Raw genomic sequence first — 113,794 nt, forward strand, 5'->3', positions numbered from 1 at the left:
ATGCTCAGACACTCTGAGAGCAGAGGGTGGTAGACCATTTCTGGGCATGCAGAAGGTCCTGGTTTCAGTCTCTGGCTTTTCCAGGTAGGACTGAAAGGCTTCTGGTGCAGCCCTAGAGAGCTCCTGCCCATCCACGCCACCGATCCTCAGCTGGATGGTCCAAGGAACTGACCCAGTCGAAGGGAACTCCCCAAGTTGCTATGAGACAAAGTGCAAAACTTTGTCAAAGTGCAAAACCGGCCAACAGAGAGGTCGGCCTTTTTGTTTTGTATATGGTGCTCCTCTGGACTAGATGCTCTGCGATTCTTATGCCAAGATCCCATGAAGGCACCTTGGAGGTTCACATATGAAATTGATGCAGCTGCAGGGCCTCCAACCCAGGTGGTCCATGGGGGCCCTTGGCCAGCCTTCTCCCCAACCCGCTTTGAAGCAAGCAGACTCCTCTCGGCCATTACACACTGAGCAACGCTGACTCCCCATTCCTGAGTATTTCAGGGTTCACAGATGAGGATCCAGGTGAGGGAAGATTGCCCCACAAGAAGGATTGGCAGGGGACCCCAGGTTTCATTCAGACACATCTGGCTTTTGTGTGATGGTGAGTATCTTGGCTTTGAAGACATGCTTAGAAGAACTGTGTTCAATAAAGACTTCATACCAGGCTTTAAGGAATGGCCAATGCTGTATTTGAATATAATGTATTTAAACACATGAAGATGCCTTTGGGAGTATGTAATATGCAGTTGCAGGGCTTTTGTACACGAGGCTGTTAATCTGTTGTTTTACTTTTGGTTTTACCACAACATTAAGATCTGAGTTCAATGGGAAGAACTTTTCGCTTCTTGCTTTACTGCAACAGAACCTCCAGGGAGAGCTGTGCTATAGCAGAATAGCACATTTACCCAGTTCTAACAGAATGCCCATTTCTCCTGTTTTAAAATAAACAACCTAAACAAACCAGTACCCCAAACTATCTAATCAGAATCACTGGGAAAGTCCTCTGAAAAAAAGAAGTGAAACTGGAGGGTCACAGCTTGTCTAAAGAGCATGCAACAACCATGAGTAAAGAATTACAAGCACATAATAAAATGCCTTGTGTAGGAAAATTTGTGGAAAGCAGAAATGACTTTCTCATAGAGTTGGGATGTGTGGAATCAATTTGTTTGCTACTAGAATAATGCCTTCAGCATGTGGTGAGGATGTTTAAGGATCAGCTGGCCATGCACATGGTAGGCATGTCATGAATGGAGCTGGCTGGAGTCAGGGGTCAGACTAGATGGCCTAGGATACCCCTTCTATGTTTCTATGATGGTTAGAAATATCCTTTTACTCACTCAGTGGTACCAAAGTCACAATGTGAAACAAGTTCAGTTTCAATGTTACAATAAGATGGTTCTCGTCCGCATTAGACCACAAGACGCTTTGTACTGCAATTCCCATAATCCCAATTCTTCTGGCAGCCCAGCACAGCTGAAGGCTGGGGAAAGCTGCATTAACACACGATCACACAGCAATGTGTTCCTGTGTTGGCACAGATCTTTCCGCCCCATTGTCCTCCCCCCATTTTCTCTGCACTTCATATCCCTGTGTCTTTCTCCTCAATGTACCTGTCACTATCCTTCATGGACCAGCAGTTTTATGACTGCTGGAATCAGCTAAAAGCAGAGAAAGCCCCAGGGCTTTCTTGAGCAGAGACTGGTGGGGCCAGGGGAAAGGAGATGAAAACCGCCCAGAACAATGGCACATGCCTAATTGCAGGGGATGAGAGAGAGCGCGGAGGAGCGAGGGAGGTGGAATGAGGTAAGGCAGCCGGGGGTCCAGCTGCTGCATGAGTGACGAGAGACACCTGACAGGGTCGTCCGGTTATGTCTGCGCCATTGGATAAAAAGCCCCTTTTGGACGTGGGGCACAGGCAGATTTGAGCAACTGCTGTGGACACCACTGCAAACAGCTCCCACGGAGAATGTGGTGTCACCTCACGGCTATTCCAGAGCTGCTGGAGGTGTGGGAAAGAAATGGTGAGGCTGGGACCTGGGGGAGCGGAGCTGGGCTGGGCGGCTTCCTGGCCCATCCACATGTCTTTCGTCCACGCAGACCTTTCTTCTGTGAGCTCTCCCTTCTCTTTCTCCCCTGCTCCACTCTCAGCTTCTAGCCTCACTGTCTTGTCTGCCTGCAGCTCCTTTCCTCATAGATTCTCTTCCTTCTGTCCCAAGCCTTCTTCATTCTCTCCCTGCTCCATCTCTGCCACCCTCTTTATTTCACTGCTCCTCTCCGCTCTCACCCTCTCGCAGTCCTATTCTCCCAGTCAGTTCACCTCACTGCTTTCCCTCCCTCTCTTCCTTTGCCTCACTTTTTATTACATTTATATCCTGCCCATTTTTCCTGTTCAGAAGAAGCCAAGGCCACATGCATGGTCTTTGTCCTCTCCATTTTGTCCTCACAACAGCCCTGTGAGGTTGGTTCAGCTGAGAGCCTGTGACTGGCCCAAGCCACCCAGTGAGCATTGAGGCCTAGTGGGACTGGAGCCAGCATCCCCTGAGCACCAGTTGAACACTCTAACCATTAAGTCGCACTGCCTTTTTGTCTTCTGGCCCAGTGAATATAGGATTCATAGCAGGTTTAGGAACTGGAACAGGAAGGACAACCTGGGCCCTATTTTTCCCCAGATTTTTTTAGAATGCAAGCATCTTTTTGATGTGGTAGGGAATGAGGAGCTCTGAGGGCACCTGTGGGGCCCATGTTGTGGTGGGGGGAAGCTGAGTAAGAGAGACACACATGCCCTCAGATCCAAATTTGCGTTTGCAGCCATTTGGTGCCTTGGGACATGCCAAGGTACTGGTCTGGCTGTCCTTTCTGAGTTGGTTAGGCAGAGGGAACTTGGATGGATTCATGCTGGAGAGTTATTTCTGTCTTTTGTGGCAGAATGGCTGACTCCCATATACATGGACTTATGTTCGTTCATTGAGCCTCTCCGTTTGGATGTTGTTGTTAAGCTTCTGGGAGGATTTCCATCTCTGCATTATATCTGGGCAGAAATGTATGTTGGCAACTCACACGTGGATCTTCACAGCAGACATTTTGTACTTGAAAATGGCTTCCTGGATGCAAAATGTCCAAATATCATCATGCCAGCTAGGAAGGGAGGCAGCTTTTAGTCTTTAAAGATAAAATGTGAGCAGTGACCAAGAAATGAAGAGGGCACCTTGCTCGTATGTATTTGGAAAGAACAAATCGCTGTTTATATATGTGCAGCAGGTTCCTCATTCTGTTTGTGGGGACAAAATGTCTGATATAAAATGCTCTGTCATTTATCCCAGTGCTGCGTGCATTTGCCAACTATGAGACGGCAGCTTGAGCCTCGCGGGACCAAAAAGCCACTGTAATGCAAGCAAGTGTGCAGTCCAGCAGTATGGTGGATTTGGGGCTCACAGGGACAAAGCACTCCGCGTTTTGATAAGCAGGGTTGATGACATCATCTGACCTCCTCCTGTCCCCAGACTTTCCTGTTCCCGTTGAGCTTAGCTGTGATCCTCAGAGCAGCTGGGCAAAAGGGGATTTTGCCAGCCACACACACACGGATCCACTGAACTGCCTGCTTTTTGGGTTCTCTGAGGGCGCATGACTGTTATATGACTAGCTGCACCTCAAAATTTAGCACAGCTGCACTGGTGTAGATTTTAAAGAGTGATTAGGATGTAAAGGTAAAGGTAAAGGTTTCCCCTTGACGTGAAGTCCAGTCATGCCTGACTCTAGGGGGCGGTGCTCATCTCCGTTTCCTAGCCGAGGGAGCCAGCGTTTGTCTGCAGACAGTCTCCGTGGTCATTGGCCGGCATGACTAAACACCGAGGTGCACGGAAAGCTGTTACCTGCCCACCGAAATGGTGCCTTTTTATCTATTTGCATTTGCATGCTTTTGAACTGCAAGGTTGGCAGGAGCTGGGATGGAGCAACGGGAACTCACCCCGTTGTGCAGATTCGAACAGGTGACCTTTCCATCTACCAACCCAGCAGCACAGCGGTTTGAACCACTGAGCCACCTGCAGTCCCTGATTAGGATGAGGGATATGCAAATAATATTTGCAGCTGGAAAAGGGATATAAAAAGAGGAAATTCCTTAGGGTGGAAGGAGGAAAACTGTTTTGATCCCGTTGGCTGCTGGGCGCAATGTCCTGGAGGGGAGCTGCAGCCGTGGCAACTGGAGTGCCCTTTCATGGCTTCCCCCCACCGCTCAGCTTCCAGGGGGGGAGCTGCATTTTTCATGCAAGGAGATCGCCTGTCCAGCACTGAGTCCAGTCTCTTTGCGTCCCTGCCTCATTTACAACCCTGTCATAGGCCAACCTGCATCATGGTGGGCCTGTCCAAACTGGGTCCAGATCCAGACAGATTTGTTGCTGGAGCGAGTCCGACTGCTTTCGGCCTCATGGTGGAATCTACACAAGGGCTCTGCGCTTCAGAGTGAACATGCCCAAACGACCTCTGGCATGGCCTCAAGGATGCCAGTGGGGTGCTGTGGGGCCTAAAGGTGTCCTGGAAGGCTCCTCTCAACCTTTAAAAGCCTGCCCCTGCCATATACCCCATTTCATCATGTTACTTTGACCAAAACTACAATTCCCATGATTCTTGGGAATAACGTATGACAGTCAGAGAGCTGTAAAATGTCATCCATTAGTAGTGTAACAATATCATACTTGTTTGCCTGTGAGTTTTTTTAGATGAGGCTGTAAATCCACTATATTTACTTTTAGCTTCGTTGCAGAAATGAGTTCTAAGTGCTACACAAGGCACATTTCCTTTCCTGCTTTTCCCCACCTAACCTGTAGGTGGCATTGCAGAACAGCATAATTGCACAAATGGAAAAAGCATTTTCTTTCACTTTTACAGATTATTTCACTTTTCCCTGCTCTAAAAAACCTCGCTGAAGAAGCTGTTTCAAAACAGAAAAGAAGCTGAAGGGTCATGACAGGGTCATCTAAAGAACCTGTAAACATCCATTAGTAGAGAATGACAAGCTCAAAATAAATGCTTCACTTAGAAAAGCTCTCTGTTGGCAATGTGGCTCGCAAGTGGGTCTGGCTGTCTGAGTTCATTACAGCTGTCTATTCCTTTGCTTGTCTTGCATCTGGCTTTGTACTGAGGTGGGTGACTTGTCAGAGTATATCTTCACAATCTGATGTGATACCTTTACTGCAGAACTTCAGAGACAGGAAGTACAGAGATCTGAACTAACTGGCCAACAAAACAGTCCCCTCCTATCCTAAACTATTTCTAGACTGGCTTTAAGGAGCGAATGCCCGGGCGAAACATTCCCCGTGTCTTTGGAAGGAAGGACTGTGTGGAGAGTTAGCAGAAGGCATGTGTGAGTCTATTCAGACGCACATGAAAGAAATGACTGGGCTGCGATTGAGGCCCAGCGCAGTGTGGGGCATCCAGTGTGAACTGAATGTGTTTCTGAGGTACTGCACTCAAGGCAAGACTTGCTGACTGTCAGCCTTGGAAGAGCCAGATGTAGATTTCTCACCTCTTCCTTCTTTCAAGGGACAGTTCCTCATTTATGAAACTTAGGTCTTAATGAGAGCCCAGCATGGTGTGGTGGTAGAGTGTTGGCCTGAGGACTCAGGAGATCCAGGTTCTGCTTCCCACTCATCCATGAAGCTCCCTGCGTGACTTTCAACTGCTCACAGATTCTCAGCCTAACCTACCTCACAGGGTTGTTGTGGTCAGAATAACATGGAGAGGAGGAGACCTATGAGTATATAAGCCATCTTGGGTTGCTTGCAAGAGGAAGAAGGCAGTGCATAAATTCAGTGTAGTAGTAGTAGTAGTAGTGATGATGATGAAGATGAAGGTGATGATAATTTGTCTGTGCAAAAACCCCCTTACATTTAATACAAGGAAGAATATTTCAAGAAAGCACCATTCATGTTCTGACATATTATGCCAAGCTTGGAGCCCAGAACCCCAGCCAGCATGGTGCGGGTTGAGGAGGCACCCAGCTAGGAAAGGTTTATGGAAGACCTCTGGCAGCTTAGAGAGCAATCCTATACATCATGGGTCCTCAAACTAAGGCCTGTGGGCCGGATCCAGCCCGCCATGCCCATTTAACCAGCCTGCCCCACAGGTTCTGCACTCACTGGGCACGTATGCGGGTGCACATGGGCGCACGGCTTGCTCACGAGGAGGTCATTTTGGACTCAATTGGAGAAAATGATCTCCTCGCAAGCAAGCTGGCACCTCGCCCTGTGCCCCCCCCGTCCCCGCCTCGCCTTACATGTGTGTGCATGTGTGTGTGCCCTGTCCCCACACCGGCCTGTGCCCCCCTGCCGGCACTGCCTTGGTGGCCCGCGCCCACCGCTGGCACCTGTCAACTGGCCCCCTTAAGAAAAAGTTTGAGGACCCCTGCTATACATGGTTAGACTGAAGGACGTCTGCCCCTGCCAGGGGCATGCTGGGAGCTGCAGGGCTTTCTTCTGTCTAGGCATGCACAGGACTGGACCCTCAGTTTCCAGCTGCCTGCCTGTGTTTACCCCGTTAGTCCACATCTTGGTGGCACCTGGTGAAAGACAGCTGTAAGAGCGGGTGGGTAGCCTGGATGTCAGGGCTCATGATAAGTATCTGCTGGAGGCAGGTGGGCAGTAGGGACAAGATCAGCAGTGTTGCTCTTTTGGTGAAAAGGGCAGTGTTTTGAAGAGGCTCATTAAAAACATTTGGAGTGCATCTGGGCTAAGTGCTTGTCTATTTTAATTCCGGATTCATCAGGAAACGCACACACGCACACAGCCTTGTCAGTGTCCAGGCCTAGAGTCGTTCGCATCAGTTGTCCTCTGATAGATGAGTTGACAGGCGAGAGGAGTCATGCCGGCCCACCAGTACCGCCAGCGCCAAGGCAGCCATCACGGGCGCTGCCTGCTGCAAGAGCTGCGGTGCGCTACTGCCACCTGCTGGACTTTGCTGTGAACAGGCGGCGGGTACAGAAGTGGCTGTATTTAGGGAAAAGAGCTGCTGGCGTAGTCCAGGTCAGGATAATGTATTATCCCTTTTCCATCAAGAACCGGTAATTTGTATCAATTGGCCAAAACCCAGCTGAGATCTCTGACATACACTTTTAAATCTTGTTAGTTTCTGAAGTAATTGCTGCTGGTGAAACTGATAAGCTACGGAAAACTGTATGGCAAGAATAGTTAGAATTCTATTCCAGTGTAGTTTTGAAATTAGCCAAAGGGATGAATTTCTTCCATAACACTTGCTACAAATATATTCTTAAATTGCTGGGACACCCAGTTTGACCTCTTTGTACTGAAACAACCAATTGGTTAGAGAGGTACTAATGATATTTTGCATTGACAAACAAACTTGAAGTTCCTCAAAACATTTAAGTCTCTGATTATTGCTAGTTTCTTGAGGAGTGGAAGTAGGGGGAAAAATCAAATCAAAGTATGGATGTTTATGAAACATCTGATTTAATGTGGGTGGATGGAGGAGCATCATATGCTAAGGATTTTTTAGAAGAAGAAGAAGAAGCAATAATTACTCACCAGAACCATATAGCTGACTTCTGCAGAGGAACTGCAAAAATATTTCGACCTGTTCGGTTCATGCTAGCTTCAGGACTAGTGGACCTTCCCTGATTTCCTTTTTCCCTCTGGGGAGCAGAAGGACTTTCGATCTAGCACAGCCCAAACCTCCCTGGATCTGTCTCCAAAACAACTTTTGCAGACACTGTTGTAGGAGACAAACATGTTTTGATGAAGTCTGAGCCCTTTCTCTGACGTGTTTAAGGTTTTGTTTGCCAGTTGGTGCTGTTTTGCCAATTGTTCTAGAAGAGCTATTGGAAGACTCATAGCAAATGGGATTTAGCACAAGTGTGCATCTGGAGGTATCGTGCAAACCTTCATGCAAGAGCCTGCATAATGGCTTGCGCTAAAAGAAGCACGGTGCTGGATTTCAGGCATTTGCTCACTTCAGTCAGGAAAAGCAGCTTCTTCTCATGGAAAAGGCCTTATACTCACAGAAGGAAGGCCTCTCAGGATCCAACCCACTGTACTTACCCTTTGATTAAATGCATTGTTCTTGCCTAGCAAATTTATAATTAGTCATTCCCCGTCATTCCCCGTAAGGGTGGGCAACTTTTAATCCTCTGAATATTTTGCCCTATAACTCCTAACAGGCTTAGCCAGCATAGCCAATGGTGAGAAATCTTGTGAGTTGTAGGACAAAGCATCTTGAGGAACCACAAGCGGCCGAGTCCCATCCTATATAATAGAACCCCAGAGTCTTGGTTCTAGCTGGGAATTTAATCCTGCTTCCTTCTAACATGCCAAAAGCAAGCCTTTCACCCCACTCTCAGTTTCTGCAGCTTGGTCACTCTGCCATCACTGACACCCATCATTGCTTGTACAGACGGTCACCGCAAACTGCCATGCCCTACCTAGGTTGTTTCTTGGAGGGCTGACTCTTTGTGGGCACTTGGACAAGCCTCTCCCTAAGGAAACTTTCCCTCAGTGGCTGGGACCACAATGAACAACCCTGCCATTTGTTCTCCCTCAGTGTGCCTGACAATCAGGTTCATGGTGGCAACTCTCTTCCCTCCCGCCATCGCCTTCCCTCTCTGCCCTTCAGGTGGCACCGCAGGAGATGCTGCAGGGAGGGACGAAGCTCCTCTCTCTCACAGCTGTGATGAGGACAGCCGTCAGGCCAGGCAGTCTCCGTTCTCCATTGCCTAAACAGCACTCAAGCCCTGAGGCACAGCAGAGGGGCTGAGGGAGCTGATCAAGCACCCTTCCCTCCTACTCAAGAGAGGAGCACAGGGGCTGCGGGGATGCCTGATCCACGGTTGGACAAGAGCGGGCAAATCTGCTGAATGGCCCTGTGGAAAGAAGCAATGCCACTCAGCCGAGTCCTGTGCTGCCCCCCGTAGAGAGTGGGCCGGTCCCTTGGGGGCTGCACTGCTCCGCTGACTCCCCCACTCAACCTCCAGCTTTGCCTCACTCCAAGACCTCGCTCCCACCTGTCCACCCACCTGCCTGTCCACCTGACTCCTTTCCAGCTCCAGCCTGATGCTGCCTCCACCCTTGTCTGCAGCCTGAGCCTGCCCTGCTAGGCCCCTTGCTCCTGAATGCAACTGTCTTTCCAGTACCTGACCTTTCGCTTGCCCCTGGAATGAGTTCTGCTTGAACCTTGGTGTCTTGCTGGCTCTTGACCTTGCGCTGTTCAAAGATGAGTCTCTTGCTTCTGACCTGGTCCAGCCTCCTGACCACCATCACCTACCACCCACACCCCAGACCTAACATAGCCCTGTTGATGTAATTTCACGAGCTTCACTGGACTCTTAAACCTTCTGCCACTGACACCATTCCCACAAGATCTCCTTTGCCAGTCACCACAGTGACATATAGATAGTTCTCCTAGTAGTCATCTTATTTTCCTGGCCCCTTAACATGGTCCCTGATCTTCTCCCACATTTGTCACATTCCTAGTTCTCTTATCCCCAATTCCTCTGGCAATGTTTCTTCCTGGCTTGACTGTCTCTTGGGCTCCTTGCTTGTCCATGAGGAGCCATCAGCCCCTTCTTCTATGGAAGCAAGGTTCCTTCCCTCCTGGGTCCCTGCCACTCTCCGTGCCTCCTGATACATGCCTTGATTCTTCTCTGCAGAACAATGGCTATTGTAAGCACCACAAGTCCCTTCTCCAATCCAGCTGCCTCACAGTGAGAAACACGTGATCTGGTTGCATGTGTATCTGGTCTGGTGCCATGATGAAGCATCCGACTAGCACTCGGTAGGCCATTCCTGAACTTGGCATCACTTGAACATGTGCTTCCTCCTCACACCTCTAAAAGTTGTACCCTCAGGAAATGTCCTTTTCTTGCCGCATTCCTCTCCTGATAAACAGCTCTATTACTGAACGTTGCATGTCACGCTCTATGATTCAGCATTCAGTTCATTGGAACCATTTTAACAGCATCCATCGCTGTGATAACTTTCTAAAGCAGTTGGGGAAGTAGACATGGGAAGAGGCAGCTTTTGAGGGCTTCAGCCAATTTCCAGGGGCTTGGAAATGGCTCCCACTAGAACTGCCAAGGGCTCCCCCACACTGGCCCTTCCGAATTTGCCACTACAGTGATTTGATGCTGCAACCAAACCAAACTCTAACACAGAGATCTTTCAAGGCATGTGGGGAGTGTTCATTTTGCAAGCAGATATAATTGAATTCCCGGTATCTGGCCCAGCACCAACCTTGTCCGGAGGGGAGGGGAGGGGGTCTGGCCCTAATTCATAGAGATACTCTCTCCCTCAGGGGACTTCTTGTCCCCTTGAGGACAGGTCTTGAGTATTTACACCTGGTGTTAGGGATTCTGCTGGTGCACCATGTACCCTTCTGCCCATCAGACCCCCTGCCTGAGCTGACAGAGATTGTCTTAGAATTGGAGACCCCCTGATGTTGATTCTGGGGGACTTCAACTTCCATGCTGAGACTATTCTCTCCGGAGCAGCTCAGGACTTCATGGCTGCCATGACAACCATGGGGCTGTCTCAACATGCCACTGGCCCAACACACGAAAGAAGGCACACTCGACCTGGTCTTTTCATCTGGGCAGGAAGATAGTGATCTGGAAGTGAGGAATCTGATGCTAACCCCTTTGTCATGGCCAGATCAATTCCCCATGCGGTTTAAACTTGGGGCCAGTTTCTCCCTCCGTAAGGGTGCAGGCCTGATTAAATTGGTCTGCCCCGGAGGCTTATGGATCCGGATCTGTGGGCTCTGGGGCAGTCTCTGGTCGATATGACTGGCACTTCTTTGATGTCCTAGTTGATCTGTGGAATACGGAAGTGACTTGGGCGGCTGACACAATTGCCCCGAGCGTCCTCTCCCACTGTGCAGAGCCCATACAGCACCTTGGCATGTTCTTGCACTACGGGCGATGGAGCAGGCTGGGAGATGACTAAAGCGCAGGTGAAGGAAAACTTGTGCCGAATCTGACTGGCACTCTTGAGAGCCATTATTGAGCCTATGCCGTGGTGGTGAAGGGCATCCTTACAGTGCCGTCCACCGAGCATTTCTGGATGGTGTGGGGCCTATTACATTCTGGCCCTATCGCACCATTGGCAGCCCACGTCTTTGCCCACCACTTTAGGGATAAGATTGCTCAGATTTGCCACAAATTGGACTCCACAGTTGACATGGTGTCCAGAGCACCAACTGGGCCTCCTTTTCTGGACAGAGTTCAATTTTTGTGGCCTGAGGATGTGGACAAGGTGCTTGGACAAGTCCAACCCACCACCTGTTTACTTGACCTTTGCCCTTCATGGCTGCGTACCGAAGCCAAGGGCAGGATGTGTACTTGGGTCCAGGAAGTAGTTAATGCCTCTCTAGGGGAGGGGTCAGGTCACCACCTTGGGCTCCCTCACTTGGCAGAGGCTTCAACTTGGGTCTTTTCCACTATGGAGGTGCCTGGGATAGAGCCCAGGACCTGTTGCATACCAAGCAAGGGCTCTGGTAGTGAGTGACAGCCCTTCCCCATGGCATAATGCTGTGCACCATCTCTGCAGAAAAATTACGGCTGCAGAAATGGTTTAAGTGTCACTGAAGTAACGCACTTGGGACCGTGCTCCAGAAATGGAATGCCAGTTGAGGCAGGTATGTGTGGCCAGCTGTGCAGACTTGAAAAGCTCCCTCGGGTACATTTAGGTATAAATCATGTGAGAAAGATTGTGCAGCCATATCCTTACAAGCTGGTCACAGTCTGAAGACCGTGTTCCTGGAGTTATGGCAGAAACCGAGCAAGAGCCATCGGCAAGGGATGCTGATCTCTCTTGCACACGCCACTTTTGTTCTATTTCATGTCAAAGGAGGTGATTTCAAAATTGAATGGCAGATCTTTTTGTACACATAAGTGCTAAAAGTGTTGCTCCTTCCTTGCTTGTCTTCCTTACCTTCACTTGTTTATTTGGCAGCCATACCAAGGAACTGAGTGAAAATAAATAGTTTAGCCAGCAGCTGTTCAGCCCTTTAAAACCTGAAAACATGCAAGCACACAGCTCTTGCCTAGTCCACTAAAGCGGCAAAGTTCCATGTGTAAGCACGGGATTGAGGATGCTTCCTGTATGAAACCTGCACAGCACTGTCTGACTAACCATCAGACCTTGTAGAAGGCAGATCCCTATGGAGTAACAGAAAAAAAGGATGCGCTCCTTCACCCGGTTTGTGGCTACTCTGCTTCTTTCACCTGGGGTCCAGAAGAGAGGAATGCTCCCCACCTTGACCTCTGCTTGTCTCTCAGCAAGAGGATCCCAGCTGGACAGGGGTGCAGTGGTGCACTTGGAAATATGGGCACACGTTGCCACTGCCCCTTTAGCTGCACTGCCAGCCATGGGGGGTGGGGGGCGGAGGCAGCTGTGTCGATCCATCTCAACAAGCCACTTCTAGCAGCTTTCATCTCCACCCAGGGCAGGTTTCTGGTAAGGCGAATGGGTCACAGTTGCCCCTTCCAGAGGAGCCACTCCAAGAGTTTTTGCATTGGAATCGTGACAGCTCACAGCAATACAGCTCTGCTGGGAAAATCCATTTCTCCATCAACTGTTGAAGGTTTTCCAAGGGAAGATTGAGGGGGTGGCCAAAGATGGTATCATCCCTGCGGATAAACAAAGTCGTGGTGCTTCAACCCTGCCAGCCCCGAGTCCATGGCACCCCTCCTCCCGAGTGCCAGCTCTTGCGCACGCACCCTGAGGATGTCCAGGGACTCCCTCGAGTCCCCCAGCAAGGACTGGGCAGAAAGGCCTGCCTCCCTTTGGTGGGAGGAAGAAAAACGCATTGGGACAGCTGTGCAGGAGGGTTTGCTGCCACCGTGAGCCTTGGGTTAGGATTTTGTCTGTACTGAATGTGGGTGAGGGACCAAGGCTCACCTGGGGAGGAAGGGCTTCTCTCCCCGAGGCACTGAACCCATAGTTTTACTATTATTACTACTACAGTACAGTTCTATACCACCCATAGTCAAAGCTCTCTGTACGGCTCACAACATTTTAAGTCACCCATCCAGATTTTAACCAGGCCCGACACTTCTCAGCTTCCAAAATTAGGGAGGATCAGGCACTTTAGGCTATGTAGAAGCCAAGGCCACTTCTCCATGTTGCTTGCAGCAGGTAGAGTGCGCCCTTTACTTAGGGTTTCTCTTTCTCTGTCTTCTTCTGCTTCTCTGTATAGTCCAGTATCCAACCCTCAAGGCATAGCAGTGGAATGGAGGCAATACATGAGGCTTTCATTTCTTTCTGTTCCACACTTGAAATTTAATAGCCGACTTGCGCTTGTAGCTAAACAGCTCAGTTTGAATATATGTAGAATCAGCGCTACGTCTAGCACAGCCTGCCTGCCTGCCTGCCCCGTAGAAAAACCACTTAGGTAACAGCTTGCTATTATGAACGACTCTTACGGATTGCCAGCAGCATAAACAACATCGTTTGTGAGTTGCAAACATGCTGTCCTTCCCACAGAAGGTGCGCTGAAATACATGCTGTGGACCAAAGACTGCATAATATGTAGGATGTACAAACAAGTCATTTTAGTTGGAAGAACAGGAGAACACCCCCACTGGCAACTCCAGATGAGAACATGCTTGCATTCTTTTAGATGGAAATGGCACTTTCTCAAGCTTGAGACTGTGTTTGCAAAATCTTTTTGTTTGGTTGGTTGGTTGTTGTTTAAAGAAACGTTTTTGGGGAAATTGTGCTTTACTGGATGGGGGAAAGTGTGCATTTGGGTGTGTATTTTTAGAAAACACTTCTTTCTACACTTTTTGAAAATGCACACTTCGCTCCATCCAGGGGGATAAACAGAAGGATGCCCAAGCCTGGGAATGGAAGCACAGGGAAAGGATGGCTGAAGAAGAAATAGGCAGCCTCCTTTGCTCTCCCACTGTGGCATGTTAGTTGCACTTGCATGCATTTCATCTCTGAAAGTTCATCTTTTTCTGAATCACATGAAATCTCAGAAGGGGTAAATTTTCAAAGAGTAACTGTGTATGTGGTATAAGCTGGAAGAAAGTCTTTCCCTTCCATCCATTTCTCTACCTGTTTTCCTCCAGCCATATCTTTTTACCCTGCAAGTGCTTCTCTCTCTCTCTCTCTCTCTCTCTCTCTCTCTCTCTCTCTCTGTGAGTGTGTGAAGCTGTATTTTCCTCCCTCAGGGCAAAAAGCAGCCTGGCTGAGAGCATGATTTTGATCAGAGAGAGGATAGCAAAGGAGTCTTAAGCAGCTCCTTCCCTCTTCCCATTTGCCCACAGAAACTCACAACCTCAGGGCTAAAGATGCATTATCTTAAATGAGTGTACAGGGACCTCACTTCCTAAAAAAATGTTTGCTGTAGAATAGATGTAGAGGCAGAGAATCCAGATTGGATCCCTCATATGAGGGTAGGGGAGCTTTTAAGATCTGGCCTGGGCCCCCTTTACCTTTTTTAGTGTAAAAATGAAAAAAAGACAGCGGTGCTAGACACCCCTTTCACGCAACGTCTGTTTTGCTCAGCAGAGGCTGCTTGATGGCTGCATGCAACGTGCCATTTGCCCTAAAATGTCTCTGTTCATATCATAAAGCCTTCCTTCAGCACTAAAAATGTGCGGAAGGAACTCTTTAATTCCCCATCCCATTAACAAACCATGTGGAGACCTGTTTCTTCTTCCACGTTCAAATGTTTATTGCACCTGTGAGTAGCTTAATTTCTTTCTTCTAAAGCACTGGAGCCAAGTATGACCACTAGGGCTTTGTGTTTAGACCTGTATTCCTTTTTGAGGTTTAGCTAATTTAATGTTTTATTTCATATGTAACCATATCATATAGATTTCTCCACATACTCCACATTTTCAGTTATAGTTGGCTATATAATATGGAAAAGTTCTCCCACATTTCATTTTATATAATGTGGGGAAGTTTTCTTTTCTCCATCTGTATATCTTTAAATTTATGCAAGAAATCATATTTTAGTGTTGCTCCCAGAAATGCATCTAATTCTTAATATAATATAAAATGATGGCTGCAGCATGTATAAAAACATTTCTCAACAGAAAAGCCATCCAGGAAAAAATCAAAGTAAACTATGAAGACTCACACAACCACCCCTTTAAAAGGGTCTTATAAAATACGGCTTTCCCTGTGATCCCCTTTATAGATCCCCCCAGCCACCACCACTGTTTTGCAACATACCTTAAAACACAAATGGTTCAAAGCCCTCTTTATTCAGTCTTCTTCCATTTTCTGTACAGTAGGAAAACTGTGCCCTTACCACTGTTTCTGTTTCCCCAGGGCTTGGTCTTTTCTGCCTTTCTTTCGATTCCATTATCCAAGCATAAGATGGCACTATGCAGTATAGCAGAATTGCAACTATAGATGGGACTTTCATTCCATTTTGTTTCATATTTGAAATTTAATAACTGTCCTTACTTGCTTTAAAAAGGGGGGACTATCAAAATGGCTGGAAAATGGGAGAGACCCTGGAGGGATGAAAACATTGTGAAAAGAATCTGTAAACTTCTGTGAGTAAGGGGGCATGAGAGCAGAATATATCTCTCATTTAGAGAAGCCCTTGATTTTCTTTTGGTCCCCCCCCCCACCTATCAAAATGGAATTTGCCACTTAAAGAGATAGGCTCCCTTTTTAAGAGAAAAGTTCCTTCGATCACTCTTCTCAAAGTATCTTTGGCTTTCTTGTTCCTTACACTGTAGCTCAAGGGGTTCAACATGGGGGTCATGAGAGTGTAGAACATGGAAACCATCTTATCCTGATCAACTGAGAAGTATTGCTGGGCCTCACATATATAAAGAAAAGGGTCCCAAGGAAGATGGTAACCGCTGTGAGGTGGGAGGAGCAGGTGGAGAAGGGCTTATGCTGACCCTCCGCTGAGCTGATCTTCAGGACTGCCATGAGAATGTAGATGTAGAACACAAGAACCATGGAGCTGCTGAGAGTGCCAAGCATGCAAGACATGGCAAAAAGCACCATTTGGGTGCTTACTGATTTGGGTGTCCGAGCAAGAGAGTGGTATCATGGCAGGGGTATCACAGAAGAAGTGGTTGATCAAAACTGGACTTGCGAAAGGTTAACTGGAAAGTCAAACCTGTGTGGATAGGGGCATTGATCCTACAAAATAGGGTCCAGCCAACAGCTGGGCACAAAGCCTTCAAGATGTAATGACAGTAAACAACAGTGGGTTAGAAATAGCCACATATCGATCATATGGCATTGAAGCCAAGAAGAAACACTCAGTGGCTAAAAAGAGGCCAAAAAACCACATCTGTGCTGCATATCCAGCCAAGGAAATATTTTTGCTGTCCCCTACAAAATTCATCAGCATCTTAGGGGTGACAGTGGAAGAAGAGCAAGGTCAACGAAGGACAAGTTGCTTAGAAAGAAACTTTGTACACAGGAGTGTGAAGTTGGGTGTCAGTCCTGATTATTAGGCTCATCCCAAGGTTTCCCACAAAGGTGATGAGGTATACCACTAGGAAGAATATGAAGAGCAAGGACTGGTGCTCTGCAGAGCTGGTAAATCCCAGAAGGATGAATTCATCCACCATGGCATGGCTAACATTTGCCATTTGCCCTCTTCCTGTGCAGAAAGGTAGAAAAGAAGTGTAGTTACAAGCCAGAAAATATGGACAGTGCTATTTACAAAATATTGATCCCATGAGTGCGAGAGGAAGCAGGCAGAAGGGCTGTACCGCAGCACCTTCCCAGAACACCTACTTTGACTGCCGAAGGCCCCAGGTTCAATCCTTAGTATCCACAATTTAGAAAGTTGGTGGGGAAGGTGGTTCATCACTAGACAGCATGGAGAGCTGCTTGCCAGTCATGAGGAATTGGAGTGGGATTTGACTGATAGTGTGATTCAGGGTGTGATTTCAGGGGGCGATCTGAACTAGGCATTTTTATCAGTGTTGTAATGCCCACCTCACTGGCATTTATTTATACATGTATTTATATGTTAAGGGACTGCAGGTGGCACAGTGGTTCAAACCGCTGAGCTGCTGGGCTGGTTGATCGAAAGGTCGCCGGTTTGAATCTGCACAACGGGGTGAGTTCCCGTTGCTCCGTCCCAGCTCCTGCCAAGCTTGCAGTTCGAAAGCATGCAAATGCAAGTAGATAAAAAGATACCACTTCGGTGGGCAGGTAACAGCGTTCCGTGCACTTCGGTGTTTAGTCATGCCGGCCACACGACCACAGAGACTGTCTGCGGACAAACGCTGGCTCCCTCGGCTAGGAAATGGAGATGAGCACCGCCCCCTAGAGTCAGGCATGACTGGACTTCACGTCAAGGGGAAACCTTTACCTTTATATATATGTTATTTATAGGCCTCCTATAAGTGTCAAGGCCTTCCTAGGTGGCATGTCACATAATGCTCTCCCACTGTCATCCTTGCATTGTCTCCGCTATTCTATCCTGAATTTCTCCTGTTATAGCATGACTTCTGCATAGTGCTTTTCAATTGAGTATATTTCCGTGTGTTCTAATTTTGTGGAACTGTTCTGCACTGGAGAAGAGTGATTTCATTATGCTGAGGCCCTGGGAGTGAGGCTGCAAGGGGAAGTGTCGTTAGCCTTGGCAAAGCAGCAGCAACTCTGAGGAGGAGAAAAGCCCCATCAGGCTTCAGTTGTTTTCCTGCCTCCCTTGTGTACCACCCCCCCCCCCCAGCTCCCCCCGCCCCTGCCCTGACTTGCCCCGTGAACTGGAGAATAAATATGATACTGCTTCCCTCTCCTCTCTCTCTTCTCTCTCCTCTCCTCTGTCCTTTGAAAAATAAAGTTTGGAATGTCTTCAAATGTCTCATTTGTCATTTTGCATCAAGAAAAAAATAGCCAAAAATGCTCTGGATACTCATCACATTTTCAACCGTGCCATTCCCACATTGACTCCAATGGCACCGATTCCTGGGAAAGTCAATGTGGGAACGAGGCTGCACTTGCTTTTTGGAGCTGTTTTTGGGGAGATGAGAACAGGGGTGCTGGTCCTGCTGGCTCCAACCCATGGGAGGTGGAAGGATGACAACAAGCAGCACCACAGCCTCTCCCTCTTTCCTCCCCACACTCCTGTTTTGTGAGGGCCTTTCTTCTTCTTAAAAAAAAAAAAAATCTGCACATGTTCATTCATTCATTTCTGTGCAGTGCTAATGATGGAGGGGAAAGTAGTTAATTTAAAGTTGTTTAATTTTAATGCTATATTTATTTAATTCATTTTAAGTATTTTTTACTGTTGTAGTATAGCGAATTTATTTATTTGTTTAGGATTGGTAGGTTTAATGTTTGTAAACCACCTAGAGAGCCCTCTGGGCTACTAGGGTGGTATATAAATGCAAATAATAATAATAATAATAATAATAATAAATAGTATTTATTAAAGGGCCATTTCTTCTTTAGAGGCACCTTTTCCAACTGCTCCTACTTCTTCCACAGATGCATTTCTGTGACATGCAATCACATTTTTGGTTATGGGGTGGCATACACATGCAATCAACCAATCAATCCATTTTCAACACCATGGAAACTACTGCAGTCACCAGCGTGTGCCCCAGCGGTGGGGATGCAGTTTGCATGGATGCTGAGAGACGGCAGGGGCTCTAGTGCAGAGTCCCCCCTTGAGGTGAGGCAGTCTTCCATCAATGGCATTCAGGGCTGGCCGTCACCCAGCTCGCCTCAGGACGTGCTAGTGGGACCAACTGCTACAGCAACAGGAAGCATCCCTGGACACGGGCTGCAGCTGGAATGGGGAGGCCAGCAGAGCTGCCTTCTGTGGGTTCTTCTGACTCGCTCCATTTCAGAAATGCCACTTCGGGCAAGTTTCAGCTGCTGGAGCAAGTGCTGGCTTCCCAGGGCACCAGCAACACAGTGGCACCACTGGCCCATATTTCCAGCTTTTGACTCCAGCTGTGGAATTTTTCCTTAGGCCTTCTGATTCAAGGAGTTTCTTAAAGCCGCAGACATAAAACAGCAGGCATTTTCTTGCCTTTTTTTTTTTAAGTACCCCTTTCACCCCAAATTCTTTGCTGTTGAATTCATTCATTTTGCCCAAGTTAAGAAGTTAAAGACTGACATGACACTGGAACAGGTCAGGAGCACTGGAAAGCAGGAGCACTGCCAGGCTAAGAGGAGTTGACAGCCCTCCTGAATGAAGGGGGAAGAAAATCTACTTTATGAGACTATCTACATAGTGCCATTTGAACCAAATGTGAAACTGCTCTCTAACCTTCCCATAGCCCTATGTCTTAGTAACTCTCTTGCCTCTTTAACTTTTTTTTTCTGGAAATCTTTCCCCATAAATACTCCAACCACTTTAATACCATGGGATGGAATATTCTGTTTATTTCTCCTTCCCCCAATGCGATCTTTCTTCAGTCTCGCTGATGCATTTTTCAAATGCTTCAGGCTACAATATTATGCACACTAACCTGGAAGTAAGTCCCATTGAATCTAACAGGGATTACTTCTGAGTAGACATTTACAGGATTGTACAGCGTATCCTCCAGGTGAGAATTTCTCGGCTTCTCCCCTATCACTGCACTGACAATCACCTTAATATTCTTCTGAGCTTTTTTAGCCTGGAGCTTTGAGACGACACTTGCACTGTCAGGAGATGAGTTGCAATTATCTTTCTTCCACTGTGCAAGGACCCTAATTGTATTGAAAAATAATGTTTTCATATGAAGGTGCTTTGGCTGCAATAAATAATAACTTTTTCATTTCCTGCCCTTTCCAAGGAAGAAAGCACCTTTCAGGGTCACTAATACCCTGGACGCAGAACAAGTCTGTTGCTGGACCTGATCTACATCATCACCTATCATTTCTCACATTGGTTGATGTAAGTCGCAGCACGGCATTCTCCAAAGAATATCAAACCATTTGAGGATAAATGGAGGATAATTTTGGGGAAAACCCCACAGAGTTATGGCTGCCACCAACACTGCACCACATTGAACCCTTTTGGTTCGCCCAGGCATTCAAGTGCTGACTGCTAACTGTTTTGACATCTGTTTTACTGGATTAGGGTTTAAAATAATATTACTGTATTTAATTTTGGTATGCTTGTTTTGGACATGTCCTTTGTATACTGCCCTGGTACGAGTACCTATTAGGATGAAGAATGATTTGAAGCTATTTTGGATAAATGAATAAATAATTTCAGCTTGCCTGCAAGACTTCATCCAAATGGGCCAAAGCATGTGGCTGTGAGCTTCTCCACTCTTGGTTTCAGGGTCAAAGTGTATGCTACTTAGGTCAGAGATGGACAACTTGTGGCCTTGCAAAACATCTGTCAATTCCCTGCTTGTGTAACCAAGAGTTGTTGATGAACAGCAGCAACCTGAAATCAACAACCTCTAAAAGTACTTTGGTGCACCTGATCATATAAATAAATCTCACGGAGCAGAGTGTAGGATTCCAGGAAAGTAGCTGCAAATCTTGCCAAGTATCTATAATGTTTGCACATAAAGCCCTAGGGGAGAACGTACAAGCTGTTCTTTGGGGTGTAATTATACAGCAGTGACTGATTCTGCTATAGTGCAAATGGTAGGATGGTTTGGAAGTCGATGACAAGGTGTTTGGCGTGATAATGTTCATCTGTGATTAATGCGAACACTGTTGTTGCTTTTCTTCCTCTTCAGCATTTGATCACTCACCTCAAACAGCCTTTACTGAGTCCAGAATGTTAAGGTGACTTTGTGAATGTTTGTTCTTATTTTGAGGAAAAAGAGACAGGAAGCAGCAACAGTGCAGGACAAAGCACAGTGGGCCCAGTGACCTTGTCCCAAAGCAGCATTTATCATTTTTCTGATAGCGATTTTAGAACTACTTCGCAGGCCGATGTTGGGAGCTAATGCCTAAACCTCTCTCACCCACCACCTGCTCATGCCAGCCTCCTCAGGTATTTTATGCTAGAGAAATTTCAGTTCCCATAAGTCTGAAGAGCAACGCTGAAGCGGAATGCTCTCTGTGAAGTCGGATGCTCCTTTAACTAGCTTGAATTTTTCATTAACCAATTATTTTTCTATCTGTTTAAATACGCCCTGCAATTTTTTCTTTTTCTGCTTAACTATTTAAATATAATTTTATAGACAAGAATTAAAAAGCTATAGCCTATCACCCAAGCCCCCTTTCCCACAGGATCCTGCATGTTTGCCTTATTATTACATTGCATTTCTATAGCAGCCTTTTTTCCCTCTGGTGAGGAACCTAGTGTGGCTTGCAAATTCTCTTCCATTCCATTTTTATCCTCACAAAAATAACCCCATGAAGTAGGTTAGGTTGCCAGCATGTGACTGGTCCAAAGTAAGAGTATATGCTTCGTGGCTGAGTGGGGACTAGAACCCAGATCTCCCAAGTCTCAGCCCAACATCACTATATCAGACTGGCTCTCAAAATTTTAGTGGCAGAAAAGAGGTTTAGGGCCAATTTGGATGTGGTATTTCCATCATGCTTTGCCTATCCTTTGCACAAGAGTTGGAAGGGGCCAGAAGGCCACTGGGTCCAACCACCTGCTCAGTGCAGGACTCCAAGTCAAGCCATCCCTCTCAGGTGGCTGTCCAGTTGCATCTTGAATGCCTCTAGTATGGGAGAGCCCACAACCTCTCAGGGTGATTAGTTTCATTGTCACGCTGCTCTAACAGTCAGGAAACTTCCTGATATCTAGCCTGAATCTGGCTTCTTGTAACTGGAACACATTATTCCATGTCCTGCACTCTGGGATGACCAAGAAGAGATTCTGCCCTTACTTTTTGTGGCAGCCTTTCAAGTACTTGTTGAGTGTACCATATCTCCCCTCAGTCTTCTCGCCTCAAAGATAAACATTCCCATTTCTTTCTGTCTGTCCTGACAGGGCTTTGTTTCCAGTCCCCGGATCATCCTTGTGGCCCTCCTCTGAACCCTTTCCAGCTTTTGTGCACCTTTCTTGAAGCATGGTGCCCAGAACTGGACATAGCACCTCAGATGAGGCCTAACCAGTGCTGAGTAAAGGAGAACCAGTATTTCCCAGGATTTGGAAGTGACACTTCCATCAATGCAGCCTCAAATAGCATTTGTCCTTTTTGCAGCTCCATCACATTGTGGACTCAAATCAGCTTGTGATCTACAGCAATTCCAGGATCCTTCTCACTTGCAGTATAGCGAGCCAAGTATTCCCCATCTTGTAACAATGCATTTGGTTTCTTTTTCCTCAGTGCAGAATTTGCCATTTGCTCTGACTGGATTTCATCTTGTTGTTTTCAGCCCATGTTCCAACTTATCAAGATAACCTTGAATCTTATTTCTGTCTTCCAGGATATTCGCTATTCCATCTAGTTTTGTGCAAATTGAAAATTTAATAATCATTCCCTGCACTTCCTCACCCAAGACATTAATGAAAATGAAGAGCACTGGGCCCAGGACCGCTCCGGCTGCACTTGTTATCTTTCCCCAGCTTGAGAAGGTGCCATTGATGAGCATTGAGTCTGATTCTGTAGGCAACTCTGAATCCACCTGATAGTTGCTCCATGTAGCCTACTTTTTGCTAGTTTGCTAAGCAGGATATCATGGGGCACTTTGTCAAAAGTGTTGCTAAAAGTCAAGATGGATTATGTCTACAGCATTTCCACACCCAGCCAAAGGTTGAGGTTCTGTGTATGAGGTTACCCAATCAAACATGAACTCAGCTTAATTTGGCAGGATTTCCTCTTTAGAGATCCATGTTGGCTTCTAGTAATCACTGCATCGCTTTCAAGGTGTTTGCAGACTGACTGCTTTCCAATCTGCTCCAGAATTTCCTCAGGAATTGATGTCAGACTGACTGCTCTGTAGTTCCCAGGTTCTTCTTTTTTCCTTTCTTGAAGGCCCTGCTCCAGTTGTCTGGCACTTCCCCTGCCTTCAGTGCTTTCTCAAAGAAAATACAGAGTGGTTCTCAGAGGACATCTGCCAGTTCCTTTATCACTCTAGGATGGAGTTCATCAGACCCTGGAAACCTGAATTCATCCAACAAACCATTGACTGTACTTTAACATGATTGTATGCTGGGTAAGCCGGGGCGGAGGAATCTTTAGGCTTTCCCTCCCAACATGTCCCTGACTGGGACTGACCTCATGCTTTCCTTCTGCAAATTCCTATCCTCGCAAACCAGCAGTTTGCCTCTCTCTGCAAAGAGCAAGGCATGGGGTTAAAGATCGCCTCCAACGTGTTCTGGCCTGAATCTCTTTGGCTTCCACTGGGATGGGTACCTGTGAATGAGAAACCATCCAAGCGATCTCTGAGACTGGGCAGGAGTCTACATGCTCATCTGGCAGTCCCTCTCCCATTCGTGGCCCCACCCACCAGTGCCACCACCCAGTCCCAGCTAGGAAACAACAGGTGAATCTGGGAAGTGCCTCCATGTATGAGGTCACCCACGGCCCCACCAAGAGTATCCATGCGAGGGCAAACCAAGGAACACCGGTATCATCTCAGTTGGGCCTCAGAGGTGGGTTTGGGAGAGAAGTGGCAGGCAAGGAGTGGCTTTTCAGAGAACCCCCTCCTTGACCAATAGTCCCACGACCCATGAATCTATGTGAGTGCCACACATGGTTCTTATACTGCAAAAGTTACTTATTTGTCGTGATGCTTGACTATTTAGCCACGAACCATGTAAACACGTTATCCCCTTTTTTATGTCTGATGTCCCAGCTTGCTCCATTTCAGCATTATTTGCCTGAAGCCCTTTTCCAGGGAGGCAGTGCAAGACGAGGCCTCCATTGCGCGTTGCCTTTCTTCGTTCACAGAAAGTCCAGACACTCCAGTCACAGGAAGTCTCCCACTCACAACTCGCCTGTATTTCCTCCGTGCTTTTTCCATCCTTTCTCTTACTGCAGAAAATCTGTCAAGGAAAAGAAGACTGAACTGCAGCATGAGGCCTTCTGATGGTTAGTGCTTGGAGTTCTCTATTTGGAATGTCCCTCTAATTAGGGTCTCCTCTCCACTAGTATTGCCCGAGTTAGGGTCACCCATGGTTGGCTGGTGGAGGCTGTTGGCTGGTCATGCTTGTGACGTTGTGCTTTGCTTTTCAGGACACAACTTCTTTTATGCTCAGGAGGATCTCATAGCACTTCTCCCCACATCTCCTGCCTTTCCTCCTTTAATGTTAAACATGGAGGAAATAAACAGCTTTCCAAATGTTTGCAAAATTATTTTTAGAACTTGATCTATACATAGCCATAATCTATGCATACAGAGAGTGTGCAAGGAATACCTCAAATATAAATAGTTGGAAAAGGTATTTCCCCTTTTCCTGCCAGAAACAATGACCTTATATCCCTGATCACTCTCTTCATGGCATTGTTCACCTCCCTATTTTTCAGGCTGTAAATCAAGGGACTCAACATGGAAATCACCACAGTGTAGAGTATCTATGATCTTCATCTATGAAAGATTCAAAGCTGCGTTGACTGTATATAAAAAAGAGAGTCCCAAAGCAAACAGTAACAGCCGTGAAGTGGGAGGAGCATATGGAGAAAACCTTCCCCTTGCCTCATGGGAGTGTATACTCGGGATAGCAGCAAAGATGAAGATAGTGGAAATCGTAAAAATATTCCTGATGAAAATGCCAGGTGCAGAGGGGACCAAAAAGCACAATCCTGTTGAATTCCATGTCAGAACAGGAGAGTGATGTCACAGAAGAAATGGTTGATTGTGAACTTGCAGAAGGTTGACTGGGAACTTAAACTTGTGTGTAGCACTGGTGAGTTCAACAACAAGGTATGTTCCAGCTTTTAGCTGGTCACAAACTTTTCTGTACTTAATATATTGAGAAGAGCCTTGGAAATAGCTACATGATGATCATACGCCATCAAAGGGAAACATGACATTGTGGCAACAAAGACACCAGAAAGCCACTCTGCTGCATCCCAAGTCAAGGAAATAGTTTTGCTGTTCCCACAAAATCCATCCGCATCTTAGTGGTGACAACCAAAGCATAGCAAAAGTCAGCAAAGGAAAAGCTGCTGGGAAAGAAGCACATGAGGGTGTGAAATTGGGCACCAATATTAATTAACAGGATCATCGCAAGATTCCCCACAAGGGTGATGAGGCACACCGTTGGGAAGACTATGACACATTGGATGTAAAGCTCTGGGGAGCTAGTGAGCCGCAGAAGGATGAACTCAGGCACGATGGTGCGATTTCCTTTGAGATGCTTTTTGGGTCTGTAAAGAAAGTAGGAAAGAATATGTAAAATAAGCATCAAGCCACTCTGAGCCATGTCTCTCTTACTGAGGCTGTCAGGGCAGGTGGCTGTCCCCAAGCATGCAGTGGATGCATGCTGAAAAGTTGCTACCCATCAGGCCTATCTGGTATGAGCACTTGAGGTTTAGAAGCACGCTTTTTACATCTTTATGGCACAGATCCCTATTGTAACCCCAGAATAATCATGCGAGCGTGATTATGACATAAAGGGTTCTCTTTATCATAATGCAAGCTTTTGAATCTTTCACAAACCTAAGAGACATATGGCTTTCTGTCACAATGTGATCCTTGCCTCCCTTTTCCCCAACCCATGGTAAGAAAAGCAAGCTTGGTCAAGCACCCAAGGCCCTGGGGTGTTAGGACTCTCAAGATGTTCACATTTCCATATCATCACTCCTTCTAATAGTGAACACAGGTGGAAAATGCTGATAAGCGCGGATCCTAAACAGGGGCACCGAGAAGGGGGAGGAAGGTATCAGCACGAGATCCCAGCATCAGCCCCATGTGGACTGCGAGAGCCCAGCGGCCACAGAATGTTGAGTGCAAAAGGGAAAGGAAAGGGGAAGGGGAAGGAATTGTACAGGGCACAGGGACATTCTTTATTCTGAAAAGCTTTCCCACACGTGTCCTTGTAGATGGAGAACAGAGTCTTTGATGTGGCAACTTTGCAACTTGTAACTGCTCTGGAGAGTCTCTGGAGAGGTTGTAAGCAAGGAAGGAAGAGCTCCTTCTGGGAATGTGCAATGTCATCTCTGAAAAATCCGAAAGCTCAGGTGCTAAATGTAATTCTCTGTATGCCTTGTCTTGAGAAGCAAAATTGTGCAGCAACAACCAAACAAGTGAACAGTTGTGAAATGTTTCTGTTCTTCTTGGAAGCAAGGCCCTGGGGTGTTAGGAGCAAGACAGATGGTTAAATATAGCAATTCCTTAATACGGCTTTGTGTGCCTCTGATTTTTTTACCCCTTGAAACAGAATGGCTGAGAGGCAGCACAGGCAGGAGCAGCAAATAGGATCAGACTCCTACCTCAAGACAACACTGAGCTTCATTAAGGTGTATTTCTCTACTTACGTATTTGCAAGGCCAGAGTAGGGCATCCCTGGCCTTTGCTTGCACCTTTACTTCTAAGGTGCTGCACTCCAGAAAGTTTGCACAATTTCTGCCATGGTCGGCCCCTTTCTGTCATGGTGCAGCATCAAAACCCCTCTGAGATGGAGGATTCTAATACCAATGAACCTGAGGACAAGCTAGAATCAGGGCTGCCACCTTGGATCCTGCACTGTGCTCTCTCAATCCTCAGAAGGCCCCACTGTCCTCTACCCTTGGTCAAGGAGGTCCGGGGGTGGGGCATCCTTCAACTGCTTTCTCACTCCCCTCACCACCCCAGGGAAGATGGTCCTTGCAGGGAAGGGCACTGGTCATTTGAAGGGCAAGATGCTGCACGTGAGGAAGTAGAACCCCCACAAAGCCTGCTTATACAGCCTTGTCGATTGTTCTAGCCCATGGGTCCTCAAACTATGGCCCGTGGGACGGATCCAGCCCGCCATGGCCTTCCTTCTGATGGTCTCTGAGCGAGCAAGCTGCCACCTGCCTCCCATACGCATGTGCGCACCGCTGCCTCGCAGCACGGGCAGGGAGGTGGTGGCTCACTTGCTCGCTCGCTCGGAGGTGGTTTTGGACTTGCTGGGAGATCTCCGAGCAAGCGAGCCACCCCACGCATGCCCGATGCTGCTTGGCACGCACCTGACGGCACCTCACCAGCCTGCACCCTCAGGCACCCCCGCCTCACTGGCCCGTGACGGTCTCCGCAGCCTTTCAACTGGCCCCCTATTCAAAAAGTTTGAGGACCCCTGCTCTAGCCTGTGCTGGTGTGCCTTGCCTTGGCCAGCCGGAGGCAAGATTGCTCTCCATGGTCCTGAACCTGAGCCCGCAGTCTGTACCTGAGCACCTGCAGTTGTGCTCTGATCTACTTCCGCTGCTGCTGCATCCCATATCCTATTGCTTCAATTCTTACCTAGTATGACTTGGGGAACAAGACAGTTTACGGGGGAACTTGTGTGCATTGCACAAAGCCACTCCGATAACACTGGAAGGGACATTTGAGCGGTCCTTCCCAGTGCTGGCACAGCGGTTTATCCCATGGGAATAACATGTGGCATGTGAAATCAGGATTTCTGCTGAGGAGCATTTGCTCTCCCCTGTGCTGTCTAGGTGACTTCACATGGCACATGCTGCGCCCTGTGGGGAATGCACATATCGTGTGAAGCCAGGCAGCGAGTGTTGGCTCAAGTGTTGTGTGTGTGTGTTCCTTTAAATGTTGCTAAATTTCAGAAGAGGGGGGGGGGGGGAGTGAGCTGATTGGTTGGTGACTGTGAGTGTGGGCAGAGCTTGGAAGTGTGTGAGGAGACAGAAAGTTATCAGTCAGCAGTTGACAGTCCGCTCTGGTCAGTCAGTGCCTGAAGAGGCAGCCCTCTCATTAGAATCTCATAGAGTGCTGTGAAAGGCATTTAAGTTTCAAAGGAAGTAGAATACTTGGGGGACATGTTAGTGACTAGGGGGAGTCAAAACCCAATATTGTCTAGTATTATAAGGGTGCGAGAGATAGAAGCTGCCAGAAACCTGAGTGCAGGAGAAAAAGGAGGATCTGTGTGTGCGGAGTATTTGTAAAACGGAAGAGTGATATACCTCAGTTAGAAGTTGTTATACATTGTTCTACTTTCTAAGGAAATAAGTTACTGAGCATATTGAGACCAAAACTCTTCTTGTATAAATAAAGTTCTATTTTGCTACTCAGCATCACCGGCAGTTGGAAAATCAGTGTATCATCCTCAGGACCACATAGTTCAATAAAGGTGCCTTGTAGATTGGGTACAGTATTGAGGGAGAAGTTAATTGGGATTAAATTCCTGGTGGCAGCATTACATACTGAGAGAAAGAGAGGGAAATACCAAGAAGTTAAAGACACACCATATCCACCCAAATTAAAGGAGAGTGCTCAAGACAAAGGGACTCAGCCAGCTTTGGGGAGAACGGCTGTTCTGCCCCAGGGATGGCAGTGCCCCATTCTCTGTGCTAAAAGGCATGGAAATCCACCCACCCCTCTGCTCGGCGCAGGGCAAAATGGGGCAGTGTCAGTAAGTGCTGGCATCATCTGACCCACTGAGGGAAATCTGACCCTTGCCCCCAGTTGCGTTGTCACCTTATTCATGTGCGTTTGCCCTTTTCTGAGAATAAAGAATGAGTTGTTTTAAATGTCAGTTCCTGTGCTTTGTTCTCTGGAAGTAATTCATTCCTTGCTCCAATTACTGCCTTGGAGGATGGCCTCTCTTCCTGTAGGGACATTTTTCCAGGCCTGTCCTGCACTGATATTAGACCTGATAATCCTGAACCATTTTAGTCTTCAGAGTTTCGTGCACTTCCTGTCATCAGGGGCAATATGAGATGTGACTGAAGCTAGCTGTTGGCTGCATATTACCAGTGTGCACTGTGTGCCACTAAAGTGTGCATAGCTTACACTCCAGGAGGAGTGAACTGCCATGTTAGTGGGCTTCCTTGCACACAGGGAGCAGTGTGGTCTCGGTCCCGCTGTGGCAGGTTGGTGTATTGATGAGCTGTAAGGAAGGGAGAGAATGGAAGGAGGATGCTTTGGAGTCTGGGTGCGCCACGCTTTCCCATCCCTGCCCTGATCCATGCTGCCCTCAAGCTTGGTTTTGATTTCAGAGCATCTCTAAATCATCTGGCAACAATAAAGTGTTTGCTCCCCCTGGAATTTTCTTCTTCTGGGCGACCATGGCAGATAACATTGTGTCATTTCAGGGTTTCCTGGTGGAGATGGAATTGCTCTTGATCTAAGGAGAACTCCTCCGGACCTTGGGATTTGTATATGAAATTTCTAGCTAGGTACTCCATGGGAGTTATGTGCTGGAAGTGTTGAACAAAGGATCCCTGACTGACAGCAAAGTCAACAGTTATATTTCTTCTTTAAAAAACCTGAAAATAATGTGCTTGCATTGACAAATACCTTTTCATTTGAGATAGGTCACTTGGATGAATGATTTCTGCCCCTGTGAGGTCTACTAATGACTTTACTGAGCAATTGTCCCTTGAGAGGTATTGTCTCAGAAGTGATCCTTGTAAGAAAACCAGTATGGCATTGGTGTGCACAGTCATTGATTGTCAAAAGGTCACCTGAGTTCTGAAGATGAGAGCCAAACCTTGGTTAAGCCCCTGTAATGTACCCCCGGAGGTTTAATTGGTGTGGTCTTAGGGCTTCTCTGCACAAAGCATTCAATGTGCTCTCATCATCCCTCACTCAGGGAGCTTGAGGACCCTTTCCTGATATTGTCATCCTTCAGGTCTTCTGTGCATTCCAACCTTTTTCAGAATGAGGAAAATCTGCTAAGCACTAGAAAATTGCTAGGGTTTTTGTTCTTTTTGGAAATTGCACTGTCCTGCAGCTCCACCTTGTGGTTGTTTAATAAAACACATAGGAAGGCACAACAATTAACCTCCAGGCAGAAAAATCATGTTAAAGGGGTGGCATTTCCTCCCACGATGTAGACAGAATGTGAAACCTCAGCAAACTGCAGGATAAATGTTTCCTGCAGGCAATCCCTTGCACTCCTTCATTTCAGGATTGTTAGACTGCTCAGTGTTAAGTAGATTAACTTTTATCACTGTAATCTTGAAGCCCTAACCTGGAAAACAATAAAATGAACAATAAAAAAGATGTGGCCAATTTAGCATCTTTTATTTTTAAAGCTTGCACAGTGTTGTGCTGTCTGGAATTGATATATTCTTGATATATATATATATATATATATATATATATATATATATATAAATAAAATAAAAGGCTCTGTTCTTTGTATTGCCTGAGATTTATGGCTTCTCTTCCAGCCAGGAATAATTGAATCCCATATTTGCTTTCTATTCTACAGGAAGCTTCCCTGCCCTTCCAGTCAATTTCTTCAGTGCATCCTTCACCTCTTTGTTCCTCAGGCTATAGATTAACGGGTTCAGCATGGGGATAATAACGGTGTAGAACATAGAGACCAACTTGTCTTCACCTACCAGTGAGCTGGAGCTGGGACGCACGTATATAACGCTGAGAGCCCTGTAAAAGATGGATACAACTGTGAGGTGGGTTGAGTGGGTAGAGAAGGCCTTGCGCCTGCCTTCCTTGGAGCGGATTCTCAGAATGGCTGCGAGAACATACGTATAAGAGATGATGATAATAGAAGTGCTCAGCACACCAAAGGTACAAGATAGCCCCAGAAGCACCATATTGTTGAGCTGAGTGTCTGAGCAGGAGAGAGAGATGACTGCAGGGATGTCATCAGACAGAAGAAATGGTTGATGATGTTGCTGTGACAGAAAATTAGTTGAAAAGATAAGGTGGTGTGTGTTGCGGCATTCACCACTCCAAAAAGGTATGGAATGATTACCAGTCCAGCACAAAAGTTTTGTGACATAATCATTGTATAGAGTAGTGGATTAGCAATGGCCACATACCGGTCGTATGCCATTGATGCCAAGAGGAAACACTCAGTGGCTAAAAAGAGTCCAAAAAACCACATCTGTAAAGCACATCCGATCAATGATATAGTTTTTCTCCTCACAACCAGGTCCATTAGCATCTTGGGTGTGACAACAGTGGAGTAGCAGAGGTCTACGAAGGACAGGTTGCTTCACATTGGGGTGTGAAGTTGTGAGGTAACTCTGATTAAAAAGACCATCCCAAGATTTCCATTCAGGGTTATAAGATATACCACTAGGAAAAATATGAAGAGAGGGATCTGCAGTTTTGAAGAGTCAGTGAATCCCACAAAAATGAATTTATAGACTGTGGTATGGTTTTCCACGGCCATATCTCCCTATATTGAGCAGGAAAAAGAAATTAGCATACTTTCTATATACTCCCCCTTCTCCTTTAAAGCTGGTGTGGGAAGTATGTTCTAGTTCCCCTCAGTTAAGGGGAAAATAACAGCAATATCTAGAGTGGGGCTTTTGCACTTGAATCAGCTCCTCAAGAAGATGAGGTGAAGCTTTTTCCTTTATGTTTTTGTAAATGGTTCAAGGCTCATGGATAATTAGAAATGCATTTGGAAGGCCATTTTTAGCATGAATATAAGAGTAGGTTGTGTGTGTGTGTGTGTGTGCGTGAGAGAGAGAGAGAGGGAGGGAGGGAGGGAGGGAGGGAGAGAGAATGGCAGACAGTGTGGAAAAAATGAAAGAGCTTTTCTAGAGGCTTTCATTGTACCCACATTTCTTACTCACAGTCATTTAGAATTGCTTTAGATGATGTCAGCATTCAGCTTTACTTCCAGTTTTTAAAATCCATTTTGCAGTGGGATTTGGAGCAGGGGAAATCTAGTATCTTTGTGAAAGCAAAGCAAAACCCAACCATAACACCTGTCCCATAAAAGATAGTCCCATAAAAACACTTGTCCTGTAGTTTTGCTGTTCTGCTACATCACCAGAACTGTTGAGTGTGGGTTGTTGTTGTATTGTGGGCTGCTCCTGAACATGGACTACTGTGTTACCTAAACCCAGCCAGCCACATTAACAAATCATGGTTTGTTAGCCACAGTTCACAACCCAACAACAGATCCTGGGCTCTCTTCATGGTTTGGTGGGTCTACACAAGACAATAACCCAACATTTCAGTGACAGCCCATGTTTCATGAGCAACCCATAGTTCAACAACCCACACTCATCCCTTGAGTATGGACAAATGAATTCAGTCAAAGGATTCTGTTGTTCTAATACCTTAATCATACAGAATAAATGGAAATAAACTTGAATAGGTAAAGCTGCTGTAGCATCCAAAACTGACTTTTTTCTTTTGTTGCAACAGCATCTTCCTTTCTCACATTCTAATTATATTTTAAGTAAATTTGAATTGGTGGTATAGCAAAATTTTTCAAAATTAACAATCTTTAGCTATATGAGTACAGAAATGACATGTTTTGGATAAACTTATTCTAAGTACCATCACTCTAAAAAATAATTATACAGTAGTTTAGAACTTGGTCAGTTTCTTTGAACTTTACCACTGTGGGAAAATATTCTTGTTTCATTTTCACATTAAAAACATTTGGTCCATCCTGGACATGTTTAGAATAGAGAGGCTATGATGCAAATGTTTCCTGTTGAGAACTATGCATATTTCCAAGGCTGTAAAGCACCAAAACAATAATAAATATATCTCAAGGGACTACCATAAAATGTTTGCTAAAATTCCTTCAGAGCTCCTCTCTTACAAGTTCATTTATGAAAGTTTTTGAAACCTAAACCATCTGCCCATTGAGCTCAAAACAGGCTCTGATTTCCTTCCTCTTTGTGTAATTATGCACAGATTTCTGCCTTGTGAATCCTGCATTTTATAGTTATGTCCTCACAATAATAATAATAATAATAATAATAATAATAATAATGAAAAAAATTAATTATCATGGCTTGCCTCAGGCATCCCCAGGTATTGCAGATTGGGATGTCTCTCAAAAATGAAATTTCCATGTTCCAGAGGGAAACTATGACAACGAACCCTATTTACATTTCTATTCCCATCTGCTCAGTTATAGCTTTCATACGGCATCTCTTTTACTTCAATACTTAGGTGTACATACAATATGGGCCCCCGTGAAGTAGTCCTTCTTTTATAACCTGGTTGACTTGGGCCAGCAGAGTTGAGGAGCAGGGCAAAGATGAAAGGGAGGGTTGAAGGGATCAGAAGGGATTTGACTTCTGCTTCTCATCTGATGTGGCCAGTGGGGAAATGAAAGGGACTGTGAGTAGAGGGCACATCATGCGGGTGTGGGTTAGGAAGTTTGTTCTGTTCAATTGGATAAAGTGTCATTTTAAAGCCATTTAAAAACAAACTAGAAATGGGCTTTAACCTACCCATTCTTTGATGACCTGGTAGCACTTTTTCAGTTATTTTGAAATTCTTGTCTTGGATTTACTCTGGCGTTTGGTTGAGGACGAGCATGAAATTGAATAGTTTCTCCACTCACTGTCAAAGTTGCAATATCTTGCAGAAAGATGGAAAAGACAGCTGAAACAGAGTGTCATTATGACATTTACCCAGTCTTCAATATCACTGAACTGCCTGTGGTGAGCAAATGAGTATCTCTGAAGCAACAGTATTCTGGAGAGACTTTTTACCGAGAACCTGAACCGGGGACTGCATCCTCCCAGCGGATCTGCTCTCAGGTGGCAATTGCAATTACTTTAATGCTTTCAGTAATGGGAGTGGATTCTGCTGGAATGTTCTTTGAAGATCCCCTTTCAGAACAAAAACATTACTTGGAATATTCGATGACACACATGCAAAGAGCACATTGGAGCCACAGGCTCACAGAGAGCTTTGTATGCTTAGAATGCAGCCCTATGGATGCCGGATGCTGCCTAGAGGGCCATGGGAAAAGTTGGAGTCCTAGCTCTGATCTCAGAAATGTGTCCTTCCCACCTCCTTGCAGCCAGAGTGGTTCTTCCTGTGCCAGCTGTGCTCTGAGGCTGGACTTTGGAGCCAGTGCTGGGGGCTGGGGCATTCCAGGGGGCAGAGAAAGAGGACTGAGGCTCCAGCAGGATATAAGGAAGCTCAGTGCTCCCTCAGCCCCTCCTCCTCCAGGGTAGGCAAAGGACATAAATGCCCAATAAGGGATCTCTGCCTTTTGCAGGGTGCAGGGACACAGAGGCCTTCCTTGCTTCAGCTCCCTCCTGCACTCAATTGGATGCTTGCAATGCTTGGAATCTGGAGGGTGATTGGTTGTTGTTTTTAGCTGCGAAGTCGTGTCCGACCCATCGCGACCCCATGGACAACACTCCTCCAGGCCTTCCTGTCCTCCACCATCCCCCGCACTTCAGCTCACGCCGACTGCTTCAGTGACTCCATCTAGCCACCTCATCCTCTGCCATCCCCTTCTTCTTTTGCCGTCAACTGTTCACATTATATGGCTCCCTCCAGTGCGCCACTCAACAGGTCCAAACACTACTGGATTTAGGCCCAAGCTAAGTAAACCATAGCTTAGGGCCTCACATTATGAGGGGCTTCTGAATATCGCAGCACCAGCCACAACAAAGACTAACACTCCACTTTTACGTAATTGGTTGAGCAATGGAGGAGAAAAGGGGGAACACTCTGATACACATATATTCATCTGACTCCACAATTTTTAAATACTGAATTTCTAAACCAGTACAGAAATAAATGTAATAGAGCAATCCTGTCACCCCTCACTAGTGCTTAGGGGTATTTCTGGATTCCCAGATCCTGGGTCAGAAAAAAAGTAGAATGCCCAGCCTTCCTTAATAATCCCTCCCCAGTGTAATGAAAAGTGCCAATTTTGCAATATTAAGGTCTTCCAAACCTTGCTTAGCCTCCATCTAGTCCACTGTATGGAGAGGAGAAAAGGGGTGACTGCTCTCTTTTCCCACCTGGTGCATCAGCTACATCTCCAACAAATGCTGCTGCGGAAATGCTTGAATGCACCCTACATGCCTAATACCCAGCGCATCCAGAGAAAACCGAACAGCAGATTTATATATCTTATCTATGGTATCTAGATTATATATCTCATCTAGGAGAGAATTATCATCCAGTGACACCCCCGTAACTTCTAAATGTTCCTTTTTTTCAGTGTTTTAAACTATCACTTTAACTGCTTTAATTACTGTACAAAACCTGCCTTTTCATTAAGTGTAAGATCCTCTGTTGTACTTAATAAAAGGAATTGGGGAGGTTAGGGGAGGTGTAACTGTTCCACCTAGTTTGCCTGTTGCTCTACATTCACTTCCAGAGTCTATTTATACCTTTATAAAAGAAGATTTTCCTCAGCTATGTGAATTTGTCTGATAAATATTCTTAATTTTGCCTTTGAGACATATCTGAGGAACATGGCTTTCAGGTAGTTTTAACGTTTTACCAACATATGTACAACCTATATGGAGGCTACGTTTGCCCAATTTGCCAGAGTTTCTGCCAAGTCTTAGCTGGAATTATTTTTCCTAAAAACTCTTATCATTAGATTCAGTGTTTTATCTCTCAACTCTTTATATGATCATCAAATAGCCTTTTATTATTTGATAGCACAAATACATTTTCACACTCTTCAGTTCTCTGATTGTTGGTTGACAACCACTACATAGGAATAGATCTGAAAAGTACTGGAAATGAAGTAGGCACTGAAGAATACTGGGAATAGGAGCTTGAGCTGGAAATAAAGCCAATATTTTCCATTACTGTTGATGACAATCTTGACTAATTAATTTATACCATATTGATAAATCAATTTGTTACATAGGGCATAAAAGCTTGGTAATGCAACACAATGATGATTGTCCTATGCCCACTGAAAACCTCCTCTGTTGGAGGCCTTGTTCCTTCTTATGTCCCATCAGGGAAACCCAGAAAGATGACAGATCTCCCTTTTTTAATATGCCCATGGATGGCAGGGCAGGGGGGGCATTTTCTGCCAATCCTGGCAACAGAAGAAAAATATTTAGATCAGCTCAAATATTTAGATCAAGAGAAAAAACAATTAGATCACAAATGTTTCCCAGGTATGAAATGTGGTGGGGAACCCCCAATTCAGTCTCCCCTCTACATCTTTCATCTTTTTATTTTTCAGGCTGAGCAAAGGGGATCACCATTGTGCAGAAGAGAGAGCTCATTTTGTCTCCATCTAGTGCTGGAGTAGAGCTGGGCGCACATATTTAAAGAAGAGAGTCCCATAAAAGATAGACACGGCCATGAGATGGGTTGAGCAGGTTGAGAAAACGCTGTGCCTTCGCTCACTGGAATGGATTCTGAGGATGGCCATGGCAATGTATGCACAGAAGATGCGGGTAACGGACACAGACGCAATGCCAAAGCTGCACGATAGGCCAGAAGGCACCCTCTCGTTGAGTCTGGGGTCCGAACAGGAGAGTCCTATTACTGCAGGAGTGACAGAAAATGAGTCAAAAGATCAGGTTGTGGCACTGAGCATGCCAAAAGGTATGGGATGATTATTAGCTGGGCACAAATTCTGTGACATAATCACTGTGTAGAGCAACATACTGAAAACGGCCACACACCAGTCATGCAGCATAGCAGATGAGAGGAAATTCTCTGTGGGCACAATGAGAACAAAAAAACCTACATCTGCACAGCACATCCAATCAGTGAAATTGATTTCATGTTCATAACCAGGTCCAATCACATCTTCGGTGTTAGAATGGTGAAGCAGCAGAGGTCCACAAAGGACATGTCTGCCTGACATGTGGCAGAACACTCTGTGCCCCTATCGGCCTCATCAGCCACCTGTGGACACACCGTGGACAACTCACAACCCGTTAGATGTCAAGGTCCTCATCGAAAACGATGGACTAACATCAACATGGTGGTATGAAATTGTGATCTAATCTTGATTAAAAAGACCATCCCCAGATTTCCAGTCAGGGTGATAATGTATCCCACTAAGATGACCATGAAGAGAGGGATTTGCATTTTGGAGCATTGGCAAGTAGTGCAAAAATGAATTCATATACTGTTGAATAATTGCCCATCTTGTACTGTGCAGAACAAACACAAAGAATTCATATAACTTCAGTTATTTGGGCAACAGAGAGCTATAATAAAGCAAACACACAGGCAAACAAACAAAACATTCCCCCGCACCCATTGAAATTTGATGGACAAGCATAGCTCCAATTCTATAAATTAAGGAAAAAAGGTCAGCCACTCTAGGAACGGTCCTTGCCCTGGGACTCTGGAACGATGGGTGTGGGGGTTAGGGAGGTTATGATCTTCAGGTCAATTTCATACACATTCCTTTGTCAAGGACAGCCATCAGTATCTCTTGCTCTGCAACACTTGAGATTCCTCTGCTTCAAGGTTTTAGCTGGCCACTTTTCCAAGGTACCTCCTTCCAGATTATTTGTGGAATTAAGATGGGCCCCTTTACACACACTTTCTTCTGTCTGTGTGTAGGCCTTTCACTGCCTTTCTGTATGTTCCCTTACACAACCACAAGGTGGTGCTGTGGTATCGCAGAAATGTGAAAATAGCCGAGCCTCTCATTCCAGTTTGTTCCACATTGGAAAGGGAAAACCTCCTTTTCCTCATGCCAAAAGCAGCAGGATAAATACTTGGAAGAGTGGGGGAATGCTAGAGGAGGAGGATGTTGCATTAAGTCCCACAAACCACCCTGAATGCACAATAAATGCCTTGTGTAGAGAAGCTCATAGAAACTTCCACATGAAATGGTTCCACACAACCTTCCCATTGGGACAACAACCCTGCATCCCAGCATTCATAATCATTCATGCATTCCTTTATTGTTTATTTAATTTGCAAACCTGGAGAGGAAAGGAAGACAGTGTGCCTGCACCTGTTCTTACCACAAGCACACAGCTGCAGAGGAATTCTCCGGCCATCTGCAGGACAGGTGCTTTCCCCATGAATGGTGTTTTTGTGCTGCTCAGGTATTACTGGGGGAGGTTGGGGACCCCTGTGCCAGCAGGGGGTTCTTACCCATTTTATCCTGAGCTTTATGGGAGCTTGGCAAAACCATCTTGAGGATAGAGTTCAGAAGCATGGATAGCTCCTGTGAAGTTTAGGATAAATGCTGCACTGGATATGGAGCCCCAATGTCACAGGTGTCACCAGCCCATTCCAGGTACTGCTTTTCCACCATCAGCTGGAAGTGGGTGCCAGGTGCAGTTCCAAACAGCGGCATATTCCAGTGAGTGTTTCACACTTCCAAACACTGAACTATGGAGAGGCTTGAAAACAGAGAGATGCAGATTTTGTGATCTCTATTCTGCCAATGTTTTGCAGACTGCCAAGTGTCTTTTGTTCCATCATCTGTTTATGGGTGGAATCGGATTTTTTTAACCAAAATCTCATTCAAAATCTCATTCTCTGTGTTAGTTAATGTGACTTGCCATGAATTTGAATTAATGCAAATATTCTGCAAAAATTAAAAAAACAACCAGTCTGCTCCCCAAGTTCAATCCAAAAGCAAGGAGTTGCTTATCTGCCAATTTTAGTGAATGGCAGCAGAAGTGGCTCTCTTTTTGCCCAGAGCGTTGCATGTGGATAGGCCTGAAAGAGGAACTTCTGGGCCATGCTGCTAGGAATCTTCCTTTGCCAAGGTGTGGTAAATTTACTTAGGCCAAAAGCTGGGGTGAGAGCAAGCAAACTAAGAAAACAAGAACATGGGCATTTTTATAACAGTCACCCGATCCATCTTGATTAATTTATTTACTTATTGCGTTTTGTTTTTGGCTTTCCGCTTGTAGTGGGTAGCATACAATATTAGAGTAGTGTGGGGGAAGAAAGGCAAGTGAGTGAGAGAACTGAAGAGTTAATCAAAAGAAAACTTAATAGATTTTGGAGAAGTGCAAATGAGGGCTTTAGATGTCTCCCCCAATCAGGTTCACTTCACTAGGAAGTCTAAGAAGGATATATGAGAAGTTTTTGTGAGACTATGATATGTAGCGATACCTTTGCATGCATTAAGATCACATGTATATGTTTGTGATTGGTTAAAATGCACTCATGCTATATGATATTAGTAGAAGTATAAATTCTTTGTTCAAATTTTTGTTCAGGGAATCTGCTTCTTTCTTAGCAGACTATTCACTTTGCAGAATGATAATAAATCTTGCTGTATACCACAAACTGTTAATTGCTTTATTGATCTCCAAGTCAACAAACCAGAAAATAAACCCATCCCTCTCGGATGGCTCTAGTGAGGGAGAGCCCACCACTTCCCTAAGTCAGGGTTCCCTTGCTGTACTGCAGTACAGATGCTGAAGTTCTTCCCGATGTTCGGTGGAAATCTGGCTTCCTGTAACTTAAGCCTGCTGTTCTGTGTCCTACACTCTGGGATGACTGAGAAGAGATCCTGTCCTTCCTCTTTGGGACAGCCTTTCAAGTTCTGTACGACTGCTATCATATCCCCCCTCAGTCTTCTCTTCTCAAGGCAAACATGCCCAGTTCTGTCAATCCCTCCTCATAGGCTGTCGCTTCCAGTCCCTGCATCATCCTTGTTGCCCTCTTCCGAACCGTTTCCGGCTTGTCTGCATCTTTCTTGAGTTGTGGTGCCCAGATCAGATGGGGCCTAACAAATGCCAAACAGAGGAGAACCGGTACCTTACATGATTTGGAAGCTATACTTCTATCACTGCAGCCGAATGTAGATGAATTGAAGAATTGAAATATTCAGGTTCATCCTCTTCCATGGCATGCAATGCCAAACTTTCCTGGGACTGTGACTCATGCTACGTTTTACTGAGACAGGGTAATTCCCACAGGCTTCTTGTATGCTGGCATATAAGGGGCACAGGGCCACGGTCTGCAAGAGTACACCACCACTGGCTCCCTGAGAGATCAGTGACTAGCAGCCAGTCTTGCATGCATGCTTGAAATTTGCAGCAAGTTCTTAGTCATGCATGTTCACTTGGAAGCAGTTCATGCTGCTTACTGCCTTGTGCAAGCTTTAATTCTCAATAAGAGAAAATGTTCTTGCAGAAGAAAGTTGATCATTCATGCGTCAATGGAAACCCCTTTCTTCTTTGTTACCCTTCTCAAGGCCTTCTGCACTTCCTTATTCCTCAAGCTGTAGATCAGAGGGTTCACCATGGGGATCACCATGGTATAGAAGACAGCAGCAACTTGGTCTTGCCCTTCAGAGTAGCTTGAGGTGGGCTTCAGGTAGATGAAAAGGATGGTGACATAGAACAAGCTGACGGCCAGCAAGTGGGAAGCACAGGTAGACAAGGTTTTTTTCCTTCCCTCGGTTGAGGTGATCCTTCGGATGGTGATGAGGATATAGACGTAAGATATAAGAATGGTGAGGAAGGAGCAAAGACCTATCAGGGAAGAGATCACAAAAAGCAGGATGCGGTTGAGCGTAGTGTCGGAGCAGGAAAGCTCCAGAATTAAGGGTACATCACAAAAAAAGTGTTTGATGACATTGGAGCTGCAGAAGGGAAGCCGGAAGGTGGTATTTGTGTGTATCATGCCATTGGCACATCCCACCAGGTATGATGCCAGGACTAGCCAAAGACAAACCTTCTTGGACATGACGACAGAATACAGTAGAGGGTTACAGATTGCTACGTAGCGGTCATAGGCCATGGCAGCCAGTAGCTGGCACTCTACAGTAGCAAACACAGCATAGAAGTAAAACTGGGTGGCGCAACCAATGAATGAAATAGCTTTCTTCTCAGCCAGGAAATTCACCAGTGCTTGGGGGACAATAGTGGAAGAGTAACAGAGATCTGAGAAAGACAGGTTGCTGAGGAAAAAGTACATGGGTGTTTGCAGATGGGTGTTAAGACGAATCAGTGCAATCATTCCAAAATTTCCCAGAAGAGTGATCACATAGATGGTTAGAAACAGCACAAAAAGAGATATGCGGAGCAGTGGATCGCCCGTGAATCCTGCAAGAATGAATTCTGACACTGTGCTCTGATTCCACTGGGCCATGGTAGCTGAACAAGCAGCCTGTAAAATGAAGGAGAAAGACCAATGTACATCCCATGAGTCCTTAATTCAGTGATCTCTGACCATCAGAGGAAAGCATGCTCTAACGTAACTGTTGTCTACAGACCAACTTGTCACCTATGGTACGCGTATGTGATCAGTTGTTTTCATTGCAAATCTGGAAGATGGATATGATGATCTATGGCGCTGTGGTCCTTTTCTGCTAATTTGGATTCATGGTCCCTATCTTATTTAGGGTTGTATTATTTCATGCGTAGTCTTTGGACGTGTGAATGGAGTGAGCAATTAGAGCTGAAGCCAATGAGGCAGGGCCAGAGCCCGCTGTGTGCTATCCCTTTTCTCTTTCTGCAGTCCCCTTTTTCTCTCATCCTCTTCTCTCACATGCCACAGGTTTCTAGGGAAATGACAGATCACCCGTGCTGGAGGTCTGAGCTGACTGCATGCAGTGGGCTTTGAGGGGCACTTTAAATTAGATTGAAAGTGACAGGGTATCCCCCCTTGATTTGTATGACCTTTGGATAAGCAGTGCATGAATATGGACAGATATTCATTACCTCCTGAAGGCTTGAAACAAATCTTTGAGAAAGCACGTGCATCTTAGGAAGTATCAGGATCCAGATGATACACTTCCTGATACTGCAACTGGAGTATTGTGCTTAGTTTTGGGCCCCTCATTACAGGAAGGATATAGCCAAATTAAAGTCAGTGCAGCGTAGGGCCACAAGGTTGGTGGCCGGCTTGCAGGGGATACCGTATGAGGCGAGACTGAGGGAAATGGGTCTCTTCAGCCTGGAGAAGAGGAGACTCAGAGGGGATCTGTTGGCGACATACAGGTATGTGAGGGGATGTCACACGGAGATGGGTAGAGACCTGTTCTCCCCTGCAGAGGAAGGCAGGATGTGCTCCAACAGAGCAAAGCTCAGGGAGCCAAGGTTCCATTTGGATGCCAGGAAGCACTTCCTGACAGTCAGGACCCCGAGGGTGTGGAATGGGCTTCCACGGGAGGTGGTTGAGGCCCCATCAGTGAGGGTGTTCAAGGACAGGCTGGACGGCCACATGGTGGGCATGTCGTGAGCAGAGCCAGCTGGAGCCGGGAGCCAGACTAGATGGCCCAGGAGGCCCCTTTTGACTTGCTCTGTTTCTATGTTTCTGATTCTTGTATGTGTTAAAAGATCTAAGGACTGAGTTCAGTTTCAGTTCTGGCTGGATCAGGTACTTAAATCTGAAGTTTGTTTGGTTATTATTAAGGCAATAGACTTCAGTATTAGGATTAGTTCAAGAATCAGTTACTAGGTACATTGGAAACTAAGTCCTCACCAGGATACGAATTCAGAATAAAGAATTTGTATTAAAGAATTTACAGAAGTGTTTTAACAAACACTTTTATGTGGGCAGAACTTGCTGATATCTGCTCCCCAGTTCTTTGTTGCTGTAATGGGAGGTTACTGCCCATCCTGACAGGAAGCCATCAAGGGACCAAGGGAGGATGTGGCAGCAGATGCTGCAGTGGGAATGCAGTGCTTTGCCACTACAGCAAAAAGTTTGCAAAAGCTGCCTGAAATACCCCTTGTTGAGTCCTTTATGCTAACTGTGAGGATGGATGACATTTATTCTAGTTCCTGTAGATCTGCTAAGTAAAAGTGGATTTGCCCTACCAATTTCAGCTTGGAGAGAGGGAAAGATCAGATTGTATATGGGGAGAGACCCAGATGACCCATGATTGATAGGTTGCTCTTAAAGGTACAAAAGTATTTGAATTGTTAGTAAGAGTGCTGATCTCTCTTGCTCTCTGTTGTTTGTGTGCAAGCTTCAGGAAAGAGTTTTTCTATTGGACCTTGCTGCAAGCTGTCTATCTTTTATGGTCAGACAACAAACCAGGCTGTTGCAGTTAAACTCCCTGAAAAACTGATCAAAGATGGCACAGAACATGCTGGGTGGATCCACTGCCAGTTCCATTGAATGAAGAAGTTGCATGAGATGATTATCAAGAACATTTTTATCAATCTAGTCTCTTCTGTATGCAAAATTAGAGTGACTAATGAAAACTGAAATCCTGAAGCAAACCTTTTGGCTTTCCCCTTCTGGAGCTGTTCTGATATGGATCAAAGTGTCCTTATATATATTTTAAAGGGCCGCCACTGATGTCCTTTAGTAGTATCTCCCTCACAGCTTTGGGAAAAGGAAAGGAAGTCATAATTTCTTTCTTTCCCAACTCCAAATTAAATTGGCCAACCCCAATAGGGTGATCAAAGGCAGAGGAAGCCAGCACTCCTCTCCCTTTATTGCACAGCAAATGGACTTTCCAGAAGTGAAGTTTTCTCACCATCACATGAGAAGATGCATGTGCTAGAATTCCCTCTCTGCCTAAAAAAGCCATAGCAGCCCTGATCTCCTGTGCAGCAGCAAGTCTTAACTCCAGCCTTACTGCAAGATAGTCTGGTCAAATGAAATAGTCCATGCAGGGCTTCAGTGGGGCAAGCTGATTCTGAATGGGTTTTAACAGCTGGCTGAAGTGCTAACAAATCTGCCAAGGAAATATGCAAAGATAGGTTGACTTTTAGAAATGAATCTTCCCGTAATTCATACTGTATCTTTCCTCAGCATTCTGTTTCAATCACCCAGCCCTGTGTGGAAGGCCAAATAGCTTTTTTCTTTGGCCTTGCTATTTTTTTAAAACATTACATTCGGATTTTAGATTGCTATTTTGCAGCTGGAGAGGTTTTGCACTTACCTTGTCCACTTGTATCTTCACTTAATGTGCCTCACTCATCAGTATTCTGAGTCTGGCATTTGAACATAAAATAATGTCCTTTCTATGGAAAGAAATTCCCATTTCCTTCCATCTCTTTTTATATTGTTTAACTCTGCACACAGTTCTGAAATCTCTTTATGCTTGGCACCGACTTAGTGCTCTGGGCTTATGGGGTTGCATCATGTTGAAAGCTGCCTTTATATTGAGAAGTTGTGACTGTGCATCTGGTCCCTGAGGATTTTCTGACCTCAGCTTCAGAGATGTGCAAAGCTGATTATATGATGATCAAAGACTAGCTTGTTTATTTGAGATGGAAGAAATACACCATACATGCTCCTCCACTCAGAAAGTCAGAGGAGAATAGACTTCTAATTTAAAACACGTGTTTACCAGGGTTGCTAAGGAGATCTCAAGAAGGAGATCTTGTCTACTTACCATAGCAAAGCAAAGCAAAGCAAAATCCTCTAAGCTGATCACATTTGAGCTGGTGGTGACTGACCAAGAAAGGGCTCTTGGGGTTATGGTGGACAGATTGATGAACGTGTTGAGCCAGTGCATGGTTTCTGTGAAAAGGTCAAACTCTGTGATAGGCCTAATTAGGAAAGGGACTGAAAACAAAACTTTGCATGTCATGCTACCCTTATACAAAGCTATGGTGCAACTACTGGAATATTGTGTACAGTCCTGATCACCACACCTAAAAAAAGAATATAGTAAAGTTGGAAAAAGTGCAAACAAGAGCAACTAAGATGATGAAGGGACTGAAGCAACTCCTCTCTGAGGAAGTAGCTTCCAAAAAGGTGCATAACGGGAGGCATGATAGAGATGGACAGAACTGTGCATGATGTGCAGAAATTGGCAGGGAGACATTTTTCTCTCTCTCCCATAACACTAGAACCCAGAGTCATCCTGTTATTATTCTTTATTTTGTGTGCATACCACCCAACAGTTTAGAAAAACAATATCCCATGAATTTGATTGGTGGGAGATTCAGGACAGATCGGAGGAAATGTTCGCACAGTGTGCCGTTAAACTATGGGATTCACTTCCATGAGGTGTGGTGGTTATTGCCAGCTGGGACCGCTTTAAAAGGGGATTGCACAAATACCTGGAGGAGAAGGCTCTCCATGGCTATATGCCCTCTCGGCACCTAATTGCTGGGGAGCTTGGAGGAAGGCTGCCATCACCTGCTTGTGAGGTGGTGTGGGCAGCTGGTTGCAATATGTGAACCAAATGCTGGAATAGATGGAACCTCTTATGTTCTTAGACAAGCTCCAACTCTGATGATTTTCTCAAGCAGGCGATAAAAATGTTTTTATCCTATCTGCCCTTGTGAGGCACTTAAGTACAATACTGACATCTTAACTCTCCATCTTCTCTGGCTTCTGAATGTCTTAAATTCTGATTAAGATTAGTTTTAGTGATTACATTGACTTTGACTCTATTGTATTAGTGTCTGGTGCCCACTCAGGGTTGTTGGTGCAAGAGGTTATGGGCACCAGAAGCTGGGCAATGGGGCCCCAGAGGCAAGGCAGTATTTTGACTCCCCACCAGCCAGAAGACAGGGGAAACTGGGGCACAAGGACTCTAAGACCATGAATACAAAGCAAGAAGGGGCTTCACACAGTCCCACAAAAACATCCCTTCAGACCCATGTTCTTCTGTTCTAGCAATAATAGTCATTGCAGAGAGAGTCAGGACCCCGAGGGCATGGAATGGGCTTCCACGGGAGGTGGCTGAGGCCCCATCAGAGCGGGTGTTCACGGACAGGTTGGACGTGCACATGGTGGGCATGTCATGAGCGGAGCCGGCTGGAGCTGGGGGTTAGACTAGATGGCCCGGGAGGCCCCTTCTGACTCACTCTGTTCCTATGTTTCTATGAATCAAGTGACTGTAAGATCATTCATGCAAAACTGGGGTGGTGTGGGGTTCACATTATCAGCATCACCACAAGAGTGACAATGGCAACAGCAGCAACACGGCCACAGGGATAAGCATTGTTTGGTACCAAATAGCAATTCAAAATCTATCCCGTGAAGGGTAGGAGGAGGTCACCCCTGAACTCCTGCTGCCCTCTAAAAAACTAAGGCAGCTGACTTTGGCTGCCTAAGGGTTGGTTTGCATGATGCAAGAAGACAGCTCTTACTTTGTGGGTCTGTTTTGTCATCTGGACCTGGGGCTGGCATTTTACCATTGTTGGTATGGAGACACCATAGAATCCCCTGGCAAAAATGGCCACAGAAGTGGTTGCTTCTAGTCAATGGTGTCTGTTGCCCTCAGCCCCCTAGCAATAGACACAGCATCGCCTGCCTTATTTCCATGGGCCTAGTGATGTGTCCCTCTCGCTGTTTGCTTTTGGAGACAGATAAATAGCATGAAAATACATAGAGGGAGAGGGGGAATTACAGTGCAAATGATTTCGGGCAAATCATCGTGGGATCCGGAGTGGCTGGGAAGCAACACAGATATTCAGGTACGCTCAGGAGGAGGAACAGGGAACCCATCCCTGGACTGCAGCAGATGGATCGGGAGGACGGCTGTCCATCAGCAAGAATGGGGAAAGAATGGGGATTTCACTTTTAGGGGCTGCTGAGAGGCATGGCAGGGCTGGAGGATGGAGTGGGAATGTGGAAACCTGGCTGCCTGGGTAACCAGGTAATCACCTGGCAGGTAAGTTTGGGCAAAAATCTGCACACTGTGGAAAGGCACAGGTTTGTTTCCCATGCAGAGTGAACCCAGCCTATGCACCTTGGAATGGGAGGGAAGGAGGCTGAAGCACTACTGGGCATCTTACCTCTTGGTGGCGCCAGCTTCCTCCTTTCCCTGCCCCCAAAGCCTGTCCCAAGGTCCCTCTTGCCGCCCTGGAGATGCAGTCTGTGTGGCTTTTGCTGCATTGCCTGCACGACTGGGGAGGGATGCCAGAATTCTCACCCCCAGCTATGAGGCTGGAGCCTGTTTCCAACCTTGCAGTGAGAGATCTGAGCAACAGGTGGTTGTCTGGATGCTGCCTGAGCAGCAGCCATAGGACTGCCCTACTGCTCATTTAACCAGGTGTTTCTTTACCTGGTCTATGTGTACTGGTGTGCTATTTTCTTGTTGCAGGTTTTTTAATTATTTGGGCTTTTTAACGTCCCTGTTAGTCACTCCAGTTGTTCCTAACATGTTAAAAGTTGATAGTGTGGAAAATATGGAACATCAACAATATAGAATATAGAAAGGACAATAAATAATAGTTTGTTTTCTGTTTTGCTTTTCACCCATCATTGACCTGTCTTTCAGATATTGTCATTTGGTTCACATCCGTTTCAGTGTTTAATTAATAGAAATCAATGCACACCGGAGCCTGAGACACTTCAGGGAAAAGGTCTCAAGGCCAACATTTTCCACACTATAATTGGCTTCTCCTTCAGAATTTGAAAGAGAGCAAACAAAGCATCACTGTTTGCTGAGAATGTAGAAAGCTCTTGAGTTATCTCACGGTAAGGACAGTTCTACTATCTTCACAAGAATGGGATGCTTCAGAAATGCTGAAAATGTGCTTGAGCAAAAGGAAAGCAAGTAAGTTCAAACGCATGGAGCACATTGACATTACCAACAGAACAGCTTTGCAGGAGGTCTGTACTATTGTGTTCCAGAATATGCATTAGTCACAAATACTACTTTAGAGTCAATTGTATATTTGTTCCTTTTTTCATTTTAAGATCACACCTTAAGTCTTAAAACAAACAACAGAAAGAACTGAATATTCAGATGCTTTGAGCCAAGATTTCATAGAATCATAGAATAGCAGAGTTGGAAGGGGCAATGAAGGCCATTGAGTCCAACCCCCTACTGTTGCAGGATACAAGTTTACACCATCCCACTCAGATGGCTGTCCAGTTTCACCTTGAATGTCTCCAGTGTGGGAGAGCCCAGCACCTCTCTAGGCAGCTGGTTCCACTGTTGTATTGCTCTGACAGTGAGGAAGCTTTTCCAGCCTGTCCAGCCTGAATCTGGTTTGTCGTAACTTGAATTGATTATTCCGTGTCCTACGCTCTGGCATCAGCAAGAAGAGATCTTGGCCTTCCTCTTTGTGACAGCCTTTGAGGTACTTATAGAGAGATAACATCTCCTCACTCAGTCTTCTCTTCTCAAGGCTGAACATGCCCAGTTCTCTCAGTGTCTCTTCATGGGGCAGTGTTTCCAAACCCTCAGTTTTGGTGCCTTCTTCTGGACCCTTTCTAATATACATGCATCAGTTTTGGTGCCCAGAACTGGACACAGTATTCCAGGTGAGGTCTGACTAAAGCGGAGTATAGAGGAATTAGTACTTCTCGTGATTTGGAAGTAATATTTCTGTTAATGCACCCCAAAATAGCATTTGCCCTTTTAGAGGCTGCATTGCATTGTTGGTTCATGTTTAGCCTATTGCCCAAAATTTGCAAATTAGCATATGTTGTACCTTTGCTTATGAATTTCGTAACTATGTTTATGAATTGTGAACTGTCCAGATAGCTGCAGCTATTGGGTGGTATAGGAAAGAAACTAATAATAATCTATCAGTCAGTCTAGCTAATCAATATGCAATGCCACCAAGAATTAATTGTTGAGGAGGCTTGTTCTAGGCAGTTGCTTTGACACTTTCCAAACTGCTTGCCTGATGCAGAAGCAGTGTCTGCTATGCTTCATTGATTGCATGCATCTTAATGTAGTCCAAATAGCACCATCTCTGCAGGAGGAGACGGTATCAGCAAGTTTGGGATATTACACCTGTCCTGAAAGACCCGCATTGGTTGTCGATTGCTTTCTGGGCTCACTTCAATGTGGCGCTTTTTTACTCTTTTTTACCCTAAAGAGCTCAGCACCTGGCTATCTAAGGGACTGTCTGTCATGCTATACCTGAGAATTAAGCACTGCAAGAGAGGATTTTGTGAGAGCACCATGACCTGCAGAGGCAGGTATGAAAGGGCTATCTTCTTCTATGCCCCCAAAGGATGGAATTTGTTCCCTCAGGAACTCTGGTTGTCCTCCTCCTCACTTGGCATTTAAAAAGTGCCTGAAGACCATTGGTTTTAGTTGGACCTTGCAAAATGAGTAGTTACTGTTTCAAATTTCATTTTATAGTTACTGTACTTAGGTTTAATTTTTATTTATTAAAACATTTATTAAAACATTTATATGCTGTCCTTAATGTTTTAATGCCATTTTAGCAAACAAGGCAGTACATAATTATTACTCAATAATTACATAAATGAATAGGTGGACCTGAATGTTTGCAGGACAACAAATCTTTAGAAATCCTTAGGCATAAGCGCTGAAGGGGCAACCAAACTAGCATGTTCCGAATGGCACTGAGTATGCTCAGCGAGCATCAGTCCTTGTTGACCCTTGGGGAGATGGGAAACAAGATGGGACCATGGGATGGGGCCTTGGGAGCTGGTCTCTCCCTCTCACTTTTCTTCTCCAGCAGACCCAGATGAAACTTTAGAAGCACAGTCTTTTTAATTAATGCTTAACAGTTTACAGAACAGTATTAATCAACCCATCTTTCTCTTTGAGATGTGGGAGAACCATTGGTCCAAGTGAAGAGATGAATTGAAAATGAAACTTCTTGTCCTTTCCTCCCTTGCAGAAAAATTTTGGACTCCACTCTCTTGCTGCTTGAGGGCTACACAGCAGGAACATCAGACACTTCATAACTGATCTGCTGCAGCCTGACTGGGTCAAAGATCTGGGAGCCCGTGTTGTGTCATGGTTAAAAGCACAGGACTGGGACTCAGGAGATCTGGGTTCTAGTCCCCACTCATCCATGGAACCAAGTGGGTGACTTGGGATCAGTCATAGATATTCAGTCCAACCTACCTCACAGGGTTGTTGTTGTAAGGCTGAGATTGAGAGAAGGAGAATGTTGGAAGCCACTTTGAGTTCCTAAAAAAAACCCCAACAGGTGGGCTATAAATCAAATAAAGAAATAAAGAACTCTATTGCTTCCACCCCAGCTCTGAAAGGTCTCTGTCCTTTTTCAAGATGGGCTGGTTCCCACATTCTGCCAGAGATTCTTCACTACATAACCATGAAACTGCCAAGCCACCTGCCCAACTCTGTCTATCCACCTCCTCCCCTGAAGCAGCCAAATCCACTTAAGACTGTAGCATGTGAGAGCTGGGCCCTCCCTCTGCACTAGTATTTCACTGTTTTGAGTAATTTGGCTACCTGCTTTTGCTCTTATGGAAAATTAAGAAAGGGACATAAATAATTCTCAGGATCTAAGTAGAGCCTGAAACTGGAGGGCAGGACCCCTATTTTTCTCTGAGCCCCAATAGTGTCTCAGTGATGCCAATGGGAAACAGGACATTGGTGACCGAATTCGTGCTCACAGGACTGACCGACCTCCCAGAGCTGCAGCTCATACTCTTCATGATGTTCTTTGCTGTTTACATCTTCACCCTGGTGGGGAATCTGGGCGTGATTGCCTTAATCAACGCCAGCCCTCAGCTCCACACCCCGATGTACTTCTTCCTTAGCAACTTGTCTTTCTTGGACATCTGTTATTCCTCATCCGTCACCCCAAAGTTCCTCACTGATCTCTTCCACAAGAAGAAGGTAATTTCTTTTGCTCATTGTTTCACTCAGTTTTATTTTTACGCCATGTTTGCCACCACGGAGTGCTACCTTCTGGCCGTGATGGCCTATGACCGCTACGCAGCTATCTGCAACCCTCTGGTGTACTTCGCCAACATGTCGGAAAGAAAGCGTGTGCAGCTGATAGCAGTTTCCTATGGTGCTGGGATTGTCAATGCCTTGGTGCACACAGTTGCAGCCTCTAGGCTACACTTCTGTGGTCCAAATGTCATTAGGAATTTTTACTGTGAAGTTCCTCCTATATTGGAACTGGCCTGCTCAGACATCCATCTCAATGATACGTTGATCTTCATATTTGTTGGGTTCAATGTGATATCAACCAGCCTGACCATTCTCACCTCCTACAGCTACATCCTGGTCACGGTTTTAAAGTTCCGCTGTGCCAAGAGCCGCCAGAAAGCCCTCTCCACTTGCGTGTCCCACCTCGTGGTCGTCTCCATTTTTTATGGGTGTGGTAGCTTCATATACGCACGGCCCAGCAATAGACAGAATCAGGCCCAAGACAAAGTGGCCTCGGTGTTCTATGTAATGGTGACTCCCATGCTGAATCCCTTGATCTACAGCCTACGGAACCAGGAAGTCAGGAAGGCCTTAAGAAAAATTATGGATAGGAAAGCTGCTTTCTTTTTTAAAAACTGAATTGAAGATTTAACATTCATTTGATACATCACCATTTTGGAAAGAAATAACTGTAAGAACCAATATGAACTTAAATCCTGTTATATTCAGTTTCTCCAGGGTGTTATGCTATATAAAACCTCTAAATGGGGGCCAGTCTTGCTTACAGGGAACTGGGTATTACAGGGCTATAGTCATGGCCAGACATATTGTACTGCAGATCTGGAAAGCCACTAAATCTGCTGATCTAGATCAGGGAGTGAAATTGCTTTTGGGGCTTCCTGGCCATGGATGAATGGTTTACATCAAGAGTCTGTGTATGAATGCATTTTGGGGGCTATGGAGATATGAATTTTAAAATATCAGGCAGAACTTTTTACAACTCTATGGGTACTCAGGAATAAACAATGCATCCTTCCCCTTGCCTTGCCACCCCTTGGCCCTATCAACACTGCACTCTGTTTAAGTTTAACCCTTCCCTTCCCTTCCCAAATCATCTCCCCGCTCTTCCTTCCTCCATTTTTGAGTTTCTTTAAAAAGTACATTATAAAAAATAGGTACATTAAGAGCTGTGAAGGTGACAACTGCAAAAGGTTTAATATGTAAGGCCTGTCAGTTAATAGAAGTCAGTGACCTGAAGGCCAGTGTATGGGAGGGAACTCTTGGAAAAGGGAGGGGCATTTCTTTTACACTTAAAAATGTCTGAGAAAAACTGTCAATAAAAGATACATAACAATACAAGATGGAGCATTTTCAAAACCTGTATAACATTCCATGACCTGAGTGGAGTCCCGCAAGGGAAGAGCCTTTACTGCTGTGGCCCCATTTCTGTGGAACACACAGCCTCTGGAGGTCAAGCAGGCACCAGCACTGCACTGTCCCAGGAAGCCTTTCTTGCTGCTAGAAATGCTTCTTATGTTGTCTTGTTTCTAATGTATTTTTAAATGTGTTTGCTTGTTTCAGCTTCAGGTTGTTTATCTTCCATATCTAGGAATATATGGAATGGTATGCAAATATACCAAATACATAAACATAAATAAGAGACAAACATCAGTGCATCCACACATGAGCTTCATATAGATGGGTATGTTGGATGGAGGGCCTGGATGTAGGGCAGCATAGGGCTACCGATATCGCTAAGCGGAAAGTAACTCATACTGGGAGAAAGTTTTTATATTTATCAACATCCTAGTCCTCCCAGTGTTTGCAGTGTGTGCCCTCTTTTTTGGCAATCAGATGTGGCCACACTACTCAGCTCCTGATTTCTGGGCCTTGTTCCATTTCAGTTGTTTCCCCAGTGATGGGGCTTTAAAGTTTTCATCTTCTTAACCAAGTCCTAATTAGCCCTTAAGGAACTTGTTTATAAGAAAGGGAAATAAAAACTTATTAACTTATTAAGTCTCTTGTCAACTTCTGCATTTAAGTAGGCACAAGGCAGATTGTTAAACTGGAAATCCTCAGCCTTAAGGCATCCAGAATGCTTTCTTTCCATTTTTCCTTTTTGCCATGGAAAAAGAATGCCATGTTAGTGACTGTATTACGAACTCCTCTTGTACTAGTGAATCAAATAACTTCATTGCAAGATTGTATAGCAGAAAAAGACAGGGGTAATGCATGTACCAAGGGGCAGCATTTCATATAGTTCCGTCTGGGTTCTTGAAGTCACAATGTTCTTGCACAGATGCTAGAAATACTGTACAATGTTTTCTTTCTCAGAAGTCATAAAAGAGAGTCATTTCTGGCACTTCCTGGACTCTCATAAACAGGTTTTTCAGGATTTCAGAACCTGCAACAGCTGTTTGCTCACAGGTGGCACTGGACAAAAGTTAAGTGTGTAGACCACACTGCTTTTGTCATTTCATCCTCAAGCATTGTCTGTTTCCCACTTGGCTGGTATGTTTGCCTCCATCCTCATGGCACACTCTGTAGCATAGGCATATAATTACCTTCAATATTTGTGCCACAAGGACAGGCTCCCAGGCCATTGGACAGGCTGGGTAAACTGGAGTTCAGGGGTGCCCTAACGACCCGGGCTAGCCAGTGTGGATAAGAAAAGAACAGAGGATGAATAAAGAATTCCGGGATCATTTAAAGAGCTTAGGGGAAATGGCAAGGTGGCCCCAGAGACGGGGGCCCAATTGAGGAGGGGCAGTTAGCGGAGAGGAGACCTGCGCACCTCTGGAGAGCCCCTGCCAAAGGGACTGGGGCCAGGACATGTTCGTAAGGAGAGTTCTGGGAGGTAAACACCTGAGTGAGTATTCCGCGCATGCTCCAAGATCCGTTCTGGGTGATCTGTACTTTCAAACACTAAAGAACATTTTGAAAGGAAAAATGGCCTGTGGCTGGTGACTGTTCGAAAGAAGACCCTCAGCTCCTGACACAGACACTTCCTTGTCTTTACACAGCAATGTATCACGAGCTCCACCATGTATGCAGCTCAAGGGTCAGCATGCCTCTTACTGTGCATTGATCCACATGGATAGCAAACAGTTGCTCCCCCAAGAGGTTAAGAATGTAGTTATTCCACAAATGTCCTGAAAAAGAACAAAACCAAGCGATACGGAGCAAGATCGGGTATTCAACGTGCACAAGCAAAGATCAAGAGCTGAGGTTAGACCTTACAGTTGTGCTGGCAGGGAGATGAGAAAGATTTTCCTGGGCATTTCTCTGGGCATTTCCATCAGCCAAGGTCTGGTCCCATGTACACAAGAATAGCAACACTGGGAACACCCCAGGAACAGGGGGTAGGAGATGGCCAGTGCCAGGGGATGCCAACATCACCCATAGTTGGGCTTTGTGTGTGAAGACCAGGACTAGTAGACCCCACACAACCGCTTCCCCTGTGGGATGAGAAAAGCGGCCCACTGCTCCTCTCTGGTCAAGAAAGAGTCCTGATCAGCAGATCACTGGGCAAAGGCACATCTGCCTGTGAACCAGCTGTGCCTATGCAGTCGTCAATGACCAGGTTATGCAGCCTAGAGTCAGATATGTAAATAGAAATTTCTGTAATATACTTAATTCGATAGGATGCGATACAGGATGTACTAAGGAAACATTAGCACTTTCAGTACCATTGACCATGGCAGCTTTCTGGGGCGACTGAGCTGGGAATGAGGGGCGCCGCGTTGCAGTGGTTCCACTCTTCCTCGGATGCAAGGCTCCAGAAGGTGGTACTTGGGGGACTTCACTCTGCCCCTTGGATTCTCCAGAATGGGATGCTCCAGGGGTCGGGCTTCCCCCCCATGCTGTTTAACACCTACATGAAACCACTGAGTGAGGTCACCTGGAGTTTTGGAGTGCGTTGCCATCAATATGCTGAGAACAAGCAGCTCTCCCTCCCCTTTCTTCTTCAGCAGGTGAGGCTGTGGGTGTGCTGGATCAGTGCCTGGCTGCAGCAACAGACCGGATGAGTGCTAACAAGCTGAAGCTCGATGCAGACAAGGCTGAGATGCTGTTAATGGGTGGCGCTTCTGGCCACCTGTTCCACCTGTTCCAGATGCAGTTGTGCTTCCTTTGAAAGAGCCACTTTGTAGTCCAGGGTGCTCCTCGAGCCATCCTTGTCACTTGGGACTCAGGTGGCTCCAGTGACTTGGGGCCCCTTCCGCCAGCTGCAGTGTTGTTGTAAATACTATGATTATTATTTTCTATATCACCACTTAGCCATAAAAGGCTCTGAGGGTGGTTTTCCAAATACGTTAACACAATATACAAAATACAGTAAAATATAATGTAAAACAAAGGACAAGAGTTCAAAATAAAACAAAAACAGATCTGTTGCATGAGGCAATAACCACACCAGTTTACAGAATTTATAAAATTTCTAAAGCAAGAACTGCAATACAAAGAATTTAAGTAAGACCATTCATGATCATCACGTAGCCTACAACTCCAAGCTAGCCAACCAACTGGCCAATGGCCAGAGCTTCAGGCCCAACCAGGCCCCAGCCAGGCTTCAAGAGGGCACCAATGGGCGGTGGCACCTTCGGCTGCTGCCCCGGGCCTCTGCCCAGGACGGAAGGTCTCTGGGGAAATCAGCCAGTGTGGTGGGAGGGGCTGCCTTGGAGTAGCCAGCTGCAAGTGGCCACAGCTGGCACGCCACTGCTAGGACGCCTTGCCCTCGTGCTTTGCTGCTCTCCTCTCTCTCTCCCAGCCCTCCGCCAGGTCAGGCCCTTCCAGGGACTGACCGGGAGGTGCATCTTGATGGTCCACAGGGTGAGGGTCCCTCTGGCCAGCTGAACAGGCCACAGCTACAACCCTATCTGGGCAGAGGTAGCCTGCCATCAGTTGCCTATGCTCCGAGAAGCTCTTGGATAGACTACTGCCATGCGCTCTATATGGGGCTGTCCTTGCAGTCTGTTCAGAAGCCGCAGCTTGTCAGAAACAGGGCAGCCAGACTAATAAGAGGGATCAGAGGTTCTGGGCATGTAACGCCAGTTCTGGCCTGCTTGCACTGGCTGCATGTATCCTTCTGCGCCAATTAAAATTTCTAGCTTTAACCTAGAAAGCTCTACAGTGCTCGGGACTACGATACCAGACAGAATCCCTCTCCCGGCCTCCTTCTGCTCAGACACTATGATCAAGTCCTGGGGTATATGTCCAAGTGCCACCTTCAAGGGAGGCATGGTTGGTGGCAAAAGCAGGAGGGTCTTGTCTGTTGTAGCCCCCCAGTTATGGAACAAGCTCCCCACTGAAGTCCACCAGGCATCAGTTTTACAATCCTCTTGGGACCAGGCACCATCCTTGTCAGCAGGGCAGTTAAGTAGCTTTCAGGGCCTGCTAGTTGCTTCAGGTTTAAATATTCTCCTCCTTCTTTGTTATTATTTTGTATCTATTATAACCTTTTAATGTGTGCTTTTAAATGATGTATTGTAAACTTTTAATCCAGCTTTCATATGTTTTCTTTTATATAATGTATCATTTATTGGTTTTTAAATGTAATTTGTGACAGACCCAGATAGCTTTGGTTGTTGGGCAGGAAGGAAACAAAATGAGAGGAGAGGAAAGGAGAGGAGAGAAGAAGAAATAAAATCTTAATAAGTCATAGAAGCCACCATTTCCTTTCTAAGCAGCCTTGCACCCTGCTCCTTAGAGAGAGTGCACACGGAAGGAACACACAGAAGCCATGACCTGACAATGGGGAATGCGGCTCAAAATGGCGTGTGGGGCAGAGGATGCAGGGCTGCCCTCGGTGCTGGCTATGATGGCATCCAGGTGAGGTGGCAAGCCGAGTGCTCCCTCCCGCTGCTCCTCCTGAACAAAAATGACTTGGACCAGGGCTTGGAAGGGTGCGGACTTCCATGGGAGTAAATGCAAGGCTATGGTGGAGGCTGGGCCCTCTTTGCCCTGTCCGGACGAGTAGAAAGCACCAGGGCATGCTGGGCATAGGCGCTGCAAAGCACAGCCAATTCTCTGGGACAGAGATGATACTCTGAGGACTTCTTCTGAAGGATGGAGATGCCTCATCGTACTCACCTGAGGAAGTGTTGCCAGCCTATGGGGAAGTCACCACCAGCCCTTGTTTCTGATTCATCCGGTGGGCCGTGGAGATTTCAGCAAAGAGCTCTCTGAGAGATGAAGCACAGTAAGCAGAAGACGCACAGGCCTGCAAGCCGTTTTCCTCCTGAGGTAGGATTCTCGTCAGTGGAAAGAGCTACTCAGATCGGATAGGAAACACGAATACAGTGTTTGTAACCATTTGGGATGTGAGTCTTCTTCCCAAAAATGTTCATCAGTTACACTTCAAAGGCCCTTGAAGAAACACAAACCCCTTTCTGCAGGCTGAGGAAAATCAATTGACCCAGCGGACATGGCCAATATTCCAGGCGGGTTCCTGATAAAAGAAGAAATTCAGGGCTGCAAATGTAGGCTGAAGTGGACAGAAGGTGAGTGCATGTGTGTTTAGGGAGTTTGTTCAGTCTGGATTCTAACACATCCAAAAATCACAATGAATGTAACATGCCCACTCTTACAATTGATTAAAAAGGTCAAATTTTCTTCCATAAAAAAGAGGAAACAAAGATCACACCAACCTCCTCTTTTTCTTTGCTAATATTTCTGGAAAGAAATTTTGAGCATAAAAATTAGTTCCATGGGTGAAAAATGCAGTTTTTACATAAAAATCCCCTGTTCCTGAACCTTCCTGAATCCTAACTTTAGATTAAGTGAAAGTTTGCAATCAGGTGTGAGGGATGTGTGTGGAAGATGAACTGGAATTAAATATGCTGAGCATAAAATCACCTAAGTGCATTGTCAGAAGAGGTAGGACCCTTTGGAGGGTGCTTCAGAGAACATGGAATTTATACAGGTCTCCCCCTCTGAAGGTGGAGAGGTCGTTCCACTCTTGGAGCGAAAGGTCCACAACTTTGGTCAAAATTACTATAATGTTTCTTTTCTTTTTTTTCGTGTAAAGCCATCATAGACGGGTTACTGCTTTCTGGCAGCTAAATCTTTATCCAGACTCCATTTCTCCCCTCCATTCTCCTCCTGTGTATTTCCGCCAGAGAAAAAATAGACGGTGGAAATGAACAGCAGCACCGTGAAGGAGTTCATCCTCTCTGGATTCACCGATTGTCCCGAGCCGGCCGCTCCCCTCTTCGCGGTGTTTCTGGTGAACTACCTCTTGACCACTGTGGGGAATTTGGGGATGCTTGTGCTCATCAGGGCTGATGCTCGACTTCAGACTCCCATGTACTTCTTCCTTAGCAACTTGTCCTTCCTGGACATCTGCTGCTCCACCACCATCAGCCCAAGGCTGCTAAGAGACCTCTTAGCTGAAAGGAGAGTCGTTACTTTTACCGCGTGCCTGACTCAGTTCTACTTCTGTGCTGCTTTTGCCCGCACTGAGTGCTACCTCCTGGCGGCGATGTCCTATGATCGGTACATGGCCGTCTGCAATCCACTGATCTAGGCTACTGTCATGTCCCCGAAGGCTTGTGCTTGGCTGGTGGCTGGTTCATACCTGACTGGCTTCGTCAATTCCCTGATACACCTGGGTTGCCTCACTTATTTGGCTTTCTGTGGCCCAAATGGAATTGACCATTTTTATTGCGAAGCTTCCCCGCTCTTGCAGCTTTCCTGTTCTGACACCAGTCTCAATGAGTATGTCATGTTTGTATTTGTCAGTTTTAATCTGATAACCACCCAGGTGACTATCCTGATCTCTTACTCTTACATATTTTTCACTATTGTGAGAATCCGCTCAGCCGAGGGCAGGCACAAAGCCTTCTCCACCTGCTCATCTCACCTGGTGGCTGTTATAATCCTTTATGGAAGTTTGACCTTCATGCATCTTCAGCCAAATGCATCAACAAATGGAGGGAAGGTGGCCTCCATGCTCTATGCTGTGGTGATCCTCATGCTAAAGCCGCTGATCTACAGCTCGAGGAACAAAATGGTGAAGTGTGCCTTGAAGCGGATGCTGGAGAAGTTCATGGTAAATCCTTAGTACATTGAGACAGGAGCTTCCCTAGATGCTTATACTGCTTCTTGAATATTCAGGAAGCTTTCTCTGGCATGCACAATGGTATGTGTAAATAAAGCCACCTTGATGTCCGGATCTAGCCTTCCTGGTTCCACCAGTAGCCATGCCTTCTCCTCTTGCTTGCAGCCCTTCCATTTTCTCCCACACATTTGGTGGTTTCCAAGCATTTGTGCAGCCCAGTTTAAACAGTTTAAATGCTTATCTCAAGACCTAATTTCTTGCAGTAGGAAAGCTGCTAAAATGAGTTGGCATTTTACTGAAACTCAGTCTTCACACACACATTTGCACATACCAAGGTTAAAAAAGTTCTTTTCTTCTTTAAAAAAACCATCAGGGGAAAATATTGACGGCAAGTTCTTACTGGAGGTAAAATGCAGACCTGGGATCAGCTTCATACTATGCATTTCACTTATACAGGAGTGCCCTCTTGTGCGCATACACTTGTGGGATCCACCATTCATTCCACTGAGTTCTGGCTTTTCTAAAGATAACCAAAAATAAATGGAAAGCTTCATTTCTGGAACTGAGCATGTCCACAAAGCTTGTGGAAGGGAACTCCACAGATTTATCCTGTTCTGGACACTTGCAGTGTGTTTGTTCACAGGGCTATTTGTAGATGTGTCAAAGCTTCACTGCACAAGCAGCTGGACCCACAAGTGCAGTGGGATCCAAGGAGGTGGAGCAGCCCTGCTGATGACTGTCCAATGACCCTGAATCCTTCCAGTTGCAGACAACAGGCCATGATTTTGCATCACTTCCAGCAGCCTCCATCCTGTGCTTGAGGAAATTTATTTATTTATTTATTTTTCGATTTCTATCCTGCCTTTTTCCTACAAAGGGCTCAAGGCATCTTACATCATTCTCCTCCTCCATCTTATCCCCACAACAAGAGCCCTGTGAGGCAGGTTGGGCTGAGAGTCTGTGACTGGCCCAAAGTCACCCAGTTGGCTCCATGGCCGAGCGGGGACTAGAACCCAGATCGTCTGAGTCCCAGTTCCATGCTCTTAACCACTATGCCACTCTGGCTCTCAGAAGACGAAGTCAGCTGGAAACCATGCACGTGGAATCCTTTGCAATCCTAACTTTTATTGTACTTGTGCACTGCTGTATCATATTTCTCAGTATATCTATTTTTTCCAGCACATTCCCTTACTAAATTGTCATTTTCTTACAATCCTTGTTTGCACTGCTGTCATGGAATATAAGCCAGCTTGAGGGGGCCTATAAACCAGACCTGTTACCCATAGCTTGTCATAGAGATTTTATAACTCACCATGGCTTAACACATTATTCAAACTTCGATGAAGACTAAACCAAAGTCAACCAAGAAGGTAAGAAAGTTTTGCAACCCTGGCCAAGGGGCTCTAGCTGGCACAAGGCGCTGTAATGAGATGAAGATTCATGCTGGGACTGTGCTTCCCCGGTCGAACCAACTAGGGTCAGTCCCACTGCTCTTCTGCATCCCCTGTGGAAGCCCTGCAGCCTCAGGGACCCAGCATGGCCTCATTGCCCTCACTGCTTGTTTAGTCAGATTTTTTTCCCTAGGCTTATGACAAACAGGACTGTGCAGCTTAAAAAAAGGGGAGACATGCTAGAGGTGTTTGAAATATGCCTGGTGTGCAGTAAGTGGAGGGAGAGATATTTTTCTCCTTCTCCTACAACACTCAAACCTGGGTCATCCCATGAAGCTGATTGAAGGGAGCTTTAGGACAGATGAAAGGAAGGACATCTTTGCACAGCTTATAGTAACACTATGGGATCCACTGCTATGGAAAGTGGTGATGGCAGCAAATCTGAATGGCTTTAAAAAGGGATTGGACAGATTAATGAGGGAGGAGGTAGTCACTGGTTACTAGCCTTGCTGGCCATGTGCACCGGAGATGGCCTGCCTGCACGCTCCAGTTGCTGAGGAGCTTGGCAGGAGGAGGTCTTGCACCCATCCTGCTTGAGGGATCCTGTGGGCAGCTGGTTTGCCACTGTTTGTATGGAGTTCTGCAGGAGAAGAAACTTTGGTCTGATCCAGCATAGCTTTCCTTATGTTCTTAGGGTAGTGAAATGCTCTCATATTTGAGTTTCCTGCAAACTGTCATGATGGCAACCAGCTTTGCACGTTGGATTTTGTGGGTGCTGATGTATATAATGATGCTGCAGTGTGAACAGAGTTATGGATGTATACTGAAAAACTTCCATGAGGTTTGCTTGGAGAAGAACTGCCTACTGCATCTGTGGCAGTGTGTGATGCCCAGCCAAGGGGACTAAAGAAGGCTGCAGGCTCAGTGCCCCCCAAGCACAGGAGCTGGCCCTTTAAAAAATGTTTCTAGCCCTTATGGTTGCAAAGAAAGACCGTAGAAGGAAGGCACCGGGAGAGGCATGTCTGGAAGAAGCCTAGTGAAATCTCAAAAGCAAGGGGAGGAAAAGCTTTGTAGGTTTTCTAGTGGGGGCTGGAACTTAAGTGCTTTGTATGCTTGGTTCCTTTCCATTCTCAGTGACTGTAAGAATCAGAATAAATTATACAAAATAGTTGTGAAATAGGCAGACTTAAAGGGCATCATATTGAAATATCATTTCAACAGAATGCAGAATCCTGGTACAGTTTTCTTGATATTGGAACTGGGACATTTTGGAAGAGGATTTTGGTCCTTTGAGGGCACCGAAAGTATGCACACATGGGAAGTGAAATCATCAGGTGAGCTTGCAACAAGACACAGTGATGTGTCACCCAATTATGCAGTCAGACTCCACTGGCTTCATGTGTGCTAATGAAGGTGAGTATCTGACAGCACACATTGTGCCAGACATCACACATACGAAAGGCTGCAAACGCTGGCGTGTTCTTGGCATGCATGGAAGATTTAGGGTGGCCATGTATCTTCTATTCAAAGGACTGTCCTCTATTTGGAAGGCATATTGTATTTCCAGAGCTGTTAAGTCCAAGACTGATTTAAAGCTGAAGAACCATCCTCACCTGAACAGCAGACAGGACGGACATACAGCCCCCCTGCTGAAGTACACAGTGAGATTCGCTCTATTGAAATGATTGTAATTATTTCTAAGTTTTCAGCAACACATGCACATTTTATACGAAGAGTCATCTTGTTTTCTCCTCCAGTTTGCAGTGTGTGCCCTCTTTTTTGGCAATTCAGATGTGGTCACCCTACTCAATCCCCCAATTTCCAGGCCTGGCTCCATTTCAATCGTTTCCCCAGTGTTGAGGCTTGAAAGTTTTCATCTTCTTAACCAAGTCCTAATTACCCCTTATGGAACTTGTTTATGAGAAAAGAAAATCAAACTTTATTGCCAAGTTAGTCTCATGTCACCATTTCATTTAACTAGGCCCAAGGCAGATTGTTAAACTGGCAATTATCAGCCTCAGCTATCCTAGAAAGCTTTCCTTCTCCCCACCACCCCCTCCTTTTCTTTGGCATGGCAAAAAATGCCACAGTAGAGACATGAGTTATTATAGTTCCCCTGCGGTTGTGCATTGAATAATTTCACTGCAGCCTTTAGTATTCAGGAAGAGACTGAGGTCATGAAGATCAAGAGGCAGCACTTCACATAGTTCAGTGTGACCTCCACAGAGTTTCTGAAAGTGCAGGTTAAAGAGAGGCTAAGATGCTTTCTTTTGGTGGGAAAGGAGAGGCATCCCTGCCATCTCTTGGCCTCTGGTGAATGAGGTTTTCAGGATCAGGATTTCAGAATCTGCAGCAGCTGTTTGCTCACAGGTGGCACTGGACAAAATTTTTTTTTAAAGTGTGTAGAATACACGGCTTTTGTCACTTCATCTTCAAGCATTGTCAGTTTCCAGCCTGACTGCTATGCTTGCTTCCATGCTCAAAGCCACTCTGTGCGTATAATGCACATCAATATCAGTGCCACAAGGCATTGGACAACTGGGTAAACTGGAGTTCAGGAGGAGGACCCCAGCAACCCGGGCTAGCCAGTGTGGATGAGAAATGAACAAATGTTGAATAAAGAATGCCAGGATCATTTAAAGAGCTTAGGGGAAATGCCCCTGCAAGGATGGCCGCAGCTGCCCTGAGTCCCTAAGAGGTGGGGGAAAGTAGCACCAACATTTCCCTATCAATAGCAGCCAGCAAACACAAGCTAAGAGCTCACCTTTTCACCCATAGCAAGCAGACATGGTCACGTAGTGGAATCAAGAGCAATCAAGCATCCTTCAAGCCAATAGCATAAGTCTGAGAATCAATGGGAATCTTCCCATCCTCAAAGAAGCAAGTCCCAGAAAAAGAGTATAAGAACAGGGACTCAGAAAATGGAAGTAGGCAAGCTCACCTGGCAACCCAGCCTGGAACAGCGGAAGCTTGCAACCTTCCTGCCTATGCACAGGACTTCCATCCAGAGTTTACTGTGCAGAACAACCAACCAACAGCAAGCAGACTTGGACTTCCTCTCTCTTTCTGTTATCTTCTCTCTGTCTATAAGGCTATTATGCAAGAGGCTCTTCAACTCTATAGAAATACAGAGTATGATTGGGATGCAGGAGGAATGTCTGCTGCCAAGACAACATCATGTTAAAACCTTGTACTTGCTCTATATTTTCTTCTGAATAAACATTCCTTTGCTTTCCAAATGTTGCGTGTGTCTGTGTGAATGTAAAGCTGGGGCACATTCCACCCTGGCAGCACATGATAAACCCCAGTAAAGGATACCACCTCTAGAGGGCAAGCACCTTCTTTTGAGGTGCATTCCCCCCTGAGATTAGCTGGCTTGACAACTCACGGTGCCCACAGGCTGCCATCACTGCCATTTCACAGGAAAGTAAAGAGGATGGATGTAATTTTAAGAGAGGATTTACAGCAGTGCTTGAATTACAGGGCCTAGTAAGGCTCCCCCTGCCTTACTTGAGGGGAAGCCACAAGTGGGGAGGCACGAATGGACTAAACTGCATGGGGCTTGTGGCACGCCTACAATTTCCCCTGATAATTCACGTGCAGACTGACAGCTTAGTCCCAGTCACGATGAGAGCCCCACTTCCTTCTGCTTCACCTTCTGAATGACTGGCAGGCACTCCAACACATGGGATGCTGATTTAACCTTTTTTTTTTTTTTTTAAGAGTGTTTTTTTCTCCTCCTGGAGTATGAGCGGCATCTCAAGCCAGGAAGCCTGCTTTCTGGCCCTGCACCTTGCAGACAATAGATCATGCCTGCGTCCAGTTCTTTGCAGCAGTTGGCCGGGAGAATCAATGCCTGCGTGCCCCCAGCTGAGCGTGTGCTGCCATGCACACTGGCTCTGTCGTACAACTGTCTGCTGCGAAGAAGTCCACACTTGCGCACCTGTATACAGAAGGGCACGTGTGACATCTGGAACCCCAATCGCACCTGGTGCCAGGTCACATGGGGACCTTAAAACGCACCACTATAGACATTTGTGTCACCCCTGTGGCAGGGGGCTCAGCCAACATGCGTAATGTGGGGCTAGTTATGTGGGGTGAATCTCTGAACAGGAGTTTTTGCTTTCTGAGTTGAAGGGTTTTATTGTGCATGAAAAAATATACAAGTCTGGCTTCACTTACATTACTGACATGTTTGCATCAGTCCACCAAATGAAATGAAATGAAATCAAGGGCCCTGATCTCTATCCAGAGGGGTTGTTGTGTTGTGCTGCTGTAGCAAAAATGAGTACAATATCACCTGTTAAAAATAACAGACTTATTGTTGCATATACTTTCATCTAGGAAGCCGGGGACAACTGCGTGATTGTTCCCTGGGTTCTGTGAGGCACCCATTTGATTCCTGGGCTTGGTTCCCTAGACTTGGGGCTGGTGAACACACGGAGCAGTCATGAGGCACTTGCCAGGATCTGAGCCCCACACACTCTTCTGGTTCACACACAGTAGCCCAAATGGCTGCCACAACTGGTGCAGGAGAGGGATGGTGCTTGTGATCGCCAGCAGCATCCCTCTTCCTGGCAACAGGCAGCACTGCCTGGGCCGCTGCACGTGGCGCGGAAGAAGGGTGGTGCTGGGGTCTTGCCAGGAAGGGAGCCTGCAAGAATGCTGGGCAAGCAGCCTCCCGCTCCTGCTCCCTGGGCAGTGGCCTTTGTGCTGCAGCACCAGATGTGCAAGAAGGTTGCCAGGTGCACAGTCTTTGCTCTGCAAGCATTCGTGGACTTCCTCTTGCTTTGCACGACCAGGCTGAGCATGACAAGGAGTCCACAAATGCTAGAGGGCTGGATTCCACTGGGTTTTCTGAAGCTGAACTGTTCCCTCATGTGTCTTCTCTATGTGGGAATGGCAACACAGGCAAAATTGATGCATGCTGGGTTTTTAAACTTCAAGGTAGACTTCACCAGGATGGAATGGATGTGCCTGGAAGGGGACATAAGCTGCGAGACAATAAGGAAGAGGCTGAATCTATACCTAAACTCCTTTCATCCAGATGTCACCATGGTGGTGCTCTACCCACATCCCACATTCCTCACTCCTAGCATGCGTGCCAAGACCAGTTGTGGAATGGCAGTTTTCATGCCATTTCCCCATGTCAAATGAATACTTCCTAGCAATATTTGTGGGGAATGGAGGAACATGGGCACCACTCAAGTTTCTTTAAGCCTCATATGGTATCGAAACATCTCAATGAAAAAAGTCAGTTCTTCTGAACCCTCCAAGAATGTGCAAGAACAGAGGGAAAGGGAGAGAAATAAGTGGGAGGTGGAAGCATTTGAGCTGAGAAAGGCATGAAAAACTCACTAACCAAGACTTACTTTCTAAAGAATTATTTTAGGTAAGGGGCTTTGCTAATAAAAAGAGTGACAAAGGGGTAGATGATGATCTTAATGTCTCCCACCATGTAGCTTGGGTGCAAAATGTGGAAGGGAGAAAAGGCTTGGCACCTCTGTTGGATTCAGTGCCCACCTGTTGATGCAGAGGGCAGTACCACAGGTATGGGGCCAAATCTGCCCTCCTGGGCTTCACATCTGCCACTCTGCATTTCTCCAAAGAGGCTCTGCCCCCTTTCCCTGGCCCCGTGACTTTCCTCTGAGCACCAATCATTTGGTGCTTTGCTGGGTCTCGCGCAACCTTTTCTCATTCTAAGCAGTTGAAATGGCTCTCCTAAGGTTCTGTTTCTGGAAATAAAAATGTTATGCTAGACTGGGCTGGGGTGGAGGCCCACCCCTTTCCCTTCAGTCCCACCCGCCACTGGATGCAGCCCCTGAAAGCATTGCTGGAAGGGAATGGGCCCTTGGGCTGAAAGGGCTGAACTCCTACGCCTTAATGACTGCTAGCAGCTAGTCAGGAATTCATGGTCTCCCTTGCCTGCACTGCATGCTTCCCTGGGCACTGAGTGCTCTGAAAGACCATGCTGTGGATGCACTGTGCATGTTGACCAGACTGGAACTTAGTGGAGCGAGAGGGTGCGTATACCTTTCCCGATGTCCTGTGCCCCCTGAATAGTGAGTGGAAGCAACGTCCATGACCCATGGCAGCCAGCTGTGGGGAGCGAGGGCACACATGCAGTTTATTCTGCCTTACACATCCAGCTCTGCACGAGCTCCCCTGTTGGGGAAATATTGAGATGTTGGCCCTCAAGCTGCTAAGGAAACCCTTTACAAAGTCATGGAACTAATTTCTTTGGCCAGAATTCAGTGGTAGGTTGGTGTTTTCTTTTGCACAAGGTAAACCCGAAAACACGTTTGCTCTAAAAGTAGAGAGCCAAACCTGAACCAATCAACTGAAGTCAGCAAGGTTCACCTTGCAGTGCTTTTTGTGTGTATTTTGATATAAACCCCCATTGGGTTCAGCTAGACTTTTCTGAGGTAAGCATATGTGAGGAGGTCACTAGACACCAGCAGCAAGCCCAGTGATGTATTTAGTGCAATCCACAACTAAGAATACTTAGAGAAGACTTGCTGAAATCAATTGGGCTCAAGTTCATCATGACTAATTTACATTCTGTAGCTTTCAATGGATCTGCTCTAAGATTCATAAAATCTGGAACCAACTCTTTCATTCGTATTGTTATATTAATTTAGCCCCTGTGACATGCTAGTAACATTCTTTTCAATACAGGGACTGAAGGCATAAAGCAATTGATGGTTAGAACCAGCCATCTGTTTGAATGGCTGGGTTCAGACATATGGTAGCCCATAGACAGGGGTTGAATATGGGTTAAGTGTGGCTTCTTGTTCAATCATAGCTTGTTGAAATGTGGGTTCTGAGCTTCCCTGAAGCCAGCTGTGCTAACAAACCATGTTAACCTCAAACAACCCATAGTGCACAACCCAACAGCAAAGCATGGAGTCTCTTTATGAGTTGTTTGTGGCTAGCAAACCTTGTTTGTTAGGGCGGCTGGGTTCATTCTAGATGTGTGGCTTGTTAGTGTTGTTGGGTTCACACTAGACAATAACCCACATTGCAATGGCAACCCATGTTTCACCATCAACCTATACTTAATCCACACTGTCCCCTTGAATGTGGTTAGTACATTGTCGGCACTCAGTCACCAGGTGGGTAGGCGTTTGTCTCTCTGTGTGTAAGAGACGATCCACACAGATCTCAACATATTTTGCAAATTATGTGTGGAAGCCCATAATGGGATCCTGTTTGGAACAGGTTCTAAAGGAATCTCACACTCATTCTCACATTCACTCTCATACTTTTTGCATGTGCAACTTGTTTCAGTGGGGAGAGGGGTACAAAAATGATGCAGTGCAACAACTAGCCAGTCCTTGATTTTACTAAAAATGTGGGTCACATCAGCATTAAAATACTACACACAGTACAAAACCTGTGCTGCACCTCCCTCTTTGCCCATGAAATATGCTCACAATAGGCTGTAATCCTGAAACCACTTACTCAGGAGGAGTCAAGCCAGATGCTTCAGTTGACCTCATGGCTCAGCACAAATGAATGTGAAATTGCAAACTAATCTCCTTGTTGAAAGTCATACAAGAAAACTCTGGTTGAACTTTTCCACCCTACTTAGTGGAAAAGAGAAGGTCAGTTATAAATAAAGGACACCATTCCAAAAACTGTAAAAACAAATTTCATTTTAAGTATTCAGCTCATCAAAGAAACAAAACAAAGCACAATCCGCCCCTGGCCCCAGCTTGCCCATTCAAGATGAATGTTGCAGGTCGGGCAAAGACAGCATTCAGCTTCTGGTTGATGAGTTTCCCAAAAGCTGCTTTAACATCTTTATTCCTCAGGCTGTAGATCAGGGGGTTGAGCATAGGAATCACTACAGTGTAGAAGACAGACGCCCATTTGTCTTGATCCAGGGCATAGACAGATGTTGGGCGTAGGTACATGAAAATCACAGTCCCATAAAACAAAGTGACTCCAAGGAAGTGGGATCCACAGGTGGAGAAGGCTTTCATTCTCCTCATGCCAGGATGCATTCTCAGGACTGATGCTAAGATGAAGATGTAAGATACCAGGATGACAGAGAGGGAGCTCATCCCAACAAAGCCAGCAAAAACAAAAAGCAGGATCTCATTGACGCGGGTGTCAGAACAAGAGATTGCCAGGAGTGGAGGAACATCACAGAAAAAGTGATCGATAAGGTTGGAGTGGCAGTAATGCAGGCTGAAAGTCCCTGTTGTGTGTATTACAGCATTTGCTGAGCCAGCAAGATAGGAGCCCAGTAAGAGTCGGGCACAGAGGGACTTGGACATGGCAGAAGAATAGTGCAATGGACTGCAAATGGCCACACAGCGATCATAGGCCATCACTGCCAAAATGTAGCACTCAGCATCCACAAAAGCAGCAAAGAAGTAGAACTGGGCAGCGCACCCAGGGAAAGAGATGGTCCTGTCTTTGGATATAAAGTCAGACAACATTCTGGGGGCAATGGCAGATGAGTAGCAGATGTCACAGAACGACAGGTGCCACAGGAAGAAGTACATGGGGTTGTGGAGGTGGGCATCAAGTGAGATCAGGAGGATCATGCCCAGGTTTCCCACAACATTGACAAGGTAGATGATCAGGAACACCACGAAGAATATGATCTGCATTTGTGGATTACTGGAGATGCCCAGAAGGAGGAACTCGGTGACCACAGTGCTGTTTCCTTTAACCATTTTCATACAAGGACTTGAAAGAATTGGAGAATGTAAGACCTCTGTGATCCCTGGAACTGGATGGAATCTCCAAGAATATAGCAGCTGCAGCATCCCAATTTCTTGCCCTACCTTTCAAGTAGACTAGATGAACGGATGCCAGTTAAAGTGTTGCTTGAACCTCAATTGCTTTGGGAGGCTGATGCTGCCTCCCAATGATCATCCAGACTTACAGTCCTCAAAAAGATTTCAGAAGACTCAAGCTTGCCAAATGATGTTCCCTTTTCTCTTCTCTTGCACCCTCTTATTGGTGACTGCAATCCAATCCAAGGTTTCAGCTCTCAAGCAAGTCAGTGTTTTTCTGATCCCAATGGATTTTGTGGTGTCTCCAGTTGTTCAGTAGCATGCCACTATTTATAGAGCACCAGAAAATGCGGTAATTATTGTGCTGTGTAGATGCAGGGGCTGCAAGCTTGGCACCCAAAGGATTTCTGATCTATGATTTCCCTCCTCTGTGGACTCAGTATTATGACATACTTTTTAGTAATATAGGCATCCCATGTAATTGGCTTTTCTGTTTTGCTTCCCTCCTTACTAGAGCACTGAACTTTGGCTGTCACTAATTTATAGGAAATAGATGTCATGGGCATATCTTTCTTCTGGCACAGCTCACAGATTCTTTCTACTGGGAAATTAGATTCTATGGGAGGTAGTTGGTGAACCCCATTGTCCAATCTTCCTACCAGAAAAACATGTTTTTACTTGTCAGACCCTGATAATGGAAACAAGAATGTGAATTCTGTGACTGTATCAGGAATTTGTTAAGGACAGTGCACATTCTCTGCATGTAAGTGGTTATGCACCTCTGTAGCAGGACTGGGAACTACCTTTGCTCAGGAGCCCAAAGATGAGCTCTAGTGAGAATACACTAGTAGATTAGCACATTCTTCCCCATTCTCCATATTGTGAAAGGAGGAATTTTGTGACACCAACCACTGAATCAAATGGAGCTTTAAAAATAGTTGAAATGGATGTCAAAATATATGTGGTTGCCCTGAGCTGAAAATATTAGGGGTTTTCAAATCTAGTGGTTTCATTCACTAAACTTTTGGATCAATGTTATTGAGATGGTATAACCTATAGCAGAATCCATTTAGGGTTTCCCTGCAAGAGGCTTTTATTCATCTGCTTTACCAAGGCTTTTGTTTCCAGATTCTTAAGATCAACTCCTTTATTCATGATTCTTTCCTCTTTTCTTCTGCCTTTTTATAGCTCACCACAACCACAAGGTGGTGCTCCAATATACTGGAATTATAAAAATAAACAAAAGAATCCAGATCATTTCTTGACCTTAAAAAAAAAAAAAAGCTGTGGAAAAGGCTGAAGTGCAGGAGAGGCCCTAGAAGATACAGATGTCGTGTAAAGCGCAGATAAAAGACCATGAGGGAAGAATCCTCAATGGGGCACAATTAATGCCTTGCGTGGAGAGGCCCTTAGTAGGAGACCATCCAGTAACACTAGGGGGGCATTTCTGAAAGCTGGTGGAAAAAACGGATTTGATATTTGTCGCAGCAAAAAATTAAAGAATGAATTGCTCCCAGTGGGGAATTGTTTTTAATTTAATATGTTTATATTATACATGTTCATATTGATGAATGCATTTAATAAGTTTTGAGAACTGAGAGAAAACTGGATCAGTTTTCTTTCTTTCTAACTTAAGAATGTAGACCAATCTGAGCTCAGTCTGATGAAACTGTAATAGAAATACATTATATCTGTTTCTAAAGTGTTTTTATTTCTGTCAATGTGTGTTTAGCAAAAATGTTCCTATCTTTGCTATACATAAGAGGGAGATAACAGGAGCATTGTCTGAGTTGTGAGATATAAAGAAAATCTGCTTTAAAAAACCCCAAGAATTAAATAAGAGAGAGAGAGAGGCTAAAATGGAGCAGCAGATGTGTCTGAGTCATCCATGTTGTTGGAATAGCGTGAGCAGTCAAGCTGGTCCTTAAGACCCAGACAGTATGACCAATGGTCAGATAGTTAGGGAAGTGTTCTCTAGCATATTTGTAGTCTGTTCCTTCCACAAAAGACCACCTGGCACCAGAATGCACATGGCAGCCTTTCAAGGGCCACTGTGCAGTCTCCTGACTGAATGTGGTGGGGAATTAAGGGTGTTGGAGCAGAGAAGGGTTTGGGGAGGGGGCATTATTTTTGAATGGGTTGACTGGGTCAGTCTGTACCTTTGAAACTTCCTTTCCTTACGTGGGGAGGCCTCCTTCCACCCCACTGAGAAGGCAGAACATTGAAGGCTTTCACAACTCACAAGTAACATTTTATTATAGTACCCAACTCGCACAGGCAATTTGTTTGCTTTTTAAAAAAAGAGAAATTCATTGCTTCTCACTGTTACTCAAAAAAAGTGTATGTGTCTGCCTGGGTGTACACATGGAGTTATACAAATATTGTTGATCGTTTTCTTATCATTTTGTAAATGGAATTTTGAACACCATTCAATTTCCTTTATTAGCCTGCAGCACAAAAAGGCTTCGTGTTCAGGACTCAGTTCTTCTCAGTGCAGCTTTTGGGGGCTGGTTATGCTGATCACCCACACCAGCCTGGTGGTCCCTGAGCCACAACGGAAGGCACTAAAGATGTGCAGGGGAATTAACATGAAGGCATATATGGAACCAGCATGACGAACTAGACTGCCACAGGCTTCAGGTACTAACAAGATAAAAACATCCTCAGGACTGCTTCCTGAAAGAACTACTGGTTCTTGGAAGTAATGCCATGCAAACAATGGCATTAATCCAATCCAGGGTGGACGGGTCCTAAGCACACGAATGGTGGAAATGCCCATCCTTGGGGTAGTGACCCACAGACTCCCATTATGGAAAGGAAGTTCCGAGGATGACCCTAGCAACACATGCATGACCAAAGGTCTTACTAGTCATTAACATTATCAGGCTGGTAAAAATAAAAGGAAAGGTACATGCTTGCAGTCCATATGTATTTATTCTGCCCTCCACTTCATCCCAACTTTCTTCAGAGCTTCCTTTACCTCCATGTTCCTGAGACTGTAAATGAGGGGATTCAGCACTGGGATTACCATGGTGTAGAAGACAGAAACGACTTTGTCCCTCTCCAAGGCATAGCTGGAGCTGGGGCGCGAGTAGATGAAGAGGATGGAGCCATGGTACAAAGTGACAGCAGTCAGGTGAGAGGCACAGGTGGAAAAGGCTTTCCATCTCCCTTCAGGGGACTGAATCCATAAGACGGCCGCCAGGATGAAGGCATAGGAGACAAGGAAAAGTGCTGAGGGAGTAATCACATTTGAGGCCAGAATGAAGTACAGCACAGATGGGTAGCTCCCTGGGACATTACAGGACAGCTTCACCAGTAGAGGAAGGTCACAGAAGAAGTCGTCAATGATGTTGCCTTCACAGAAGCTCAGCCTGAAGGTTTCACTCATGATTATTGTGGCATTGGTGAAGCCGCTTAGATATGAGATGGCCACCGGCCCAGTGCACAGCTTTCTGGACATGGCCATGGCATACAGCAGGGCTGCATAACGGTCATAGGCCATGGCTGCAAGGAGGTAACATTTGCTGTATGCAAGGCCAGCAGAAAAAAAGAACTGGGAACCACAACCTCCGAAGGAAATGCTGTTGTCTTCAGAAAGACAGTTCGCCAGGATTTTAGGGGTGTAGCCAGAGGAATACCAGGGGTCCAGGAAGGACAGATTCCCAATGAAGAAATACATGGGCGTATGGAGGTGAGAGCTGCTACAGATTAGGGCAATCAGTGCCATGTTCCCGCTCAGGCTGGCTATATATATGAATAGAAGCAGCACAAACAGGAGCACTTGGAGTTTGGGGTTTGTGGTGAACCCCAGAAGGATGAACTTTGCCACTGTGGTCTGGTTTCCTTTCTCCATGAAACTGCTCGAGATCTGTTGCTGAGGAAATGGAAGAAGCACACTGGAGTTATTTCAGTGAGCTATATTTCAGGCCTTCTTGCCAAGTAGAAATCAAGGATTGTCTGACTTTAATGAATAACGCCAGGTAATACTGGAAGGGGATGCCATTCCCGTGTTCTATGGGTGCTTAATTATGATCACATACAGCCTTCCCCAGCCCGATGCTCACTGAATGGACCACAATGGTTGGACTACGGTGCTCCGCTATGCAGGCTGGAGAATGTTGGGAGCTATAGTCCAACATATGGAAACCATTCTGGGTTGGGGAAGGCCCATCTAAAAGCAGGGCTGGCTCCAACCTGGAGGAGGCCCTCAGAAAAAGATGGTTCACTGTCTTCTCCTATTTGCTCTCTCCCCCACTGCAAGCTTAGGTAGTGCACTATTGGGTACCTGGGCAGCCACCATTTTAAAATCCCCATAATGCCCTAGACCGCCCAGCACAGCACTGCTGCAGGCTTCTCACACCCAGACATTGGGCCCCTTGGGAAGGTATGCTGGAGGATGGAGCCAAAGGAACTGCCTAGCACCAGAAACAGGGCAATGTGCCGCATCGTCAGAGGCAAAATGAAACAGATATCTGGGGAGGCCATAGGATGGATTGGCATCCTAGCTGTGACCCCAGAAAAGCAATCTGAAGTCATGCTGCGCCTTCAATCTTTGAGGGCCATCCTTCCACCTCACAGCAGGTGTGGTTCTTTCCACACGAGCTGAGTTCCAAAGGCAGAGGTTGGCTCTGGAGCTGGTGTGGAGGGGATGGGAAGAATGGGGCACAGCATTGTCCAGGGAAGCCAAGCAATGCCTCCTCCTTTCTTCTTCATGAGGAGGGGAAAACAGTTGGACAGCTGAAATCAACTGCATAAATGCTTTGGAGAGTGACAGGAGGCAATCCTAGCCTCCACACTTTTCCCACTGTCTAACCCAATTTGGAGAGGTATAGGCAGCCACACTGAATGGCACTAGAAAGCACTTAAGGAGTGTAGTTGCAAACCTACAAGTTTAGCAGAGGTAAGGAGAACAGAACTAATAATACTACAGAAAGTAGTAGAATATGAGAACAGCTGTACAAGAAGCAGAATAGATGACACCGTCCCTTTTAAGCAGTTCTGTTTACAGTCTCATGGACTGAGCCAAAAAGTGGGATTACCCCCCACCCCACTCATTAACTTCAAAGGCATATGTAATACATATACCCTGCCCCAATAGGGTGCCCTCTGGGTGTTTTGGACTGCAGATCCTATCATACTGGACCATTGGCCATGCTGGCTAAGGCTAGTGGGGGCTGTAATTCAAACATCTGGAGGGCACCACTTTGGTAGAGGATGAATTGTATCAATCTCATTTTTAAAAAATCTCTTTTGTAGAGAAGGAAGAATTGAGTTTCTCTCCTTAAATGTTAATGGGCTGAATGGACCTTCTAAGAGAAGAAGGGTTTTTGCTCAACTTCAAAAACGAAAATTAGATATAATTTGTTTGCAAGAAACACACATTAAGAAGCAAAGAGTTAAGCTTCTGGAATGCCTAAAACTGGGGAAATTGTTTGTATCTTCTACATCTCAAAAGAAAAGAGATCTAGCACTCTATGTTAAGGAAAAACTGGAACCTAAATTTATTCTTGCTGATGCGGAGGGTAGGATTCTGATGGTTGAAATTACAATTAAACGGAAAAAAGTACTTTTAGTGGCAATATATGCGCGAAATGATCATCAGGAAACTTTTTACCAAAAATTACACATGTTACGTCTACACGTGAATTTCCAGACTATGTGTGTAATGGGAGATTTCAACGCGATTGTGAATAAGGAAATGGATAAGAATGCTAGTAAAGGAAAAAAGGGTAGGAGGATACCCCCAAAGTCCTGCTCTAACATGATTGAGGAATTCAGACTGACGGACGCTTGGAGGCATAAAAACCCATCTTCTGCCAAATGCTCTTTTTACTCAAATGGACATAGGTCGTGGTCTAGAATTGATATGGTTTGGATAACTCCAGACTTAGCACCAGATCTGATAGAAGCTGAAATAGAGGCAAATGTCTGGGCAGATCATAATCCAGTATTTTTATCACTAAAAGGAACTGTAAGGACGCCCAGATGGAGCCTAGATAAAGCATTGTTAAAAGACAAAAAATTTACAGAAAAGATAAATAAAGAAATGCAAGTATTTTTTCAAATAAGTAAACCAGAAGAAACCTCTTTACAGAATGTCTGGGATACGGCCAAAGCCTATGTCAGAGGAGTGATAATAACATACTCAGCGCAAATAAATAAAAAGAAAAAACAAGAGCGAGCACTGATAGTAGAGGAGTTGATGAAACTGGAACAAGTGCTGCAGGAGGACCCATCAAAACAAAGTCTTAAGTCTCAGCTGTATATTTTAAAGCATAAGTTAAACCTTTTGGATACAAATGAGCTTACTAAACAAATTAAATTGACCAAACAGAACTTCTTTGAAAATGCTAATAGACCAGGGAGATGGTTAGCACATAAAGTTAAGAAAGAAAAAGAGAAGAGGTTGATTGTGAAATTGAAAGATGGAGAAGGACAATTACATTCACAGAGTGCACAAATCAAGAAAATAGTGGAAGACTTTTTTAAAAAGCTGTATCAGAAGGAGGGGATTCCAACTGAGAAAGTTAAAGAATATATTCAAAAGGAAGAATTACCAGAACTACCAGAAAAATACCAAAAATTATTAAACCAAGAAGTCACAATTACAGAAGTAATAGAAGCAATTCAGTGACAAAAGAATGACAAAACCCCTGGCCCGGATGGACTACCAGCAGAGTTTTACAAATCATTTGAAGCAATTTTTGCTACACTCTTAAAAGTCATATGCAATGAAGCATTGTTAAATGCTAAAATACCGACTACTTGGACTGAGGCAAATATCACATTAATACCAAAAGAAGATACGGATGTAGCACAGATTCAAAATTACCGACCTATATCACTATTAAATGTGGATTACAACATTTTTGCTTCTGTACTCGTAGAAAGACTAAAGAAGTTATTAATAGACTTTATCCATCCAGACCAGAATGGCTTTTTACCAAAAAGACAAATGAAGAATAACTTGAGAACTATCTTGGATATTTTAGAATATTATGAGATACATACCGAAAAACCAATGGCTTTATTGTTCATGGATGCCCAAAAAGCCTTTGATAACGTTAATTGGCAATTTACGAAGCAACAGATGATTCAAATGGACTCTGGTGAAAAATTTATGAATGCAATATCAAGTATTTATCAAAAACAGTCAGCCAGGATCTTAATTAATGGAGAACTTTCAAACCCTCTAGAGATCCAAAAGGGCACAAGACAAGGATGTCCGCTGTCACCCCTGTTGTTTATTTTGATTTTAGAGGTATTGAATAGATCTGTTAGGGATGACAAGGACATCAAAGGAACTAGAATTAGGGATGAAAGTTATAAATTGCAAGCCTTTGCGGATGATTTGGTTTTTATAATGGAGGAACCTTTTGTAACAATGCCTAAACTTCTACAACGGATTGAGGAATATGGTGAAGTTACGGGAATGAAAATAAATAGAGAAAAAATGAAATTGTTAGTTAAAAACTTTACGCGAGAACAAAAAGAAAGACTCCAGGAACAAGTAGATTTGCAGATTGTTAAAAAGGTTAAATACTTGGGAATCTATCTTACAGCTAAATGTACCACTTTGAAAGAAGATAATTATGATAAATTATTGAAGGATATTAAAGATGTTTTGGGAAAATGGGCCAATTTACAATTATCTTTGATGGGAAGAATAGCACTTGTTAAAATGAATATATTACCTAAACTTCTGTTTCTGTTTCAAATGATTCCCGTAAAAATTGATAAAAAATTCTTTGATGACTTAAATTTTCATATCTCGAGATTTATCTGGAGAAAAAAGAAACCAAGGTTTAAATTAAAAATGTTTCAGGAAGCTAAAAAGAATGGAGGTTTTGGTCTTCCTGATTGGATCTTGTATTACCAAGCGTCTGTTCTAACTTGTGGATAACGTTGTGAAATAAGAGAATTTTGTATCTTGAAGGTCATGACTTACCGATGGGATGGCATGCTTATATGTGGCATGAAAAAGCTAAGTCACGTGGGTCGTTTCTGAGTCATTTTATTAGAAGATCTTTAATGTAAGTGAGGGAAAAACTAAAGCTAAAACTGTATAATAAATTACCAAGATGGGTTTCACTTATGGAAGCTTTTGTATATCCAAATGTATTGAACTTGATCATAAGATATGGCGATATCTTGGATAAGGACGGTGGCCTGAAACTGAAGCAAGAAATACAATAACAGGGACTTAATATTTCCTGGTGGTATAAGGTGCAGATGCAATCGAGATATGCTAAAGATTGTAAAACATGGGGGTTCTACAAAGACCTAACAGAATTTGATCAAGTGATGCTTAAAACAGATGAGAAAATCATTAAAGGACTATATGATTTTTTACTTGACAGGAAAATGGAAGGGGAACAGGTTAAGGAAACTATGATAACATGGGCACAAAACTTTGGCTTTAATGTTGAACTAGAAAAGTGGCAAAAACTATGGGAAAGAAACATTAAAGTAACATTAGCAACCTCATATAAAGACAATTTATATAAAATGTTCTATAGATGGTATTTGTCACCAAGTCGATTAGCTAAGATGTTTCCAAATACGTCAAATCAATGTTGGAAATGTAAACATAAAGTGGGTACATTTTATCATATGTGGTGGACTTGTGATAATGCAAAAAAGTACTAGATTAAAATACATAGATGGATGGAGGAAATATTACAAAAACCCTTTGTCTTTAAACCCAAAGTTTTCTTGTTGGGCATCATACTGGAAGACATTAACAGACAGGAAATGTATCTGATACTGCATCTAATCACAGCGGCAAGGATTGCATTTGATTAATATTGGAAAAGTGAGGAGCTGCCCACCGATGGACTGATTGTAAGAAAGATCTCGGACTGTGCAGAAATGGATAGATTGACTTTATCATTGAAGGAGAAGGATACTGACTTCTATCGAACTTGGGACTCTTTTTATAATTGGCTGGAGAAACGGGACCTGGTGTACATTTAGAGATGTTTTTAAAACTATTATAAATTGATTTGAAATTTGACTTTAGAACGTTAAAAATATATGTAGTTGGAGGTTGACCCAGTAAATCCAATGTTTGCCATGTTTGATGCGTTTTAGTGTTAGTTTAAAATGTAAATAAAATATATTTTAAAAAATAATCTCTTTTGTCATGAATTGTCTTGTTCAACTGACTATGTTTCTAGAGCCCCATTCAAACCATTGCCCTGTTTGCCACCACAAGTTTAACCATGACCTTAATCAGGGCAATGGACTCCATTGAAGGTCTTGGTTGTCATTGCCTTACCTTGTCAAGCCTAGGCAAGCAGCTTACATTCAGCCTTATCCTCCTTGTTCATTCCAGAATATATGCAGTGGCAGGAGTGGAAGGAAGGAAGGAAGGAAGGAAGGAAGGAAGGAAGGAAGGAAGGAAGGAAGACACCTTTCTAAGAACTGATCGTCAAGTGTATTCTGCTCAAGTGTATTCTTCATATGGAGGTGGGAAAGGAAGCTGGAAAGGTTGTACTGTAGATGGACATCTACAGAATTAAGGAAGCTGGACCTTTATGGGATAAAATTCTAAGAAGCTCTTCTTGTTCCTGGTTGCATCCATAATATAAGATTGGAGCCTCTTGATATGGGAAGCATGTGATTCTGGAATAAAAAGCAGGAGTGTGCTGAATCCCAGAACTAATTTATTGAACTAAGTGTGGGCAGGGAACAGCAATTTATATCACACTAGGAGATGCTGATTAGAAGATGCTGCCGGATATTTATTCAGAACATTCACTTGTCTCGTAAGGATGTAATCCCAGTGGCTTCTTTAATGGTACAACGTATTAGTGCTCTCTTAAAATTAAAAAAAGGTTTTGCTGCCTCTGAAAAACCCACTGGATTCAGAGGCAGATTCATAACATGTTATTTAAAGCAGCAGGAGTGGGCAGAAAGTGGATTTCTAGAAGCTTGGAACATCAGCTCCTAGTGTTCCTGCCCATTGAGCATGCTTGTCTAAGGCTTGTCTCATGGGAGCTGAAGTTGAAAGCCTCAGGCAAGCTGCCACCTGATTTAGGGTTCCCCGTCCCACTGCTTTCCTGAAGGGATAGACCCAGAGAGCCCATTCTTCAGAGCTACCAGGAATTTATTTCCACTGGTAACTTTACTTGTACTCAGCAGAGCTGGAAGAGGAGAAGGAGACAGGAAGATCAGATCACCTGGAAAGTGTATCAGAACTTGAACATTGGAGTAGATCTGATGCCTGTGCTTTCTCATTCATCACCATGATCTGCTGTGCAACAGTGATGACTAGTTGCTTGTAAGATCTCCATTCATTCATTCATTCATTCATTTATTCATAACATGTTGACCTCCTGTTAAATGGTCCCAAAATTGCCAAAAATGCTCCCAAAACTGCTTATATAAGATCAGTAGAACAAGAGTGCTACAAAACAGCTTTACTATTTAGAAGACATGACAGAAAAGGAGGGTGATGAAAGTAAAGGAAAACAAAGCTGTCACTAGCTATTATGATAGCTGTACGTTACCCCCGGTATCAAAGGCAGGCTGCCTCACACCAGCCGTTGTGGGGGAACAGGAGCAGGAGGGGGTGGTTGTGCTTGTGAGCAGCTAGTTTTCGGAATGGAATCTTGGACCAAATAGACCTATGGTCTGATCTATCAGTCTTTTCTGCTCTTCTGATATCTTAAGCCAAGAGGCTTGAAATATTTTTTCCTGATCCTTTGCATTGTCTTTAACACTAAAATTATTGTTGTTCAAGATTATCCTTTAAAGGACAACTCCACTGAGGTGCTGAGGCTCAGTGAATGTCAAATATGAAGAGATCCATATTGGTGACCACTAGAAATCACATGGCTTGAAATGGCAGGCCTGTGTTGTTTAGAAAGGTAATGCCAAATCCTATCAAAGACAATTAGTGAAAAGCAAAAATATGAATTAGAAGTTAGAAACATAGAAAGAGAGAGAATCAGAAGGAACCTCCTGAGCCATCTAGTCTGACTCCTTGCTCCAGCTGGCTCCACTCATGACATGCCTACCATGTGCATGTCCAGCCTATCCTTGAACACCCTCACCAATGGGGCTTCAACCACCTCCCATGAAAGCCCATTCCATACCTTAGGGGTCCTAACCATCAGGAAGTACTTCCTGGCATCCAAATTGAACCTTGATTCCCTGAACTTTGCTCCATTGGAATATGTCCTGCCCTCCTCTGCCGGGGAAACAGGTCTTGACCCACCTCTGTGTGACACCCCCTCACATACCTATATGTCACCAACAGATCCTCTCAGAGTCACCTCTTCCCCAGGCTGAAAAGACCCAGTTCTCTCAGTCTCACCTCATACAACTCCTCTGCAATCACCATCCTTGTGGCCCTATGCTGCACTGGTTCCACTGATATTGTCTGTAATGTGGAGCCCAGAACTGAACACAATACTCCAGTTGCAGGTGCACCAGAGTCGTATCGACTGGTAGTGCATTTGGCTGAACATGGAACAAAGCCGTGCTCTAAAATGTTGCTTTAACAAAATATTTTGTTTGACCTCTTCCTCTTCCACTTGTTGTGAGACTTTTTGTCACTTTCATAGAATAGTAGAGTTGGAAGGGGCCATGAAGGCCATCAGTCCAACCCTTGCTGTTGCAGGACACCAAGTTACACCATCCCACTCAGATGGCTGCCCAGTTTCCTTTTGAATGTCTCTAGTATGGGAGAGCCCACAATCTCCCTAGGCAGCTGGTTCCTTGGTTGTATTGCTCTGACAGTGGGGAAGCTTTTCCTGATATCTAGCCTGAATCTGGTTTGTTGCAGCTTGATTATTCCATGTCCTACACTCTGGTATCAGCAAGAAGAGGCTTGCATAGAATTTGGTGCTAGTGAGAACTGTTCAGGCACATACAATATTCTGAATGAGTGCTGATTTCTAGCAATCAAGGAAACAAGCACTTAAGGTGAACAGAGGACTGCTATAGGAGGTGTAGTCCTTCCTTCTCCTCACACTGCATTGCAACTAAAACGATTCTGCACCTGGACCCATAAAGTGCGATGCCATGAGTCTGTGCAAGCCAGTGCTTTATCTCAGCTGATCCCTTTTGTGCAAAAGATGAAATGTTTGGGAATGGCCTCTCTCCCTCCTGCTTTCCACGACATTCCTCCCCTGCCAATGAGCATCCGTTCTCTCTTTTCCGTGTTATGTCCTGCAATACCATGGGGTGGCTATTTGCACACAGCACAGGTGATGCTTCCAGGTAATGTTCACGAGGTCGGGTGCTGGTCAGTCACTGGTTTTGATGGCCGCACTCTTTACAGTGCAACGTATGCACTTTTAGGATCAGTGCTGTCCCACTTGGAAAAGTGCTGGTGTTGCAATACTCAGAACACTTACAGTATTTCAGGGGGTTACTAGTTAAAGTTTTTTCCCATTACATTGCAAGTAGTTACCATGAGTTTAGGTTGCATTTCTGATGCAATTGGGTTCACATGTTGCAAAACTAAATCACAGCCCTAACCACAGTTCCGAAAGATGGATCAGAGAAAGGCCCTCACAGTTATAACACAAGAATAATTTTGCTGCACAGTAAGAAACTGCACAGTCTGAGGGGCTGCTCTGCAAGATGCACAGACCCTGGTGCTTTACCAAGGCTACTTTCGGCATCCCTTGCCTGAGGTTTCTTTCCAGGGATTTTCCTCTCTACCCTTTGATATGTCCTTGCACGTTCTATTATTCAACACTAGGTGGTGCTACAGTATAGAGCAGGATTGCAAAAATTCACTGAATTTCTGTAGCGAATCATGTCAGCATCCAGGAAAATGCTGCATGATTCCTGCAGTAAAAACACAGCGAAAATGGCTGGAAAACTTAGGAGAGGCCTTGGAAGGATAATGCCATCATGTGGAAGAGTGGCAGATTTGCACAAATGAGGCATCAGGAGTGCACAATAAATGCCTTGTGCTGAAGAGGCTTTTTGTTCGTATCTGTGGTTTGCTGTAGAGACGAGGGCTGGCAGCTAAGCTTCTCACAGTATCCTCATACAGACTTTGACCACAGACATAGAATAAACAAGAGAACCTCATTCTGCACCAGGAGCCAACTATTCTCCATGTACTCTTAGCAGCCCACCTGATTCACATGTCACAGCAAACTGTCTTTATCGCAAACCAGGAAGTGATTGAAAGGAGTCAAAATGCTTAAGAGGAGCAGGGAGAGTACAAGCTAGAGACACTGCCTGGATGGTGACACTTGGTTCTGTCCATTTTCTCAATTCATATATTTATTTTTAACATCTATGTATCTATCATCTATTTCCCTTTTTTCTCCAAGAACTAAATGTGGCTCACATGATTCCACTTCTCTCTGTTTTTAACTGCACAGCAATCCCAGTGAGTTTCATGACTGAGTGGGGACTAGAACCTGCATCTCCTGGATTCCCATTCCAGCATTCATGACCACTACACTATTGAATGCGGTTATATAATGTTTAGGTGTATTTCCCCTTACTGGGAACAATGGAATAAGTTTTCCCTAACTTTGGAATTCCATCATTTTGAGGCAATATCAAGACACTGAAATGATTTCAGAGCTACTTGCTGTAACCCCTCCCCCCATTATTACTTTCCACGTGTGCAGGGATGGGTGGGCAGATGGCATCCCCATCTATTGGCTGATGTGGATTTCTGTAAACGCGGGTAGCAAGAGCACGGCCAGGGAGGGGGTTGTGTGCAGCCTTTGCCTATCCGTACAGATGCACCATCTGTACTGGGACTACTTGTAAGGTGTGTGCCTTATAATGCTTTGTAAGCAATCATTTCAATATCCCAGGCCCTATATATAAAAAGGGACATCAAAGATATTATCACCTTGAACACCATGTTCGTGTTTGTGATGCCATTTCTTTTAGCTGTAGAGACATGGTTTTTCTAACAGCATGTCAAGCACCACTAGCACATTTCCATAGTCCATTCGTCACCTAAAATGTCACAGGATAGATTTTCTATTTTGGGGATGCTTCCGCTGCATCCTTAATCATTCCTTCAGGCCCCATTCTTTATTTTTACTTCTGATTAGATGATTGAGATTCACAGTCCTCAAATGTCCTTTTGGTGCAAAGATTCTTTCTAACCTGAGAAGAGCCTGTCTTACACAGGGAGGCTGCAGCGTCTGCTGCTGCAGCACCCTGGCACTCGAGGTCTTCTGGCCTGCCCATCAGTTGCCTGCACTGAAGTGCCTGATCCTGCCTACTCTTGGAAGCTAAGCAGGGTCAGGCCTGGGCAGAAGTGGGATGGGTGACCTGAGAGTATGATTCTATGATTATTGCTGTCAACTGCCTAGAGAGCTTTGGCTATGGGCAGTATAAAAATGTAATAATAATAATAATAATAAATGAATGGACTCTTTCATGCTCGTGGTAGGCATGTCATGAGTGGAGCCAGATGGAGCCTGGGGTCAGACTAGATGGCCCAGGAGGACCCTTCTGACTCTCTCTCTTTCTATGTTTCTATCTTTTTTCTTAGATCACCAGAGATCCTGTGCATGTGCAGAAAGGTGGATGCAGCATGGTGCTTCTGGTCAGCCAGAAGGCTGCCAGATCTTCTTTGGAACCAGTTCCGGTTTAGCCAGTCTGCCACCAGATGCTGTGTGTGTGTGTAGGGAGGGGGGGAGAACACAGCATGAAATGAGTGACCCCCCCCCCCCCAGAGGCTGGGGAAGGGGGGGGGCCCCCCCCCCCCCCGTAGGTTTTGGCAAGGTACAGCAGTGGCGGGAGTGAACAAACTTATCCTGCTAAAAAGCAAGGCTCTGAATCAGCAGGCCTTCAAAGATTTGTGTGACTTGTTTGGATGGGTAGGAGTGGTCATTCTGAGGTCAAATGTCTCCTGCATATTTCTTGATGGGGTTGAGTTATCCCTGGAAGGGCCCTTTCAGGCACAGAAGAAAGTGGTCCTGGAGATGCAATACGGTTTGATCTTTTTGGGTCACTCTCCACCAGGAAATTTTTCAGATGTGATGGGAACTGTATAAACAGGAAAACATGCACCATCAGAATTGGGAAGTTTTTTTTTTTCTTGGTAGGTTTACAGAGGGGACTTCCAGGAGTATTTTCCTACAAGTGGGGCATGAGGTATTAAGCTAGACTTATCCCTCCCTGGGGCAGGTAGGTATAGCACAATCCAGTTGGGATTAGGGTTGGTTAGCCTTCATGAGTACCTTTAGGCTGGGTGGCAATTCCAGAAGTTTCATGCTTGGGATTTTGCTGCGCAGTGTGGCAGGACGAGATGCTCTGAGGCCAGCTCAGCTCACCCCTCTGGAGTTTTGCTGCTTGGGGAGGCGGTGGGTGGGAAGGCCTCCTGTTATCATGAGGGTATCAACCTCCAGGGCGGCTGGTGGTCAACCACCACCTGGCAAAGGGTGGGTGGCCTGCCTATAACAGGAGAGTCACCTGCAAGAATAGCAGGCTGCAGCATCCCCTTCATCTGCACATCTCTTTTAAAATCATGTGCCCTTTATTCATCTTCCTTTACATTCACAAATGCCACTTCTTAGCAGATGGAGGCTAAGAAAAGGAAAACATTCACTAAACTCACTTTGTTAACGTTCAGAACCATTCTTAATAAGCAACCATTGCTGACATAGTCTACAAAATCTAAAATGCAACTTGTTGAATAATTAACAGAGTGCTGTGTTTTCTTTATTAAGAAGTTGCTTCCCACTGCCATGAATGGGACTTAACCCCTCAGTAGGCAAATATCACCCATATCACTGGCTCTGCCTGGCTGTATTTGCAGTGTTTCAGGGACGCAGTGATACAAATCTCTGAGCGCACTGACACAGGAGCTCTTAAGAGCCTGACTGATCTGCTGAGCGTTGCCACGTATTGCAAACTGCCAAGGGCACTTAGAGTGCCCTCCAATGTGGCTGCTCACACCCTCTCAACTCAGAGGATGCCGGCATGCAGTGGACGGTGGGAGAAGCACAGAGAAAGGGTGGCCTCCACACGACCAAAGTGCTTAGATGGCCAGTTTGGGCCTTCTATGTTTACCCCTCCTCACGAGAAGTGGGGACTGAGGCTCCATCACATCCTGCTGGAATATCACTCCTCCTTGAAGTATAATCTATCCATCTTTGGAGGTGGTGGTCATTTCAGGTTTCCTACATGGGGTATTTTCTTCCTGAGGAGCATGATCCAAGCAAAACAAATACACTGGGGCATTTCAGTAAATAGCTCCTTGACACCTTATGATGCTTACTGGACTCTGGAAGATGCGCTGTCCCCGCTCATCTCTTAATTTGGCACAACGTGTGTGTCTGAGAGTGGAGGACATGCAGAGGCTATTTACAACCAAGTGGCTTCAAACACGCAGAGATTCTTTTGCTGACAATTCCATTTTATTGATCGTACTTCTCCGTGAGATTTATACCTTGTCAAATAACAAAAGGTTCTCAGGACAGCTTAAATCAAAGGACTGAGCATCTTGTGAACATGAGTGATCTCAGAACGTCCTTCACATCTTTGTTCCACAGGCTATATATCAAGGGGTTCAGCATGGGCATAATAATGGTATAAAACATAGCGATCACTTTGTCCTTGTCTTGCGAAGACTTTGACCTTGGTCGCATGTACATGAAAAGGGCTGTCCCATAAAATATGGCTACGGCAGTGAGGTGGAATGCGCAGGCTGAGAATGCCTTGGCCCTTCCCGAGGTCGTTTTCATCTGCAGCACTGCTAAGAAAATGCAGGCGTAGGAGACCATAATCATTGGGAAGGGAATGAAGACTATGACGATGCTGAAAACGAACACTACCATTTCAGTGCTGGAGGTGTCAGTGCAGGCCAAAGACTGCACTGCTGGCACCTCACAGAAATAATGGTCCAGGATGTTGGGACCACAGAAGGGCAACTGCAGGACAAGAAGGTTGATAATCAAGGCGCTCATGAAACTGCTGCCCCAACAGAAGGCAGCCAGCTGAACACAGAGCTTCCAGTTCTTGATGGCTGCGTAAAGCAAGGGCTGACAGATGGCCACGTAGCGGTCGTAAGCCATGCCTCTGAGCAGAAAGCACTCTGCCATGCTGAGCGCCAAGGAGAAATACATCTGGATTGCGCAACCCCAAACGGAAATCATTTTCCATCTGGTCACAAGGTTCATCAGCATCTGGGGGACATTGGTGGTGGTATAATAAATGTCCAGGAAGGACAAACTGATCAGGAAAAAATACATGGGTGTATGAAGCTGAGAATCCACTGTGATGACTGAGACGATGAGGACGGCTGTGAGCCGCCCCGAGGCTTAGGCGAATGGGGCGGCATAGAAGTCCCCTAAATAAATAAATAATAAATAAAAACTGTGAGGAGGTAACCAGCCAGAAACACCACAAACAGCATCACTTGGACCTTTGGCTGATCAGAGAACCCCAGGAATATGAACTCAGTCACAAAAGTGCTATTGCTGTCATTCATTTTTATTTGTATTATTTAATCTGTGAGAAACAGCAGCAGATAAAGGGTGTTAAACCTTTCCCAGCTCATCCATGCCTGTTGAGGTTTGTGAGTTCCTTTATTCTTTCTCTCAGGCAGAAAAGCCTACCTCTCCCGGTGAACAGGGGCTGCGTCTGTGTTACTCATAATATCTGAAACAGAAACAAGACGTTCTAAGGCTCAGCTGTGAGTTCTTCTTCTGGAAAGGATGAAAGCCTACTATGAATTCATTTGATACCACTTGATGAATTTCCTCCACGTGAAGAAGGAAAGGAAATGGCTACGGTCACAAGCCAATGCCTGCTGCTCTTGGAGTAAGCCTCACAGAACAGAATATGGCACTTATTTCTGAGTAGCGGCTTTTCTATGAGAGGCATTTAGTATGCACCCATCACTCCCCACCCACGTTTGTTTATAGAGGCTTCAGACAATGCATGACACTCCAGGTTCACTTTTGTGCCTATCCAGCCTTTTCAGCCCGGTGCTTTGTTTTCAGAGCAGGGGAAAGGCAGCATGTAATGATGAAAGCAACTGTATGGAGGCTCCCACTAAGGAAAAGAAGGGGACTCATTCCCACCACATCCCTCTGCAGTCCCTAGCACTTCAGCAATCCTGTCTTGCAGGACACGGGACAGCAGGAGGAAGGAGGAATTGGCAAAACAAAGAAGCAAACAAACCAACCCCACCTCTACCAGTGAGGACATATTCATGTGAAATTCCATTCTGGGAAACTCTGGATCCAAGCGATATAGCATTTTATCTAATATATTTCTTACCTGCATTGCCAGCTTCAGAAGTCTGGGAGCCATTTGCACCTCCTCTGGACCCATCCCTACAGGCCAGGTTGCTGGGCAACCTGAAAATGGCACCTGCAGCACTGTGGAGTACCAGAATGTACCAGGACTGAATACTTGGCAAGCAAACTTGTCAGCTAGAGTTCCATGGGGGCTTCAAAGTTCTAAAAGAGTAGAATGGTCCTTTTTGGGACTCCACAGTGCTACTGACCCATTACTCCTTAAAGTGCCTTTTTAAAAAGTCAGAGGTAGAGAGTGGGAGGGGTGGCAGGTCCACATGTGGTCCAGAGGTTGCCCATGCCTGGAATATTCCCACATTCACTCGACCTGCTACCACAGGGCTGCATAAACACTTAAGAAAGAAGAGCTTTCATTTAAAATTATTGCAGCACCTTTCATCCAAGGATTCTGGGCAGGTTTATAGCAACTAAAACATTAAAATAAATGGAAGTTTTGGTTTTTCCTATAATATTTATTGTTAATTTTAATGTAAATTATATGATGTTCACCAAAGATACAAACACAACATCAAAGATACAAGCACAAGTAAATAACAGTACGAGGATTAATACGGTTAAAGGACTCAGAGATTTATCTTGGTAACCTTGGACTGTTGATAGCTTTTCTGAAATAAAGGAATCAGAAGCTCACAGCTCCAGCTTTCTCTTTTATAGAAGATGATTGCATACGGAACACTGTTGCTTTGGGATTGTAAGGACAGAGTGCATTGGAGTGACTGCCTACTTTTGCCAAAAGAATAAATGTGGAGGGGCACTAAGACTTTTCCTCATTTCCTAAGGTTAGGAAAATGTTATGTTACCTGGACGTCTACAACAGCCCTGATGCTTCCCAAAGAAAAAAACTGACTGGAGCTGAAGCGTTACCATCAAAGATCCATTCCCACTTCTTTGCTTTGTTACAAGAAAGTGGGAAGTCGAGATTGTAGGAAAGAAGGGAAGGAGCTTTGGGATTTAGCATCTCTAAAGGGTCACCTCATGATAAGCCTATTATGGCATGTGTGTTATGGCAAACAGCCAAAATGTGTTATAAGTGGCACTTTAATGAATAACACATTTATTGTGGTATATGTATTCATGGATTAGAGTGAATTTCAAAACAATATGCTATTGTACAAACATTATACAATGCTATATTGTATAATGTAGTATAATGGCTATATTATTATGGCCTTTTTCACAGTATAAAATTTTTGGATTTTTATTCATGCTTTTTATAAAGGTTATGTCATTACACCATATAGCAATTATCAATAGACATTTGGCAGGCATAAACCTCTCTTGAGGGGCTACTAGGCCCATTATTATTGATTAAAATATTATTGAATTCTGACCAAGAAAGAAAATATAGCCATTTTTGCATTTCTTGTGATAGTCAATGGAAGGCGCAAAGAATCAGATTTCTGAACTTCAGCTCAGATTTAGTACTGAGTTGGACTAGATCTGAATCCCAGTCAGTACTAAATCTGATCTGATCAGAAACAGCCCCTCTTCCAAAGCAGACCCAAGTCAAAACTGTGGACTTGACTGGAGTTGGAAATCAAAGCAGACCCAAGTCAAAGCAGACCCAAGTCAAAACCCAAGTCAAAACTGAGAGCCAGTGTGGCGCAGTGGTGAAGAGTGCAGGACTGGGACTCAGGAGATCCGGGTTCGAGTCCCCGCTCAGCCATGGAGCCAACTGGGTGTCTTTGGGCCAGTCACAGACTCTCAGCCCAACCCACCTCACAGGGTTGTTGTTGTTGTGGGGATAAGACGGAGGAGGAGATGTAAGCTGCCTTGAGCCCTTTGTAGGGGAAAGGAAGGATATAAATCACAATATAAATAAATCACAATATATAAATAATGGAGCAATCTTCCTGACTTAATTCTTTGTTGTTGTTGTTGTTGTTGTTGTTGTTGTTGTTGTTGTTACATGCATTAGTCAAGGAATAGTTTAACCCCGATCTATATTCAAAAGAATCTGGTTTGCAGGGGCTGAGACCCTTAGTTAAAAATGCTGGCCAATTTTAGCCCATCTCTCATGTGCAATTCACAGCTTCTCATGAAGTATTTCAGTGGGAAATATTTTGAGGAGCTGGTACCTTGTATTTATGTCTAGAACTAATAGTCCAATGCTAGGTGCTATCTATCCAGTCTGTGCTAAAGTGTCACTTACATCAATGTGCTGCCCATGACAGGTTTTCAGCCATTAGCTTAAGATCACAAGTTGTCCAGCCTGGACTGGACAAATTTTAGAGTCTGTGATGGACTAGCCAAGAAGCAACACAACAAAACTCTGGCACAGGCTGTCTGATGTCTCTCCTGCCCAAAACCATTCCAAAACAATGCTGCTGTGGCTTGCTCAGAAATTAGCTCTGGGGTACTAGGCTTCTGGTCATCACCAAGCAGTTTTGCTGGTGGGCCACTTCATGAAGAAGGGACTAACTAGAACATCAGAGGCAGTTCCACGGTCACTGCAATCTCCAAAAAGCACCTCTTGCCTCTAGTTGGCAACTGAGGGCTCAAACAATATTATGTCGGCTACTAGTTCTCAAGTCCAAGGTTGGTTGTTGGTAAACTCTCAGATCTTCTTTTTTCTGGAGGTAGATATGTTCTGATTTAACATACCTTGTTCCTTATCATGGTCCCTGATGAGCTTATTCTTTAGATCTTTGTGCTAGAACACACGCAGGACTGGATCCGGTATAAGCCTCCCACAGCCAGAAGGACTCCTTCCACTGCTGTGGAGCCTTTGCTCCGCAGTGCCTTTTTGCTTGCTGAAATGAGGAGGCAATTTTTGCTGGTTTCCCTGCCTTCTGTGGTCGTTTCCTATCTCAAAAACCTGCTCTGCCACCTGGAATAGAGGGGGAAGTGCGGCTGTGGGCTGCAGAAGGAGGGGAAGCAGCAGCAAACATCACTGTCGCCTCCCCTGTCGCCTCCACTAGGGGGCACCCCTCTGGCCAGGTAGATAAAACTCTGGCTCTAGTGCACTGTTTTCAGTTGGACCTACCCATAAATGTGGTGAACTTGCTCTTGATCCGGTTATGTGGAAACAGGAAACTGTGCCTGGAGTTGGAAATCAAATGCTATGATCGATGCTCGTTATGAGGATATAACAAGAAGATATACATAAACATGTTGAAAAAGAAAATAATGGGTAATATTTTCATTTTTCTGACACTTGTTCAGCATCCACAGATCTTGACACATTGAAAAAGATATCATAGTTCTTCACAAAACTGAAATTGTGCCCTCTTTTTTATTTTATGGATCCGCTGATATGATTCTTTAACAAATTAAGCTCCTGATAGGCTATATCTATACAGAAATCTCATTCCATACAGACACCAGATGCAATGCCACCTCAGAATATAAGGCATATAGCTGATTCCTCCCCACAACTGTTTGAATGTAACACGCTCTGGGATAAAACTTCCTTGCCTATGACTCTTCTCAAAGCTTCCTTCCCCTCCTGGTTTCTCAGGCTGTAGATTAGAGGGTTCAACACAGGGATTGCAATGGTGTAGAGCACTGAGGCCCATTTGTCCTGATCTAAGGAGCAGCTTGATATGGGCCTCAGGTACATAAACATCACTGTCCCATAGAAGAGCGTGACACTGGTGAGATGGGAAGCACAGATGGAGAAGGCTTTATGACGGCCCTCCACAGAACGGATGGTGCCAAAAATGAAGAGGTAAGAGATAAAGATGACGAAGATGGTGCTGAATTCAATGAATCCACACAAGCTGAAAAGGAGGATCTCGCTCACATAGGTGTCAAGGCAAGACAATTCCAGGAGTGGAAGAATCTCACAGAAGAAGTCATTGATGATGCTGGAGCCACAGAAATCTAAGCTGAAAGTCAGGCTGGTATGGAACACCAAGCTGAGAAGGCCTGCCATGTAGGAACCCATAGCCAATACCAGGCAGACCTGCTTCGACATGATGGTGGTGCAATGGAGAGGACGACAGAGGGCCACGTAGCAGTCATACGCCATGGCCACCAGGATGTAGCATTCAGTGTCCACAAAGACCACGGAGAATGCAAACTGCGTGGCACAGCTGGTGAAGGAGATGGCCTTGCGTGTGCATAGGACGTCAGCCAGCATGCGTGGGCCAACCGTCAACTATGCAGAGGCGGCACAGGAAAAAATACATGGGTGTGTGGAGTTGCTTATCAGTGCTGATCAGGAGGATCATGCCCACATTTCTCACCACACTGGCCATGTAGATGAGAAAAAACACCACAAAAGGGGCGATTTCTAGGTCGGGATTGTCTGTGAAGCCCAAGGAAATGAACTCGGTCACCTGGGCATGATTGTCCTTGGGCATCTTGGCTGGAAGAGAGTATGAAGTGATGGGAGCAGGACTGGGAGAAGACCCCACTCAGGAAAACAATGCTCTGCAGCAGCAGAGGTAAATACTGGGGTGCCGAAAGGGGGACGCTGCCTGGAGCTATTGCTAGGAAGCGAGCTCTTTCCACAGTGGTGTCCCCTTCAAGTCCCATCCTTCTGCTGCTATTATGACCAGAAGGGAGCCTAAGCTCTCGCATGCTGTGCTTCTTCCTAGAGAAAAGAAAGCAGTTCTTATTTTAAGCATGATAGCACTATGAAAAGAAGTAACAGAATCACAGGTTTCTATTCATGACTGCTTCCATATAAAGTAATCCTTCATGAAAACAATACAGAGTATGTTGTTCCATACTAGAGGCAGCTCTACACGCTCTTCCATTTCTTGACCAGCTTAGGACAGGAAGGACACTATCCTATCTCTGTTTACACAGAAAAAAGCCCTACAACTCCTAGCATGTAACTGGCAGGAGAATGCTGGGAGATGCAGGATGTTTTTCTCTCCAAACACACACACACTCCCTATATCATCCTTCTTCTGTCAGGTCTGCATGTTATTGTCATTGTACCTGAAAAATAAGTAGATCTGCAGACGAGAAACCCAGAATGCTCGCCCTTTGAAGTTCTGCGGATGCATTTCTAGAGGAGTGCCCTTTGGGGACGCTGAGAGGAGATCAGTTCGATCCAGAATACAAGCACTTGATTTAGTGGGGACAACTGGATTGTCTTTACTGAGACTGGTTAGTGTTATTTCAGCCCAGTCTTCCAAATGATTTCCCAGTTATTGCATGTGCGAAGAGCACTGGCTTGCAGTGACTGAGGATCAGGTGCACTGAGATCAATAAATATATGCCTCTTGCCGTCCTCTAGTGCAGTTCTGGCTCGGGACATTTCGGTTTCTTCCCAGAATGGCTATCATCCCTGAGACCCAAGCAGACTTTTGCTGTCCTTCAAGCTCCCCAGCTGGGCCCACTTATGACTTTGTACCACCTGTGGTAGATCTCCTCACCCCCTTGTCCCCCCCACCTCCTCGCTGGCCTTTAAAGCAAATCTTTGCTCTTGCATTAGGGACAGCAGGGCAGCTGGCTGCTCAAGGACAGGACTTTACAGCACTGGAATGGCCGTTCTCACTCTTGGAGCAAAGTGATGGCACTGCAGGGGTCCTTTGGGGCCACCTTACCTGCAGGCCAAGAGGCCACCTCCTTGCAGCAGAAGCACCACAGTTACACTGTATTTGCTGCAATGGGAAACACAGAGGTGGTGGGAGTCCATGGAAGGCTGCCAGGCAGCCGCAGTAACCTGGGGGCACAGAAGTTGTGTGGCAAGAGCTGACATGGCTAAGAGTGCAGGACTCAGGAGATCTGGGTTCTAGTCCCCACTCAGCCATGCAACCCAGCCCACCTTATCTCACTGGGTTGTTGTCACGAGGAAAAAATAAAGAGAAGAGAACTTTGTAAGCTGCCTGGTGTTCCTTGCAAGAGGAAGAAAGACACCATGTAATAATAATAATAATAATAATAATAATAATAATAATAATAATAATAATAGTGGTGGTGGTGGTGGTGGTGGTGGTGGTGGTGGTGGGCAGCCCTGTAGGAAGTGGACAGGCAATCATAAAATCACAGAATTGTAGGATGATAGAGTTGGAAGGAACCAAGAAGAACCATCAGGTCCAACCCCCTGCCCAGTGCCACCTGCTAGTATAATCTGCCACCACTCCGGATCTCTTGGCAGCTCACACAGGTCATTGTAGCTCACGGTAAGGCCATCCCTTTTCCCCTTCTAGTCTCTTAATTTTGCAAGAAAGATCCACCATGCACCAGTGTGTGCTGTGATTGAAAGTGGGCACACTGAGAAGCAATTGCACTCACCTGTCACTATACACTGAGCTCTGCTTGGATCCATTCAATAGAACTTCATTATCAGTTGAAGTATCAGTTCTGTTAGTAAGTCCTAAATGTGTTCCTTTACTAGTGGGGAAGGTGACCTCCAAATACCAGATTGCTTTCTCACAACTAATGCATTGATCATCAGCTCATGACTAAATAGGCCTCTCTTTATTTCAGAATATATATGTCTGAGTCAGAGTCAAACAAATTCTGATATAGAAGAAATATCTTGTTGAGGGTGGGGGGGTGAGTAGGTAAAAATTTTGATGGGTTAAACACTTCCTCCCAGTGCCACAGCCCTAAGGGGAGATCTTTGCATGCCTTGATGGTGTTGCTAGGGGACGCAAAAGATGACAGGACATCCCACACAATACACCAGTGGAATAGTGGTTAGAGGCCCAGGACTCAGCAGACCTGGGTTCTAATCCCCACTCTACCATGAAGCTCACTGGCTGACTTTGGGCCAATCATGGACTCTCAGCCTGACCTACCTCACAGGGTTGTTGCTGTTATGAGGATAAAATGGAGTGGAAGAGGCTCTTCTGCTCCAACATCCTCTGGGTTACTCACTCTCTGAGGCTTATGAGTTCCAACAGCTAACAAGGAGGCAGGAATGGGCTAACCCCTGATTTTGAGTATACTGAAACCAGCTCTGTCATTTTACTTAGACTAGCCTTGGAAGAGGCCAGCATCATGGAGACTTAGGAACTGCTCTGTCTCTTTGCTGCCCACCTCTCAGCAATGACCGCCATTCAGGAAATTCTTCCTTGACATTCAAGGGCACCTAAGCCAGTATTTTAAGCAAGGAGAAACCTCTAGCACGGACTTCTTTTTGTTAATTACAATTAAGTAGAAAATGCAAAACCTTGAACTTCCTTTCTTCCTTCAGAGCTCTGATCTCTGGCAACACAAACCCTTGCTTTATGTGCCGCTTACTCACTTTATACCTGTTTCCCACCTGAAGGCATAGGCAGGAATCTTCGGTCCCTGCTCTCCATCTGTCAGATGCTCAGCCCAGTCTTTTCCGTTCTCGCTCATCTCCTGAAGAGCATCAGCTTGGCAAGTCGCAGAGCAGTGGCACTTCTTTATTTAGCTCAGATCCCCAGATGACTTGATGCAAAGATTGCATTGCTTGTGAGAAACCAGGGCAAACATATTTCCCAAAAGGTCTCCACCTTGTCACTCCCCACCTTACATCCTTACGGAGATAATTCATGATGCTCATATTAGTTTCTCTTTGTCTGGAAACTTTTCCCAGCCAGCTTTGGTAGCCAACTTTGATAGACAGAAAGTTATTTGCAGAACTGACAAGGTTCCCAAACTGGTTGCAATCAGCATTCTCAGCTAAATGGGGACAGCACTTTTGAGATGTTCTCACTTTCTTTTGCTTTTGGACTTCTTCTAGTTTCAGAAATTGGCATCTTGTGTCAGATTCTGTACTCTGCAAGAAAAGTGGTGCTAAGATACATCTTTTCTGCCATAGTCACTGAAGCAAGGACCAAATGGACCCCAGCAAGAGGCCATCTTTGAAATGGCATTCAGTAGCTGTGCCTCATGAGGTCATTTCAGTGTGAAAGTCTAAAATGATAATTACGCTCTCTTTATTGCAAAAACAATGCAACCTCCCATGTTTCCCTGTAATCTGAGTAGGCAATGAGGCAGAGACCAAGGAGGGGGACATATTTAATCTTTTTGCTGATTTCTCTAGGGTTGCCATGGATGCCCATTTTTAAAGTTTCATATAGATCATAGAATCACAGAATAGCAGAGTTGGAAGGGGCAAGAAGTATTGCAGAATACCAAGTTACACCATGCCACTGGGATGGCTGTCCAGTTTCTTTTTGAATGTCTCTAGTGTGGGAGAGCCCACAACCTCCCTGTGCAACTGGTTCCACTGTCATATTGCTCTGACAGTGAGGAAATTTTTCCTGATATCCAGCCTGAAGCAGGTCCAGCAGCTTGAGCTGATTATTCCATGACCTACATGCTGGTATCAGCAAGAAGAGATCTCGCTCTTGTCCTTCCTCTTTGTGACAGCCTTTTAGGTACTTATAGTGTGATATAATATCTCCCCTCAGCCTTCTCTTCTCAAGGAAGAACATACCAGTCTCTCCTCATGGGGCAATGTTTCCAAATCCTGGATATTTTTTGTTCCCCTCCTCCAGAACCCTTCTAATTTTTCTGCATCTTTCTTGAATCTTGGTGCCCAGAATGGGACACAGTATTCTTAATGAGGTCTGACTAGAGAAGAATATAGGGGAACTATTACTTCTCAGGATCTGGAAGTAATACTTCTATTAAAACGGCATCCCAAAACAGCATTTGCCAATTCTGCTGCTACATTGCATTGTTGGCTCATATTTAGCCTGTTGTCCACAGAAACTCCAGGGTCTTTTTCTACTGTTGAGCCACATATCCCCCATCTTGTATCAATGCATCTGGTTTCTTTTGCTAGGTGGAGGACTTGTCATTTGTCCTTACTAAATCTCATTCTGTTGCTTTCAGCCCACCCTTCAAGCTTATTTAGATTGCCTTGGATCCTCTCTTGGTCTTCCAGGGTGTTCAACAATCTACGAGTTTTGTAGTGTCTGCAAATCTGATTATTCTTCCTTGTACTTCCTCATCAAGATCATTAATAGATATGCTGAAGAGCACTTGGCCTAGGACTGAACCCTGTGGCACCTCACTAGTTACCTTGTCCAGTTATAGAAGGTGCCGTTGACGAGCACTCTTTGTGTCTGATTTACTTGTCGAATTTGGATCCACCTAATAGTCATTCTACATAGTCCACATTTTGCTAGTTTGTTTTTCAGAATGTTGTGGGGCACTATGTTTTTATTTTATTTATTTATTAAAACATTTTTATGCCGCCCCATTCGCCGAAGCCTCGGGGCGACTTACAACAAAAAATTAAAATAACATTTTAAAATATATACAATAAAATACAAATATATAATATAAAACATACACTATAAAACAAGCCGCCCTGGCCAAATAAAATTCAATAATATTAACATTTAAAATACTGCTTAAATAAAAAGGTCTTCGCCTGGCGCCGAAAAACAAATAAAGACGGCGCCAGGCGGACCTCTCTGGGGAGCGCATTCCATAACTTAGGCGCCACCGCTGAGAAAGCCCTCCTCCGAGTAACCACCCTCCTAACTTCTTCCATGGAGGGCTCCCGGAGAAGGGCCTCTCCCGCCGATCTCAGGGGGCGGCTGGGCATATAAGGATGTAAGCGCTCCTTCAGGTAACCAGGACCCAAGCCGTTTAGGGCTTTATAGGTCATTACCAACACCTTGAATTGGGCCCGGACTTCAATGGGAAGCCAGTGAAGCTGACGGAGAACTGGAGTCATGTGAACATAACGTCCAGTCCCCGTCAGCAGCCTGGCAGCTCTATTTTGGACCAATTGAAGTATCCGGACCGTCTTCAAGGGTAGCCCCACGTAGAGCGCGTTACAGAAGTCCAGACGAGAAGTCACCAGCGCATGTGTCACTGTCGCGAGGCAGTCATTCTCCAGATAGGGGCGCAGCTGATGAATCAGCCGAAGCTGGAGGAAAGCGCTCCTCGCCACTGCTGTTACCTGAGCTTCCAGTGAAAGCTCTGGGTCGAGGAGCACTCCCAAGCTGCGGACCTTGTCCCTAAGAGGGAGTGCAACCCCGTTCAGGACAAGGTTCAATTCACCCTCTCCGAAGCCCGATCCGCCAACCAACAGGACCTCCGTCTTGTCTGGATTGAGCTTCAGTTTATTGGCCCTCATCCAGCCCATTACCTCGGCCAGGCACCGGTTCAGTACAGCCACTGCCTCACCTGGATTGGTGGAAAACGAGAGGTAGAGCTGGGTATCATCAGCGTACTGATGGTTCCGCAGCCCACACCTCCTGATGACCTCTCCCAGCGGTTTCATGTATATGTTGAACAGCAAGGGGACAAAATGGACCCCTGCGGTACTCCATGGCATAGCTGCCATGGCGCAGAGCCATAGTCCCCCAGCACCACCTTCTGGAACCGGCCATTGAGATAGGAGCGGAACCACTGCTGAGCAGTGCCTCCAACCCCCAATCCCGCAAGCCTATCCAGAAGGATACCATGGTCGATGGTATCCAAAGCCGCTGAGAGGTCCAGAAGAACCAACAGGGACGCACTCCCCCTGTCCTTCTCCCTGCACAGGTCATCGTACAGGGCGACCAAGGCAGATTCAGTACCGTACCCGGCTCTGAAGCCGGACTGCAATGGGTCCAGATAATCAGTTTCATCCAAGAGTGCTTGGAGTTGTCCCGCCACCACTCGTTCTAACACCTTGCCCAGAAACGGGATGTTGGCCACTGGTCTATAGTTAGTGGCCATCTCTGGATCCAGTGACGCCTTCTTCAGGACCGGTCAGACTACCGCCTGCTTCAAAGGGGCAGGAACCCGACCCTCCCTCAGAGAAGCATTAACCACTTCCAAGATCCAGGTTCCAATCCCATGCTTGGAATCATTTATTAACCAAGATGGGCAAGGGTCCAATGTTGAAAGCCTTGCTAAAGTTGAGATAGATTATGTACACAGTGTTTCATAATTGTATCAGTCATAAAGCTTTGTACATAATAAGCAGAATAAAAACTTATGCAACAAGTAGATACATAATAAGAACGCAATACATAGCCCTGAGAATAACATTGCCAGGGTTATACTTCCCTGATGCAAAACTATGGTGCAGCCACCCTTGGAATACTGCATGCAGTTCTGGTCACCACACTCAAATGAGCGCATTGCAGAGTTGGAAAAGGTGCAAAAAGGGGTAATTAAGATGATCAAGGAACTGGAGCAACTCCTTTGTAAGGAGCAGCTACAATAACTGAGACTATTTTTATAGAAATAGAGCTGACTACAGAGTGACATGATAGAGGTGTGCAAAATAGTGCACCGTGCTGAATTTCTCCTTCACTCATAGTTGGATAACCCAGCATAGTCTTCCTATGAAACTGAATGGTGGGACATTCAAATCAGATAAAAGGAAGTACCTCTACACGCAGCGCATAGTTAAGCTATGGAATTTGTGGCCGCAAGGTGGAGCGAAGGCTGCCAATCTGGATGGCTTAAAAGGGGGTGAGACAAATGCTTTCAGGAGAAGGCTCTTGGTGCCTGCTAGTCCTGATGGCTATGTATGTTCCTTCCAGCACAAGAAGCTCATTGCTGGGCACCTGAGGCAGGAGGATGCTGATGTCCTGCTTGTGGACTTCCTTGGGCAGCTGGTTGAACAGAGCGGTGTGAACAGAATCAGAACTGGGTAGGAATTTGCTCTCATCTGGCATAGCACTTCCTATGTTCTAGCACAAACACAACTTCCTTATTCACTTTTCCGTAAAGTCCAAATCAGGAATATACTGACGTGCTCCTGTTTTGATTTTCAGTCAATTAGAATAGTTGGATCAGAAGGAGCCAAGAAGGCCATTGGGCCGACCTTCTGCTGACGCAGGACACCAGTTACACCATCCCACTCAGACAGCTGCCTATTTACTTCTTGAATGTCTTTAGTGTGGAAGAGCACACCACCTCTCTTGGAATCCGGTTCCACTGTCGTACTGCTCTCACAGTCAGGAAATTCTTCCTTGTGTCGAGCCTGTAGTTTCAGTTCATTGTTCTGTGTCCTACAGTTTTGGATGAGTAACAATAGGTCTTTTCCTTCTTCTTTGTGACAGCCTGTGAGGTATCCGTAGAATTCTATCACGTCACCTCATAGTCTTCTGTTCTCAAAGCTGAGCAGGCCCAGTTCTTTCAGCCTCTCATCATAAGACTTATTTTCCAGGCCCTGCATCATTTCCACAGCTCTCCTCTGAACCATCTCCAGATTATCAGCAATCTTTTAAAACCTGGATGTTTGGGGCATATTTAGCATATTTAGCAGTTTGGGGCATATTTAGTTTGTTGTCTACAACAACTCCAAGGTCCCTTTCACTCTTAATACTGTTAAGCCAAGTATTCTCCATCCTTTAGTGCTGTGAGTGGAATATAGTCCCCCTAAACCTAGTTCCAATAATTATGAGATGATGATGATGATGATGATGATGATGATGATGATTTTGGGGAGAAATGAGAGAATCTGCGCACCTAGTGCAGGTGGAGGCACAGGGGAAGAGAGGACACTAACCGAGAAGTTGACTTGATCCACAGAGCAGTCCAACATTGGCCTCAGGTGTGTAGGAGTACATAACTGCCCAGTGTGAGCCAGTGCTTGTGAACAGGAAAAATGTGCCACTTCCTCAAAATGCACAGTGTTCCTAAGTTTCTTTTTCAGCCTAACTGCTTTGGTTGCATTTGGATGCATATATTACAGCTGCCAGGTTCCTCTGGATGCTTAATTAGACATATGGTGTGTTGCATGTGTATGTGGAGCAGAAGTGCTAGCTTTTTTTGTTTTTTTAAATCAACGTCGCTGTGATCAGCTATTGCACTTGGATACGCTTTCTTCTTCTTTTGTTTATGGTCTTGCTATCAGCGGTACAGCTTGCAAATCCCACAGTGGCCTTCCTGATGCTTTGGCCTAGAATTCTGGTGGTCCCTCACCATGGGCTGCCCTGGTGAGGACTGATGGAGGCCCAAAGCATCTGGGGGGGGGGCACTGGTTGCCCCCCACTGCATTAGATGCTATGGGGCCGGGAGGAAGCACAGCATGTGGCGTAACACCTCATTTCCCTCTGAGTATGGAAAGCGAGGTGACTCATATTTTCTTCTGGTTCTCTCCTGAACTGCCCTGAGTGTGTGTGACATGAGCAGAATACACTGGGAGGGGTGTGCAATCCAAACACTGCAACAACACCTGCATTGGTGGATAAGACTGTCATACACAATTACTACAAAAACTACAATTACTTTCCTTCTGCACGAACACATCTGTCCATCCGTCTTTCTTTGCATTTAGCTCCCAGTGGAGTCAATCCCTGGCATGCATCTAAATGCCCCAAGTTTCCTTCTAAGCTTGCACCATGTCTTGCATCATAACTTTCCACAGTGTAGAAAGTATTTTAAGCAGTATTTTGTTCTGGAGCAAAAGAGAAACTGTGGAGAGAGCAATTATAACACACTCTGTATGTTGCAATTAACAATAATAGGACTTAAGAAACAAAGAATAGCAGATATTCTTTTCTACTAATAATTTCCTCAGCACACAATTATGTATTCATTCTCTTCCTTTCCCTGGAGATCAGCACATGTTCAGGTGTAGTCATACTCCTCCTTTAATAATGCCTCACTGGACTGGCCACAAGCTGTGGAAGAAGTTGCTAATTAGACCCCGGAACACCGTTCCTTCCCTTCCTACTCATTGCTTAAAGCCTACAGCTAATGTTTTTATACTTGTCAGCCTCAGGATCCTGAAAACTGTCACTGTGCTAGTCCTCATGTCACCAGCCATGCTCTTAAATCCTATGGATCTAAATCCGAAAAGAAAGGACAAGCACACACAAAGCATACGACTTTGATAGCTCAGCACCAGTGATCTATGAGTCCCAGTGTCAGGCTGCCCAGTAGTGAGTGCTGTGCTCCGTTGCCACTGTAGCCTCCTTCCGGCGCTATGCCCCACACAGGGTGATGGGGAGAATGGGAGGAGCATGCCAGGGTCCATTCTCTAGCACCATGCTAAGTGAGTCTAAGCCAAAGCCGACGGGTGACGGCCAAGCGAGGTTACTCTTGTCCGAGAGTGACAGATGCCTGGGGGTGAGGTTCCCTCTCCAAGGTGCCCTTCTCTAGCTAGCACATGAATAACTCAGTACCAATCTTTGGCCAACATCTGTTTTGTTTCCCAGTTCTATCCACTGAGGGCCTGGGTCTTGCCTGGGTTTTCTGAAGCAGCATCTATCATAATTTAACTCATCTTCTGTGACTGATGTGTTGTCAGGACACTGTGAGTTCCATGGATGCACTCCGCTGGAAAACAAGCAAACACTAGCACAGATCCAAATATAAGGTGCAGGCTAGTCCCAAGGACCTGCTACTAACATCTTTCTCTGTTAAGCAAGAAGCATCCCTCCATTTGGAGGGTGGCATATACAACTGGCAGGCCATCTCCCCGTTTCACACAGATTGAAGAGGCCTGCAGGATTCAGAGGCCTGCAGGATTCCACAGTACTGCATGGCTTAGCCCCCTGGGAGCTGCTATAGGTCTTTCTTACATGGGGAGGACCAGATTTCCTTTCCTTCTCTGAAGACACATTTGTCCAGGTGTGATTCTGACCCTGGACCTTCCAGAGTTCTCAGTTGCTGGGAAGCCTCCCTGAGTAGGAAGAGTACTCACTGCAGAAGGTCCCCTGCGGGTGGAGCTGGGGTCCTCAAACTCAAGCTACAATGTCCATGATCATGCTGGGAGGGTGAGAGATGGATGTGATCGCGCTTGTGCAAGGAAAGTGGGCACAATCAAGGCCATCTCCCCCCACCCCAAGCTCAATTGCAGCCATCCCCCCCCCCCCCTCAGCATGAAAGCGATCGCGCTCATCCTCCCTGCACGAGCGCAACTGTGATTGCGGCCATCTTCCCACTGAGTACGCCTGCACAGCTCAGAGCTTTTGGACTCGCTTGGAGACCATTTTCTCTGAGCGAGTCCAAAAGCTCTGAGGGGTGGATAAATCAGCATGGCAGGCTGGATGTGGCCCGTGGGCTGTAGTTTGAGGACCCATGTGGTGGAGGGTTGTGAAGCTAGCCATGGGTATGTGATAGGTAAGAGGAGACAGGTAAGCACCTAGTCTCTCTGTATTTCTGCATTAGACTTATAGGCCTGGAAATATCCACAAAATGTCCACAAAAGACAATTATTGCACACTTGTCATTCCCTGCTTAGGGATGTTGATGGGTTCTTTAGACAACATCAACCCCCCCCCCCATTTCACTTCCATGTCCCATGAACACTTTCAGTGAATCCCTCTTTTAAGAACAGGAACAATGCAGCATTTAATTGCAGGTGCAACAGAAAACGTGATCTCCTCTTGAATATTTGTGCTATCCCACTATATCAAAATGCCAGGCCAGGCAGCAGAAAAGGAGAAGATGGAATTCCCCACAGGTAGTGCTCAGATCCCGATTCTGTTATGAAATTTAAAAGAACTGGAGTAGTTTAACAGCTGAGTAACTGCCTTGTATAAGGAAGCTCACATGTTCTCTCTCCTCCCATGTTTTACTGAAAGGAAGAGACTGAGGGAAAGTGTCCAGTTTGGATTCGGCTCTACATGGGCAGGGGCTTCTCCTTCCAGCTTCGGTAGAAGTTTATTTAGAATTCAAGCAGTTCTTTTATCTGAGGAGTCTAAATCAAAGACCTGCATTTTCAAAGGGCTGTCCTGGGTCTTGGAACCAGAGGGAAGGGCCCAGCTCCTGACCAGGCACTGTGGGTTTCCCCTTAGCAGTGTGGCACAAGACAGAGACTTTGCCAACCATAACCCACAACAAGGTTGTTATGTCTTGGAAAGAGTGCAGCAGCTTCCTAAGACCTGGTTCCTAGTTGGGTGACTCCAGCACCACCAACAGTGGTTCTCTCCAGAACATTGCCTAGGTAAGGCTTCCCCTGGGACAAATCGGGAGGACCTGGGGGAGGAAAGGGCACCAACCCACAGGGGGGCCCGGACGTTGGGGAAGCATCCAGTGGCGACGGGAGAAGCGGCCAGCAGCCCGGGGCTGGGAGCAGCCTAGCAGATTCCAGGCAGGGGTTCCTGTGTGCCGGGCCAGCAGGCCGCTGGGTTGGGCCTGGGACGGCCTGCATGCAACGCAGGCGCTCTGTGGCAGAGCCGCAGCACTTCCCGGAAGCCCGGGGCCTTGGCTCGGAGCCTCTCCAGGGAAGGGGCTGCTGCAGGGGCTGGGCAAGCAACAGCATTTCCAAATCAGACGTTCTGTGCAATGGGAAGGAAACAGTGGAAAATAGAGGTGTAAGGCAGGCTGTGATCAGATGGAGCACCAAGCTCAGGCTGCTCGCTTGTAAGCTGAAAAGGGCCGATCGGACGCCACTCTGGGATTGAACTTTGAATGGCCAGCAGGCGAGGCCTTGGGAGGATCTGGTAAATCTGGATGCTGACAGCAGATTTTGCCGTTTCCCCCCGCCAGAAACCCGACAAATAGCGTCTCCTGCATTGCTTTTGGTGTCCAGCGGCACCAATGTTTCCATTTGCCCTCCTAGCACAGTCATTCCATGACGCTGAAGGGTGGGGAATTCAGAAAGCACCAAGCCAAAACCATTTCATTTACCCAATATTTTAACCAGTTAGATTTTATCCTCATTTTTACTATATCTTATTGTTCCCCTGAATGAGGGATTTTGCACTATCCTCTATTGTCTTACGGTAGTTATTAGTGGGATAATTGTGTTCTTCTATGTGCTTTTATTATATGTGCTTCATATTAATCATGGTATTGTCAAATTTGTAAAGTACCCAGGGAGACTGCAAACCCTAAGAGAACAAACGCAGAGACCGAGGTGTGATTCTTTTCAGCCATTTTCTATGTGTCTCACCTAATGAGATTTAGAAGAGGAGGAGGAGAAGGTGGGCAGTGTCTGTGAGCATTGCTGGGAAGCTGAAGGAACTCATGTTATTCAATTCTCTTTTCCTGCATTGCTGTTTTGCCATAATGCCATAATAGGAACAATAAATCTCACAAGAGAAACATGCTATAAAGTAGTGTCAGGAGGAAATAGTAATATATATAGCAATACATTCATTTGCAACCCCCCATTGTCCCACAAGCGGAACTGGATCTCATGCAGACTTCATCCCAGCCCTCCTGCATGCAAGCGTCTCACTGTCACTGTGCTGGTCCTTCGTCATGCCCTGCACGCACGTCTTCTGTTATAGAAATAGCCTCTCTCTGGAAATATCTGCAAAAGGCAATAATTGCACACTTGTCATTCCCTGCTCATGGTTGTTGACGAGTTCTTTAGATGACAGCAAGTCCCTCCAGTTTCATTTCCGTGTCCCATGAGCACTTTCAATGAGTTCCTTTGTTAGGAACAGGAACAGCGCAGCGTTTAATTGCGGATCCAAAAAAAAAAAAAATTGATCTCCTCTTGAGTATTTGTGCTATCCCACTATACCAGAATGCCAGGCCAGGCAGCAGAAAAGCCAGAGATGGAATTGCCTACATGTAGTGCTCAGATCTCGATTCAGCTATACAATTTAAAGGAGCTGGAGTAGGTTAACAGTTGATTAATGGCCTTGCGTGAGGAAGCTGCCATGTTCTCTCTCCTCCCATGCTTCCCCCACCATGACTGTGTGAATGGTCCATTTCACAAAAGGGATGTTACAGAACTCAGCCAGTCAACAGCTCAGGGCGAGCCTGGGTGGGCCCCAGGCCCCAAGTCAAAAGGAGCCTGAGACGAGCCTTAGAGCCAAACCAGCCTCATTCTAGTGCACTATAGAATAAGGGGAGAGAAAAGGGGATACGCAGCCCAAAGCAGTGCCTTGAAAGTTGCACCCTGGTACATGCATTTTATTCCCAATTAGGTCACCTAATACACCTCTAATGCATCAATCCATCAGTGTAGCCATACCTCCACTGCTGTTGGCTTCAAAGAGTGCTTTCTCCTGTCAAGGACCAGATATTTCCCATACCTATTTCTTATCTGCTTGAGATTCACATAGGCTTGCCATGTTCTTACTCCCTCCACATTTGCAACTTTCATGGCGGCCATAACCAGTTTCCACTGTCCTGTTGATTACTGTCCTCGAGGTCAGGCTGGCTTGTTAGCTGCGGGTTACACAAAGTTCTTTTTGTTCTTATCCCCCCTCCCTTCTGGGACAGGAAATTCAATATGGCTGTGGTTTTTTTTCCTGTGTGGCCTCCCTCTGGCCAACTACTTTTGGGGTGTTTTGAGCCGCTGCGATGGGCAACAGGGAGATATTGCACACTGGCAGGGAAGAAGCTCATAAATATACAGGCCATGAGCCAAGATCACAGGATGGAGGATGAGGATGGGGCAGTAAGGTGGGGATCCTGAGCACTTTGGGCAGAACTGGGACGTTGGGGCATAAAAGCTGCTGGCTGACTAAGCAGATCTATCTGACCACGTAGCCCAGCCCTGGTTGTTACGACTTACAGGTGATGAGGTTTGATTTGAAACGGGATAGGGCCAGAAACAGCATCCTCCAAGCAGGGGCAGAGCCCAGAATGGAGGGAGGGTGCTGGTGCAGGCAGCTTTCCTGGAGCTCGGAGCAAGCGCTGTTCATGGCCACTGCTGCAGTGCCAGATGAGAGCAGGTCGGGCCCGGAGGGGAGAGGTGGGGGCTGAACTGGGCTCTGGAGTTCCTGGCACTCTCCAGCTGCAGGTGAAGAGCCGCTTGGGCAAGCATCTCATGGCAGCTGAAAGTGAGTCCCATGATTGCTATCTCAGCAGTCAAAAGTGCACCTCTAGCCCTGGAGAACTCGCAGGATCCCATGGTGCTGAGACACGCCGGAGGGGCCACGGGATAGAAACAGCGCCCTGCTGCACAAGGGGCCCAGGCACAGCCATTCCCATGGACATCGGGGAGAACACCACCTTAATTTGTGTGGGTGGTGAAGGGGACAGCCAGCTGAACCCAGACCCCAACATGCCATGCCCCAGGCGCTCTCTTTAGAGCAAGGGGGCATAAGCAGGCCCATTGTCATGATCACTGGATGCGTCTGCCACGATCCTCCTCCTCGCTCCACGCTCTGCCTGGGCTGAGTCCCATGGGATGTGCCCCAAGGGAAGGGTGCTCACACCATCGACTAACGAGCACCATCCACACCCACACAAGCATATAAAACATTCTGTGCTGAATTTTCCTAGGGGAAGGAAAGAGTCTTTTGTTTGCAGGATGGGTGGTTGGCATTACTGGGAAGATCTTCCACAGTTGGCATTTTCTTTTCAAAGATCCATCGGAGTGATGATTAAGCAACTTGCTTTCAGTTAATTTGAGTGGATGGAACCCAGTCGCTCACCACTGAGTTTCAGGGGAAAAATTTTTTTTTTGTAATGATGTCATTTTATACATTTGTTCAGTAGCCCCATATATTGCACTAGAATTATTCATGCTATGGCATATGTTCCAATGAGTTGTTTTTATAACTTCCCCACTTCCTTAAATCATCTTTCGCCAGCTGCCCTATTGTCCTGCTTCACCTGGAACTTGGTCTCCTGGAAGGAGCAAGTGAAACAAGGATCTCCTCAGATGCAAGAGAGAGCTGCAGGTCATGAGGTAATTAACAGGACAAATATCTAAATAAGCCCTTGTACGATTGGTTTGGCATTGGCATGCTTCCAGATGAGGCTTTGGTCCTGCCATCAATTACCACATTTTGTGTGTGTGTGTGTGTGTTGGGGGTGAGAGACAGACAATTACAGCTTCCAGTCATAACTCTGCCATGTTTTCCTGACACATCTTCCATCTTCTTGTTTACTGCAGAAAATTTATTAAGATAAGGTCTCAAGAATGGTAGCTGGGTTGGGAGGGATGACATAAGAGGTGAGACTGAAGGAACTGGGTCTTTTCAGCCTGGAGAAGAGGAGACTCCGAGGGGATCTTTTAGCAACTTATAGGTATGTGAGGGGATATCAGGTGGAGGAGGACTGTGACCTGTTCTTCCCTGCAGAGGAGGGCAGGATGTGTCCTGACGGGCCAGAGTTCAAGGAACCAGGCTTCAGGTTGGATGTCAGGAAGTACTTCCTGACAGTTGGGACCCCTAGGATATCTAATGGGCTTCCAAGGGAGGTGGTTGAGACCCCATCAGTGAGGGTGTTCAAGGAACAATTGGGCAACCACACGTTGGGGATTACTTGAGTGGAGCTGGCTGGAGCCAGGGGTCAGTCTAAATAGCCCAGGAGACCCCTCCCGATGTGCTTTGTTTCTATGTAAACTGACAGGGTAGCTGTACCATGCACTCTAGACCCTCCATCCTGAAGAACACTTAAGGAAACTGATGGATTCACTAAAAGATAGAAGACTTGGCCTGGGCTGGCCATGCCAAGCCTGCCATCCATCCATGGGCATCTGGAGCACATGGGGGTGCTGCTGGGCATGGTGCCTGGGTCAGGCATGTGCAGGAACACTGGTTGTGCGAACAAGGATTGGGGAGAGAACAACAGAAAACCACCAGAGGAAGCCGCTTGCATGCTTCTCTTTAAAGAATTTTATGAACAGGTGTGGATGGTCCTCCAGGAAAAGCTGATGTTTTGCTGTTAAATAAGTAATGTGTGAGCATCGCTAAATCTGCATTGTGGAACATCAGCCTTGAAGTAGGCACATAATAGCCTTGAGTTGTGTGACATGAAAAATGGTTTAAAAATCTCTAGTTCTGAAACACAGAAGAAGAAATAACCTGTTAAGGTACCTTTAAAAATCTGTTCTCAATGCAGCCATGACTGATCTGATTCCTTCATGGTGGTTTTGAAACTGCCCTTCCTGGCAGAGCCCAACCCTCAGCTTAGCCCTTGATCCTGATGGAAGCCTAGGCCTCCAGGAAGAATGCAAGAAAGAAACGGAACCCAAGTGTCGGAGTTCATCCTTTTAGGCTTCTCAGACCATTCTGAATTGGAGATTCCCTTGTTCTTCCTCTTCCTCCTGGTTTATCTCATGACCCTCACAGGAAATCTGGGTATGATTGTGCTGATCCAGACAGATCCCCTCCTGCAACTGCCAATGTATTTTTTCCTCAGCAACTTGGCCTTCATTGACATCTGCTACTCCTCCACCATCATCCCCAGGATGCTGCACGACCTCCTTGCCCTGAGAAAGGCCATTTCATACATGGCGTGTGCAATCCAGTTGTGGTTCTTCAGCTTCTACGCCACCACGGAGTGCTTTCTGCTGGCTGCCATGGCGTATGATCGCTTTGTCGCCATCTGCAACCCACTGGTTTACCCTCTTGCCATGGCCAGGAAGGTCTGTCTGCAGCTCCTGGCTGCATGCTACCTGCTGGGGCTTGTGACAGCCTTTGTCCACGCCAGTGGCACCTTCAGACTCTCCTTCTGCGGACCCAATGAGGCCAGCTCCTTTTACTGTGACATCCCTCCCTTGCTGCGGATCTCCTGCTCAGATAACTCTACTTCCAGGGTGGTCCTCTATATCCTCTCCACTTTTGTCGTGCTGCTGAATGCCGTGACAGTCCTGGTATCCTATGGCTATATCATTTCCACCATTTGCAAGATGCGGCCATCCACAGGCAGGCACAAGACCTTCTCGACCTGTGCCTCCCATCTGACTGCCATCGTCTTGTACTACGGTTCCCTGACCTTCATGTATGTGCAACCCGGGGGGCTTGAGGCCGTGGAGCACGGCAAAATCGTGTCCGTCTTCTACACCATTGTGATCCCCATGCTCAACCCCATCATCTACAGCCTCAGGAATGAGGAAGTGAAGAAGGCCTTGAGGAAAAGGCTGAGCAAAGCAATCTCTCTTTCACAGCCAAAGTTGTGAGATGGGCAGCTGGTGCCAATCTTAAGAATGCTGTTGGGTGTTGCACCCTTGGACTCATACAGCCGAAGTGAGGACGACACGTTCCATGCCTTTTTCCAACCATTCAACCATCGAAGCCTTTGTAAGCCTGACTTTTTGAAAAGAGAGCATCTTGAAACACTGTTTATTTTCCAATTTGTAGTCTGAGGGCTTCTTTACAAAGAGAGAAAAGTTTAAGTCATTTATAGGAATGTGAACTGAATAATGCCAAGAATCAACTTGCCAAGTTTAATGCCTTTCTGCCTTTTAAAACTCTGCCCAGTCAGCAGTCCTTGGAATAATATGAAATATTTATATATAGTATTCCAAGCTTTCAATTAGCTTCATTTCAGAACTAACAATAGTGCCTGGGATGGATCATCTCTTCACTCTGTTATAGGGTGCTCAGAGCACCTGGTTTATTCTGCCTTATACACGGCTAGAGATAAATGAAGACAGGTTCAGGATGGGTTGTGGTTGTCAGTGCCGGCTGCAGGTCCTGGCAGGCCCTTGCCAAGCTGCCTCGGAGGACACCCTCCCCAGTAGGTCTCCCTCCCCACCAGGGTCACCAGCCTCCTTTGCTCCCCCTCCTCCTCGCTGCCTGGCAGACGGAGATCCCGTGTGCACACAGGAAGGGGCATCCGCCACTCCTGCTCCACAGGCACACCATTGTCTGGGCCATTCCTGCCACTGGGGATCAGGCGGTCCCAGTCCTTGGAATGGTGCTGCCCTGTCCATGCTTGCCTGGTCCCTGCAAATATGTTTGTGGGCAAAAAGGTAGACTTGAACAAGAACAGTCAGTCAGATAGACAAGTCTGCTGGTTGCACACTTCTTATTTTCCAGTCTCGAGTTCAGTTCATCCCAAACTCGGAGAATTTTAAAAAGGCTTATATGAAAATATGCATGCATTGCTGTGCTGATTTCTCTTAATCCGTGGGGCATGTATGGAATGCAGTTTAACGCACATTAAGAACATGGGACTGGGACTCAGGCGATCTGGGTTCTAGCCCCACTCAGCCATGGAGCCCACTGGGTGACTCTGGGCCAGTCTCAGACTTTCAGCCCAACCTACCTCACAGGGTTGTTGTTGTGGGGATAAGATTGGGAACAGGAGGAGGAGCATGATGTAAGCCGCTTTGAGCTGACTATAAGAAAAAAGTGGGATATAGATTGATTGAATGAATGAATGAATGGATGGATGAATGAATGAATTCAGGTTGACAGTCTAGACTATTTTCCTAATGTTTCAAAAGGAGAAAAAAGCACCTGGTGAGAAAAGGGCCATGGCAATCGCACACCATGGCTGCATCATTCTTTGTGAAGTGAGAGAGCTGCCAGACCCGCAGGTCCCCCTCGTTGCAATCTATCTTGGCATCGGCACAGGCAGCTTGGTGTGTAGTCTGGGGGTGCTTGTGCTGAGTGGGGCCCGTTCTTGACTCCGCACCCCCATGTCCTTTTCCCTTTGCCGCACGTCCTGTGCTGATGTCTGTTACTCCACTGCCATCACCCCCGAGATGCTGGTGAACTTGGGAGTGACACTTGCAGCATCCATGCCACAGATGGGCCATGCGATCCTACTTCTCTGGCTCGTGCGCAGGGCCTGGCGAGGGGGCCAGTCCCCCACATGCTGCGGACCATTCAGTGGGACTCCTCAGATTCTGAACAGGAGCGGGAGGAAGAGCATGTGGGGAGGTGAAGCCTGTGAAGCTCCTTCAACCGTGCCTAGTAACGTTTCTCAGGCTGAGCGTGACACTCAGCCTGTTTGGGAAGGGGAGGAAGGGTTTCCAGGAGGGCAGATCCAGACCTTGACCCAGTGGGGAAGCCTTGGGAGAAATGAGCTCCTCCACTGGATGGACTGTGCTGTTCAAGCTGTCTTGCCCTCTAGCAGAGAGAGCCACCCTGAAGGTGGAGCCAGACATTTTACAGAAGGGGAGGGACTGAGCAAAAGTGTCCAGTTTGGATTTGGCTCTTTACATGAGCAGGAGCTTCTCCTTCCAGCTTTGGTAGAAGGTTATTTAGTGCTCAAACTGTTTTGTTATCTGAGGAGTCTAAATCAAAGACCTGCATTTTCAAAGGGCTGTCTTGGGCTTTGGAACCAGAGGGAAGGAACCAGCTCCTGACCAGGCACTGAGGGTTTCATTTTGGTAGTGTGAGATATGACAAAGGCTATGCCATCTGTAACCCACAACAAGGTTATTATGCCTTGGAAAATGTGTGTCTTCTTCCTAACACCTGGTTCCTGGCTGGGTTCCTAAATGCAGCCATGAACACCTCCTTCACTTTCTGTGACCCCAGCACCACCTACAGTGTTTCTTTGGCAGCATTCCCCCTCTCCCGACACCCTCTCACGCTGATGCGAGCACTTACTGGGAGCCACCACAACCCTCGGAGGGTTTGAGACTCGGCTCCAGCTGCTGTGTGGCCCAGGGCAAAAGTGCGTCCATCTTCTGCACTGCCTTGATCCTCATGCTGAGCCGCTGATAGACAGCTGAGGAACAGGGAGTTTAAGGGGGCCCTGACAGAATGGTGGGCAAGCCAGAAATTCTTGTTTTAGCACGCGAAGCATCTTAACCTCTGCATAATTTAATGCACTCATAAATAGGACGGTATGCATTGTTTTCATTGAAAAAGGGATTCTTCATAGTTCTGTTTGTACGGTGTTGCAGTTGCAATATGGCATGTGCAGATATCAGTCTTAGCGCCAGAAAGACAAATTCCCTGGCCATGAAGCCACCTTGGAGGAACCTTGCATTTGGGGAGGAGACCACCTATCTTGGGCTAGCCAGTGTGAATGAGATAAGAGTCAATAGGGAATAACATTCTGTCATTTTTTTCAGAATATTCTGTAATAATATTCTGTCATTTTCCCATTAAGAATGCTGTAATTCTTGATGGGAAAAGCCAGGTATAAGCCATTTCCCCTGAAAGAAAGTAGGCAAACCAACCCTGCAAGGAGGATGACCTTTGTCATGAGACACCCAGAAATTACCTCATCAACAGCAGCCAGAAAACTTGGGCAGGAAGCTTGTTACCGCTTCAGAAATACTGAGTGAGATGGTGACTCAATAGGGATATTTGTTGCTTGTGCAACAGTGGGTTAGCAGCTTGTGCCTGCCCTGTCTTTTCTGCTGCATAAACTTTGCATTTCTAAGTGCTCTGTGTTTCTTCGTGAATGTAAAACTAGGCCCTGACCCAAACCTTTCAAGGCAATCTAGTTGGCAAGCACCTCCTTTTCAGATGCATTGCTCCCTAAGATTAACTGATGTATCAAAGATTTGAACAACTTGCAAATCAAGCGCACATATGTGCCTTATTCTTCCCACATCATCCAGAAGGAACTGTGGGAGACGAAGGCTTGGATCCCGAGCATCTTCTGCAGGTGGGTCCATCCTGGGGATGGATTCCCACTCTGAGGTTTCTCCCACCAGCAGAAGAGCAGAGGAGACTTTCACCCCCTCCATTCCTCGCTGCAGCTGCAGCTGCTTGCACCTTGGAGGGCAGGGATCACCCAGAGCAGCGTGCCAGGGAGGGAGGCGTCATCGGCACGCTTGCCTCCCCTTCCCCACCAGGACCCCCATGAGATGGAAAGTACATAGAAGGAGCCCCTCAGTTTGAGAGACATTTTAATTCAAGGTGTTGGTAATGACCTATAAGGCCCTAAACGGCTTGGGTCCTGGTTACCTGAAGGAGCGCTTACATCCATATATGCCCAGTCGCCCCCTGAGATCGGCAGGAGAGGCCCTCCTCCGGGAGCCCTCAGTGAAGGAAATTAGGAGGGTGGCTACTCGGAGGAGGGCTTTCTCAGCGGTGGCGCCTAAGTTATGGAATGCGCTCCCCAGAGAGGTCCGCCTGGCGCCGTCGTTAGTTGTTTTTTGGCGCCAGGTGAAGACCTTTTTATTTAAGCAACATTTTAAATGTGAATACCACTGAATTTTATCTGGCCAGGGAGGCTTATTTTATATTGTGTGTTTTAAATTATAATGATTATCTATATGTATATTTTAACTTATTGGTTTTATTTATTGTTGTAAGCTGCCCCAAGGCTTCGGCGAATGGGGCGGCATAAAAATGTTTTAATAAATAAATAAATAAATAAAATATGCCATACACCTTAACCTATTGACCATGGTCTTTCAATCTCCATGAAATATTCTGATGAGGTACAAATTCTTAAAAATTCAGTAAAGTTTTGACAGCAGGTTCTCTCCAGAACATCGCTTAGGTGAGGCTTCTTGGTTCCAGGCCTGAAGAACTGCCCCACCCCCAACAGTCACACAAATCCAAGTATTTAAAAGAATAGTAACAATGTCTGTGCACATTTTATTTATTTTTTATTTATTTATTTGGAATTTTTGTATGCTGTCCCATTCACATAAGCCTCGGTATGGCTTCCAACTTCATAAATAAATACATATACAAATACATACATATAAAATCTGGAAACATCCTGGTGCAATATTTTAAAACCAATAAATAAAATCAACAATTATTAAAACATCATTTAAATAAAAAGGTCTTGGCCTGGCACCGAAAAACAAATAACGATGGCACCAGGCGGACCTCTCTGGGGAGCGCATTCCAAAGTGGGGCACCACCGCAGAAAAAGCCCTCCGGGTACTTTGCCTCCTAATATCTTTCACGGAGGGCTCCCAGAGAAGGGCCTCTGCCACCGATCTCAAGGGGTGGGAGGGCAACTATGGACGCAGGCGTTCCTTTAGATATCCAGGTTCCAAGCCGTTAAGGGCTTTATAGGTGATAACCAACACCTTGAATTGGGCCCGGGCTCTGATGGGGAGCCAGTGAAGCTGGTAGAGGACTGGGGTTATATGAGAACAATGCCCAGTCCCCGTCAGCAACCTGGCAGCTCTATTTTGCACCATCTGAAGTATCCAGACCGTCTTCAAGGGCAGCCCCACATAGAGTGAGTTACAGAAGTCCAGTCAGGAAGTAACCAATGCATGTTTCACTGTCACCAGGCAATCGTTCTCCAGGTAGGGACGCAGCTGATGGATCAACCGAAGCTGAAGGAAAGCACTCCTCGCTACCGCAGTCACTTGAGCTTCCAGAGACAGCTCTGGGTCGAGGAGCACTCCCAGGCTGCGGACTCTGTCCTTTAGAGGGAGTGCAACCCCATTCAGGACAAGGTCCAAGTCACCTACCCCAGAGCCCGAACCACCCACCAACAGGACCTCCATCTTGTCTGGATTGAGCTTCAGTTTATTGGACCTCATCCAGCCCATTACCTCAGCCAGGCACCGGTTCAGCACAGCCACTGCCTCACCTGGATTGGTTGAAAAAGAGAGGAAGAGCTGGGTATCATCAGCGTACTGATGATTCCATATCCCACACCTCCTGATGACCTCTCCCAGCGGTTTCATGTAGATGTTAAATAGCAAGGGGGACAAAATGGACCCCTGCGGAACTCCATGGCATAACTGCCATGGCGCAGAGCCATAGTCCCCCAGCACCAACTTCTGGAATCGGCCATTGAGATAGGAGCGGAACCACTGCAAAGCAGTGCCTCCTACTCCCAATCCCACTAGCCTATCTAGAAGGATACCATGGTCGATGGTATCGAAAGCCGCTGAGAGGTCCAGGAAGACCAACAGGG

At 45.8% G+C, this 113,794-nt stretch overlaps 8 protein-coding genes and 3 pseudogenes across 9 annotated transcripts in view; 3 read left to right on the forward strand and 8 right to left on the reverse strand.

Annotated features, from left to right (window-relative positions):
* Positions 1 to 12,130: 12,130 nt before the first annotated feature.
* Positions 12,131 to 16,347, reverse strand: LOC123018546 (annotated as a pseudogene).
* Positions 16,348 to 30,136: 13,789 nt separating this feature from the next.
* Positions 30,137 to 31,077, reverse strand: LOC123018548 (annotated as a pseudogene).
* Positions 31,078 to 35,830: 4,753 nt separating this feature from the next.
* On the reverse strand, positions 35,831 to 36,461 carry LOC123018549 (annotated as a pseudogene).
* Positions 36,462 to 39,746: 3,285 nt separating this feature from the next.
* LOC123018595 (olfactory receptor-like protein OLF1) lies at positions 39,747 to 68,222 on the reverse strand. 2 transcript variants are annotated; one of them, XM_044420854.1, is made up of 2 exons: positions 67,623 to 68,222; positions 39,747 to 40,682 (listed from the first exon to the last, which is right to left on the reverse strand). In XM_044420854.1, the coding sequence occupies exons 1-2, from the start codon at positions 68,220 to 68,222 to the stop codon at positions 39,747 to 39,749; spliced, it is 1,536 nt and encodes a 511-aa protein (XP_044276789.1). The 2 variants fall into 2 exon arrangements, with proteins under 2 accessions (XP_044276789.1, XP_044276790.1); XM_044420855.1 differs by lacking the exon at positions 67,623 to 68,222 and adding an exon at positions 41,710 to 41,740 and having other exon boundaries at positions 39,747 to 40,666.
* On the forward strand, positions 49,774 to 50,721 carry LOC123018532 (olfactory receptor 5F1-like). The gene has a single exon (XM_044420745.1). The coding sequence runs from the start codon at positions 49,774 to 49,776 to the stop codon at positions 50,719 to 50,721; it is 948 nt and encodes a 315-aa protein (XP_044276680.1).
* On the forward strand, positions 57,224 to 58,144 carry LOC123018534 (olfactory receptor 5AU1-like). Its single transcript, XM_044420747.1, is given in 1 exon segment — positions 57,224 to 58,144. A coding segment is annotated over 1 exon segment (801 nt). The 5' UTR covers positions 57,224 to 57,343.
* Positions 68,223 to 71,217: 2,995 nt separating the features above from the next.
* LOC123018550 (olfactory receptor 1013-like) lies at positions 71,218 to 72,141 on the reverse strand. The gene has a single exon (XM_044420757.1). The coding sequence runs from the start codon at positions 72,139 to 72,141 to the stop codon at positions 71,218 to 71,220; it is 924 nt and encodes a 307-aa protein (XP_044276692.1).
* A 12,580-nt stretch (positions 72,142 to 84,721) lies between these two features.
* Positions 84,722 to 85,486, reverse strand: LOC123018551 (olfactory receptor 2G3-like). Its single transcript, XM_044420759.1, has one exon. It carries the CDS (start codon positions 85,484 to 85,486, stop codon positions 84,722 to 84,724), a length of 765 nt encoding a protein of 254 aa, XP_044276694.1.
* A 4,411-nt stretch (positions 85,487 to 89,897) lies between these two features.
* Positions 89,898 to 90,864, reverse strand: LOC123018552 (olfactory receptor 1019-like). The gene is given in 2 exon segments (XM_044420760.1): positions 89,898 to 90,654; positions 90,656 to 90,864. Coding segments are annotated over 2 exon segments (966 nt in total).
* Positions 90,865 to 107,213: 16,349 nt separating this feature from the next.
* On the forward strand, positions 107,214 to 108,164 carry LOC123018553 (olfactory receptor 1009-like). Its single transcript, XM_044420761.1, has one exon. It carries the CDS (start codon positions 107,214 to 107,216, stop codon positions 108,162 to 108,164), a length of 951 nt encoding a protein of 316 aa, XP_044276696.1.
* Positions 108,165 to 110,252: 2,088 nt separating this feature from the next.
* Positions 110,253 to 113,794, reverse strand: part of LOC123018554 (olfactory receptor 5M11-like) — a 7,653-nt gene continuing 4,111 nt past the window's right edge. Inside the window, exon 2 of the mRNA XM_044420762.1 lies at positions 110,253 to 110,358. Coding sequence (XP_044276697.1) covers positions 110,253 to 110,358 — 106 coding nt within the window. The remainder of the gene's footprint in view (positions 110,359 to 113,794) is intronic.

The sequence above is a fragment of the Varanus komodoensis genome, unplaced genomic scaffold (genome assembly GCF_004798865.1).
Source record: "Varanus komodoensis strain SLA01 unplaced genomic scaffold, ASM479886v1 scaffold110, whole genome shotgun sequence".
Taxonomy (NCBI): Eukaryota; Metazoa; Chordata; class Lepidosauria; order Squamata; family Varanidae; genus Varanus; species Varanus komodoensis.

Excerpts from the sequence above, each read along its gene's own strand:
- LOC123018553 (XM_044420761.1), top strand. The coding sequence starts at position 107,214 with ATGCAAGAAAGAAACGGAACCCAAGTGTCGGAGTTCATCCTTTTAGGC.
- LOC123018550 (XM_044420757.1), bottom strand. The coding sequence starts at position 72,141 with ATGGAGAAAGGAAACCAGACCACAGTGGCAAAGTTCATCCTTCTGGGG.
- LOC123018595 (XM_044420854.1), bottom strand. The coding sequence starts at position 68,222 with ATGGTTAAAGGAAACAGCACTGTGGTCACCGAGTTCCTCCTTCTGGGC. Across the intron at positions 40,683-67,622 it reads TCAATGAGATCCTGCTTTTT|TGGAATCAGAGCACAGTGTC; the intron begins GTTTTTGCTGGC and ends ACCATGGCCCAG.
- LOC123018551 (XM_044420759.1), bottom strand. The coding sequence starts at position 85,486 with ATGTATTTTTTCCTGATCAGTTTGTCCTTCCTGGACATTTATTATACC.
- LOC123018532 (XM_044420745.1), top strand. The coding sequence starts at position 49,774 with ATGCCAATGGGAAACAGGACATTGGTGACCGAATTCGTGCTCACAGGA.